Source organism: Lampetra planeri, chromosome 10 (genome assembly GCF_965212315.1).
Source record: "Lampetra planeri chromosome 10, kcLamPlan1.2.h2, whole genome shotgun sequence".
Taxonomy (NCBI): domain Eukaryota; kingdom Metazoa; phylum Chordata; class Hyperoartia; order Petromyzontiformes; family Petromyzontidae; genus Lampetra; species Lampetra planeri.
This window is the reverse complement of record NC_136116.1, coordinates 1509863-1645718: the sequence shown is the minus strand read 5'-3', so window position 1 is coordinate 1645718 and position 135856 is coordinate 1509863. Positions and strand designations below refer to the sequence as shown.

Below are 135856 nucleotides of genomic sequence, written 5' to 3'. Positions count from 1 at the left end.
CTTGGCCAGTAGTAGCTAGTTTTGCACAAAACTTCAACATTATCAAAATCCATTGAGTGTCCTTGTTGGCATGCGTGTTCTGCTACTGCTGACAGTTGCATTTTAGATAATTTAATATTTCTCTGATGTAATTTTAGTCTCGTGCTGATAATTCGTCCTGTTTGCCCAACATAACATTTACCACACGTGTAGTTAATCCTGTACACACCTTATGTTGATAGCTTCGGTAATACATCTTTTGTACCAGATATTCTTGTTGTTGATCGGGGCCGATCGACTGTTGTGATACCCCTTGAGGACTATGATAATAAAATATTTACTCGATGAAGGTACCTACCTTAAAATTAAACGAGACCCAACCAGCACATTGGAACGTAAAACAACGGCAATCATTGCCAATTCATCAATTCCCAAGGAAGAGCAATGCCTGATCAAACCAAGGGCATCAAAACCACCAAGACTTTATGGGTTACCAAAAATTCACAAACCTGATGTCCCATTAAGACCCATAGTAAGTACAATAGGCTCTGTTACGTACAAATTAGCACAATACGTAATGAAACAATTACAGCCCTACATTGGTAGGACCTCTTCGTTCATCAAAACTCTGAACATCTCGTAAATATAATTAAAGATATTAAGCTTAATCCTAATGATATTCTCGTAAGTTTTGATGTGACCTCTCTGTTCACGAGGGTTCCGGTCAACGATTCAATTACATTACTCGACACTTTGGTAATGAACAACGGTTTAGCCAAAGATATCCCAAGACGAGCTGAACACTGTCTAAAGAACACCGACTTCTTGTGGCAAGGTGACGTCTATAAACAAAAGGAAAGAGCAGCAATGGGCTCTCCTTTGTCTCCTCTGATAGCGAATTTGTACATGGAAGATTTTGAAATAAAAGCAATAGCTTCAAGCACACTAAAACCATCTGCTTGGTTTAGATATGTGGATGACACATTAGTGGTTTGGCCACACGGCAAAGATACACTGAACGCATTTCTAAATCATCTCAACTCGTAAAACCCATCCATCCAGTTCACCACGGAAGTGGAAGCTGACAAAACTTTACAATTTCTGGATATTCTGCTCGGACGTGGTAGAAATGGTAAAATAACACACAGTATTTACCGAAAGAAAACGGATATTGACGCCTATCTGAATCTAGAGTCACACCATCACCCGCACATAAATATACTCTAATAAAGACGCTCATTCATCGAGCTAAGAAAGTGTCAGATGGCGACAGTCTGAGAAGTGATATTCAACATGTTAAAAATGCGCTGCAAATGAACGGTTACAATGATGCACAAATCAATAGGGCATTGAATACCAAAACCAAATCAAATAACAAGAGCATTTTAACTGCCCAAGTAATTAAAACGATAAAAATACCGTAGATTGCAGGAGTAACTGATAAACTAGCCAGATGTTTGGAAAAACAAAACATCCGAGTCAGATTTGGCACGGTACATAAAATACATAATTTTATATCTGGTACAAAATATGTATTACCGAAGCTATCAACAGAAGGTGTGTACAGGATTAACTGCACGTGTGGTAAATATTATGTTGGGTAAACAGGACGAATGATCAGCACGAGACTAAAAGAACATAAGAGAAATATTACATTCTCCCAAATGCAACTGTCAGCAGTAGCAGAACACGCGTGCCAACAAGGACACTCAATTGATTTTGATAATGTTGACGTTTCGTGCAAAACTAGCTACTATTGACCAAGACTAATTAGATAATCTATCGAAATTTAAAGAAATCAAAATAACTTTAAGCGTTCGGATAGCTACCGTCTTAGTGCTGCGTGGAAGCGAATCATCAAATAACACATTATTTAAATGCATGCCTACAAATGGCAGCGTACTTCAATAGGGATTACCTTTGGTAGGGCTATTTTAATAAACAATAGACAGGAAGGACAAGTTCAAAGGGCTCGCATAATGCACATGCATAATGTAAGTTGCCTCAGTCATCCTGCCCCCCCCCCATCATTGCGCAAGAGCGCAGAAGCGTGGTCACCACATCTACGCCTCTATATAAGGAACGAAACAGTCAGACTTCTCCACAAATCTGGCTGTCGCCTGATGAAGATAGTTGTAATTACTAGCGAAACGTCGTACTCAGATTGCAAATGTTGTGGCTTGGCTCTCCAACACACCGGTTAGTGCTGTACTAGTGACGAATTGGCCACGTTCTGTTGATGTGACAAGCCTTACTAGTTGGCTGTGTCGGGTGGTGGCGGATTTTCACGACACATTTATATATTTACGCGATCCAACCCAAAAAACTCGATTATGAATCATTCACATTGTCTTGGTGTGCTCAAATTGCCACATATAACGAGCGATTCTTATTTGAAAAAATAATCATATTCAGAAGTGGGATCTATAAGATTGGTTTCAAAACGTGTAAATTATATCGCACGTTTTCTTTTTTTTTCATACATTGCATTAACACAACGTTGTAATTTGATGTGGACAGCGTATACAGTCGCAAAAACATGCTTATTATTAATATATTTAATGATCATATTCATATCATAGTTAAGATCTCCCACATATAGGTACTACACAAACATTTAATATAATATTAAGCCTCACATCCCTCACAGCTACATTCATAATGCGTTTCTAATTTCAGAACAGTGAAACAAAACAGCGAGCTCCTTCTAGCTTTACTGTCTTCGTTGCTGCTTATACAAAATTAATAATTCCACATCGTACAAATTGTCTAGAAATCAAACAGATAGTCCTATACATGAAAGAATCCGTGAACAACTGTACACAGTCCATTAAATGCTCTGGACCAAAGACCTAGATACATTTCGCGTGAAACGTGCATGATTTCAGTGAGGTACGCGTGAGTGAAACGGTGGCCCGCTGGATTCTCATCATCGCCTGATGAAGCTAGTTGTAATTACTGGCGAAACGTCGTACTCAGATTGTAAATGTTGTGGCTTGGCTCTCCAACACACCGGTATGCTGTACTAGTGACGATTTGGCATGTTCTGTTTACGTGACATCCCTTACTAGTTGGCTGTGTCGGGTGGTGGCGGGTTTTAACGACACATTGATATATTTACGTGATCTAACCCAAAAACCTCTTATGGATGATATTGGTCGCGAAAGCCATACGACGTGTTAAAATGTGAACAATGCCGGTGACTTTTAACGGTCTGCAAGGATGGTGTATACTCATAAATACAAAACACAAATGTTACCTTTGTTTTGGGATGGTACCCTGCTGGAATATTCAGGACTGTTTTATTTTTTTATTAAACGACAACTAAAAACAGTGTGCCATGAAGAAGGGTCATTGCTCAAAACGTCACCTATTATATATTTTTCTAAGGCCACAGTGGTATTAAAGAATTGTTGTTATAAAAGAATTGTGTTCAGTGTCTATAAACATCAGAAATCACAGCTCGGCTCCCAACTACTGGTTTGGGGCATTTCACACAATTATGGAGCTGACTTCTCCTGTTACAGTGCCTGGTGCAATCACCTATTTACTTGCTACGTTAAACATGTTTAGGAGTGACCATGGTACAACAAAAAGGATAAACCTTGTGGCCTTATATTTAGAATACATTTCTGGCCTGTTTAATGAATCACTAGCAGTGTTTTAACATACACCTGAAGGCTATGATCCTGATTTTCCATGACGCTAAGAAACGACCTGTTTAAACAAGGGGGTTGGTGAGTGTTTATCGTTCAATGTAAACACTCCAATTTTGATTTAGTGTATTTAGCGTCTACAGTATATGCACCGACCACCCACTTCTCAGCAGTCACTCGTATTTATTAAAAGGTAATTGTAATGGGGGGCTCGAAGGGGGTGAGCAATGGTACATTGATTGATGCATGCACTGACTTCACTGTGAGCCCTGGCATCCAAATGTAATTGCCAGCCATGGCTGACATCAGTGGCAAGTGATATCTGCACTGGTCCTGGGACCCCGCCCCCCGTCACTAACCCCCACTGACCAGCGTCGTGAATGATGGTCAATCAACCCCCATGACCCACACAGCTTTGGGTGCACTTTATTCAGCAGTGTCTTGACAAAGGTGTAAATGTCAATATTGCGTTACAATTAAAACTAGTAGGGCTAAGACACTGCCTCTGAATGGCTCTTCTATGACGATAGCAGTGTGGAATACCCCCCTTTAATTGCTGCACACTGTGAATTCACAATGTCGTAATCGTTACTCGTAAAGGATTTGTTTCAACATATGATTCATGTCCCCTAGACCTCTTATCTCTTGTTGGCATGCACTTAGATTTTGTTTTGGCTGTGTTGGCATGACAATACAAATGCTGTTTTATTTATGTTGCGTGACTTATCTTCAGGCCATGTTGGATATATGTTGTTGGGTTCAATATTAAGACACTAACCAATTTTGCTATCTTTGTGTCTGGATTGATATAGAGACAGATAACGTGCATGTTACTTAGATTTATTCTCGAAGGCAAAAATAGAACACAGTGGAACATACCCATATGTGTTTTTTTCTAAACTTATAAGAGCGTGCATAACATCACTTGAAAGAAAACAACGTGATGCAAGCATTACTGACATCTCTATTGAAACATTTTCTCACGCCTCATCTCTTTTTTATGAGAACAAGAGATCAAGGATGCACTAAGACTTGGTTTTAAAATCTATTTATAATTTAAAAAAATATATTTGAATGGAAACTGACAGTGCATTTTATAATTTAAATGCAATTTGTCATAAATGCCCCGATGCAATGCGTTGAGACGATCGCGACGCATTTGGAACACATCTCGACACATTTATGCTTCACTGTCATCAGCCAACATCTATCCACCGTTGTCGCCATCTCTCACACTCTCGCGATGCTCCAAGCTAAATGCTACACACGAGCCGATTCCATTGCTCCATCTGCACAGTGGACATCCTCCTCGGCGCACTCTCTCCTTTGGCTGCCACTGTTTTGCTAGGCTCGACCACGTGTGGTGCCCCAGCCCACTTAACTTCAGGATCAATATGATGTCTCACACGTGTGTATGTTCTTTGATCCAAGTGTTAATATTTGTGTCTCGTAGTGCGATTTGAAGCATGCACATTTTATTTTCTCAATGTTCGTTTTACACAACAACTTCCTCCTTTATGTGCATTGCTATGATGCATTTTATTATTGGGTTTCCAAAAGCACCCGAATCTGCTCTTCTTCACGTCTTTATTGAATAATTTTAATCCCAGTCCACCATCAGAGTATATAGATATACATACTCTGATGTGTGTTTCAAAATGTGTCATGCTAACATATTGTTTAACAAACTTTTTGTACGTGACTTTTGTTTTTGTCATTTATCTTCAGCCCAACTTTGCAATTTTCTTCATTAAGTTCTTTAGTCGTGTCCTATAGTTCATTGACCAAATACATACTATCGATGAGATTCTGGAAAGACTAATGAATATCAAATACCATTATTCCTCGCCATTATATTATAAAATGCCGTTTGACTCGGTGAAAATTGATGCAGTGATCCGTCTCTCACAAACCAAGGCCTAAATAAAACATATTCGCACACTGAACTTGCAATACAGAGGCCACCAAGTTGATGCAGTCTCCCGGTGAATCAGTTGGAACAATGTGGCACTTTTTAAAAATCTGCCCTTGTCTGTCCACTCAGCAGTTTCCACTGAGCTGTGTACATCGGTAATTACGGTCTGTGCCCTCTACTGGTACATTTAATAACATGCTAAGCCTTGTACTGCACAAATGTAGCCATTACAACAATCAAGGACAATCAGCAAGAATGCCAGTGAATCTATGATCGGATTTTTACGTCGTCAAGTTTGAAGATGGAACATTGGCTTCGGGACTTTGCAAGGCACATAAAAAACATTATACATTAGATGTAAAATTCAGATCTGGTTCAGTGATTTGTATGGAACTTTTACGATTGTGATTATAAGGTACGCTTATCTATGAGATCCATACTTAAATTCTAAGTGGTAACAAGATGAAAATTAAACATTATGGGTACTGGAATATGTTTTATGTTCATTGGTTGACTGGTGATCCTAGCCTAATCACCAAATAACCTTTACACATGTTCACATCGTCCTCGTGGCTAAGCTGTGTTGTGAGCAGCTCACAGTTGGAAGATTGCCAGTTTAAATTCTGGTTGGGGGTGGCTCGACCTTCCGGGGTCGATAACATTATTACCACTTACTGGTGAAGTTAACAGTGGTTGTTCTATGGAAATACTAACCCCTGCCATAGCAATGGGGAATTTCCACCATGAGCACCAATGCCTCAATGCTCATTTGGACAGGAAATAACTTTGACGTTTTATTATAGAATGTGAAGAATAAGCCACGGCTTTGTCCAGAAGAGGGTGCTGTCTATATGTGTGGTTGCTGCCTCCTATTTAGCAGGCACTGCTAGTCTTTCAATCTGAATATCCAGTTAATAGAGTCGACTGTTGGTTTTCAGCGATGTTGACATCGTAAATAATAATAATATTGTTCATCCTTAATCTCGTACGTATAACAGATAAAAACTCGCGAGCAAACCAAAAAACTCCACAAACTCATCTTAGCTGAAACCATCTGCATGTGCCATGACCGTGCCAAACATATTTTGCTTTAATATTCATCTCACAACCTATGACCTAGACGTGGGCGTACGTTTTAAAACTGTTTGGCAGCGTGTGACTTGTGACAGACAGTGGGGCAAAATGACTTGAAAAAGTCGCCACCCTCATTTCCGCATGTCCCCATTGTGTTTGACTTCCCGGGCCAGGAGGTGAACTACTCCACATATCTCACGTGCCAAGCAGGGCCTGAAGCAACCAACCACTTGCACACGCTGCCTTACCTGGTCCGAGGCAGAGGAAACCATATGATGAGGGTGATCACTACATTTTACGTGCACAAAGGTTACTGTTTTGCGTGCACAAAGGTTACTGTTTTGCGTGCAGTGGAAACGCAAGAAATATTTGTGGCTCAACAAAGCCGTAGTCTCTGCTGGCAAATGCTGCCATGCCAGGCATGCTAATGAAAGCTATCGGATTTCTAGCTGTGAGCACATTGGGGATAGCAGAGCAGCTCCCCAGCGGTGCTGTTTATTTACCTCTTGACAACTGCCAGCAGCGGGCTCTGCAAAGGTGTTTTGCAGGGAAAGTAATTTCCTTCGCTGTTTGTCATAGCATGTTTGTCATAGCGCCGTAGGGTGCCCTTCTCACTTTGCGAGAAAACAGGTGTGGTAAATTCGTATCGATTATTTTTCTCTCTGTCTTCTTCCAACACCCCCCTCCCCCCTTCTCTTGGGAGAAAGTGCATGCTCATGCAGCTATTTTAGGGGACGTGCTACAGTACATTGTGCAGCTTGCAAGACTACTTGGGATGTGAGAGAACAAAACGAGGGCCTACTCTGAATCATAAATGCATGCAAATAGTTTCTCTTGCTGGATCTTGGCATTTTTAAAGTAAGCCGCGGCTTAACCTGCTCGTGCGTGGATGGCGGATGAAATGGTCTAGCGGGGACCTCCGTTGGCCCGTAATTTTCGTGGAGATTGAGTTGTTACCCGGGTGTCGTTGTTTAGGGATCATTGTGTTTGTACCCCCCAGTGCTCGTAAACACGAGCGAAGACATACATGTTGAAGTCCGTCCCGTCGCATTTCAATGAGCCGTGGCAGCTGGTGCATTTACACGATGAGTGTGGCTCGCCACCTTAATTAAGCACATTGTGCACTGAGGCCACAGTGTGTTTACAAATTGGCGCAGTCAGCATAATGAATACGTTATTCAGTCAGCGCTGAACTGATTGTGACTCATCCAGTGCTCGCTGGAGGCACGATTCTGCACAGCCCTTCCAATGCTCACGTGTTTTTTTTTAGCTGGAGTAAAATTCGAGACTTTCGTCATACCCAGCTGCTCCTGAAAATGGTGTTATAAACTCCACAAGGGATTGAAGAAATTTCATTTTTAGACGTAACATTTCCATTTGCACCATTTGCTTGACGTGGCGTCAGCGTGTGACAGCGATGGTGTGTCCTGGAGGCTCGTGTGGCCTGTGGAACGTCTGCCTCGCTCACGTCTCCTTTTCAGTGTTTCTTCCCCTGCGGAGTGATATCCCTGTCATTCCGCAGGTGAGCGTACGCGTATCCACCGAGCGCGTGTATTTGCGCCAAACTGGTAAATTAATTTCCGTGTTCTCATTGTTTTTTTTGCGGTAAAGTCACGTATGTTGAAATAAAATAAAATTTTCATCAATAAAATAAAATTATAATAAATCACGAGGTTTCGAACGCAACACAAGCGCTCCATCATCAGGTGGAAATGGGGTGAAACATATAGCGAGGGAACACACAGGGGGACACCACGTACACAGCACATAGAGATCGGCAAACTGCACGAAAGCAAATGCAACAAGAAGATGGGAGACGAGAAACTCAATAGACCTTCGAAACATAATGTGACGCAAACCAGTCGGCCAACAACACAGTTAGACACGAGAGATTTAGCAGTCTTTTGAAATACGTGGACCACGTATTTTGCTATATGTTTCACCCCATTTCCCAGTCCCTCCAGAAAAACGCGGAGTTTTTTGGTGATTTTTGCGGGCAAAAATCGTTGATTATGCGGCACGTTTTCTTAAAAAATGCGATGGAATATGCGGGATATTTATGCAATTTTATGCGATTAAATTGCGGGAACTTGCAAAAATTGCGGGAACTTGCAAAAATTGCGGGAACTTGCAAAAACTGCGGTTTGATGAAAAAGAGAAAAAAAAGTGATTCCCCCAACACCCTATTCACTAGGCTACCACTTTAATGTAAAGAGTCATTTCTTATTACTTCCTATGATAAGCAAGCATACTACATCACAGAAAGTGCTGGGAATATTTAAGTTATCATCTTGTTTTATTTCAGACCTTAACAAACAGATGGCTCAAACTTACAAAACATTGAGTCGAACAAGTTCTGTAGCTTTACAAAATGAATATGCTACAACTTCTGTAAAAATGAATAAATAAAATATTAAAAAATAAAATGTGTGCTTCCTGTTTTACAGAGGTAGCTATACAAAACAGACATCTGTTAAAATAAGTGTTTTCAGTGCACAGTAACGTAAGCAATACAGTAACAGTACAGTCTTACAGTAATGTAAATTTACATACTACTAACAAAAAAGTGCAATCTTACAACTGTAAAGTTGCATAAACTCTTCATCATGGTTTAATTGGCATCGCGGGGTTTGCAGCTTTTCAATGATGTCGCGTAATGAGTGACGTCACTTCATAACGTTCCCATGGCAACAGGGGAAATGGCTGCGCTTGTGTGAAGTAAACGCAACATTTTTCAACTTTCTGCTAAGATATATGTGACTTTTTGCAACGAAAATGCGGGGATTATGAAATCATGCAAGCCCGCATATTTTGCGCGCGGAAATCTGCAATTTATGCGGTGAAAGTGCGGCGTATTTGAAAAAACGCGCCCCCCGCATGAATATGCGGACTTTGGCTGATTTTGCGTGGAATCTTGCGATCGCATAATCGCGTTTTTCTGGAGGGACTGATTTACACCTGAGGACGAGCGCTTGTGTTGCGTTCGAAACGTCGTGATTTATTTAAATTTTTATTTTTTATTTTTTATTTTATTTCTACATACGTGGCTTTACCGAAAAAAAACAATGAGTATAATTTCTGCAGTCACGAAAGCTTCAATCCTAGATTAATTTCCGTGTTATTCACATTTTAAAGACCTTGCCACCGTCTCGTTTTAATTAACCTCTGCAGAAGTCGCTGAGGCTGTGATTTTGCGAAGGTGAAATTGTTGCCGCTGAAGCAGCAATGATTATTTCGCAACTAGCTTTTTTTGCCCGTGTATATTTCAGTAAATCAAAAATATTAAATAAAAATTATTTCAGTTCATGATTATTAATGAGAGGGGGGGGGGTTGCCCCATGTGGAGTGACGCCACCCGCTCATGGTTATTGGAAAGGGGTGCGGCATGTGGAACGACGTCACCCCCTCATGGTAAGCGTGGAGGGGTGCGGCATGTGGAGTGATATTATCCGCTCATGATTATTAATGAGGGGAGGGGTGTGGCATGTTGAGTGCGCGGCCTTCTTGTGCGTTAGTGTCAATTTCCACGCGGACATGAATATTAATGAAGGGGGGGGGGCTCTTTTGCAGTGACGTCACGCACAGATGTTGCACTGTGCTGCGTACATTTATTTTTTACCGTCATTTTCTGTAAAGAAACGTCATATTTGAAGCGACTGCATAATAAGTTATGTAATTCAGCTCGACATTCCTCATGAATATTAATGAGGGGGGTGGGCCTCATGTGGAGTGACGTCACACGGGGGGGGTGGGCCTCATGTGGAGGGACGTCACGCGCGGGACGGACAGCCATTTCTGGGTGATTATAGTAGGTAATGCAGTACTTTGGTTTATGTTTTATATTGGCAGTGTGCGTGTTTATGCATATGCGTTGATAGATGACACTATTTAAATCACACCTGCTTCCATTAAATGTCTTGAAAAGGAAATTGCCGTTCAACCAGTAAATTTGGAAAAGTGAATCTTGGAATGGATTGAAGATCTTGTATTTATTCATAATAAAAAAATACTGGACGACAATCAAGCCTGAAAAGAGTGGGGAAATAGGGGGAAACTACCAGGGCCACAAGTTTTTTTTTTACATTTACATGATGGGGAAGGGGGGGCAGACAACATGACTTGTTTTTATGGGCATGACTTAGTTTAGGCTGCTGTAGATTTTAACAAAAAAATAAAACAGGTGCTGTTTGAGTGCAGCCTGTCCCAGAAAATGCAATAGACTTGTTTCACCGATGGTGCTGTGAATGCTGGACATCTGTGAAAAAGAGCTTCAAAGCTCATCGGATTTCTCCAGGGAAAAATAAAGGTTCTGATTCTGGATGATTCTGAAGTGACAGCAAAAGCGTGCGCGTGTCGCGTTTACTCAGGACGCTATTGTCACATCTTCCTCGTTTATTTGGAGCACTCGATGACGTTATGGAATTGTGGTATCAATCGGCAGGCTTTGTCTGAGGATGAATAATTACGTTCTTACAAACAGCTTTTATTATGCGGTAGAAAGAGAATCGTTGATCACGCAAGTCGTGCGATGCACATTTCTCGGTTTTAGTCTTGGTCTCGTTTTCTCTTGGAGAGTGACGAAGAGAGCCACCGAGCAGGCCTCGGTCTTCAAAAGGGGATACGTCAATGAAGACTTGTACTAAATCACATGCACAACATTGTGGGCATATTCTCTAAAGCACTCTAGTCTTATGTAACCAGTGTGGTTGTGTAACTAATAAATGGTGCATATAGTCGCACTACAATATAATTAGTGGTTGTTAAACCTTGTGAATGTTGCTGGGTCACGGGTCACGAATACCTGTCAACCCATACGGTTTATACCCCGTATTCCAGGGAAATTCAGTTTTCAGGTCCATCCGGCATACAGCCGTTTCAATACAGACAACATTTTTTGGTCTATTATTGTTTCTCCCTTGTGATGGGACTTTGTAGGATGAACGTTGAGATTCATCAGGGGCACGGGTGTGACCAACACGGTCTAGGCACTGATAAGGGGTTGACATGTATGCAGGTGCCTTGGGTGGTATGTTGGGCTACGCCCTTCGTCTGCCTCTCAGAATAGGCAGGCACCTGATTCAATTGCCAGTCACGTGACCACTGGACGAGGTGAGCTGGCATATAAATGTAGCTGAACTACTAAAATTTAATCCGTAGCCATCCTGAAAAATGAAATAACCAGTAACACATTTATGCTATTTAAAATATACTTGATATTAATGAACTTGCAACAATAGTTAATTCTTGAATTTTAATGAGTATTTTAACATAAATCTAAATATGCCAAATTAATTCCCTAAGGATTTTGAAGAGAGGAGACGTGGAGTGACATCGCGGACGTCACTGTGTAATGCCGGCCCCAGAGAGGCACGGCGTACGATGTACTCACATCACGGACATCACGTATGTAGGAACATCGTGGATGTCACTGTGTAATGCCGGCCCTAGAGAAGCACGGCATGCAATGCATTGACCCCACGGACACCCCATATATGTGGGTGTAGTACCGGCCCTGGAGGGGTTCGGTGAGTGCTGATGGAGAGCGCTGAATGGCACCACGCTCGGCGTGCAGTGCCGACCCCTACAGGATGGAGTGTGAGAGTGTCAGCCATGGAATGGGGTTACTATAGGCCATGGCACTCTGGTTGACCAGAGAGGACACGTGACTGGTAAAGTCTACACAGGGGCCCCAAGTGGGGCTAAAGGTGATCACGTGTCGGGGGGAGATCCTGCTAGAGGATTCGAGAATGTGGTTGTGCCCAAGGGCAGAGCCAGCCACGACCAGTGAGGATATAAGTCGGGTCCCCAGAGGGAACCGGGTTTCAGCTTTGCTGTTGTCATCTTGAAGAATCTAGGTTTGACGTCCGAGAAGACCTGGGTCCAAGCTAGGGTCCGTTGTAGCTACTCCAAGTGTAATTAGTGTAGGTAGCCTGGTGGTCCACCACCATAGGTTGTTATCTGGTGAAGGGGCAGTTACCCCTTTTGTGTTGGTATCAATAAATGTGTTGCCTCCAAAGAGTACATCTGTGAATTCCCTACAACTGGTGTCGGAAGTGGCCAAACACTATTTTACTTAGCTAGCCATGTAGGCTATGTCTACGCGCCGCAGACTACGTACCAGGACGTTGGACGATGAAGATCTCATTGCTCAATCAGCCCCGGGGATGGCGACCCCAGAGGATGGAGGTGAAGCGCTGTCGGCGGAGCAGAGCACCGACCGAGCACGCGACAGCTTACTGCCGGGGGGGAGGGAGCTCCAGACAGCACGCACACGCCTGCCTCGCAGAGCTCCTCCAAGCCGTGGCGTCCATCCTAGTGGAGCTCCACCCTACGGAGCCAGTAGTGGAAAAGGGAGCAACGGAGTCACGCGGGGACGAAGTTCCTGCCACCATTTCCTGCTAAGCGGGAACCTCTGTGGCGCAGCCCGCGCTTGCGGCTGCCATCTTCTCAGAAGAGCGGAGCGTGGGGCCCGCCAAATCCGAAGCTGCGTCGAAATCGCCGGTGGATGTTCCATCTCTCCGGCGATGACTTGCCTTCGTGAAAGACGAATGCCGACTTGGCGGGGTGGATGGAGGCGCAGGCACTGAGAGCACTAATGACGACGCGCTGGCGGCGTTCCTCATCATCCCACCGTCGGAGAGGGCCACGCTGACTCAAGCCTTTGACCAAATGGCGGCAATTTACGAGCCGCCGTCGAACGTGCGCCAAAAGTTAGCTACGCAAAAGAGAGGGGAAGCCGAGACGCCCCTTACCTTCCATAGCGCACTTTTGGCGCTAGCGAAGGCTGCCTTTCTGAGGATGGACCACGATGGAATTGACTCGCTGGTCGAGAGATTGCTGGCTTTGGCTTAGGACTTCAACATCGTCCTGCCGGCTGTAGAAGACAATCTTTCGTCTATCAAGGTTGCAAGATGCATCCAGGCTCAACAGCTCTTACAAGGGCACAAGGGGTTGGTGGCGTGTACCGCACCCCATGAGGGGCCGGATACACCTGAAGATGTGGAGCCCATCCCATCCTGCGCATCGACCCAGAGCGGAGGCGGGCGAGGGGACGGCATGGTGCGACGGGCGGAAGACATCTCGTCCGGGGAGCAGCCCCGTTGTGTGCTACAGCTGCAGCCTGCCGGGGCATGTCTTGTCGGGCTGCCGCGTGCTGCGACGACGCCTCCCCGGACCATCGCCGTCATCCGCCCGACCGTCCTTTGCTCCACTGCACCCGAAGGCGAGTCGCGACACATCACACACTCGGCCCTGAATCCACCTCACCCATCTCGTTCGTTCGGGTTCCGTTTCGGTCGTGTGTCGGTGTGGGGGGGTTCGGACTTTGATCAGGCCGACCGGCCGCTCCGACCGGGTTAGTGGTCAGAGCTGGCCCATAGAGTGGTTGCCGCGACCGCAGGTTCGTCCGCTGTTATTGGGATGATGGAGGGGGTTAAGATCAGGATGCTCGTTGACACCGGTGCGTCAGTGACCATCATCTCGGAGTTGATTTATAATATCTTACCCCCTGTCGTACCTTATGTCCTGTCGAAGCTCCGTGCTTCGCTGCAAACGGCGGCTCATTGGGCATCATTAGGAGAATAACAGCAGAGCTGTGCATTGCAGATGTCAAATTGACGGGACCGGTTCTTGTGTCGACATCCCTTGCTATTCCTTGTTTGCTCGGGACCGACTTTTTGGGGAGGATGTCATTGAAAATTTTGATCGACCAAGGGTGCATTGAATTACCATCCGGCTGTCGAATGGTATTTTTGCCTTCGCCCACTCACTTGTGCACTGCTTACGCTACCGTGCAGGCACTTGCACGTAGGACGGTTAAGATTCCCCCCGGCGCGCAAATGTTGGTCCCCCTCCGATTGCAGCAGCCGCTGGATCAGGGGGCGACGGCGGGAGGAATCCTCTTGGGACCTTCTAATAAAGCCAGTCGTGGATTGATGTTAGTAGGGGCCCAGACGTTGGTATCCAACGATCCGGAACCCTTCATTCAGGTTATTAATGCAGGGTTAGACACGTCGGTCATCCAAGAAGGTACTGTGCTAGCTCATGCATCACCAGTGCTTCATGAGGGAAGCATCGCTGGCAGTGTGAGTGCCATGTCAAATACGCAGCCACGCCAGAATCCTGATGAGGGGTGGATGGATACGCTTTGTTCGGAAAATGTGGAATTGTCCGAGGTCCAGAGGAGGTCATTGAGGGCACTTTTGCGCGAATTATCGGATGTTTTTAGCAAAGGCAAATTTGAAATCGGCCGCACTATGATTTTAAGTCATCACATCAATACGGGTAACGCCTCTCCCATCCGGTAGAATCCCTACCGGCTGAGCCCTACGGAAAAAGAACACGTTCGGCGAGCGGTTGACAAAATGTTAGCCGCGGATATTATTTCACCATCCAGCCCGTGGAGAGCCCCAATTGTACTCGTTATAAAGCAGGATGGTAGCTTGCGCTTTTGTGTGGACTTCCATAAGCTTAATAAGATCTATGTTGCTGATGTGTACCCTCTACCTCGAATGGAAGACTCACTGGATGCTCTAGCAGGAGCACGGTTTTTTTCCACTCTTGATCTCTTATCCGGGTTTTGGCAGTTGCCGTGAGACGAAGCCTCTTAACCCAAAACAGCCTTTCGTACACCACAAGGCTTGTTCAAATTTAATCGACTTCTGATGGGCCTTCATTCCGCGCCAGCTACGTTCCAACAATTAATGGAACTGGTTCTGGCTCGTCTCCAGTGGGACTTGTGCTTGATAAATCTCTATGATGTTATAGTTTTAGCCGTACGTTTGCTGAACACCTGGAATAGCTATGCGCTGTTTTTCTCAAAATGCGTGCAGCCAACCTGAAATTTAAACGACAGAAATGTCACCTCCAGAAATCGGTTCGGTATCTTGGCCACATAGTAAGTGAATCAGATATTGCAACTGACCCAGACAAAACCACGTGTGTTCAAACTTGGCCGGCCCCCATATCGGTGGGAGGTGCGCAGTTTCATAGGATTCACATCCTATTACCGCCGTTTTGTCACCAGGTTCGCCACCATCGCTAAACCTCTCCATGCCTTGATGGCAAAGGGTCATGAATTCCATAGGGGAGAGGAGGAGGAGGCCGTATTTGTTGCGTTCCGGGATGGCTTGGTGAACGCCCCTCCCCTCCACTACCCCGACTTTTCCTTGCCATTCATCCTTGATACAGATGCTAGTAACACCGGACTTGGAGTTGTTCTGTCTCAAGTTGTCAATGGCATCGAGCGTGTTGTTGCATATGGAAGCAGAGTGCTGTCTTTGGCCGAACAACGGTACTGTGTCACACACCGGGAACTGTTAGCTATTGTGGTTTTTGTGCAACAGTATCGCCCCTAATTGTATGGTAGACGCTTTGAGGTGCGCTCTGACCACGCAGTGCTACCGTACGCGCTGCGTGTTTAACAGCTGCCTGACCAACTTTCACGCTGGTTGGAGGTCTTCCAGGACTACTCTTTTGATGTTACCTATCGCAAAGGCTCCTGACACACGGACGCTGATGCCCTGTCAACGAGCGGCGGGTGAATGTGTTTCTCGGGCTCTGGGCGCTGTAAGTCGCCCAACAAGCACTTGCTCCCTCCCCTTGCAGCGTTGGCCGAGGTTATAACATCTGAGGTGGCCGAGGGTACGGTGGCACGTGACGCCGTCATTGGGTTGGACCACGAAGAATGGGGTTGCCTCCAGGTTGAGGATGCTTCCCTGCTTAAATTGCGACACCGTGTCAGAGAGACTGATGGGGGCGGGGATCGATGGGGTGTTGCCTCTGTCATTCTTGGGGGCAGATTGCTCATGAATTGGGACGGAGGGTTGCACCAATTTAACATTGTTGTGCCCACTGCCCTGCGGGGTAAGGTCATTTGGGCGGTACATGAGCACCTGTTGCACCTGGGTGTGCATAAGACGTTGGCCACACTTAAGTTGGACTTCTTCTGGCCTGGCATGGCTGAGGATGTCGCTAATTTGTTGAAGGGGTGTGTGCAGTGCGCGCGGCGGAAGCCACCAGCAAAACCTTGTTGTCCACCATTGCAATCGATTCAAGTTTCCCGCATAAATGAACTAGTTGCTCTGGACATCCTTCATCCATTTCCCACTACCCCTCGTGGGAATAAGTATTTGCTAGTGGGAGTCGAGTATTTTTCACGATGGCCTGTGGCCTGGCCGCTCCCCAACCAGTCGGCGGCGACGATCACTAAGACATTCCTCAATGGCTATGCTCCCGAATGTCTTCTGACCGATCAGGGCAAACATTTTTCTTCAAAATTGTTGCGCGAGGTGTGCGATTTGTTGGGAACAAAGAAAGTATGCACATCTCCGTACCACCCGCAGATGGATGGCATGGTTGAGCGGCTGCACAGGACTCTGACCTCCACGTTGAGCCATCAGGTCAGCGAGTCCCAACTCGACTGGGATTTGCATTATTCCTGGAGTCCTATCTGCATATAGGATGGCCCCTCGCACATCCACCGGCTATTCACCGTTTTTTTATGTATGGGAGAGAACACGACCCCCCGATTGATGTTTAGTTATGAGCCGCGCCTAACAAAATTAAATCTAAAATTTCTGACTCTGTGCGCTTTACCCTTCCAAAGCTTTCCGAAGCGCGGGAAGCTTCCAGGGTAAATTCCAATTTGCGCCAATTGGCAAATGAGCGGCTGAGGGGTTTCCGTGCTTCTGCACACGAGTGGGCACCTGGGGACAGAGCCTGGTTGCACTGTCCACAGGTACCAGTGGGTACGTCGCCCAAATTGTTCAAACCCTGGAGAGGGCCGGTTGATGTGATTCGGGTTGTTCGACCACAGTGTGTCCAGATCCGCTTGGGGTGGCGGAGTTGGTTTGTACATCCCTCATGCCTGAAGCCTTTCATCGCTCCGCGCGAGTTCGTTCCATCTCCACATCGCAGGGGCCGAGTGTCAGATGTGTCTGGCGAGCTGAGGTGTGTGCCCACTGCGGTTGGTCTTCAGCGGAGTCATGTAATCCCATCCTCAGGTGCCGCGCGCCTGACGTCCTCGGTGGCCGCCGCCTGCGCCATCTCCACTGGATTTGGGAGAGGAGAACCCGTCCACGCGGCCTACTGCTCTTCGTGAGGAGCCGAGTTCGACGGGACATTTGCATATTCCCTCCAGGACCTCCAGGGAGAGCAAGCCCACCTCCCCTGGGAGCCCGGCCACAAGGACTCGATCATAAACTCTTCGGTTTTCGTAATCCCCATGCACACACACACACACACCGTCAGTTGGTTGTCGCACTCGGCAGGCCGTATCGGTTATTGGCTGAACCTAGCCTTTATTGTGCTTGCGGGTGTTGTTACACGGTGGGGGTGGGAGATGTTAGTGATGGAGGGGATACCGAGCGTTTGCTTTACTGCATTTTTTTCTCTCATGTTGTGTTCTGTACTTACACCCTTTTCCCCGTTGTTAATGTATTTGTACATAGTGTATTTATTGTATAGGTGGGTTTGGGTATTTGTTTGTTATTTGTTATTGTTGAGGCACACATTGCGTTTTAGTCACTTTTTACTAACTTTTTTTATCACCTTATTCACTTGGTTCGTTTTAAGGGGGAGCTGACAGCCAGGACGGCTGAGTGCTACGAAGGGGGGCGGGGAGGCGTGTTGTAGTGACGTCACTGTGTAATGCCGCCCCTAGATAGGCACGGCGTGCGATGTACTCGCATCACGTATGTAGAGACATCGTGGATGTGCAGTGCTGACCCCTACAGGATGGGGTGTGAGAGTGTCAGCCATGGAATGGGGTTACTGTAGGCCATCGCACTCTGGTTGACCCCGGAGGACACGTGACTGGTAAAGTCTACACAGGGGCCCCAAGTGGGGGCTAAGGGTGGTCATGTGTCGGAGGGAGATCCTGCTCAAGGATTCGAGAAGGTGGCCAAGGGCAGAGCCAGCCACGACCAGTGAGGATATAAGTCGGGTCCCCAGAGGGACCGGGGTTCAGCGTTGCTGTTGTCATCTTGAAGAATCTACGTTCGACGTCCGAGAAGAGTCACCAACACGTGGACCTGGACCCAAGCTGGGGTCCTGTCCGTTGTAGCTACTCCCAGTGTAATTAGTGTAGTTAGCCTGGTAGTCCACCACCATAGGTTGTTATCTGGTGAAGGGGCGGTCACTCCAACTGAATCATCTGTGGGTAGTATTTAAAATGCGGCAAGTAATTAAGAGCATATGCTGGCACACACAATTGACTTACTCTTGAGAATGATGGCACTGGATATTTAACGTCCACAGTGAAGCAAACAGCGCACATTTTTATGGTTATTATTACACGCTTTTAATTAACTCACTCTGTTATCGTTGTTGTCGTCGTATCCTCAAATCTTGTAACTTAATTTTAACCCACTTCCCAATGTGGTGTCGACTGCAAACTTCGTATACTTACGTCTTACTGATGACAATACTATATTCTATCATAAAAATATATTTTTAAACAATCTTTTTATTACACGCTTTCTATTAACTCACTCTGTTGTCGTATCCTCAAAACTTGTAACTCAATTTTAACCCACTTCCCAATATGGTATTGACTGCAAACTTGGTATACTTATGTCATACTGATGACAATACTATAGTCTATTCATTAAAAAAAATTAAGCCATCTTTTTTATATGTTATGTTTCGCCTTGGGTCTAATTTTCCACGCTCAACTCACGTTGGCTGTAGATAACCACGTCCCTTACGTTATGGAAAGCCTCGGGGCCACTTCCTGAAGTCGTGGAGTTCTGCCATTACTCGTACGGTACATTTCATTAAAGCGTGTTTTTAAATATTACTTATTATGGTTATTACCGCAATAATAAGCAGGGCGGCTGCTGCAGTTCGAACCGTGAACCTCTGCAACAAGCGGCGAACTCGCTATCACTGGGCTATGTCACCGCCATGTGTTTTTGAATTGTCACGTTCTTACCTGCCCCTAACTGGACATCTGTGAAAAACGTCTTCATTATACTCTTAGGTTTTTCGGTAAAGTCACGTAGGTAAAAAATAAATAATAAAAATATAATTGAAATAATAATAGAAATAAAATAATAAATCACGCCGTTTCGGAGGCAACACAAGTCTCCGTCATCAGGTGGGACCGTCGCAGCTAGATTTACTGTCTCAAGTGAGGCAAAATTCCAAGAGTCAAGCTCTTAAATTCAAGTTTAAGGGGGGAGGGAAGGGGGGGTTATCTGAATGTTGCCAGATAAAAGGGTAAAAAAAACACTTATCATATTTTTTACTGGCAAATGAGGTTCCAATGGTTTAAATGCTTACCCCGAGCTCTCATACTCTGATGGTGCATTGTCTTTGGGTTGTGCATTTGGCGTCATCTGGTCCAACCCATGTGAGACTAGGCTCTAAGGAAAGCTGTCTCGGGTGTGGACCAATCAACTTCAAGGACAGTGCATACATTATCAGAGTTATGTTTTTTGTTTGCATTATGACTGCAGGTATTGTGGTCTATGCAAACATGACTCCTTGTAAAAAAAGGTGTCAGTTTTGTTGCCAGATAGAAGGGTAAAAAAACAATTATCATATTTTTTAATGGCAAATGAGGTTCCAATGGTGTTAATCTATCTAGTTGTGCAGTTGGAAGTCTATGAGTTGACATGAACATCATAATCACTTGGTGGTATGTGGGTTTTACTATGGACAGACTTGTCCCTGCAATAGCTATGTGAAATTTCCACCGCTGGTTCAGAGCTATAAGCAGGAGATGAACACCGATGCCTCGGTGCTCATTTGATAAGGAAGTCACTTTGACTTAAAATAGAAATCGTGTACCTACTCTAGATAACATCATCGTGAACACCATCCGTCATTATCGGCATTAGCCATTGTCTCTGTTAGGGTCCCGTTTCAATTGATACCAATGGGCAATTGTAATGTAAAATAAACATCTTGCTTCACTGCGGAGGCCCACTGTCATGATTTAATTTGTATGTACTGTATAAATATATCTCACCCTATGAAGGCTTGGAATCAGCTTGCTCTCGCTTGAATGGGCTGCTTGAATGTACACTATTGTTGAGGGTGGAGGCTTAGTGCAATATAGAATGGAAATGCACTCCTGTCAGGTATTACGTTAAGCAGTGGAATAATCGAAACGGGGGTTATAGCTTTCGCATTAATGTGGAGCAAAAAAAAAGTAATATCTGTCATTGTGAAACACTTCGCAATTTGCTGTGCAAATCGCTTGTAAATGAAGGTGCTCTCGATTCTCACCCCATTAGATTGAGGTCAACATATACACTGTACCACATGTGCATGTCACATAAATAATAATAAAAACGCCGTGCTCAGAAAATAAATTGAGCCAGGCGGGCAAGAACCGACGTGAGGACCACTTTGGCGGTGGCTTTTCTCGCCGAAATTTGCCGTCTCGCTCGGCCACTTTCCTCGCCGTGCCCGGCTCGAACTCACTCGGGCAGGTGACCGGGGGGGGTGCCCGAGGCGACGGCTCCGTCCGCACGCTCTCCGCGGCCGCAGAGACCAACACGGAGACGGAGACATTCGCTCGGGAGCGACGTTACAACGACGGCTCACGGGGGGGGGGAGCCGCTAATTTGCATGAGTCAGTGAGAGAGCAAGCGGTGTGGGCTCCTCGGGCTCGGCACCACGTGAGCGCCGCTGTGTGTAGGTGTTGGTGAGTCAGACGCAGCAGCAGCAGCCGCCGCGTACATCGCGCACTGCCGCCGATCGTCGTCGTCGTCTTCCCGCGAGAGACTCTTTCCGCCAGCGCTCTCCGGCGCCGAGCCGGCGGCGGCGGGGGGAGGTGGATGAATGTAGTAACCGAGGTGCCATCGGGTCTCGTCGTCTTCTGCTCGTCCGCCGGTGGCCGCGCCGCCCGTCCTCTTATCTCTCGGGCGCGTTCGCGTCGAGCGAGCGAGCCAAGGGGTGGGTGGTGGTGGTGGTGATGAGGCCTCTCTGAATCTCGCCGCCGCTCGTGATGATGATGTTGACGGCTTTTTGTTGTTCGCCTCCGCGGGCGAGGTGGGCATTCTTGAAAAGAAGGCCCGCTCATTGACGGCTGGAGGCGAGGTCTGCGGGAGGAGGGAAGGTATGGAAGTCTTGAATTCGCGTTGTTTGTTCTGTATGAAGCAACAGCAGCAGTGACATTCAGATGTATTGATATAAAAAAAACACGTAAGATTGGGTTTTGAATCGGGGTACGGCCATTGGCAGTAATGCGTGCTCCAGTTGCTCATGTGTGGAGGCTGCATATTAATTGAGGTTTTTTTTCTGCGCTCGCTGATGTTCCAACTACAGTATCAGAATTCTACACTCATACAGCAGTTGACATGGTAACCATTAGAACAAGCACGAATGTACTGTACGTGGTGTTCCGACTTAAAGGAGGGAACCATTCAGAGGTTCCGCGAAAAGGAGGTGAATATAAAAGGGTCGCTTTATTTTTTTTACAGAAGCTCATCGTTGGCAATTTACACTCTTAATCTTAACAGGCAGGTCATTAATTAGCCGAATAGCTAATATGTGTTGCTCATCTCCATGTCATCAGCTATGTCTGTAGGCCAGCCGGGCTCATGAATAGTAAATGATTTCGCCCACCGCTGCACAGCGCCAGGGTGTGACAATGGTAGCCGTGACTAAGCCCTGATTCATGACAGATAGTGTGGAAATTTAAACCAAGCCAGCAGATTTCAGTTTATGCTTCTATAATTTTTAACTATTGAATGTGCCGACCTAAGTGTGTGTGTGCGAAGTGAAATAACGTGCTTAATTATAAATGATTCATCGAGGGAGAAGTTGTTGAACATATCAACGAAATGTCTCTTGGGGCAGCCGTTCTCCTGCGATAACGCACATTTTAACTGAATAACAACGAGGTGCGAAAATGAGACATTTCCTCTGTGCGATAGCTAGGAACAGCGGCACTGACCATAAATAATGAGTGCAGCCGTGAACTAAACCCCGCGATTGGTAATCTCGGCCAAGCACACGCCGCCCGCTCTGTGTTTTAAAAAAACCCAACAGAACGCCACGCTCCCGCAGGTGTCCTCTCTGGTGCTGCTCTCATTATCATATTTACAGTCTCGGGCACAAACAGTTCTTAAAGAGCGCCGTCTAGTGCTTCCGGCCATGCAGCAAAGAGGGGCATTTACCCGTATTCATTGTGAAAACAGATCGAGCAAGAGAGCTGGTCGTGACCATCGAAGGGACTCGCGCACACACGCGCGCGCGTCTTCTCAGTTATCGTTGCGCTTTGAGAATTGGCACATCAGGTGGCTTTCGTGGGTGCGCTTGAGATGTTTCTTGAGCAATCTGTCTGGATGTGTGCCCTTTCGCATTCGGTAATGGGCCAGACGCAGGTTGTTCAGATAGAAAGTGGCATTCGGAGAATCTTGAGCGGCTGAATGAGCCGTGTGGAAGAGCCAGAGAGAAGCTTTAAATTAAACGACATTCTCGCAAAAGGTTCCAGAATCAATTAAACTCGTTTGTTCTGTGCGGATAGGGCAAAGTCGAATTAAATCGCTGTCTCTTTTGTTGTTTTTACTTTGGCTTAATTTAATTCCCAACCTGCGCTGCTGCCTTGCGTTCTGACATTCAGTCTCTTGTCTCTCAGCGTTATATCTGCCCATCGGCTACACAGTGTTGTGGATAATGCATCGGTCATTCACATGTTTTCACCTGATCCCCTTTGTGAATCCACTTCTGGATGAAGGCCTACACACGCTGTTTCGGTCATGATGGGGTCTTTCGAGCGTACTCGCATCATGTCGAGAGAAGCCTTTTGCGATAGTGTTGTGGGTATTTCCTAAATGTTGAGAGAGCGGCAGCTTGTGGAGACCTTTGGGTCTCGGCAGCATGAAAACAGAATGTACCCTTTGTCGGCTTATAAATAATTTCATTGCGGCCCTCTCGTGTTGTTAAATGTCAATGGATTAAACGCCACGTTATTCTTGAGAACATCGACATGACGTTTGGGAACCAGTGTGTGGGCTTCGGGCATCATTAGCATGGTCTGTTAATTTGGGTGCGCAAGGTATCGTGGGGTTCGTGAAAGCAAGCAAACAAACAATCGGAATGCTTCCACCACCCCAAATTGCTGCTGCTCTGTGCTGTTGGAGTTGCGTACATCGCTGCTCACTGTAATGGGGGTTCGTGAGATTTTGAAAGCCAGCTATAAGGTTGAGAACTACAGATCTTAAGCACATTGTGACATTTACACGTTTCTCAGAAGTCCAACATTCAATCTCATTCCAATTAAATGCAAATTCAATTTAATCAGTGAGTCACGCGTTTTGACGGACAGTTATGCTAATCGAGTAAGCCTCATCAAAGCTGCCTCAATCCTGAACCCACCTACCCCTTTAGCGGATGCGAGCTAAGTGCCTGCTCCTCCGTGGCGTCATACCCCTGCCTCCTCACCGATCCTGTCATTATTAGCCTCTGGCTGAGCAATGTACAAACTTCACACAGCTCGCTTGAGCCAAGACTGCCCAGAAGGCGCATTAGGCATGCAGCATGCATCACGTATTTAACAAACAAAAATATTTTCGCTAAAAGGATGGTAAAACGAATGCATTTCTGATTGAATAGCAATCGTGTCGAATAATTTCTGCAAGCCCATCCACATCTGGACGGTGAATATGAATACAGGTCTGTGGTACGGTATGTGGTGTATTGCGTGACAGTGGTATTGTGGGAGATGGTCCCGTCTCCATGTCATATTTTCGCACGAGAATACGGGTACATGGTACTCGGGAGTGTTGCTCTTGAGCTTGTACCATTTGGCCACATTGCGTATGCTTGAGCTGGGCATTATCTTACTGACCATGGGATACGGCACTCTGCATGTGCTCAGAGAAGTGGTATTTAATGGGGAGTGGTGGCATGTGGGAAGCACATTGCTCTCTGAAACTGCCGATCCGACTTAGATTCCCGGCCACGGCTAACATCACTCGCAAGTGATATCTTAGAGCCACTTGTTGGTTTTCTCTAGGTCGCCTCAGCTTTAATAATATTTAGTAACTGTTGTGTTTTCTAAAGACCGGTACAGGGAGGATTAATGGTGGCCGGGTGGGTTGCTGGCCACCCTCACCCCGTTTGTGCTGCGTTCCACGCTTCATGGGCAGCTTGCCATCAGCACTTTCCACAGCAGTCTATAAGGCTACACGGGGAAACTGTCTTTTTTATTATGTAATGTGATTTATAGCGAACATCACCACAAAACAACATAGGGGGCAGTAGCACACTTTATAAAGATATATCACGTTATTATAATAGTGAATTAAAATAACACATTAATGGCATTCTTGGAATATAATCTGCCCAGGTGGCATTGTGGTTAGAACACGTGGCTTGCAACCAGAATTTAGCAATTTTAAATTCGTTCCGGGGGTCGCCTCAGCCATTCAGATTTCTATATGATACATAATGCCCTTCATCCAGGAGAGCCTCACTGACCCTTAGTTTAGTCTTGCACTGGGATGTTAATCCATGTCCATTACTGAATATTTCGCGTGCGAGAGAAAACCTGCGTACCTGGTGAAAACTCAAGCGTATGATTATTATTCTTTGCTTATTTGTCCCGGAAAGCCACACAGAGTTTGGAGTGCGGCATTGGGTTTTTATCTTAAGATGTTTCAGCCAATAAATGATGACTGTTTATGCAAGTGGGAGGAAACCAGAGCACCCGGAGACAACCCATGCGTGTGAGGAAGGGGGCAACACTCTATCCCCGTACAAATGTAAACATGGCTGTTTGTCCACTCACTGTCCTGCGTTTTCCTGGCGAGCCATGGTATGGCACCTCAACGCCCACGGGAAGTGAGGTTCACAACATTCGTGTGATTGACCAACCCTTGTCTCCACAGTGCTGGATGGATTACAGGCATGTGTCACCACCGCCCAGAGGAACAATGAAAGTTCCGTACAGATGGATTACCCCGACCTTTGCTGCCCATCACGGCAGCATATAGCAACCTGTTATGATGCATTGTGGCCACCTTTATAACACTGTCTAGCTTTTGAGATATGAGATTAGGTGCCTTCCGGCTGAATTCGTCATAACCTATATCACTAATATAGGGCATCGTGACTAAAGCTGTAAAGTGAATCCACCATGTGTGCCCCTTTCAGGACGGCATGAGCACGTGGCCACAGTGAGCAAACCTGCTGAGGCCTCCTGTCCGACCGGGGGATTAGGCCCCCACTGCGGAAGGGCGGCCACCGGGCACCCTGGCCTCCTCACTGCCCGCCTCGCCCCGCACGTGCTCGCTCCAGCAGCAGGGCGGCCTGACTGCACCCCGGCCAGGGCACGGCCCTGCAGGTACCACCTCAGAACGATCCCGTTACCCTCCCCCGCAGTGGCGGCTGTTTGGGCAGAGCATTATATTTCTAAACGAGGATGAAAAAATATTAATTAGCAAGTATTCGGTAACGCTTTCCAAGATGTGTTTGTCGTACGACGATGGTATATATTTTTACGGACAATGAGCTGACATTGCACAGCGACTGGCTCAAATATTTGTAATGTTGCTATCGGGAGGGAGGTGGGGCATGATGTGTGACGTCATCGCCTTGACCTACAATGTGAAAGGTTTTAACGCTGGTTTTTCTTGCCAAGTTTTGAGTAACCCTTTATCAATTTGTCCCGAATAGCAACGCAACTTTATGCAAACATTTCCTTCACATTGGATTGTTCCAGATGATAGTTATTGTGCCCCCTGTTACAGAGAGACACGGGTGGTGAGACAGCTTAATGGATTAACACCCGCAACCTTAGAAAGCCTTACAAATTGGATTACATTTATTGTGACTAGTACCCAAATGTGGTGAATGTGTTTTAACTGCCTGCTGTCTCGTTTGGAACCTTTTTGTAATAAGTAATACCTCCCTTGGGATTTAATTCATTAAATCTCACTTCACATTATCTTACCTATTCATGACATACATTGTACTCAGAGTAAAGATGCCTTACCTAGTGAGATTTTGAATTGCTGGGGATGAAGAGTCCCAGTAATATAATAGCGGGCCACTGCTAGTAAACTGCGCCATGATTGGTGGAGGAGATAGAGGAGGTGACATTGGTGTTCCCTGTCGGTTAAGCGATTAGCTGGAGAAGGAGAGCACTGGGAAGGCTGGAGTGACCACTCTTTCAATTTCAGCACACCCCCAGGGCAGATCTCCTTGGTTACGTTTCTGACCTTATTTTTTAACCTCACTACTGCACTGTTCACAGTATTTTTTTTTTACAGTTCTAGGAAATGAATTTGGAGGAAGTGTATTTGTTTGATTTTGACTACATCCTTGGAATATCAATCTCGCATTTGAGCATCATATAAGCTAATGCTACAACAAATGGTATGATAAATGTGGTCGTTTACTGGAATCACTGCATTGCGTATGTTTGCACATCTCTTTACATCTTTGTCTATACCAAATGAAGCTAGTTTTATTTGCCAACTAATAGCCAAGTACGTACATCAGTTTAAATGTATTCACAGGGTTGAGCAGCAATTATCCACATTGGATTAGGCTATCTCTGGAAAATATCAGGTAGACACATTTTGAATTAAAGATCATTTTGATTTACAACAGCTGATGTAATGGTTATTCCACCAATTATCTTTTCTCTCGCCTCTACATCATCATCTTTAAAGCCTGATGCCTCCAAATCCTCGCTCGTCTTAGGTGTCCTAGTGATGTGAGTGCCTTCGGGCCATCCTAAGCCATCCTGAGCTTGTGTCTCGGAGAGAGATTCTCACACGTAGGCAGTCATGAATAGCAATCCTCGTTTAACATCATGTGCTCGCCGTTGCGTGGCGTCGTGAGGTATGTGATCTATATGCCCCTGTGTCTCTGTGCACCCATCGTGTAAATTTTCGTGGCAGTTGTGTGTTATCTTGCTGGTCATTCAGCTGCTTTATTCCAAATGTGTTTCTATATGTGCAGATAATAACATGATTCTCTGACTGACACCATGTAAGCTCAGGATTGTAAGTCGACAATACTTGTCAATGTATTGGGAATGTAAAACCATTGTTTTGTTTGTAAAATTCAGGATGATAAAAACAAAGAGTGAATTATTTTGTTTACATTTTATTTCTTAAATCAAAATGGCCTCATTACCCTGATTGATTCAACAAAACGCCGTTATGAAATACTGTACATACAGGCAAAACTCAGCGAGTGGCTTGAGCTGCACTATGGATTATAGAGGCATGTCTAGGCAGACTACGCCATTGTATGTTAGAATACATTTCTGAAGTGCTGGCCAACCCATGTCTCTTCAAAGCAGCCTTCTCCGATTTAGCCCCAAGGCGACAGCGGTGAGCGTCTCGAGACGGAAAAAAAGGCAGAGAACACCAATGAAGAAACACTGGCGTAGGAGCTTTCAGTACAAAGAGATAATAGGTATGTTAATCAGCAGGGATGATGGTGAAAATGCTTTGTCTTGAGGCTCCGGTAGAGGGAGATGATTGTGGGTTATGTGGTAGCTAATCAGTAATCACGTGTTTATATTTCTGACAGCAAACTTATCACGTGTGGCATTTCTAGATGATGGGTTTGTATATTAGGTCAGGCGCTTAATTCAGCTGCTCAATGGAACAACTGTGACATGAATCACTGTTAGCTGTGGTGCTGATGAGCATCCTTGCACTATCTGATTGCTATGCAAACTGCACTCTGTCATTTGGCGATGCTGCCGGGGTGGGTGGCATCGACACTGATCTCAGTATTGAAAATCCATTCACACCGAAATTGTTATTTAATCACATTAAGAATGACGCAAGCGGCGTCTCTGCGTCATACTTGTTAATGGGAACCTGCTGGCAGACGGCTGGCACAAACATCACGTGCAAGTCTTTTAAGCCCAGGACAAATGCCGCATCCCTAACACAAACACGCTTTCCACGAGCAAGAGCTTACGCTCCAAATCTCGTCATTTTGCGTTACAATAGAACCTCTCATGCGCGTCACTGCACTTGTGATGCGCGTGCGATTACATCACATTATATTCTTGTCATCCCCAGGTGTTTGGGGGGTTCGAGGGCAGGCGGCAGGCAGGTGTGATGATTCGTTGGGAGGAGGAGCAGTAGTGGTTGGTAGTCTTAGTCATCATTCGCGCCCGGGGGAAGGGGGTGGCGGGGGGTGTGCCGGGTAGGGGTGGGGTGACTGCGTGAAGCACACACACAGTTACTGTGGTTGCAGCGTTCCGGGGCCTTGGTCCCCCCTGCGCTGCATCCCCTGACCAGCTGTCTTTTGATCAAACCTCCCCTGTATTTCTAATCCTGCCGTTCATCACTCTGGCACTCTTTCACAACAGTACGCTCCCCGTCGACTGCTCCAGTGAGTAGGGCCTCCTGGCACCGTGCACGCTGGCTGTGTTGACACTGGCGTTTGTTTCTTTCGCCGTTTTGAATGCAGTAGCTGTTATCGAGCGCAATCTCGGATGTAGAATAACGCTGCCACCTTGGGTCGGCCGAATGAAACGAGGGTCAAATGTCCCATTGTTATCTGTGCCACTGCTCGGGGCTCTCTGTGTGCCTTTTTCATCAATCGGTTCCTGGCTGCTTCGTATACACTTAAATGTTCTTAATTACTGTGTAAAGATGGTCGGCAGTAAATGCAAAAGGCAGCCGCGACACCGACTGAAATGTACTCCGCTTAATTTTCTGTCAATGGTTTAATGCACGGAGATATACTTATGGGAATTTGTGTTTCTATATTTGCTTCTTCTAGGTTATTGTATGTATGTGTAGCACCGTACATAGCCAACTGTGCTCATCATAGGGTGTTGGCGTAGTGGATAAATTCACTGCGCTCATAAGCTTGATGACCTGAGCTCGATTCCTGGCCACGGCTAACGTCAGTTTTAAGTGACATCTTAACCGGTCCTGTGACCCCTCCTTCACAACGCAGCATGTATCGTCAAGCAATCTGATGATAGTGTGAAGAGACTTTCATCCGTAATTGAATTTATTGCATAATCATGCTAACATTATATTCTTGGTTCTTTCGGTAAAGTTACGAAGAAGGGAAACAATAAAATAATTCTCACGACGATTCGGCTGCAACACAAGCAATCATTATCAGGTGTGAAATCCACACCGTCGTGAGAATTTTATTGTTTTATATTGTTATTATTTTATTGTTTCCCTTCTACGTGACTTTACCGAAAGAACCAAGAATATGAATCCCTGCAGTCACGAAATCTTTAAATAAAAATTCATGCTAACATTGCTTTTGATGCTTTAACTTTTAAGTTATGGCGTACAGGTTTGCTTGTCTTTAATGTACTCTCGTTTTGTAATTCCATTTTTACATTACACAAGTGAGTATTCACTGGCTTCCAATATCTATAGCTCTGTTACTGTATATTATCTAGGTAATTGATCAATAAAATTGGTGAAATCACAAATCAAAGAAGAAAAAGTATCTCTTTGATGGACAATGTAGAACCAGTGTCACAGCTTACTCTCCCCTCTTCCAATGCTTACTGTTTAAATTGACCATTAAGAGAGATGTTAATTCTGTCAATGTTACTGATTTATTGGTTTCTTGATGTAGCATCTGGTTAAGCAGATTTTAATTGTAAACTCTTTTGCCCAGATCCGCTTTGCTTGGCAATTTGCCCTATTGTTGGCGATCGGGGTGTATGGGTATATTTTCTCCAAAAAAATATCATTTTCCACCATATTGAAGGGTTGAATTATGTGACCCTATCAATAACGCATAATGCAGCCTTTAGTAATTTATACAACAGTTCTAGGGTATGGAAACTATTTCTATAAACACATACCGATGACCTTGTTTCGTATGGTACATGTCCCAACAACACGAGGCATTCTTGTTGGCATCCTCAAGCCGTCAGCAGCCCTCAAACACACGGCAGAGCATTTGCCTTTGCCCAATGGCACGCAGCCGAATATTGTCTCTTGCCCGGGCATTGCTGTGGCAACAGTGCAGCGTACGGGACGCGCAGTCTCGCGAGGGTGGAATGTCACAGAACTCGCCGTGATTGTTGTACCCTGCGAATGGTGAATGGCCGAGATCCCAAACCCGCAAAACGGATTTGGGATCTCGGCCGGGCACTGTTCAAAGGCTCGCCGCTTTGCTTCTCGGAGTCGTTGCAGCCAGCGACTGCGGTTCTTTCAGATCTAGTTCGCTTTTGCAGAGACGTCATGTTCCCCGTACCCTCACTACCCCTGCAAATCTCTGCCAATTATTTTCAGACGGCAGAAAGCAGCCCACGCTGACACTGGCAACAAAATGAGGACTTGGATAATTCTGTGACAGCGTGCTATGTTAAAAATAGTTTCCTGGGAACGGAGCGTTACCAGCAGTTCGAATCGAAGCGAGGCGTGAATCCATGCGCAGAAAAATTCCCGACCTCGGTTGCGCCGTATTTATGTCGCATTTCCTGCGCACGCTTCGGGCACCATATTTCAAGGAAATAATGGTGCCAACTTGAATGCCTAACCTTTCCCTTCCCGGCTGCCTCTGAAGGCGCAGAAATTGGTGCTGTCCCAGTTTCAAGTCTATACTTTATTACAATTGTAAGGGCCATAAGCTGTTGTATTGTTTCATGAAGGGCGAGCCTGAGATGTGAGTATTTGGCAAGCCCTGACATGAATCTCCTGCAGCCTGGATGACCTCTGCCACGGGGTCCCACGATCTTAATTGGCTGCAGTGAATGGAATGCGATTTTGCTTGACAATCAGTCTAAGTGCACGTATATATGGTTAATCTAAATGTTAGTTTAGTGACGGACCACATTATTTTTGTTGACGCGTATTATTTAAACGTTTTTGTTCATTCGTGTGCTGGAAATATCTTGCGTGATGGTTTTTATAGACTTAATAACTGCAGCTGGAATAAAAAAAACGCAGAGCATGCGCAGTCGACACTGTCGACTGTGCCTATGATTCATACGGAGCATTGTATTACAAAAAATAGGTTGTGTGCCATGGCCCTGCATTTATCGGTGAGCATGCTAGTGAGCAAGGCTAAGGAGCTGCCTTGTCTATGCTTCTTGTCTGTGTGGTTGGCCCAGCCATCTGTATTATAACTGAATACTGTGATTGCAGTTGTTTGATCGTCTTGTTGTCTTTTTTTCTGGCTCTCCGATAAGGAAATCTTCATCTGTGTTTGATCCTAAGGCAGGTCCTGAGAGCGGCTTGTTAAACGGTTGGTCGTGCTCTAATCTTCGTCTTGTTCTCTCCTGTTCAGTGTCTTGTCTGCCATCTGCACTGCATCTCAGCTTATCTCTTGATTTGCCTGCCTCCACGGTGCTTACGCACGCACACGTACCTTTTTCCCCTCTCGTGTTCAGGACCCAACAGGCGGACGAGGAATGAGGTCATCCCGCCAGGACCCAGACCAGCGCCTGCCCCAGCCAGGAGTATGGACCATCTGCCTACGCGCGGTAACGTGTACACTCCCTGCCGCCCGTCACCAATGTGCCGGCCACTCTCACATCACAGCATCGAGGGCCAAAGCCATTCAGCCTGACCGTAGGCTATGACCACCACAGGGGGTTGGCACGGGTTTTGATAAGCAACAGTAGTGTGCTGGGGTTCCAGGCGCTCTCTCGTTTTTCAGTTGTCTCTACATCTCCCCACCTGTCACATCATGTGGCCAGGACACTGATCATCTCTGTCGCCGGCTTAGCTATAAAATGTTTTGAATCACTGAGATGTATTTTTAAAAATTTCTGCCTGTCATTGCTGGCACTCAGAAGTTTCTTTATAATTATAGTAAGCTAATTAAGAGCCTTTCTGTTATTATATTTATTTGAGACCAAACTGTACAACCCTTCAGATGATCGCAGAAGAGCTATGGTGAAAACTAATAACTGTTCTCCACTGCACAGCCAGCCACCATGTAATACTTGAATTCCTTCCCTGCTTTTGGGCGTGCAAGTGAAGGGTTAAAGGTGATGTCATCGCTCTTGGCAGCAGACAGCTCACACCACTGTGCGTCGTGTGTCCTCCCAGGGCCTTGTTTCGTGCCGGTCGGCGTGTCGCTACACCACCGAAAGCCGCACTCTGATTAAAACCCGCTAATATAAAGCTCGCTCGCTTCATGCTTTTGCCCGTTCACAAGCGGTCATGCTGCACACCAAGCAGTACCTCTGATGTTTGACTTCATGGGTAAAGTAGCATCTCCTGAGGTGTGAATGAAGCGTATCGAAGACAATGTCGCGCAGTGTGGAGGGCAGGAAGTAAATTACAGGGAGTAGATTTGTGATGTTGCAGCACATTCTTTAGCTGCAACATCACAAACAGCACCGTGCATTCATGATGCATTTAGAATAATGTTTTTTTAAAGGAATAATCTTTTTATTTTAGTGTAACACCTATGTGAGTGAATAACAGAATATTTGTTTTATTTATTTCACGGCCTGACGAGATAACGAATCCCGGTGGATTTTCACCTCATTGAACGCCGGCGTATTTTTCTTATACCATAACAATATCAGTTACATTGATAAAAATTGTATTTCAAAGCAATGTTGCATCGATCTCAATGCAATACAAAATAATATCTGCTCCGTATTGTATTTATTTTTTCAATAAATAATTTAAAAAGGAAGCGGTGTCATCAAAATAAAAAGCCTCGCTTGATATTGCATCAGTCAATCAATATGTTCATTTTCATCTGGGTGCCTGTGCTGAAGTGTGTTTTGTTGGTACCTTTGCATCTTGTCTTTTACTCGGTCTATAAAATGATTATTTTTTGCCAGTGTAGTGATGATCCTGCTAAAGGAAAGGAAAGTGTTTCGCCATGACACAACCCTTCCCCGATCTAGGCAAAGCTCCAGCAGTAAAGCCAGGGTCATTCGGTAGCGCCTGTTAATATACAGTCTAATTCTGGTTTTGTGCCCCTTTGATCAAGGCACCAGGAACACGATGTCCGGGTAGATAAGAAATTGTGGTGTGAAAACACAGCGCTGCATGTCAAATGCATGCACTGTACAATCAGCGACTAAACTGTGCCTAATTATAACTGAAATTCGGTATGGTGGATGCAATTTTACACATGGCCTCTCTTGAGTTGCAAGGATTTTAAACATTGCAACCCATGTGCCTCGTGGCTGTCACCTGCCCTCTCAAGCTTAGCTTTCCGTGATTTAGCTATCCTATCTGTCAATTAGAGCTCCAATGGAACGTCTCCCTATAAATACCATGTTTATCCATGTTTTATTGCAGTTATGAAGTGATCTTTCACCTCTTCGGAAAAGATTAAATTGTTGGTGGTTGCACAGGCAAGGGTCACAGAGTGGATGAGACAGAAAACCATCACTTTGGTTATATGAAAGACACTGAATCTTGAGCAGAGATTCAGTGGGCATTTTAACGATTCAGCCAAGTAGACATCTCCTATGCAAAGCAGAAAATTCGGGGTATGAGCATGTCTTTGGGATGCTCCTCATTCACTGTGACCATATCGGTCGATGTAACATGCATATTGCTTTTTACAAATCCCAGAAGATTATTCCATAATTTCATCTACTTGTCGGCCCCAAACTATTTTGGCTACATGTTATTTATTTTGATTCTATTGCAAAGAGACAGTGATCCTCCAAGCTAGCCTTGAACAGTGGCAACCTACAGCTGTGCCGTTGCCGTGAATGGCCGACCTAGTTTCCTCTCGGATGGCTTTTGTTACATCCACTGTCGTTGTTTTTCCTACCATGGCTCTATGTGGTCATCTGTTAACATCACTCATCATCAAGGCGCTCCCTGACATCCCCAAAATTGCCGACACTTTGCTGTCAACTGTCCTCTTGCACAACTTTCCCAAGTGAGGAATGCCCGGCGGCCATGTGCTTGTGAGCAGCCACGGGTCGAATGTCTGACCTCCCCCTCTTCCTTCGTCGCAGCACGCGGACGGGGCTGCCGCCTTGCACCTCGTCAGAGCGCATCCCATAATGTGTCTTGAATAAAAAGTGTGTTCTATATTTTTTGCTTGCCAGGAAAAGCCATTGTTACGAGCCATTGGTGCACCACAATGCATGCCTGTGGAATTCGGTGGCCTGCTTTAACAAACAGTTTCGATATAACATGTACCTAACTCGCTGGTATGGCCAAACCATATTTGGTCAACTCACTTACAGAGAACAGCATTTGGATTTCTGTCTCAACTCTGGACAGCTGTAGTTTACGATCGAGCATCGTGGTTTTGCTATTTAATCCCAAAGCATGGGATTCTTTATGTATATTATAGGTGTATAATGACAATGTGGCTATGATTCAAACACCATTATCATCAACCACGGACTATCCAATTTTGGATATAGGCCTCACCAAGCCGTTGCCATCGCTTACTGTCGCACGATCTCCATCTAGCTCCTGCACACAAGCTGATGTCATCGTTCTATCTCATCGGTGGATGTCCTGTTGCGTCTGTTCTCTCCTTTGGCCGCCACTCCATCGTGAGTCTCGATTGCCGGCTATAATCCTTTCTAACGACGTGTCCTGCTCCAAGCCCACTTACTTGGCTTGAGGGTCAATGTGATGTCTCCACCTGATATATCTTCTCTGCTGCACATGTTCCTCTTTCCGTCTCGATGTAATTCCAAGAATTCGTATCTTAAATCCACTGCATTATACGCGGCGAGGGCTACGCCATCTATTTCTAGATTAATTCCTCGTCAATTACCGATTATTTTTTTCCCCCGTTTCATTCCCCTGCTGGTGGAGCATGCTGGTAGCTGTCATCCCCTCCAGGATAGGCTTGTAAATGAGACATGTGTTAGACACAGTGTAGCCTCTTTGGGAAAACCTATTAGAAATTAAATAAGTATTTCTACATCTATACGAGTGTCGATTAAAGTGTGCAGGTGTGCACACATGTGTGAACGTGGTGCTGGGGAGCTCCATACAAAGCTCCAGGTCTTGTCAGCCACAGGCTTGCCCTCCCTTCTCTATCCTTGGAATACGTGGAGCCCTCTAAAGGAACATCTGCACCAGTGTGAAACATTCAGGCTAACCTGCCTATAGTCTATCCTGGGTTTAACCAGACTGGATTGCGTGAGGAGTTCACAGAGCCTGGAAAGAGCTGGACACAGTCCCATCCGTGAGCTGCTGCGGCAAGCGAGGCTGTGTTGGCTGGGTCATGGAGCCCGCATTCCCAGCCACAGGCATGCCCAAGATGCTTCTGATCGGCCTGATAAAGGGGGCTAAACGGGCATGGCACGCGCTATAAAAGAGATGGACTGATATGGTACAGAAGGATATGTAGATTATTAGACTTGGCTTATTGACGATGACTGGCACCAGCATTGCAAAATCGGCCTCTGTGGAGGAGGTTTGTAAAGGGTGCTATGGGGGAGTTGGAGGCAGTCGCGCTCCAGCAACAACGGAGAGCAGAGGAGCGATACTCTCACAACAACGAGCAGAGCACCGGGCGGCTAAAGCATAGAGAGTTGTCATTGTGGGGAGCACAGTTGTTGCATCTGCCAGTCATCTCAGTCAACCCATGGCACTTGGGTCTGTTCCATGACCTCTTGCCAGTGGGCCTTTCACACTTCACATGGTCTCAATGTGCCCCTAGAATGGCACAAGCGCTGTGGTAGCATCACCACTACTTAGTGGTGAACAACAGTTCTTATGTTAGGGGAGCGATATGGCAACTGTTTGCGTGCTACGCTTTGAACTGGGCTACCCGATTTCGATTCCCGCTCACAGCTAAGACCAGTGACGATTATATGAACTGGTCGTGGGCCTGCCCTAGGTCGACTCAGCCTCAAATGAGTAGCTGGTGTGGTGGCGTAAACATCACTGGGGAGACAACGGCGGTCGGGCATGGTGCTGGCCACCCACCCCCTAGTGTGCCGTGATGGCCCGCATAGGTGCTCATCAATATCATTGGCCCCAAGAGTCTGTTCAGTCTACAGGTAGATCTTTGTCTTTGTTAACCCATCGCGTTAGTAAATGTTCCTGTTTGCCTGAGTTTTGGTGAAATTGTTCCAGCATCTCCATAAACACCAATGGGGCAAATCGCCATGTTGGTGCGTTTCAGCCTTTTCATACAGATGTAAAGCTATACCGCCTGCTGTCATAAAAGCAGTACTCTCGAGCACAGTATACACCATTTTATTATCCCTTTATGTTTAATATTTCATAAAGTTTATAGGGAATGGGGCATATATGAAAGTATGTCCAGGATGGAGATGGAGTGACGAAAGGAGCTTGTGTTTAGGTTTTATTTTGTGGATTATTACATCGCAGAATTGTGAAAGATGGTGACGACTTGGGGAGGTCTTAATCCAGCAGTGGATTGTTTGTGGCAGAATATAATGATCATGATAAAGTTTAAGGGGGTGGGGGGGGGGGGCGTAGCGGGCAGGCGTGGAATGATGGCATGGTGGTTAACACACAACACTTAATTTGGTGACCCGAGTTTGATTCCCGGACATGGCTAACATTTTGGCAAGTGATATTTGAACTGGTCCTGCGTTGCCCCTTCACCAGTTATGCATTGACTCACTCGGTGAAGTGTGGTTAAATAACCCCGATGATCAACGTGGCATGGGAAGGAGGTCTTCATCTAGCGGCATAATGACGAAGAGCTGTGAACCGCTCTCATTGCGTGTAAGGGGGTGGCCGTAAAAGCGTCAGTGGACAACGGGATGTGACGAGCACGCCGAGCGCCGCTACTGTTTGCGTGGCGGTGAAGAGTCCACCCACGTGCTCCATGTGGCACGTCAGCAGGTGGCAAGGCTACCCTCACGCCCTAGGGGCCGCGACTAAACAAGTCACGTAGCTGCCAACTGAGGCCTCGGTATCGATAACGCGTCCAATGTCCAGCACCACCGATCGACATTTATAAGATGGATGTGGCATCGCTCGCAGTGAGCCTCTTAACCAGCCCTGCACTCTGTGCGTGCACGTTTTTTATACATGTGTGCGAGTGCAGGGGTGGTGCACACACTGCTCGAATTAAATTCCTGACCACGGCTAACGCCAGTGGTGAGTGGTATCGGGAGCTTTTTCTTTGAACTCTGCTAGGTCTATTGGGGCTTTAAAAAAGTACCTGGTGCCGTTTTGTAAAACATCGGCGCTGGGAAGACTTAAGGTGGCCAGGCGTGGTACTGGCCGCACTTACCTCCTGGTGCTCCGCGCCAGCCTCATATAATAAGTGCTCGCTAACAGCACTTGTTGTGTGGTTGCACGCGTAGCACTGTGTGTGGCTACACAGGGAACCATTGTGTTTGTGTGCAGCGAAGGCCTTGGGTTCTGATTCCCGCGGTGATGAGACTACCCACGCCCTGAAAGCCCAGCTGGGACTGCTCCTGGGGGAGAAGAGCGCGCCCTCCACCCCTGCCACTCCGCGCTCCCACGGACAGAGGGGGCACATGGTAGGGCCCGTAATTGCGCTCAATTACAATGAGCGGCAATTATTACAATTGCAATCGTGGCGGCGGTAACTAGCACTATTTCGGGAAGAATCAGTAGGAATGCGGATAATGTTGTTAATTCCTGACAATGATAGAAGTACAACCGGGTTCCAATCGCCGCATGCGCCACGCGTACACGTGCAACGCTCCGGCGCAGATGATACGCGACCAACGTTATGCGCACGCCTGAATGCACAAACAATATGTATTTTGTTGATGGCACGGCATCATTAAATGTTTCCCTGTGGTTGTGTTACCGTAAAAGCCGGGAATGTTCGTAATTCTAGGAAGGCTGGTTCAGTGGGCGTGCACTTCACGTGCCGACGATTGCCGCTGCCGCCAGAGTCTCTCCGAGGGTGCAGGTTAAGTTGAAAGATTTGTGGTAATTTTGCAAAGCTTTTTAATGAGCTCTCGGGTTTGAGTTAATATTCTGTAACATTAAATGCAATCTATAAAACGGTGTGCGTTTCATGAAAGGGATTTTTTTGTAAGAGTGGTGTGAGGCTGCAACTGCAGGGATTCATTAATTTGTGTGGATTAAGAGGTATACTGCTTTCGGAAAACCGCAGCCATAAATTTCCTGTATTCTTGAAAGTCGGACCGCGATGCTCGAATGAGATGTGCTCGCAGCTGCTGGAGTGGATATCGCAGGCAGATTAGTACCTGTGCTGTGGAATGTGAGACGCCAGGACACACTGGCAATGAGAGTTGGCCACAGGAATAATCTGTGTTGTGTGTGACTGCCTCTAGTGCTACTGCTGCTGCTGAGGTTTTATGTTTCAGGATATACAGAGCGAATCCTGAAAATTCTGTGGTTACTGCATGTTGTTTGGCATGTGCAGCATTTCGCTCCATGTCAATGTGCTTGGAACGGATGAATATTCAGTTCTTGAGAAAAACGTGGGAAGCAGTGCTGAACTACAAGCAGCACAACCCGAAAATACATTGCAAAGTTTTGATTTAAAGCTTTTCGTGACTGCAGGGATTCTTATTCTTGGTTCTTTCTGTAAAGTCACGTAGAAGGGAAATAATAAAATAATATAAATATAAAACAATAAAAATTCTCACGACGTTTCGACTGCAACACAAGCAATCATCATCAGGTGTGAAATCTTGTGGATTTTATATTGATATTATTTTATTATTTCCCTTCTACGTGACTTTACAGAAAGAACCAAGAATACATTGCAGAGCTTTACAACGCAACCAGCACAACTGCAAAAAAAACCTACGCAGTGTTGTTTGCTTCTGCCTGGTCAAAATGCTGGTGGTGGTGGCGATGGTGATGCTATTGTGATGGTGGTGGTGATGGCGCAGGGGAAGAGCCCTCCCTCCGCTGTGACGAGTGGATCGGCCTCTCCACACGCAGCCAGCCCGTGCCACTCGCCTGCTCGAGAGGGAGCTCTTCCACCTGGGGAGCTGAGCCCAGCCCACCTGCTTCCCACGCCCAGCTCCACGCTGGAGAGCCAGGACAGCGGCATCATTGGCAAGGGCGCGCTCGCGAAAGCCGCTCGCACACCCATGTTTTTGCTTCCTGATAACAATTGCGTGCGTCACTCTCACGTGGGCCCACAATTAGCGCGGCTGACAAGTGGTATGGCGCCGTCGTTTTTGTGCTTCACCTTAATGGCGTCGTGATGGTTGCGTTCGTGATTATCCGGAGCTCCGCCAAATGCGCAGACAGATTATGTATACATTGACATCTTAAAGAACTGCAGACGACACAGAGTACCGAGAAATCCAGTGGTTTTGATCACCAACCCATGAGTGGAGGATTTCAACGAAAGCCATTTTTTAGTTCACCCAGATGCATCAAATGCGTGTTCTACAGAAAAAGCTCCCAAGAGGAAACAAATTCGCGCACGCCACATCCCACAAGAGATATTTCACAATCACTCGGAGATGGTAACAGGAGCTTAGGTGTTATGTAAAGTCGGGTCGAGGACACATGACACACATGTGATTTTCACGTGTCTATATTCTCAGGCATGCGCTGAGGTGAAGCTGACTCATGCCCCTGGGTCCACACTCCGTTGTGTGTGTGTGTGCACGCCTACACTTGGGGAAAAATAACTGTCGGTAAAGGGCAGACTAACATTTACAAATTCAGCTCTCTCGTACTGTATGGAATCGACAGTTTAATATTTTATAGTTTTTAGACGACTTGAAAAAAATAATGGCACCTGCCCTAATAAGGGCCTACTTCCATAGTGTATGATAACTGTGCAACCAGTGCATGCAGTGTCACGAAAAAATAAATTGTTCCTCTGCTTGAAATGTGCCTACCAAAGGCGCTGTAATTAAAATAAGTCTTGTAAAAGTCGACACAAACATATTAGAGTTTTTAAATTGTGTAACAGTGTTATGAAACACTGTCATATTGTTTGTAACTTATTTTTATACTGATACAAAACAATAGGCCTATTGAAAAGTACAAGAGAAAAATATGTGAGAAATGCATCCTCGAATCGACAGTGCGTAAAGAAACACACATGCTCACGCGCCCTTCAAATATGCGTCATTGTCAATGAGGGAAATTCCAAATGTAATGCGATTTCTTGCTGTAAATCTTTAACCAGAGTCCATAACTGTGTGTACCAACGTCAGCCGTACTTGGGCCTTGGTGAACACCACCTACTGTGTTTCTGGTTGCAGCCACAATCACGAGGTCGGGCGGCAGCCTCGAACAGATGGAGGAAGGAAGCCCCCCGGATGACATGGCCGAGTTTGGCCAGCCCGAATCATCAGGTGCTGCTGCTTATGCCGAAAAGGGGGACATTGCAGGCCAGCAAGAGGCCACCCAAGGTTGCCGGTCGAATAGTTACTCGCGCTTGCGTGCCTCGCCTCCTTCGCGCTCACCCGACAGCCTGAGCGTAATGAAAGATTCGCCGCAGAGCAACGTGCTTCCAAAGGACCGATCCCAGAAACGCAGCTTTTCCCACGACTTCAGCGACGACGAAGAAGACGACGGTGACATGGATGGCACCGAAGTGTGCTCCCGGCTGGGCCTAACGGGGCCCTATGGAGTGGGGACCGAGGGGGAGCCTCCCCCCTACAGGGCGGCCGCACGGAGGCTGAGCCAGAGCGCCGATCAGGGCCTGGATGTGCCCCCGCCCCCCACCGCCCGCCGCTCGCCGTCCCTGCTCGCCCCGCGACCCAACTCCATCGCAGGTCTGTAACGTCCGCTTGCGTGCACGCGCGCGTGCAGGTACGGCTCGCGCGCGCCTGTGTGTTTGCGACACTTGAACATGTGGTCATTATTGTCGTTCCGCTCTTTTGCCGTGGAGCCGTGTTTGCCCATTAATGGAGGTTGTTTGAAACATGCTCCATTTGCCATGCCTACATGATGCATTGCATCAAAATAATGAGGCCGTAGATAATGCCTGCAAGCTGGGAGCGGAATGATTCCATTGGTTCACAGAGTCGCATTTTTTCTGAGTTTTAAGCTTCTTATTTTGCAATTCAAAAGCCCTGCTTTATTCCTTATTGGGGTTTTTACATTTTTATCGGTTCTTTTCTGAGCTTTATTTTCATATATACTTTCAAAACACTTGAGTCTTTCTGTAAATTTGTCAACAATAGATCGTCTATAGAATTTTAGTTTTATTGTGTAGTTTTTTTAATATGAATGGAATTTTTTAAATTTATATCGCGAAACCCCTTTTAGCACCCAGCTGTTGTGTATGTGTGCACTGTGGGACCTAGTTTTATTGCACTGTTGGCTCCATGTGGCTAACATGTTGGAAGTCTGAGGATAATACTTTTAGGATGACGGTGCTGTCTGTGGTTTGCATGCGTAGACAACATCGTGGTAAGTATACCTACAGATGTTAGACTTGCTTAATAAAAGTATTGGATGAATTTCTGTTTTTTTGTTGGGGATCTGCTATCTCCACGGTTGCTCGATGTCTTGCACAGATGTAATTCCTACTTTTAGCCCAGACAATTTCCACCACTTGAATGGATCTGTTCCCAGTCAAAATTCTGCGCAGGTTTATAAGAGTTGCCTGCGATTAAAACAACGTAAAAAAATGTGGTTCGACCAGAAAACGCACATGGAACGTTCAACAAACGGCTCACCGAGGAAAATTTCATTACTAATATTATATCTGTTGCATGGGGATACCTGCACGCCTGTGTACATACCTCTGTGTGTGTGTGTATGTACGTACGGACGGATCGTTCAGTAATATAGACCACGACTTGCCTTCTCGTGATATTTTTGTACATTAGGCAGACAGCAAGGCTGAATACAAATCTCTGCAATCTCACGAGTTCACGCTGTTGACACCAAGCAGAGGCAGTGTCTTCGCAGCAGGCTGTCTGTAGTAACGGGACAGAAGGAACAAGATCCCTGACATGCATCGGTGCCATGGGTCTACCCCGCCACCGCTTAATGGGCTCTTGTTCGTTCGCTCCTCTCCTGTGCCACCGAGGCCATGCCCGGGCTCCACCCACTCTTGACCTGACGTTAACCTTCCCGAAGGCTTTAGGCATGCACTATACTCTCATTGTGTGCACACAGTGTGATTTACGTATCGGTCTGTGTACGTCAGTTTTATGTTTTTGCACACTGTATACTCGTAAGGTTGTGTGTTTGTATATACGGCGTGTGCACACGCATGCTTGTGAACGTGAGACCCGTCCCGGTTTTGCTGAAAGCATCACAGTGAGCTATCACCATGGTCTGCAGTGACTTATTTAACAGAGTTGTGCGATGGCGAGCACGATGGTGCCACCAGCATGGGGTTCTTAATCAGCTGGTGTGCACAGCTCTGTCTAGGACGCAATCAAGAGTGGAGGGAGAGCGCCACACAGGGCAGGCAGTGCCATGCTTTGCGTTGCCAGTGTTAAGACCCAGTTAGCTTGCGCTGACGGCGCCGTCTCACGAGTGCTCCGCTTCTCATGTACTTTTCGGGACATCAGGAGTGGGAACATTTCGCTACTAATTTAATCAGGACTCGGACATTAACATGGAATTACGTGGTTAAGTAATGGCTTTTGCACCCCACCTAGTAAAAAGAATAAAAAAAACATCGTTTAACTCGCAGAGCAAGCCCACACCACAGCACCCACCCTCAGCCCCCCGCCACTTCCTGCCTCGGACGGCGTGACACGCTGATCCGTGGCACGCGGCGTCTGGTCAGACCCGGCCGTGACAGGATGAGGCAGAGGACGCAGCGCTGCTGTCAGAGCGTGCCGCGCTTGAGTTTCGCGCCGCTTTGTTGTTGCCGGCTGTCCATGGCGTCCTGTGAGTCACACGGGCCAGGGCTGGCTCGGCGCACCACAGCCTGTAGGGCATTCGTGCCTTAATTGTCCTGCACATGGCTGTTTTAGGCAGAGTTAAAGCGAATCGGGTGGTGATGTCATCGCCGGGACAGTACGCGTTCACTCATCCCGGGCACGTGAAGTAACTTGGGTAAGCTAGACCTAGCACACCACATCGCCGTCCGGCGTAGTGGCATTTCCACCGGTCGCGTCCTGGTTTAAAATTGTGTTGTTTGCGATTACTGGCCATGTGGCGGTGCTGGGAACCACGTGCCTGCCCATGGAGGGCTCAGCTGTGTTGGTAAAGCGATTGGTTCGTGTCTCCGTCGTCTCGGTGTGGAGCGCAGACACAGTCTTGTCTCTGGGGCCTCTATTCCAGAGCCAGGTGGAAGCGACGCACAGCAGCTGCTTGCAGGATTAAATTTCAATTGGGCTTATTGCCTTGCCGCGTGTGGATTAAATCTATATACAGTAGAAGGGGAAAAACTGCGGTCATCGAAACGTCAACAAAGACTCACAAAGAACGTAAAATACCTTTTCCGTCTGCGTTATTTTACGTGTGTGCATTGTTTGTGTAATTTGTGTACAGCACACATCACTGTCTTGCACAGTGTGACATCTGTGGGAAAAGACAGCGCTGCTTTTACAAAACACTTCTGGCTTCATCGTAAAATATATCAACGATGCCTTCGAGGGAGGGCTGCTGAAAATGTGTGTGATTAGGCTGTGAAACATGATACTAGGAGTGTACCAGCAAGTTTGTCATATTATTTATTTAATGAAAGCTTAGAGCTAACAGCAAAAGTTACACATTTGAGTAAAGTAAGGGTTCTGCTTCCATGGTTCTCTGGCGGCTATGGTTGCGGTTTGTGTGCTTGTGGGCTTGCGTGCGTTAAAAACATGTATCTGCTTGTGAATCTACAGTGAACTAATTCATGAATTTGCTTATGTGTGCTAATACTGACTGTAGCATGCATGTTCACTTATACATGTGTGAATGCACGCATGGGTTCATCAGCAGTCATCTGCAGATTCAGGAGCTTTCGGTGGCGCAGATGAACGGGACAAAAGCTTCTGAGCTTGTGTGTGCATGCGTGTGTGCACGTGTGTGTGTGTACTGGTGGGGAGCGATAGTATAGCGGATAGCGCGCTGCGCTATGAACCTGGCAACCCGGATTCGATTCCCGCTCACGGCCAACACCAGTGACGATTATCTGAACCGGTCCTGGGCCTCCCCTAGGTCGACTCAGCCTCAAATGAGTACCTGGTGCGGTGTGTAAACATCACCACTGGGGAGACAAAGGTGGTCGGGCATGGTGCTGGCCACCCACCCCCTCGTGTACCATTCTGGCCTTCATAGGTGCTCGCTAACAGCACTTGCCCCTACAGTATGTTAAGGCTACACGGGGGATCTTTGTCTTTGTATGTGTACTGCGCCTGCCTTCAATGGTGCTCCTTGCTTATAGCACTCGCTCAAACAGTCTGTTAAGTCTACACTGGGGGATCTTTGTATTTGTGCCCATAGGTGTTCTCTGCGTCACGTGTGTACGTGCGAACGTGCGAATGTGTGAACGTGCATGTGTTCGCGAGTACGTATGTGTGTGTTTGCTCATGCATGTAGCGTTGCTCTGTCGCGTGTGCGCTGCAGCGAGCAGCCTCGCTCGTCTCGAGGATTTGGGCCCACTGGACGAGCCGCGCGGGGAGCCGCTGCACGCCTCCATGAGGACTCCACGCCAGCCCCTGGCGGCCCCACACTCCCAGCCTCTACACAACATGGGTAAGAGAGGGGCTTTGGTCTCACATGCCACTGTGCTTGTATCGGGACTGGGTACGTCGGTCACCTGACCTGTTCATATAGATTTCAGCCATGGCCATGTTTTGCTGCTTTGTTGGTTTTGTTACGTAATCAAGCGGCCAGCAACCAACAGCAACATTTAATAGAAATAGTGAACACGTTTCTTGACCTGTGCAAGGTTATGATTGCGCTTGAGAAAAAGCGATTCCAAAGTAGAGCAGAGAGAGGGAAGAAACGGAAGGAGAAGTGTGTAATGGCTTGCAGTGTGGTGGTTGAACACAGTGTGGATGAGACGGAGCGGTCAGTTCCTCCCTGGCAAGGATGTCATTGGCCTTTGGGACATTGAAAATTATTTTAGTTTTAGTGTCAAGTTCTTTATTTTTCGCAGTTTCCCAATTTCGAAGGATGAATCTGCCCGAAGGCAGCCCTCCTCCGCTCGCGCTTCGCCGTGAGCGCATGCAGGGCCGCACTTCGCCTCGCTTGTAGTTTAGAGAATTGACCCGACACACAGCTGCGGATGCGTGGAGCGGGAGGAACGCGGCGGTGGCCGTCGAGCGTTTGGTGCCTCGCGTCGGAGCGAGCGCGCAGACCCCGGGACAGCGAGCACGCCGTCATTGCCGCCGTTCGCCCGGGACGACCACCGCGCGGGGGGTCGCGGAGCAAGGGGCCCTTTCCGCGTGCGCCATCGCACGCGTAGGGGGGTGTGAGCGGCATTATGCAGAGCGCGCAGTGCACCTGGTCGCCCTGGAGCGAGATTGGTGATAGTCGAGTGGAAAAGGGTGCAGGAGAGAGGCGTCTTGCCTCGAGCGTGAGGTGGGCATAAGGGATTAACAAATGAATTAATGACAGCTAACATTTAGTCCGGTGAGGTGTCATTACCAATATTTTTTTTCCCACTTGAATAATTTATTATGGGTTTACAGAGCCAAGCCATTTGAAGAAGTCTTATAATAGTTTGATCTTTATTATGCAGCTTACTTACACTCTGGGTAGTATTTATTTTTATGTAGCCGCTGCTTTATGAACGTTTCTTGAATTGTGCATGTTATTGCTGTGCTTTTGAGTTTGGAGTAATTTGTACACATGGGCCATCATTTCTGAATATCACAGGCAGGTAAGGATCCCTGGAGTACTCTCTCTCTCCAGGGGACAGGAGACTAGTCACTCCGCGAGTTTGATTAAAACTCAGCGCTCTGGCACTTTCATGGTGCGGCACTCGGGTGCTAAGTGTGGCTAACAGTGGCAGGCGAGGGCTGGACAGATGTGAGGTTGTGACCCCACGTGAAAGCAGAGCTTCCCTGCTGACATGAATGGTGGTGGCAATCACGGTCATAATCCCATTCATCAAATTGCTCTTTGTGATGGGCTCATACGCAGGGTCGGGCCTGGAATGGTTGGGCCCATCAAGTCGCTGTGAGACCTGCCAGCACCCCCCCCCGCCGTCCCCGGGAATCCATTACGTCGGCTGGGCTCGTGCCGCACCTGTGTTTCCTTCCCAATCCCTTATTGATAGAAGCATATTGAGGTGATTTAATATGAATGCAGTTTAGGGCACGTCAGTCTTACGTGCCGCTGCGCGTGGAGTTAGACGCTCTCGCTAATACATGCGCGACGTTGCCACCTGTCCGTTTTCCTGTCATGCCACGTCCACATTCGGTCGTCCACAGCGGGTCGCGGTGCTGCTCGGTGACGATGGCTCGCCCCCCCACGCTTTCGTCTTGCTCATGCAAATGGCACTACCAGGAGGCGATGTCCATTTTCGAACAGTCGGCCGGGAAGCGGGCATCCAAATGTGATCGCTGGCCGCATGCGTTGGTGGAGGTAGCTCTCATATGGGAAGAAAAGACGCGCACCTTTGTGGCCGAGCAAAGGGTGGGAACCGTGCCCCTCCTGTTTACACAGCAGGCCCCGTTAGCTAGGTTATCGGAGCACTCTGCTATTAATAGCTGCGGACTTCCTGCCTGCTGAGCACGCCTGTGTGATTGTCCTTTCCAGTGCGGTCCGTCATTTCCCACAGCGAGGGCTCTGCCTTGCAATGCACCAGCCTCTGCCAAACATGCAGCCTGCATGGTCATGGACATTGTCAAGTGTTTCCATATTTCCTACAAAAATTCTACCCGCAACATTAATGGTTTGTGAAAGAAAGAAAAATTGCATGTTTTATTTCAGTGATTTCTTAGTGGATGTTTGGGATCGGACAGCTGCATGTTTAACTTATTACTTTTTACGGTGTGGTTTCCATGGGTTTCAGATTGTTATTCAACAGTCAATGGGGCCATTAAAATTTAAAATTGGACCTGGCTGCTTGGAAAAACTTGACGTGATATTTAAGTGGCTTTTAAAATTTTAAACAGGTTTCAAACAGGTTTGTTTGTTGTGTGTTTGTTTGACGTTGCTCCGTTTCATTTTGGAAATAGGCCCTGAAGCATAAATGCATGTTTGCTGTGGCACCAGGCACCAACCGGTATTTGTTTAACTTGTGTGATGAGGAGAACTTGCAATTTGTATTCATGATGATGCCTGCCAGGGGCCACGGGATAATTTTTAATATCCTCGCTGGGCATTTCAAGCCCAGGTTCTGTAACCATCCTTGCCACAATCCCGACACACACGGAAGCAGATCTGCAGTTTCGATCGCGCTTCTCGGGAAGACGTCCGTCACGCGTGGAGCGCTCTGAGCGTGACGGCTGCCACCCAAACGGTGTGTACGCTTCGTCGTGTTTCGTGTCCCCGCAGCGGCGCGACTTCCCTCCTGCAAGCCGGTCGATGCTGCCCTCAAGCCGCTGACCTTCGAGCTGCCGAGCGTGGCGGGCGAGGTTTCCTTCATTGGGCGAGAGTGGCTCTTCCGTGAGCTGGAGCTCCGGCTGGGAGGTCGGGCATCGGTCGGCGGCAGCAGCGGAAGCAGCATCGGTGGCAGTGGAGGAGTTTTCATCGTCGGGGGCGTTGGGTCTGGGAAAACGGCGATTGTGGCTCGTTTGGTGCGACTTAGCTGCCACGGGGAGACAGCTGCATCTCGGAGTAAGTGGCAGACACGAGCGTGCGCCCGACTTGTCCAGCGTGTCTGTGAACAGGCCCTTACTTTTTAGGCAAGGCAACACAGTCCAAGTGTGTGTTCTTTCACGTGTATAATTGCGTAGCTATTTGAGCATATTTTCATTATTACAGTGGGTTTTTTTAATTCACGGTTACTTCATTGTGATTCGAATTGCCAACCAAACGTTTGACATGTAATTCGCTTTAGACTTCACAGAACGTGCCGTTCACTTTTGTATTAAAATGTACATGACAATATAATGGACCCTCTTCCGTGTAATATATTTGTAGATGTTGATGAGGGGAGGGAACGGATTGGGCCCGCCTGCCGGGGAGGCAACAGCAGCTACAACCCCGCACAGCATCTGAGGAGCGACGATCCCGCCAGGAGGCTAGCAGCCAAGGTGCATGCGCTCGAGTGTGTGCGTGCGTGGGTTTATTGATTTTGCACTTCGTGTGGGTGCCTGTATTGTGTACTAAGTTTCCATTCTAGAGGGGGCCACGTTATGCTTGGGAAAGACTTATTGTTTTAAGTGCCAGCACTGTAACGATGCCACAAAACTGTTCTGGTATTAAAAAAGGAAAGTCAGTTTTGAGGGAAGAATAAACTAGAAGTGAAAGCTTAGTTTGAAGCGACTCTCAATTACTCTCACGCCGAGGTGTGAAATGGGGCCGGCCGCTGACCCGTCGCGGTGCACCGTGTTGTTTCAGGTGGTGGCCTATCACTACTGCCAGTCGGACCGCGCGAGCACGTGCCTGGTGCCCGAGTTCGTGCACAGCGTGGCGGCGCTGCTGTGCCGGGCGCCGCAGCTGGCAGCATACCGTGAGCTGGTGGCGCGCTCGCCCGAGCTGCAGACGGCGCTCTCCATGCGCTCCTGCGTGCAGGAGCCCGGAGCGGCGCTGCGCCTCGGAGTCCTCCAACCGCTGTCCACCCTACGCAAGGGTGAGTGCCGCTCAGCTGCCTGAGTGCACGAGCAGTGGTGAAGGGGTGGGGGGTCAAGATAAAGGGGGTAAAGGCGCAACCCTGCAATTGCTTGCTGGTGTCACTGCTGGTGGAAGGGCCTCGAGAGGGGCCTCTCGAGAGCCAGCTCCAGAGAGTGTTTGGTCATCAGTTCCACGCTGGTCAGATGTGTGCGGAAGAGGTGGCAGTGTCCACACTTTACCCCACCACACGCGGCCTGCCGATTGACTCGCTGCGGTGTACCCACTTATGCTGTTGAGTGGACAGGGGTGTGGATATTTTTCATAAAAATTGCCCCATTGCTTCAAGTGATGCACCTGGAGAAGGAACCGGCGACCTCTGTATCTCGGGTGCAGTGTGTTGACTAAATCGCCTCACACCAAGGCTGTTTTGGGAACAGTACTCATCATCTCCACCCGGTCCCAGATGATGCTTTTTCTCCTCTTGATGGAGACATCGTAAAGATGCATCCAATAAAGGGCAATTCCTTGAACATGTTACGCCCATTACGGCAGAAGCGATTGCATTTGTTATTATTTGTATTCTTTGCATCTTTATGTACACAGCGGTCATTGTACATTTCACAGGATCATGATATCCATACCTGTTGACAACTTGTTTGGTGAATCGCCGTATACCGAATATCGTTATATATACAGTGGCAATAATGAACAATCTCATCGCTCATCTCTCAACGGAAGGGTCATTTGCGCTCGACGCACAGGAAGGGGGTTAACCTCGAGGGGTTTGTAGCTATTCTGGGGCCGGTGCCACTGGCGTGAGGAAGCCTTTGTGTCGCCGTCCGGCGAGGTGAGTCCTCCCGCTTCATGCCCAGCCTGTCCCGCCTGCGCTCTACAGCGCCCACAGACATTGACTAAACAATTTCACGCCGAGTTAACCTGGGGGGCAGGATTGGAACAGAAGCCAATTCAAATTGTTATTTGCGGCCGGCTTTAGTGCAGTCTGAGAAGAGAGATTGGGGGTTGGTATGGAGCAGTCTATGGCATGACGGGGAGGGAGTGTGGGGGAAAAAGGAAATGGTCGTGCACACATGTTCCACGGTTATCGGCTCCGATGTGGCCAGGGATCGTTTAATTTCACCGTAGATGCTCATTGAAGGTCTTGGTTAAAAGCGAGATATTTGTGCACAATTGTGAGGAGGAAATGGCAGAGCCAACCCAGGCATAAACAAAACGTTCACGTGTATTTTTTTACCATGAGCATTTTGCTCATAGATTGTAATGTGGAATTTAAAGGCAAAGGAATATCAATTCTGGGTATAGAGTGTCGAGCAACAGAGAGAGGAGGGAGGAGGCGGGCCAAGCCCCACACACGTATGTTTCATTGTCCCCTGTGTGTGAAGTGAATTCACTTTAAATCCCTCTCATAACACAAGCACATACACAATGCCAGCAAAAATGACTCTATAAGCCAGAGGGCATTCCTGACACAAATGGCCTATGTATGTAAAAATCGTGATTCTTTATAGTACATAAAACTCCCATAATGTTTGTATTGTACTTTTTGACCTTTAAATGTCAAATTCTGAAGGTTGTTATTTGGCCATTAATAAGGGCAATGGCAGCTATAATAGGCTCGCTGATGCTGATGTGAATTACTCTTTGGGAATTGACTTGCAGCCATTGCCACCTACATGGCTCACCTTGATTTCTGTAATTGCTTTACCAATGCCAAAATGATTTTAACAGTGAGTAAAAAACATATAATCGCCATAGCTATTAGGCGTCCAATTGTATTGACTGGCCTTCGCAGCACTCAGCTCTTGGTTGGAGACATTAACAGTGTTTCAAAAGGTTCAATTCTTTACGAAGAGAGACGGACATGCACTCGCACCCACGTTCACAAAAACAAAGACCCCCCATATAGCTTTCAATAGACTGTTGGGACAAGTGCTGTTAGTGAGCACCTATCAAGGATTGAATGGCACACGAGGGGGTGGGTGGCCAGCCCCCACGCTGTCCACCTTTGTCTCCCCAGTAGTGATGTTGACACATCGCACAAGATACTCATTTGAGGCTGAGTCGATCTAGGGAAGGAGGCCCAGGACCGGTTCAGATAATTGTCACTGGTTTGGCCGTGAGCGGTAATCGACCTCGGATCGCCGGTTTCGTAGCGCAGCGCGCCAACCGTTACACCACTGCACCCCACATGGCTTTGACTACACACACTCACACCTACACACACTCACATATGAGCCTGCCAGGGTTGCCACTGGACTGGCGAGTAGACTGATTGTGTCTGTATTGGAGCTCACGTGCATTTCAGTACAAGACGCTTATGTAAGATACAACAAAGGAACCACATGGCTCCTTATTTCCCAGACACTGGACTGCACTTAACCGTCTTATAGCAACACATGGGATATGTGAAAACGAGTGGGAATTACATCACATTGTATTGTATAGCAGAGGTGGGACAAAGTCATTGTTATGCAAGTCCAAGTCGAGTCGCAAGTCATCAAATTCATGACTCGAGTCTGACTCGAGTCCAAGTCACATGACTCGAGTCCACATCTCATAGGTGGGACAAAGTCATTGTTATGCAAGTCCAAGTCGAGTCACAAGTCATCAAATTCATGACTCGAGTCTGACTCGAGTCCAAGTCACATGACTCGAGTCCACACCTCTGTTGTATAGTATGGGTCTCTATGTGACTGTGGGTCTCTGGACCTTAATGTTCAGTTTTATATGGCGCAGTGAATGCTGGATCTCACAGTTGCTGAGGTACCACAGACAAGCTAGAAGGCAGCCCAGGTGGTGATCTGCCACAAACAATCGCCCAAGCTCTGAAGTTCTCGATAGTCTAAGATCTTTTCATCCAATTAATGAGAACTGTTACACATGTTTATACATGTGGGAGGAAACTTAGAGTACCCAGAGAAAACCCACGCGTCCGAGGGGGCAATGCTCTTATCCCATAAAGAAGCAACAGATGAGATTATTCCGCACTTCGCTGTATCACATTCTACTGGCAAGCCAGGTTATGGCACCACCATGCCCACTGGAAGGGAGTTTTGCAACATTTGTGCGATCCACCAACCCTTGCCTCCACGGTGCTGGATTACAGGCATGCGCCACCACCGCCCAATGGAGTCCATGGGTCTCTGTGCTGGTCTATGCGAGTCTAATTCTGACTGCTGTGCAGTGCAATCCATGGCTCACATCGCCCAACCAATGCAGGGAGTAACATGTGGAATCCATCTGGTGACCCCGGGCGCCATCAAATTGCTTTCCCAGCTCAACATATACATTTCTAAACTCGCTCGTTGCTTTCCAAAATTCTTAACGAAATAATCTCGTGTATCCATGTGCGCGTGGTCACCGTGCTTGGCACCAGAGGGGAAGCTGGCAGACAGGGACATGCTGCTGCTGGTGGACGGGCTGCACGAGGCCGAATTCCACAAGCCCGACCATGGCGACACCATCGCCTCCTTCTTGGCCGTGCACCTGCCTGCGTTCCCCCCACGCCTCAAGCTGGTGCTCACCGTCCGCACGGCCAGCCAGGTCCGCCCCCTGGCACGCGGCGCCCCACCAATGCCCACCGCCCTACCAATACCCATCGCCCCTCCAATACCCACCGCCCCACCAATACCCACCGCCCCACCAATACCCACCGCCCCTCCAATGCCCAACACCCCTCCAATACTCAACACCCCTCCAATGCCCACCGCCCCACCAATACCCACCGCCCCTCCAATGCCCAACACCCCTCCAATACCCACCGCCCCTCCAATACCCACCGCCCCTCCAATACCCACCGCCCCTCCAATACCCAACGCCCCTCCAATACCCACCGCCCCACCAATACCCACCGCCCCACCAATACCCACCGCCCCTCCAATACCCACCGCCCCTCCAATACCCACCGCCCCACCAATACCCACTGCCCCACCAATACCCACCGCCCCTCCAATACCCACCGCCCCTCCAATACCCACCGCCCCACCAATACCCACTGCCCCACCAATACCCACCGCCCCACCAATACCCACCGCCCCTCCAATACCCACCGCCCCTCCAATACCCACCGCCCCACCAATACCCACCGCCCCTCCAATACCCACCGCCCCACCAATACCCACCGCCCCTCCAATACCCACCGCCCCACCAATACCCACCGCCCCTCCAATACCCACCGCCCCTCCAATACCCACCGCCCCTCCAATACCCAACGCCCCACCAATGCCCAACGCTCTACCCAAATACACCGCTTGCTATAGACACGCGAATGTGGCCTCTCGGGAAATTGGAATATTCCATTTTATCCTCACTTCCGGATTAAATATTTATAACACGTTAATTTGTGCGTATATTTATTATGTATGAGCTAATGTAGAATTTAACGAATACGTGTGCCACTTAAAAAATACATGTTTTTGTGAAACCTAGTTATAAACGATTATTGCCCCTTTTTTTATTACTTTGAAAGGTACACGTTAGCTGCCACAGGGATGTTTAGTGCAGACAACTGCTTGTGAATACAAACGTCTTGCTCCATTAGCACGACTTAATTTTTCAATGTTTTTACCAAACCTCACACATGGCTCCGTTCGTCTCGTGTTTGTTTACCTTCGTCGTCCACTTCTCCACAGGATGTGACGGCGCAGCTGCCGTTCCCGGAGATCCTTCTGGACCCAGGCCTGGGCGGACCCGCTAGGGCCCCCGAGGTGGCAGGCCCCGAGGACGACCTGTGCAGCTACGCGGTGCGCCGCGTGAGCGGAGGCTGCCAGACGCAGACCGGGGTGTGGCAGGCGTGGAGGCCCCCAGGCCCGGACGGCGCCGAGATGACCCAGATGGCCGACATGGCCCCACGCCTTGCGGCAATGGCGCATGGCTGCTTCCTCTACCTCCGTCTGGCCCTCGACCTGGTCAAGCAGGGAAATCTGTCGCTCACGGGGCCTGGGTCAAAGGTCAGAGTGACCACTGACCCCTATGTGTACAATTCACTGGCAGTGTTCTCTGCTATTGTTTTAATTATTACTTCTTTGCTGATAATTTTTGCAACACAGCAACGATAGCCACGGTGGCGAGATGTTAACTACCTCACCTGGTAGACAAGAGGTTGGAGGTTTGATCCCAACCCTGACTCCTGCTGTATATTTGGAGTTTGCTTGTGGATTTTTCTCCGGGCCTGGTTTTTCCCTCCACACTTATGGATACGCGTTTAGAATATATGGCTGCTACAAATTTTCACGTGATAAGACACTTCATGGAGCTATCACTTGTGTGCCAGGTCGCTTAAAAAAATGAGATACATAGCTCATTGGGCCTTACCTGATAAAATAAAATAAAACGACAGTTGATATGTTAGGGGTGCGATGGTTTTGTACTATCACCATTTTCTACCAAATTATTTAGAGAGTGCAGTTTTAGGATGCAGTGCAGCTCGGTATCTGGCACCTGTGATCATTTCCTGGCCAGTGATATCTTCCAGCCTGCACTGACTAGCATGGTGAAGTATGGTCAAACAACCCTCAACAACCAACACGGGATGGGGAGGCCTACATACAGCAGTGGATTGTCAAAGGACTCTAAACAATAAATGATAAAGTACCTTTGCAAATGGCTTTTCGTCTTGGTGAGGACACACGCTCTGCCAGCAAGCCTCAACATTCGTCCCTGTGCCCGTTTTCAGGAGCTGCCGTGCTCCCTGTCGGAGCTCTTTGAGCTGCAGTGCAACGCGCTCTTCCCAAAGCGGGCGGACTTCATGCGCGTTCTCCCTCTCCTCAACGTGGCACTGGCATCCCTGCAGCCCCTTAGCGAGGCGCAGCTACTCCAGGCACTGCGCGCCGGCCACGTGGGCCCACCGCCCCCCGGCAGCCCCGCCGCCGACTTCCCGGCCGTCTTGGAGAAGGTGTCGCCGCTGCTGGCGCGTCTCGCTGACGGCACCCGCATGTTCCGACACCCGGCACTGCGCGAGTGGCTCGCCTGGAGGCAGGATGGCAAGAGCAAGAGGTTCCTCTGTGAACCCAGGTATGCGGCTCTCTGGCGGCATGCTCGTCTGCGTGCATGTGTGTTTGAGCGAGCATGTGAGCGCGATGCTGCTGTTTGTACGGTCCGTGGTGGGTAAGCGTATTCGCATGACCAAGCACAGTTGAGCGTAGTTACGACAAGAAGATTGAAACAAATGTGCTTCTTTCCTAGTGTTCAAATCCAATCAATCCTTCAGCAAGTTGGCTATGGTCTCTGTTCACCTAGTAGTAAAACAAGATTTACAGCTGCACATTGCCTAAAGTCTATTTGAAGAGAGATATATATACTGGTTTACTGCTTGTGTGGTAATGTGTGGATGCCCTAACATTTCAACAAATACTGACCAAAAGACAATTGGCTCTCTGAATAAAGAGACCCTGCCTGGAATAACGTGAGCAATTTGTGCGAGGCATGTCGCTACCTTCACCTCCGTGATTAATGGTCTGTACCAGGCATGTTCCACTACATCAGCACCGACATGCACAGGGGTTGAGTGTTAATTGTCGAGAACAGTCGATCACTTGGGGTGAGCGGAGGCTCGCCTTTCCCCCCCCCCCCCACCATGGGCGTCTGGATCTGCCACTACACAGGACCCATCACTCTCTGAGTGGATGTAGAAAAGACAGTAAGCATGCGCTTTCGGTTATTAGCACATTATGCTGTGTTTCATGCAGCGATTGCAATAAATAAAGCGTACATTTTACTGCTTCCTGGAATTGCGACTTTTTTTTACAATGCACGAATGATGGGGTGACACACAGAGTCCTTCGCCATATCGGGATGTATTTAATTGAAATGACTAACACTTTTGTTTTTGTTTGTGTGTGTGTGTGCGCTCGTGTTTGCATGTGCTCGTGTATATTTGGTCAGGAGTGGGCACGCACTGCTCGCCATGGCTCTCTCACGTCAGGGCGGCACACTAAGTCCAGAGCAAACCTTGGAGCTGGGACACCACATCCTCAAAGCACACATCTACAAGGCGAGTCTTCCACCCACCCTCCCCGAACACACACACACCAGTACCGATCCCTTTCCACGGTGCTATCTATAATTCATATCCTGAACCTTTCTCTTAAGCCCAAACATTTTGTTTCCCCGAACAAACTACACTGATGAGTGATGTTACCATTGTGTTCTTGTCGTCGTACGTGGCTGAGCAGCTCTGGTGGCTGGTGTCATATCACAGCGCTGAACCTTTTGCAGCTGTGTAGAATTCGCAGGCGATTGTTTGGATGATCAATGTTACACGTGTGTTATTTATACTGTATTTTATTTAGCTAAGAAACATGTTTTTCAGATCTTGGTTGATTTTAATGGCTGCATTATTTATTTTCCTACCCCAAGATATTCTTAACCATACTTTCTTTGCACCCTCAAGTTGCCCTTGCAAAAAGAGGCATTTGCCTCAGTGGATGTTGCCTGGTTACAAAGTAAAGTTGATGTGTGTGCGCGTGTGCATGCAGGGTCTTAGTAAGCGACCAGGCATCTCATCCAGTGTGCTACAAGCCTTGTGGGTGGCGCACAGCACCGATGGCCTTTCGGCAGCCCTTACCTCCCTTCGCAACCTCTACACACCCAACATCAAGGTGCGCCCCCACCCACAATCATTACAATTACCGTTGACTCCATCGGTGAGCTGAACTTCTTCTCTTACCTATAAAAGGCATTGTTTGTCTGTCTGTATGTTGGTGGCCGAAACTTGCAAAGGATTTGGCTCGCAAATCGTGGGGTTAACATTTAAAAAAAGTATCCAGGTACCACGCCATAAGCCCCGTGTTGAGCCAGCGCTATTCCGATTTCGCGTCCGTCACATTTAAAGTAGTTTAATAAGCGATTTAGTGCTGTTTTTGGTTATTTATTAGCTAGCGCATGCTCGACCCAACCAACTCACACGTGTTCGGTGGGGCGGAGGGCCCCTGCCAAGTCACGCGCGTTCGGTGGGGGTGAGGGGGGAATTCTCTTTTGCGTGGACACTGCAAGGTAACACACACAGATTTACAGCTCCCTTCAAACATTTATTACCATGTCTGTTTACTCATTATAAATTGCCTTTTATAGGTTAGATTTAATGACAGGGATTAACCAATGTTTTATGACAGTTATCCTAAGTAACACGATTTTTCTCCCCGACTACTAACTGCTACTATTAAATTGTTATATACAAAATGCCTATTATTCCCCACTATCTTTGCTTTAGCGACCACATCTTTACGTGACTGCATGACACTTATGCACACGTTTTCTCTTTGAAAATAGGTACTTTTCTAAATACTGTATCACTGTCCTGCTCACAAGAATCAGGTTCGAGGGAAAGAATAGCCTTTTCTCTATTCTTGAGTCATGAGCAGCCATGTAATATCACTTACTGCGCAGGGGCAAACCAATAAATATTCTCATTGCTATTACGTCTTCATTCTATCATATTTACAGTTGCCCCCTCAGTACGGGGGTTGAGCAGTGACGTTATGTCAATTACGCTTGATTGGGTCGATGAGGGCGGAGGAGCGATGCTCACAACAACGAGCGGAGCGCCGGGTGGCTAAAGCACAGCAAGTTGGCACAGTAGGGGGCACAGGTGGTGCATCAGCCAGTCATCTCGGTCATCTCAGTCAGTCGACCCGTGGCACCTGGGTCTGCCCCGTGACCTCCTGCCAGCGAGCGTTCGACACTTCACGTGGCCTCAAGGTGCACATGGCCTGGCACAAGCGTCGTGGTGACGTCACTGCCATTTAGTGGCGAATGGCGGTTGTCGTTATAGTTCCATGTGCTTGTGAGTCTGTGTGTGTGTGCGTCTATGTGAGTGTGTAAGTCAATGTGTGTGTGTGTGAGTCGATAAGTCAATGTGTCTGTGTATGTCTATGTGTGTGTGTGTGAGTCAATATGTGTGTGTTAATCGATATGTCTGCGTGTGTAAGTCCATATGTGTGTGTGTAGGTCGATGTGTGTGCGAGTCTATGTATGTGTGTGTGAGTTGATATGTGTGTGTAAGTTGTGGGGAGCGGTAGTGTAGCGGTCAGCGCGCTGCGCTATGAACCTGGCGACCCGGGTTCGATTCCCGATCACGGCCAACACCAGTGACGATTATCTGAACCGGTCCCGGGCCTTCCCTAGGTCGACTCAGCCTCAAATGAGTACCTGGTGCGATGTGTAAACATCGTCACTAGGGAGACAAAGGCGGCCCGGCGTGGTGTTGGCCACCCACCCCCTCGTGTGCCGTGCCGGCCTTCATAGGTGCTCGCTAACAGCACTTGCCCCTACGGTCTGTTAAGGCTAAATGGGGGATCCTTGTGTGTAAGTCGATTTGTGTATGTCATAGTCGATTTGTGTGTCTTAGTCGATTTGTGTGTGTCTTAGTCGATATGTGTGTGTAAGTCCATATGTGTGTGTGTGAGTCGATGTGTGTGTGTGAGTCGATGTGTGTGTGTGAGTCGATGTGTGTGTGTGAGTCGATGTGTGTGTGTGTGTGAGTCGATGTGTGTGTAACTTCGTGTGTGTGTGTGTGTGTGTAACTCCATGTGTGTGTGTAGCGCCATGTGTGTGTGTAACGCTATGTGTGTGTGAGTGTAATAAATGTCTGTGTGTTTGAGTCCATATGTGCGTGTGTGTGGAAGTCGATGTGTTTGTGTGTGTGGGTCGATATCTGTGTGTGTGTAAGTCGATGTGTGTGTGTCTTTTTCGCCCGGGCAACGCCAGGTACTTCCCGCTAGTTTAACCGTAAACAGAAGCCCCAAGCTCGAGTGAAGTCACTTATCCAGTCTCTTGGCCTTATCTCATTGCCCTAGCCATGGCACTGAGCAATACCAGCTAGGGTTGTGTTTATTCAGTGAGCTGAGTGTCTGATAATTAGTTGTGTAACTGAGTATTGATTACATTGAGTTTATGGCGCTTTCATGTTGCGCCTGAAACAGAGTTACAAAAATCTCTTCTTGAATCGAATCGCGGCACCAAATCATGGAACTATACCTACTTTAATCATCCAGGAATGTCTGCCCTTAACGCTTGTGACGTCACTCCACATCGACCAGCCCCCCTCATTAATATTCATGAGCAGGTGACGACCTCCAAATGGACACCTCCCCCACCCCTCCTCATTAATGATCATGAGTGGGTGACATCACTCAATATGGAGTGCTCCCCCCACCCTCACTAATAATCATGTGCAAGTGACGTCACTCCACATCGAACAGCCCCCCTCATTAATAATCATGCGCAAGTGACGTCACTCCACATCGAACAGCCCCCCTCATTAATAATCATGATAAGGTGACGTCCTCCAAATGGACACCCCCCCCATTCATAATAATTAGTGGCTGACGTCACTCCACATGGGAGGCCGAGGCGCCTCCTCCCCCCTCCTCGGCGTCAACTTACAACCCTCACTACAAAGGCAGAACCCTCACGTCATGTGATCTCCGTGACGCTATTGAGACATCAAAGTAAAAAGGACGTCATGATGAACAAGGGATTATAACCTTAAAATGAAATAAGTCTATGTCACCGCGCCCTTACAAATTGCACACGCATTAATGCAATGAATATCACGTCACGGTCTGCTTTTCGCTTACAAGTTTCAGATTTACTGCAATACACCCGTCCTTGGACGGACAAAAGGCTAGTTGCTATATGTCTAACATGAGCTTACCACTTACATTAACTCACGGCACGATGGTGACTATGACGCAGTAGAAGTCACACGTTGATTATTAAGAACAGAAATTTGCTTGGGCAGTGCCAGGTGAGGGAGGGAATGCAGCCGAGAGAGCGTCGACAGTGGAAATGGAGCAATGATGTCATGGTCAGGCTGCAACCCGGATTGCTACATCGCAGGACCGTGTGAAGTTGCAACTGCTTCGCCAACCCTTCCAGAAGTGGATCGACCGCGGCCGACGATGACGATGGTATTCACACACACACACACACGTGTGTGTGCGCGCGTGCGTCCGGTTCCTCGTCAGGTGTCGCGGCTGCTGATCTTGGCGGGCGCGGACGTGGAGAGCGGCACGGAGGCGCTGTCGGGCGCGCCGCTGCTGTGCGTGCACGCTCACCTGGGCCACGGCGACGCTGTCTCCCTGCTGCTGGATGCTGGCGCGTGCCCCGACGGCACGGGCGCCAGTGGCGTGGCGGCGCTCAGCCATGCCGCCGCCGCGGGCCACACAGACGTTGTCGCCAGGCTCTGCCACGGGGATGCCCAGGTTGCCCCCCTCTGCTCACTCGCGGCGCATTTCCGTGTCGGGGGTGGCATCAATCCTTCGATTAGTGTCGCCGCTTAAAGTCACGAGACCGCTTAGGGACCAAATCACGGGGAATGAGCTCAATCTCGTCAGCTCTCAGAAGCTGAACGGAGTTGAGCCGAGTTAGTGCCTGGATGGGCGAACGCATGCGTACAACGGGTGTTATAGGCTGTCTTCACCAACCTTGCGAGGATCGGTGTGAACTGTGGTCAAATAATCCCCACGACTCGCACGGCAATAGGAAGCCTTCATCCAGCAGTCGATTGACTAAAGAGCTGTAAAGCTACACGCATGATACAGTCATGTTTTAAGGCATCGTTAATAATGAGTGTGTTGCAAAAAAAAATCCACAAATTTCTGTTTTAAAGTATTCCTATGTCTGTACGGGAACATGAATTCGCACCAACATCTATACACATATTACCTGGCAAAGCTCTCATCCTTTGACACGTGTTGGCGCCGCAGGTGCCGCGCATTGACCGGGAGGGCCGCTGTGCCCTGGTGCACGCCGCACTGCAAGGCCACTTGGCCACCGTGGAATTTGTGGCCACCATGGACTGGAGCCAGCCAGATGAGCCAGATCAGCCGGGTCAGCAGGGTCAGCCAGGTCAGATCAGCAAGAGGCAGGCGGCCCAGCAGGCGCTCACCGCCGCTGCCAGCATGGGCCACGTGGAGGTGAGCAAGTGTTTCCGCTATTGGGGCTAACCGATCGTCCTTGCCCACGCACGCCCCCACTCCCCACCCACCCCCTCTCCAAACGCACGCTTCTGCAGGATGTACAAATGGAACCCATCTGGCATCCCCTGGTGCTGACGAATGGCTTTCTGAGCTCAAAATACAATTATAAACTCACCCGTTGCTTTTCGAATGCCGGCAACACGCACGCGGCAGTTTTTAGCTCCGCCTGATGGCTGGGCAAGCGTAGCAGATGGCTCTAAAATTACTTTATGTGTGGAATATTTAGGTGCCATGGTGCAATGATTAGTGATCCAGAGGTCACCGGTTTGATTCCTTCTTCCCGTGCGGTATTTGAGACGATGTTTCTAAAATCGCCCTACCGCCGCCCACCCAGCAGCGTGACTCGTACACTGCAGTCGATCGGCAGGTCATGTGCAGGTGGGGTATATTGTGGGTACGCCCACCTCTTCATACACGTCTGCTCGACCAAATACCTTCTGGAGTGGAGGTCCTTCGGGTAGCAGTGGCGTGAGCAAAACATTTCAGGGCTGCACGTTTACATTTTATGTGTGCATTAAAAAGACTGCACATGAGTGTTTAACACTGCCGTATAGCAGCACCCTATTCGTAAGGGTGATATTTTGGACAAAGGCCCTTCAGAGCATTGCCTGAAATATCAGCCGAATGTACATGTTTCAATTGTTAGGCAGTATTAACAATAAATCAGATTCATTTTTAATTCATGTTTAAGCACCACTGTCGGTGTATTCCCTTTTTGCTTTGTTACAGAATATGTATATGCGTATTCACACCCATCTCCAACACTGGATTCATGATTTCTGTTGCCTAGTGAACGTGTAAACTGCCTTTTTGTGGACGTCTTGTGGACGTGTGCACTTATGCACAAAGGCAAAGATCCCCCGTATCGCCTTAACAGATTGTTGGAGCAAGTGCTGTTAGCAAGCACCTATGAAGGTCGGCACGACACACTAGGGAGTGGGTTGTTCCCAGCACCACGCCCAGCCGCCTTTGTTTGCACATCGCGCCAGGCGCTCATTTGAGGCTGAGTCGACTTACCAGTACCTATTCAGATAATCGTCACTCGTGTTGGCCGTGAGGGAAAAAGAACTCGATGTAACCAGGTTCGTAGCACAGCGCACTAACCGTTGCACGACTGCTCCCCACACTTACGTACACACACACACACTTGCGCCTCTTTCTCCCTCGCCTGTTGGGACAAGTGCAGAAGAGTGGAAACCGCACGCATGTTTCATTGCAATGGGTTTTCCCATGACACAAGTGCACAGTTGTCGGAAATGCTGCGCCCACTTTATATCCACAGGCAGAAAAAAAAACACATGTGGAACAGCAAGCAAACATGAGGCAGGATACTTTTCAAATAATCCACTTACAGAGCATAAACCGAGTGCTTTTCCCTTTCAGAGAGCAGCAGGTGAATAAACGTTCCTTGTGCCCTCCACCAGGTCGTGGAATACCTACTAAGTCTTCCATCACTGTCAAGCGAGCACGAAGAGGAGGAGGAAGAGGGTGGGGAAGGGAGCCGTGTACAGATCGATGCCTTTGACACCCTGTGGGGAGAAACAGGTGGGATTTTTATTGATCCCAGTCATGGCTCCTCCCAAACCACCACTGTGCCATGGCACTGACTGTGCTGTTAAGTTCATTCTCGATGTTTTCAAACCTTGCACTAAGAAGTGTGGCATCTTTTTTTCCCTTTTGCCATTCCCTGTACATAAGCATTTATGTTTTGCGTTTTACTGCAGGTAATTAAGCCAAATCCAGTTCCAAAGTCCTGCGAATCGCCGAGTGCACACACGTACATGGAAGGTCATTTTCCCCGGTTGCTGAAGTTTGTGCAACATCTGAGCCTGGCAAGTTGCCAAACCCACAGACAATCGAAGTAGGACTACCCAATTAACGCTTAAGCTACACAGTGAGGGTTGGGGTACTCGTTAGACGAATAGCTTCCGTGATTAGGCCGGTTGCATCTACTGCTTGTGCCCCATGATTTATGAAAAAGACTCAATCTGCACCTACCACTGGTTTCGGTGTTGGCAGTGGAGCGAGCCATTTCTGTATTGTGAACAAATGGAAATGGTTGCGCTGCCTGACAAAGTCACCTTGAATTTGGAGGGCTTATAATAATCAATATTTTGTGGTGGTGGTGGTGGTGGTACGTGAAAATGCTTGTGAGGAGGCGGAACGTGGGGGCCGACTTGACGGGGACAAATTGCAGGCACTCAGTGGATGGGTGGACTGTAATGGGATTTCATAACTCAGGGCGGTGGCAGGAAGATGGTTGGTGTGCGGGTTCCCTGAGGGGCAGCCTGCAGCATCAGGCAGCGCTGCCTCTCTTCTTTATAGCTTGGGTCTGCGTGACCTCACTTGACGTCCCATGGCACAGCCACCGCGTGTAACATTGGAATGTAAATGTTGCGTTTTATTGAAGTCGCCACTTCACTTTTGTCCAGATGCATATTTTTATCTCTCTCGAAATGCTTGTGCTGAGAAATGCCTACAAAAAATGATTAGCGCTTACAATTTTCCATTTCACCCTTTTGCTGCTTGCCTGCTGTATTTTGAACCCTGCCTGCAAGCTCCGAAGAAATCTTTAAAGTCGTGTAGATCATTTTGATCCCGTGTCTGCCCTCATTCTGACAAACCTTACATATTCTTGCCGTGCATGCTAAAGTTTGACTAAGGTTATCCATAAACAACTTTGTGACGCCCGTGGGGAAGTGATGGAGGGCTGCAGTGCATTGCAATGGCGTGTGATGTCGCCCCCCCCCCCCCCCCCCCCGGGTTACGACCACAGCGCTGACGGCGGCAGCGGGCCGCGGGCGGCTCTTGGTGTGCGAGCTGCTGCTGGAGCGAGGGGCGTTGCTCTCCCAGGCCGGTCGGCGAGGGGTCACGCCGCTCATCAGCGCCGCCCGGCAGGGCCACTGGCAGGTGATGAGTGCCTGTCTCCCCTCTCGCTACCTCCCGCTCCTGGCGTGGGTGGCAGAATGTGCTCAAAGGACACCGAGAAAACTAGTGACCTCATGGCAAGCACGTGATTCCTGATGGCAAGCCTAGGCTTACGGTGTCCAGCTTTGTGTGAACAACGTTCATAATTTGCCTTCAAGCTCACATAAATAATGCTCATTAAGGGTAGGTCAAGGTTGGACCTAGCTCACGTGGAGTTTGTAACGATGAATCGATTCTTCAATAAAACTAAATTATTATGTTTATGATGCAAGGCATAGAATCATGCATGTGAGAAATTGGTTTCGTCTTTACGATACATGTGACCATGCAATAGGGTAACTTGACCCCGTGCAAACTAAATTTACCACAATTTAAAAGAAAAATAATATATTTGATTTGTGTCGTTATGCTGAACGTTACAGTTCATCAAATTATGAGAGGGGTGAAATAATTTCATGCTTAACCAATCATATGTGAAAACGATTAACCCCTTGTATGTACTCGAATATGAACAGCACATGTTTTTGTTTGCATTCTGACCACAAGTATTGTGGTTAATGCAGACATGATTCCTTGTTAAAGGTTTCAGTTTGGTGTTTTAACATCTTAACACAGCTGTTTTGTTGCCAGAAAAAGGGGAAAACATTCTCATGAACAGCGCATGTTAAGGTAATAGCTGTTTAATCCAAGATAGCGTTTAATCTGTTATCGCAAACTTGTTACTAAATGTCCTCGGTACCCCTTGTTTCCTTCCAAGACTATCCAAAAAGGACTTTGCCCTCACTCCTTGTACCCTGGTTCCAAACTGAGACTTTGGTCCCACTGTGTGTATGGATCGCCGGATTCTGGAGGACTAACGCACGACACAGAACCTGTCCGCCTGCCCCATGTGCCGTGCACACAGGTGGTGCTGCTCCTCCTGCGGCGCGGGGCAGAACCAGACGCGCCGGAGAGGCGAGGCCGGACGGCGCTCATGGCGGCCGCTTGCGAGGGCCACACCAACACCGTGGACGTGCTCCTGTCCAGGGGTTCGGTGCACAACGTCGCGTCACCCCGTTCGCACGACACACCGCATGACACACCACGCACCACGCACGGGCATTCGCCTAGCTCTGATGCCGAATAAACGTTACGCGGCCGCTTTTCCAAGCAGTGGAGACTGCTTTGTATTTGTCGTTGAGTGACCGAATAAGGATTTCTGCCGACGTGGCACTTGTTTAAATACCTCGACAACTCGCCACCTCATCTCAACCTTTGGAAGTTGTCCCCTTGTGGCACAAGGTAAACACTTTACCAGCCTGCAAAATAAGAATTAATGAATAAGTAGGGGGTGATTCTGCTCTGGTTTTCCCAATGAAGCAACTTTAAAGTGATAATTGGTTTTTTACCCTTCTATCTGGCAACAAAACTGACACCTTTTTACAAGGAGTCATGTTTGCATAGACCGCAATACCTGCAGTCATAATACAAACAAAAGACATAACTCTGATAATGTGCACTGTCCTTGAAGTTGATTGGTCCACACCCGAGACAGCTTTCCTTAGAGCCTAGTCTCACTTGAGTTGGACCATATGTTGCCAGATAGAAGGGTAAAAAAACAATTATTATATTTTTACTGGCAAATGAGGTTCCCATAGTGTAGAAACTTTAAAGTGCTTTGTCTGATGTATGATACCAGCACATGTGACTTACTCTGTTTGCAAAATTACATCACAGCATCTTTAATGTCCACTTTCATAGAAGCGTGTAGTATTAACAGTGAACACACCTGTATTATTAACCAGGGTGGACTGCTGGGCTCAAACCGCGAAACTCTGCGTCAAGCGGAAACTGCGCTCGCACTCGTCCACGTCACTGCCCCACGTTTCCATGACAGCTCTGTGCCCTGTGCAACAAATGCCGATTGTCTTTGACGTTTTATTTTATGGCAGGTGCAAATGTGTCTGTGGCGGACCACGAGGGGCTCAGTGCCCTGAGCTGGGCCTGCCTGAAGGGCCGCCTGGCCGTGGTGCAGACGCTGCTGGCGCACGGCGCTCCGGTGAACCACGCCGACCGGAGTGGCCGCACACCGCTGGGCCTGGCTGCCTTCCACGGCGACGCCGAAGTGGTCAGCAGGATGCCATTTTGTTTACCAGTTTTAACGTGAATATACACGGAAGCATACTTACCTTCATTATTGAGGAAACGGAACTTAAATCATCGTCCAAACTACATTGCCCAAACTACATCGCCGAGGTTGGTTGATCTGGGTTAAAAGTTTCCTGAGAACGGCCGTTCCACTCTCTCGGTGATTGACTGCGAGGATGTTTCTGGGCCATCTTTTTGGACTGCATTGTAAATGCAAAATGTATTCCACCAGGTGCAGTTCCTGCTGGAGCATGGAGCCAATATGGAGCATGTGGACGAGAGTGGCATGCGACCGCTGGACCGCGCAATCGGCTGCCGGAACACGGCCGTGGTGCTTGCTCTGCTCAAGAAGGGTGCAAACCTAGGTAGGTGCCTGTGCACACAGGTTTATCATTCATAGCAAATAGTAAACGCATCATACTGACGTTTGGGCCGGCCATAGGTCTCGTTGATGTGCCTTGTGGTCTAAGGTTCACTCAGTAAAGGATTAAGCTAGTGTAGGGCCTGTAGGATATGTTATAAAGGGGCCCTAAATTAAAAAAACACATTAAAACACACATTTTTTACTTGCATAGTAAAGTTATTGTATTTTTTCATTTGCTATACAGCCAGATAATACGACAAATCGCTAACCTTAAACACCCAGTCATTCATAAAAGTTGAAGGCAGTATAGTACTATAGTAATAGAGCAAGTGCAGAATCACTGAACCGGAATTGATAGCTTCAAAGCATTTAGCGCGGGGCCCTTGAAAGTGCGGGGCCTGTAGCATATGTAGCTACTTTTGCTACTAGGACAATCTGGCACTGGTTTCACTCAAATGTACTTTCCAGTGCCCTCGTGATGCCATACAGGCTCGGTTACACATCGGGCAGTGTGGACTGTAAACGTCATGGCAACCAAAGGTTTGTCCACAAACAATACGGTGGGGGGAGTCGTGAAATGGTGATAGTTCACTGCACTATGAACCCTGAGACCTGCGTTCTATTTCTGGGCAGTTGTGATCTATAGGTGAAACGGTCCTGGACGGCCCTCACTTAACCGACCTGCACTGACGAGCGTGCTGAAGACCAATTAAACAAACTCCGTGGCCGACGCGGCCTGGGGAGGCCCTCATCCAGCAGTGGATTGGCAAAAAGGCTGTACTCAGCCTAGATGATCTCAAGGCCTATAACATTCAATTTCCACAGTGCTGTCCATTTCCTATGGAGCCCATAAATCATTTGAAGTGATCTCAAACGTAGCTCTCTATTCTCCACTTCTGCGGGCCATTCTCTGACACAACGGGTTGCACTGCTCTGCGAAATATCCAAATATATTAATCTCAAGATGTGGCAATGATGGCACAATTCAGATAAAATAGCCTAAAATTCCCAATATAATTTATTGATTCTCTTTGGCAATGCTTTTGAGAAGAGGGAAGTGACACTGGCATTCAATGTCTCGTTTCCGGCACGTAGGCCCCGCCTCCTGGGCCATGGCGACGTCGAAGCCGGACATCACGGTGCTGCTGCTCAACCGCGTGATCGAGGAGGGGAACGAACTTTACAAGGTGGGGCACAGGGGTCTACTTGCCGACTGGCACAGCAGCGGGCGCTGCGCCACACACTCCAGGCTGCGACACTCCGAAATCCGTTACAGGTTTTTCATGGCGAACTCGCGTCGGGTTTGTTACATCAACAACTGTTATAATAGAGCCGTTGTTAAATGACGGCTGTGTGCCACACCTATCCTGAACTAATAGACGGCTCCACAATAAAAAGGGAGGGTGGTGTTGCTGGCTGGCCCTGTAAGGGACTGTTTATAACACAAAGATTTTTTTCAGCGATGACGGATGTTGTGGACTGAATGTTGTCAGATGGAGATAGCGTTGTCAGATGGAGATAAAGCAATCACTGTTGCAAGTAAAGAAGTTTTGTGAAAACCATTAACGTAAGAAAAAAATACAGCTTTAAAATCAACGAATTAATTGAAAAAAAAATAACGTCGGGATATGAACAGCAGTACCTACAAATAAGAGAAATCAGCTGGTGGGTGAAAAGGCATTATCTTCTATACTCATACTCTTTGGTTCTTTTGGTAAAGTCACGTAGGTATAAAAAAGTATAGATCACGACACAAGCGACCGTCATCAGGTGTGAAACAAACACAGCAGGAGGACTGCTGCATTATCTTCTGTTTCATTAGTGCAGCTACTCATACCTCTGCCAAAACTAACAAACTGTGAATAACTTTAATCCTTGTCTTTGTTACTTAATGTTATTCTAGACATGACTTGCATTGTTCATGTTGTTTGTGAATGGTGGCACAGTATAGCAATGGGTACTACAGGCACACTGCTCAGAATGGGATAACCACACGGATCCAGGAGGGCAACCGGTTGTGTTATAAATGAAGACTAAAATGGTTCCTGAGTCCACTTCACAGGGTGGTCTTCACTTCTGGGATTTAGCAGTCTTGGTATCAATCCCAGGCCTCTGAGCTTTCCCGGGTTCTCTCCTTGAGCATTTCTCACTTTACACTCAGGCTCCCTGGGAGGCTACGGTTAATAGACAAGTTCTTGCTGCAATGGCTCACATCTAACCGGTGTGGAGGAAGTCCTTGTCGAGTCCTGCCGCCCGAGTTAGAAACTAGCCCTGTACGGCACCGTAGTTCGTGTCTCTGGTAGCGTAGTATAATATTTGTTTGGTTGCTAGTCATCCCTCAACTTTATACTAACACACAAGACACAACCGCATCGTGAACCCACCTTTCTTCCGCGCTGTGGTTGCAACGCCGAGCGCTCTGTCATGCCATGTTGGTGCCAGGGTGCATTGTCGATGTTTCTCTTGGGATTTCCCTGCAAACCAGGCCATGGATGTGAGCTATTATGAAATCAAAATATCATCCCCACATTACACTCTCGTCTTGTTTCATTAGTTTCAAAGTGGAGGGAGTGAAAGTCAAAGCTCTCGCAGCCTTCACAGCTGCCTCGGTCGTCAAGATGTCGTTTTCAAATGTTTTATTGCTGTCCTGTGTACTGGTGTCCGACGTGCTCTCATGATATTTTAGCTCGTGTAAAATATAATGACACGAGTTCAGGTTGACGAGCACCGCAAGATATGCTAAAACTTGCCCCTAGGATGTAAGGGGCTAATTTGTGGACCTTTCTCTTTTGTGCATGCGAGCAGTCGGGGCGGATGAAGGAGGCAGCTCAGCGCTACCATTTGGCACTGAAGAGGTTCCCCCGAGAGAGCTTTGGGGAGGAGCTGGGCACCTTTCAGGACCTGCGCGTCACCCTCTACCTCAACCTGTCTCGCTGTCGCCGCAAGCTCAATGTGAGGCCCCATCTCGTAACACCCTGCCCCACTCGTGCTCACCCTCTCAGCCACCCTGCGCAGAACCACCATTCCCGCCGTCCTTTCTCCTCTACTGTCACGTCTCCTAACGAACCTCATTTTGCCTGACTACAAGCTGCCATCTGCTGTGATATAAATTCTTATAATGCAATTTTTTTTTCCCTGCTGACCTGGCAGAGACCTGCCTGCTGAGCCAGACAAGCAACCACTGAGCCACGCGGCAAGACTGCTCACGTAATTTGTCCCATAATGAAAGAACAATCTCTCAGAATTACTGCAGCTTAGCAGGCTTAAGTGCAGGTGTCTCCAGAGAGGTGCAAATTGTTTTCAGGCGTGGTTTCCGCACCTGAGCGCTGTGCAGCTGGCGAGTTTGGGGGTGGCGGCATGTGGTTAACACCGACGACGCTGTGCACCCCGTGTGATGCTGCCAGGATTATGGGCTGGCGGAGGAGTTTGCTACCAAGGCCCTGGAGCTGAAGCCAAGGTCGCACGAAGCGCTGTACGCCCGGGCACGTGCCAAGCGCAGCAGCAGGTGACGTGCCATTTATTGTGGGCATACGGTCATGGTACATGCAGAAAGCATTCCTAATTTCCACGCAGATATGTTTAATGCCGAGACAAATTTGCACTGCGTTTTTAGAAACACCATAAATTAGTTTACAGATTCATAACAAAAATGTCACGAGCTACGTTCACGATCGTTTATTTAGCGTGGGTACGAATGAGCCTGCTTTTTTACACATGAGTACGTGACCAATATTAATAACTAGGTGAGAGTCCAATAGTACAAAAGTCTGATTTGCAAAAGGTACATAGTGATCACATTTCGCAGACAAATATAAAAATAACAAAGGGTGTTCCGCAACGTTCTGTGCTGGGTCCAATTTTGTTCTTATATTTAAACAATCTTGGACTAAACTTAAATCGCTCAGAATTACATCTCTTTGCTGATGACACTATAATGCTAGTATCTCCAAACGAAGTCAAACAGGATCTCTAACATGATTTGGACTTGATTCATTATCAATTGTCATCACTAAAATTGCCTCCAAATCCCCCATAAAACTGAGATCATGCTTTTTTCTTGAAACAAAAATCTAGTTGAATTCCCTTCACATATTACGGATATCAGACACAACATCATTCAACAAACGGAGTGCTTCAAATACTTCAGTTTACCGATTGATTCAAAACTTGCATTCCAACCCCATATTGATCACATCTCAAAGAAAATCAAATAAAAAATAAATATTTTTATATACAGAAATCAACATTGTTTCCCCATTTGTTTTCAGCTGCAAATTATTAAAGCTAACATCCCACCACTTTTTGACTACTCTGACTGCTTACAGATCAGCTACTAACGGCACACTAAACCCACTTTATCATTCTGCTCTTCAATTTGCACTGATTGTACCATACAGGACCCACCATTCAGACCTCTACTTAAAATCCAGTCTCACATCACTTGATGCATGAATACATCTCCATTAGACCCTGTTCATCCATAAAATCCTGATTGGCAAATCTGTACTATACTTAGCTAATTCATTCACCCCATTGTCAAACCAAATAAATCTAAAACGTTCATCTAATTTCCTTTTTAACTATCCCGAGAATAAGAATTGGAATAAGCCTTTGACGTTGCAGTACCAATCTTTGGAACAACCTTGTTTCCTCCCTTAACATAGTAAATCTGCCTTCAGAAAATATCCTGAAGCAGAATATTAGCACTGGATATAACCACATTTTCAAATGTGATTTGTAACTTTGATCCTTGCCCATGTATCAAGAGTTAAATTGTAATGTGCAATTTTGTTGAGGGAATGTGTGTTGTCTTGGTGTGGTCTGGGACTGTTTTTGCTGCCTTGCTTAAGCTTGCATGTAGTGTTGAAAAATCTGCAAGAATGTATGCACTTTAAGTAACTTTATTTAAATTGAGTGACTTGTTTACTTTTTCTCTATTTTGCACTCCTATCGTGTTTTTCTATTGTCTGTTGTAACTTGCTGACCTGCCCCTACTGGAGATCTGAGAAAAAGATCTTCAGAGCTCATCGGATTCCTCCAGTCTGGATCAACATTCTGATCCGCTAAGAATGTCAAATCAAAGTGATTTCCTGCTCAAATGAGCACTGAGGTGGTGCTCATTTCCTGTTTTCCACCCTGAGCTAGTGGTGTAAATTCTCCTTTCCTATGGCAGGGGTGAGTCCATCCATAGGAGAACCACAAATTTCGATTTAAAGCTTTCGTGACTGCAGGGATTCATCTTCTTGGTTTTTCGGTAAAGTCACGTAGAAGGGAAGTAATAAAATAATAAAAATAAAACATAATAAAATAATTCTCACGACGTTTCGGCCACAACGCAAGCAGCCGTCCTCCGGTGAAGACCAGGTCTGTCTGTTTTATTTTTATTATTGTATTACTTCCCTTCTACGTGACTTTACCGAAAGAACCAAGAAGAGGAAAACCACAGTTAAGTTCTCCATAAAGTGGTCTATTTTATCAACCCCAGAGGGATGATGGGCTGAGTCAACCCCCAACCTAGATTTAAACTCACAACCGTCCAATTGCGAGCCGCTCGTTCTACCGCTGAGCCACCTGACTGGGTTGCTAAGGATATACAACATGAAAATGTTTCTTCGGTGCAGGGAATAAATAACACATTTTTTTTAAATTCCACAACGTGGAAATCATGTTTCTTTGCCACATATAAGTCACATGTATAAGAACGATCATAGCGATGTCTCACAGCCGTATTACAATGCTGCCCTGCTTAAATCCTTATCCGGTAACTGAAGAAACCACCATATTTATTTCTAAAGGAAACATGTGCCGTGTACAAACACTGTTAGGCTGCCAGTGAAAAATGTACCGAAGCCTTGTGCGGTATGTCAGGCAAAGTAAGGGTCACAGCAGTCCAGCAGAGCATGCAGATCCTTCTTGCCCCATATGTGCACATGTTTTTACAGACGTGATGAATATGCTTGTTACCCCCCACCATCCCTGGTAGCGCTTCTATTAGATTGTGTGTATCTGTGTGGTTTTGTAAGAATGTGCTGGGTGTGTCTGTGAGAACATGTGGGGAGCATGAGTGTTGCGGTTAGCGTGCTGTGCTATCAACCCGGTGACCCGAGTTGGATTCCCGCTCATGGCCAACACCAGTGACGATTTATCTTAACTGGTCCTGGACCTCCCCCCTAGGTCGACTGAGCCTCAAATGAGTACCTGGTGCAGTGTGTAATAAACATTGCCACCAGGAAGACAAAGGCAGCTGGGCGTGGTGCTGACCACCCACACCCCTTTGTGTGTCGTACGAGCCTTCATAGGTACTCACGCACAGCACTTGCCACAACAGTCTGTGAAGGCTATGTGGGGGTCTTTGTGTGTGCCTGTAGGGAGCATTATTGTTGTGGTTAGCATGCGGCGCTATCAACCCGGTGACCCAAGTTCGATTCCCACTTGTGGCCAACACCATTGACGATTATCTAAACCAGTCATGGGCCTCACCTAGGTGAACTCAAGTTTAAATGAGTATCTGCTGCAGTGTGTAAACATCACCACTTAGGAACCAAAGGCGGCTGAGCGTGGTGTTGGCCACACCACCGCTCTCATACACCGTGCCGGCCTTCATAGGTGCTCACTGACAGAACTTACTCCAACAGCCTGTGTAGGCTCCATGGGGATCCTTGTATTTGTCTGTGTGTCTGTATCTATATGCGTGTGTCTGTGTCTGCATTTGCGAGCTCAGGCAGTTCCTCGCGGCGCTCGAGGACCTGCAGCACGCGGCGAGACTTTACCCCGAGAACCGTGAGGTGGCGCGCCTCCTGGCGCGCGTCATGGACGAATGCCGGCAGCAGCAGCAGCACATCGCTCACCAGGAGGAGCCGGCGGAGGAGGAAGAGGAGCCGGAGGAGCAAGAAGCAGAAGACGATCAAGTGGCTGCCATGCCAAACGAAGAGGTCTGCTACCCGGGACCCCCCAGCGCAGAGCAGCGCTATGGCGAGCGACAGGGAAGGGGGGACGGCAGTTACCCGGAGCCCATGTTGCAAAGGGCCGTGTCCATCGCATACGGAGAGTTTGACTGTGAAAACGCTTCTCCCCCGACCACACGCATTCTGCAGCGCTGCCGGTCGTTTGTGCTGCCGGACGAAGACACGCAATGGCACGGAGGTCTGCAGCAGGACATGAGGGCCAAGTGCCAAATAGGGACTGACGTTTGTGGACAGGCGGAGATCAGGCGCGGGCTGCAGACCCTCATGATGCCCCGTTCACGACACGACTCCGGCCGCGGGGACCAAATGCTGATGTCGTCGCCAGCCCCCATGCAGTGGCTTGGGAACAGAGACAATGGGTATTCTGACATGGACATGCAATACGAAGCGCCGGTCTCCGCCCTGCACAGGGCCGCGAGCTACCAGAGCTGCAACGTGCCCATCTGCCAGCAGAAGGTGGACCTCGCCGGCAACAGGCCCTTGCAGTCCGTAAGGTCCTGTGGAGAGTGCATCGCTGACCAATACATGGAGATGAATGTGCCACCTTCTGCTATGTTTGGCTGCGGCGATGTTCAACAGTGCATGAGCGGTGGGGCTTATGATGTACCTGACCATCAACAGAGCAGCAGTAAATCTAGATTGTGCGGTGACCTCGGAAGCAACGCATACAGCTGCCCCGTTGGCATGGGCCCTTCCGAGTTGCGACGCCTCAACACCACCCTGTGCCCTTCGTCCCTTTTGTCTGTGAATGCTGGCTTGCGCGCCTCCACCCCCTGCCTTGCCGAAGGAGGCGGCCGCTCCTATAGCTGCAACCAGCGAGATGAGTTTCGCACCTGTACCATGCTGGGCCCCCGATCGTCCAGGACAGAGGAGCGCCTCTCCATGGAATCCCCTCCGTACGGCCAGTGTGACAGCAAGGGCTATTCCAGGCCCTTCATGGGCATAGCGGACAAGAGGGTGAGGACGCAGCCGTCCCTCCAGCAGCCGTCCCTCCAGCAGCCGGTCCCCTTGTCCCAGTGCCCGCCGATGCCAACTCGTCAGCAGAGTAGGGGCTGGCTCACTTCGTCCGTGGACCTCATCGTGTCAAACCCAGCGCCCTGCACCAGTAACGATTATTACAACAACGACGACCACGGCCTGTCGTCCTCGGCAGGAATGTGGCAATCGGAGAGCGTCGCTCAGTGCGGTCGCCCGAACGGAGGGGCCTTCAGCTGGCAGGCGAGCGAGCCGGACCCGTACGCTCCGCACCCCCAGAGCGGCAGCGGCGGCGTCGTCATGCCGGGCAGGCGGTTCGCGCGGGAGAGCTCGACGTGTTACGAAGACGCTTGCGGGATTTACGGCTACCAGGAGAGCGTGGGTGCAGTTGTGGAGCGGGTGGTGAGGCAACCGAGGCCGCCCTGCCGCTCCCCTCTCTTGCCAAAGCGTCCTTTTGTCGAATCCAATGTTTGAAGGCGTCGCGGGACATTTTTTTCCCTCCCATTATTTTTTTGAACTTGGTATTGAAGCAGAGTTTGACTTTAAAAGTTTACATTTACTTCCATGCCCATCAGTATCGACTTGCGTTTACCTTAATGACCTGTTTTAAAGAATAAATCGTGTATTGTTATTTAAGACAATGGAGAATGCAACTTAAGTCAGCCATATTTGTAATATTGTAATATTTGTTGTTTCGGAGTGCGGGGATGGGTGGCGGCGGTGAGACGGAGTCGGGACTTTATTTCTGCAGTTGAACCACTGTCAACTTAAAAGGAGTTTCATTACAATTAATGTTCATTCCTAAAAATATCAATTTTTGCTTTTGTGATGCCAATGTAAAAGCATTGCTTTGTGAATTATAGAATTAGTTTTACGGACGATATCCCTCGATTGTAAAATAATGGGTGAGCTTGTTGGAGCCACATGCCGTAAGTGCTGGTGATGGGCTTTTTCCCTCTTGTCGCTGTTGTCTGCTTGTGAAAGCTGCACACTGTACTTTCAGTCTCTTGAATGATTGTAAAAAATGTGGAAATATTAAACTCCATTTTGGTTGCAGCCATGAGATGTGTAAGGGCATCTGCCAGCCATCTGAGGAGATGCTTGCGGTGTGGAGCTGGGTGTGGAGTTAGTTTGGAGCTGGTGTGCAGCTACTGTGGAGATGGTGTGGAGCTACTTTGGAGCTGGTGTGGAGTTAGTATTGAGCTTGGTGTGGAGCTACTGTGGAGCTGGTGTCGAGCTGGTGTGGAGCTACTGTGGAGCTGGTGTGGAGTTAGTATTGAGCTGGTGTGGAGTTAGTTTGGAGCTGTTGTGGAGCTACTGTGGAGCTGGTGTGGAGCTACTGTGGAGCTGGTGTGGAGCTACTGTGGAGCTGGTGTGGAGCTACTGTAGAGGTGGTGTGGAGCTATTGTGGAGGTGGTGTGGAGTTAGTTTGGAGCTGTTGTGGAGCTACTGTGGAGCTGGTGTGGAGCTACTGTGGAGCTGGTGTGGAGCTACTGTAGAGGTGGTGTGGAGCTATTGTGGAGGTGGTGTGGAGTTAGTTTGGAGCTGGTGTGGAGCTACTGTGGAGCTGGTGTGGAGCTGGTGTGGAGCTACTGTGGAGCTGGTGTGGAGCTACTGTGGAGGTGGTGTGGAGTTAGTTTGGAGCTGGTGTGGAGCTGGTGTGTAGCTACTGTGGAGCTGGTGTAGAACTCGTGGGGCTGGTGTCGAGCTGCTGTGGAGCTGGGGTGGAGCTCCTGTGGAGAGCTGGTGTATGTATGTTGAACATCGTTCGCACCGTACGTAGCCAACCGTGCTAATCGGAGGTGCCGCGGAAGGACAGCAGAGTGGCCCATCGGCTCATGCTCTTCAATGTTATTTTATTTTTTATTTTTACGTTCCAAAAATAAATAAAGCAACTGTTTATTATTTTGTCACCCACTGTACCACAAGAGCACATTCATTATTGTGCGGTTTGTCGTGATTGCAGTTGGTAAATGTTGCTACAAGTTGAGCCCGCCACAAAAATCTGACAGACGTATCAACATCCATTAAACTGGCTTACATATTGCACAAATCACATCCACGTTAGGAAATATCAAAGGCCCGTAGTGGTAACGGCAGCAGCAGCCTGCTTTACAAGCCCGGCCACCCCAGGTTGTGCGCTCGTATCAGGCAGGTAGGTGTCCGCAAGTTGCTTTGGACTTTGAGCAGAGTTGGGGGGGGGGGGTGGATATGTGACTCTTCCCCGCACACCTTTATCCGGCTAGCGGAGGTCCGTGGGAACCACGCACCCTGCTCGTCCTGCACACGTGCTCCCCCCCCCTCTCTACTGCTCCCCAGAAACTTACCCCTCCTCGGACCCTCTCCAGACGCAGCTTCCCGGCACGTGCTCCCTTCAGGTCCCTGGCTAGGCTGTGTGTTTGGTTTCGGAGGCGTTGAGGACAGGCGAAGCGGCGGATCAGAGCTGTGTGGAGGAGTCCAGCCAGGTGAGAATCGCAACCGTCATCTTACTGCAGGGACCCTAACACCAAACAGCAGCCATACGGGGGCACAACTCATACCTCGCACACAACACACGGCGACGTGAACTGCAAATTATGTTATGACTGTACAATGCGCGTGGAATAACACAGTTGGGTTTTCATCGTGGGCCCCATGCGCATGGTTTTGAGCGGTATTAAACGCCACCTGTAAAATCACCGAAAGTTGCGTCGTGTCTGGGTTTGCGCCGACACCGAACTTGTGTGTTTAGCAGCGAGCGGAATACCTGTGTACATTTATTCCAAAGGCCACATGTTCACTAAGCCGAAGTCTTCATCGTGGAAGAGACCTGCTGCTTTAACGTACGCGGAACGACGCGTCGGCTCGTTGTGACGCGCGTGATTGAGTTGGTGGGGGGGTCATTCTCGGCCGTGAATAAGTATATCAGTAACGATCACGATCCTCCCGATAACGACGAGCGCACCGCTTCAGCGACGACCATCGCAGTCCTCCATTTCACTTCCGTGGGGACTCTGCGCGCACCGAGGCCGCCTCAATGAAGAAGAAGAACTGAAGAAGCCAACACTCGGACCCACGGGGAGGCGCTCCGAGGCCCTCAGTTTTTGAACTCGGGCAATTCCCCCCCCGCCACTCCTGAATCAAACAATCCATTTATTGTAGTCTGAAGAACTTCACTCTGCTCCCCCGTGCCTCGTGATCCCAGTGATGAGCGCGAGAGGTGATGCGGAGGAGGAGGAGTCGCCTCCTGGTGGTTGCTGCGCCCTGCGCCGTGAGATTCACGTGGGGAAAGTGATGTCGATCACGGCGCTTCGACACTGATAACTGGGAGCTCTGGCTGGAGAAGCCCAAGAGGTTGAGCTGGTCAGCTGGGGAGGGGTGTGCTGCTGCGTAGCCGAGCAGGCTTCGTGCCGAGTTGATTCCAGGAAGCAGGGCTGAGCGGGAGCTGGGTAAGGAGCTGGGTTGTTGTTTAGGGGGTGGAATTGTGCTTGGGGACCGAGCTGTACGAGAGCTGAGAAGCTGAGACACGCCGCTGAGCCAGGGAACTGGATGATGGGGAGCTGTGTGGACGCGTTGTGAAGACGCGTGGGCTCTTGACCAAACGAACCCCAATTACGCGCTCCGCCGCGCCAACACGGGGCGCAGCGTCTCCCGAGACGCGCCAGCGAGCGTGAGTGGAATGCGGCGTCGAGCGGAGCTCCGTAAGTACTCTTCCATGTAGCAGCTGCGTCGTGGATGTATACCGCCGTCTCCTCATCCTCCGCCTGCGTACGCGAGTGAGATCGTCGCGGTGTCCCCGCGCGCGTGTTGCTCGGCTTCAGTGAAATGCCACAACCGCGTCTCTCCTTTCGCCAAGAGGGAATTGGCATTTCCGATGAGCTATGCCCTTGCTAATTAAGACGCGCACACGCTTGCGAGTGGCGTGCCTATTGTTTTGTGTGGACAGCCCCCTTAGTCGTTCCTCTGCTGGATGGCGGCCTTCACCCAAGCCGCGCGGGTTTATTCGAGCGCGCTTATCCACCACGCCGGCCAGTGCGGGTTGAAAGAGGGGCGCATAGACGTGGAAGGGTAGAAGTACAGTACACCCAATTGATGTTGCTGCAATATAACCTGTCTGTGCATAGTGGTCGTCCACCCAAGCACTTTCCAGTCTCGAACCCGCTTGGCTTTCGAGATCGGTGCACATTTTCGACCGCGGATTTGTCCCTGGATTTGTCCGTGTAGGCGTTTTTAGACAAGACACGCGGTGGGATCTACGTTGACCGAGCTCATGTAGCCATCGTCCGTGGGAGCGCGTGGAAGGGACGTGCAGTAACCCTGTGCGCTAGGGCAGTCATCGCGCGTCTCTTGTGCCCCCGGGTCCCGCGCATAATCCCTCAATTCGAGTTAATCCTCAAGTCTGTATCACGTAATCAACGAGAAGCCAGCCCGGGGGGGAGGTGGGGGGTGGGGGAATCGCGTGAGTACCCCGGGGCTGCGTGGAACGATGAGCGGTGGACGCAGCCCACCCCCACCTACCCCTGGCACCACAGGTACCGGCGGTTGCACCAGGGCCTCGCCGCGCTCATGGCCCACACTCGGGCCACGTGCGCCGCGTTGGGAGCCCAGCGGGCTCGTCGTCGTCACCACTCTTCATTCGCTACCTCATCCCCCCGCTCGTCATCAGCTGATCACCATCAGTGGCGCGCGTCGTCGATTAATACGCGCAATCGCATCAAATTTGAGTGTCATCACAAAACCACCTCGTCACTCATCGCCTGCTTGTCCCTTGTCACCTCATTACGACTCGTGCACTCATCATCGCTGTCTCATCCACCTTCAACACATACTGCCAGAAATACATCACGCCGTTACCCGGCAACAGCACTCACCGCCGCGTCGATGATTTGCCTGCCACGTTGTTGTGACGCACGGGACGCGCACGAAAGACGGCGACAGCCATGCCGCCTTTGTCTCCCCGTGTCTCTCCGCTTCTCCCTGTCGCCCCGTGCGTCTCGACCCCTCGCCCACCGCCTCGCCCCCCCCTTACAACATTGGGTGCTTTGTGACACGCGTGCCATTTCACCAATTAATCACTCGCATAATTAAGCCTTTCCAACGAGGTCTCGATTAAGTAATGCGCTAATCCGCCGTGCACTGATGCCTTCAATTGACGCGCAAGCTGCAACCGGGCTTCGCGTTGTTGTTGGCGCCAGTTAAGCGCAGTGATCCCGAACTAAAAATATACTGATACCGCTCGTGCCCTGTCGCCCACACGGCTTGGAGACAGTGCGCGTGTGTGCTCCTCTACTCACGGGTACACTCTACACTACACTATACTCTACAAACGAGTACACTATACACTACACACGAGTACACTCTACACTACACACGAGTACACTATACACTACACGGGTACACTATACACTACACGGGTACACTACACTATAAACGACACACGGCCACACTACACTATTCTCACGGGTACACTATACACTACACGGGTACACTATACACTACACGGGTACACTACACTATAAACGACAGGCGGCCACACTACACTATTCTCACGGGTACACTATACACTACACGGGTACACTACACACGGGTACACTCTACACTACACTATACACTACACACGGGTACACTCTACACTACACTATACTCTACACTACACACGAGTACACTATACACTACACACGAGTACACTATACACTACACACGAGTACACTCTACACTACACACGGGTACACTATACACTACACACGAGTACATTATACACTACACACGAGTACACTATACACTACACGGGTACACTATACACTACACGGGTACACTACATTATAAATGACACGCGGCCACACTACACTATTCTCACGGGTACACTATACACTACACGGGTACACTATACACTACACGGGTACACTACACACTACACGGGTACACTACACTATAAACGACACGCGGCCACACTACACTATTCTCACGGGTACACTATACACTACACGGGTACACTACACTATACACTACACACGGGTACACTTTACACTACACTACACACGAGTACACTATACACTACACACGAGTACACTATACACTACACACGAGTACACTATACACTACACACGAGTACACTATACACTACACGGGTACACTATACACTACACGGGTACTCTACACTATACACTACACGGCCACACTACACTATTCTCACGGGTACAAGAATATATCTCGCTAAACGAGCGAGAACCCTTCCGCGGACATTTCTCAGTAAGCAAAATCTCGTTAAACAATCATCGTTTTCCCACTTACCTCCAAGTTAAAAGCTAAGCTACGCTTCAAACCCGGAATGTTCCACACTTGAATAATATTTTAAACGTGAAAAATGCAAATATTGATTAAATAAAGTAATACATCATCAAGTGTAACGCTTACCACACATGAAGAACCACAGTGCAAGATCCCCCGTACAGCCTTAAGAGACTGTTGGGTAACGAGTGCTGTTAGCGAGCACCTATGAAGGCCGGCACTCGAGGGGGTGGGTGGCCAGCATCACACCCGGCCGCCTTTTTGTCCCGAGTGGCGATGTTTACACACCGCACCAGGTACTCATTTGAGGTTGAGTCGACCTCGCGGAGGCCCAGGACCAGTTCAGATAATCGTCACCTGGTGTTGGCCGTGAGCAGGAATCGAACTCGCGTCGCCGGGTTCGCAGTGCCGCACGCTAACCGCTACCGTCGCTCGCCTCCCGCCACCCACCCACCATCATAATTTACATTTAGCAGGCGGAATTCATACGAGGATTTCAGTGCAACATGCACGAAGCTAGGAAATATGAATAGTAGTCGTTGGGCCAGACCAGCTATCGGCACCACCCAAGGTGACAAAACTTCAATGGTGCTATTTTATTTGTGACACCAACAGAAGTAAAATAACACGTGATCACCTTTCCAAATGAGCAGCTGTTTATTTTTTCTCGCAGGAAACCTGTTTTTACACCTATCGCAATCACGCCTATTTGCCCGGACGATTCAAATAAAACATTTCAACACCTCTGCTGTTAATGAAGACAATAAATAAATAAATGGGTGTTTGTCCCCAAGGCATGTATTTCATAAATGTTCTTGCATTTATTCACGCTTGTTCTTCAATTTCAGTGACTTAGGTAAGTCTGGAATAGATTGGCACTGTCTGTTTCCCTTCTGTTTCTAGCAGCTTGTTTGCTCATGATCATTTCCTGGCAGGTGACGCAAGTACTGGTGGTTCTGTATTATTTCTGTTCAGTGAAGAAATCTAAAGTCCTAACTTTACCCTCAATGTATTGTTAATGTACCTGTTAAGATTATTAGTTAAGGCCAGGAACTACTGGCAAAAATTATGATTTTTGTTCAGTTTGTCAATTTTTATGTTTTTTATATTTTGCTTCTATAAATTGTAAACTTTCATAACATGCACACAATTATTACCATTAACTTTGTTATCCTATTTGGACATGGTTGGAATCTTGTTGGGGCTCATCCGAGCATCTAGGGAGGGAGACTGGATGCTGCATTAGGCAAGCTTATTATCTCGGCCTCGCCCTGCGCTGCGTTGCACCGCTAGTCGAGTAGATAACCATGTGTTCAATAAACCCTCGGAGCCAGGATGACCGTCCAACTCCAATCGTCATTTATTGATTGTAACAGGTAAAACTGGTGAGAAAACACAGATACAGCATCTGTTATAATTCGGAAACACCCACACAATGAACACCACAGCATCAGAACATTGTCTCAGATAACAATAGATCCTGGAAGGACCAGGCCCCCACATTACCCCTGAACAACTAGACAAAGGCACAAGCTGGTGCGTTGCATACAGTCACATAGTGTATTCATCCCACTGCACCCCAAATGTACAGCATTACACTTAACACTAAACTGTGGATGAGATACTTCGTCATCACTCTCAGGATCGCAACATAGGCACAAGTCTGACTCGACCTACTAAATCACAAGTAACATCCACAATAAGGAAAGTCACAGGCTTCGTTACTAACTAGGCCTCGTATTTACTACAACAACTTAACGGCACCATAAAGGCATTTACATTGCTATAACGGTCATTCTAACATTACAACAGCATTTCCAATATTATAGGAATATAAACAACTTACAGATAATGCTTCTTAAGCTCCCACAATGGACAAGTGCGGCTGTGGTCTCACTGAGATGCGATGCGTGCCGCCATCTTGACTTATCTGTGTAATGGCTGACGCCTGCGTGGTACAGTGGAAATCTAACATCGTCACTTCCTGGTCACGTGACCAACATTAGCATAAAAAAACAGGAACTTCCTGTGAACGCACGCTCCACATCTGCCGTGAGGCAAGACACTCCCCATCTGGTATCTAGGAGATACCAACATTTATTTCCTATCTCATAAACAAGTGTATAACAACTTCAACGGGTCGACTTATTTGTCCATATCTTTGAGAGAGAGAAGTAGTACTATCTCGACTATGGGCCTGATGAAAGTTCTTGTGACACCTTGCTTCGCAATCATAACCTCGACCTTTCGAACTTTTCCATCGGCACTTGGAATCGACTTGAGGATGCGGCCCATTGGCCACTCATTCCGTTTGGCTTGTTTGTCCTTCAGTAGGACGAGGTCGCCTTCTTGGATGTCTGGTCTATTAGACTGCCACTTGTTGCGCACTTGGAGTGTCGTAAGGTACTCGTTTTTCCAGCGACGCCAGAACGTGTTCGCGAAGCTCTGCACTTGTCTCCATTGACGTCTGTAGAGGTCTGCAGTGCTGGCCTCCTCGGTAGGTGCTGTGAGCACATCTGTCTTCTGGGTAAGAAGTGTAGCAGGAGTCAAGATGAATGGTGACTCCGGGTCGGTTGAGACGGGGATCAGGCGTCTTGAGTTAATTATGGCTGAGACCTCGGCCATGAGAGTGGTCAAGACCTCGTGAGAGAGCCGTGTGGACCCGACATCACATAGCATGGAGTCGAGAATGCGTCGAGCAATCCCGATCATGCGTTCCCAGGCTCCACCCATGTGCGAAGAGTGGGGAGGATTGAAGATCCATGTGCAGCCTTGGTCACCAAGGTATTTCCTGACAGAATAATCTTCGACATTCTCCGTATTGATCTTAAGCTCTTTACATGCTCCTATGAAATTGGTTCCACAATCAGAACGGAGTTGCTTGGCTGGCCCTCTGATGGTGAAGAACCTCCGGAGTGCATTTATAAAGCTCGAAGAGTCCATGGACTCGATGACTTCGATGTGCACTGCTCGTGTACTCATACAGGTGAACAGCACTGCCCAACGTTTGCTGTTCGCGAGCCCTCCTCTGGTGCGGTGGGAGATGACTGTCCACGGTCCGAACACGTCAATCCCTACAGAGGTGAAGGGAGGTTCCACACTGAGTCGATCGGCTGGGAGGTCTGCCATTTTCTGTTCTTCCTGTTTTCCACGTAGCTTGCGACACCGGATACACTTGTGGATTGTGCTGGCGATGCACCTCTTTGCTCCAACGATCCACAGCCCTGCAGATCGGATTGCTCCTTCTGTGAAGTGCCGACCTTGGTGTTTGACCTTCTCGTGGCAGTGGCGCACGAGTAAGATTGCGATGTGGCTCTGGCTTGGGATTATGAGGGGGTTTCGTTCATTCTCATCTAATTTTGCATTCCCTAGCCGACCACCGATCCTGAGCAAGTCGTCTTTGTCCATCCCGGGGTTTAGCTTCCTGAGGATGCTGACCCTAGGAAGGTCTTCTCCCTTGTTAATGGCCTTGATCTCACTTGCATAAGCTGCCTGTTGCACACAGCGGAAGATTGATTTCCTTGCTCTGGAAAGCTCGTCTTCAGTGCGTAGCACTGTGCAGTATTGCCATCCATTGCAGCTACCAGTGGTGCTTCTCATCGGGCGATGGAAGCAGTCTGCGATATGCGTTAAATGTGCTATCGCTCGCACGAGCGTCGTCCATTTCGAGAAATGTTCAAAATGGTGTGGACTCAGTGGACTTTTCGGTCGCACATTTGTTACGAAAGTTGTCACTAGAGGACGAATCTCCTTGTCGGACTCGGGCTCTAAGAGTCCAAAGGTCTCCTTGGTAGTACATGGGCCAATGTCACGTCGTAACAGGAACGCTGGACCTGTCAGCCAGATGGTTTGATTCAGCAGAGATGCAGGGACGGACCTAATTGCGAGATCTGCTGGATTCTGGTCAGTTGGAACGTAATTCCATTGCTCCGGCTGCGTCGATCTCCTGATGCGCTCCACCCGGTTGCTGATGTAGGTGTAGAACCTTCTGGTTTGGTTGTTTATGTAGCCTAGTACGACCTTACTGTCCGTGTAGAACTTGACCGCGTCCAGTTTGACGTCAAATTTGTTTAAGATCAGTTCCGCCACCTCTGTAGCAAGAATGGCTCCACACAGCTCGAGCCTTGAGATGGTATGTTCCGGTTGTGGGGCCTTGCCGTGGAACTCCTTCCAGAATTCCCACTCGGACGATAGCTCCGAGTCGAGGAACGGAGAGGCCACGGTCACAGCGACCACCGCCACGACCACCAGCAGAGCGACGAGCAGCGGCTTCACCTTAGTCTTCTTCCCGTCAGTCAGGACTGGCTTGGAGAAACGTGGAGGAACAAACTCCAACGAAGACGGTGGATGCACAAGCGAAGTCATGGTGGTTTCTTCGTAAGTCTGCACGGTACAGCCTTGACTTCTCTCGCTGAGTTCCTCTTTCAGCGTGAAGTGGTTGGGGCACGGTTTGAAGAGCGACGTGCGTCCATTCGTGAGCACACTCGTTCTGAATGTGCTAATGTGGTCTGGTTTGTGTATTCCCTTCAGACAAACGTCACCTACGATGACCCATCCTAGGTGGAGTCTCTGGGCATAGGGAGCGTCGTGAGGTCCATTGCGTTGGTTACGAACCTTGTGGACTCTCAGCATGTCCCTGCCGAGCAGAAGTAAAATCTGTGCCGCGTGATCCAATGGCGGGAAGAACTCTGCTATGGGTTTCAGGTGTGGGTGGTGACGTGCAACTTCGGGCGTGGGAATCTCACTCCTGTCGTCCGGTATCTCGTTGCACTCTGTCACCGTAGGAAGGGCTAGCTTCATGGTGCTATCTATGGTTTCCACCATGAGGCCGCTCGCTCTTCTTCCCGCTGTCTCCATCAGTCCTGAGCATGTTCTGAGCGTGTATGGAAAGGAATTCCCACCTACACTTAGCTGATCAAAGAACTCTGACCTTGCCAAAGACCTGTTGCTCTGGTCGTCCATTATGGCGTACATCCTTACTGCCTTTTCAGGATGTCCTTTGGGATAGACTCGGTCGAGGCATATCTTTGAGCAAGATCTTCCTTTGAAGCCTTCTCCACAGACTTCTGTGCATTTGGTTGTGATTGACGAAGTGAGTGCAGCGGTCTCGCCTTGCTCCCCGCCGCGCTCTGCTTCGGGATCGGAAGCCTTAGTGCTACTGGGTTTCGAGTAAAATGTGTGCAGAGCAGTTGCGTGTTTGTCGCTGCCACATTCCTCGCACTTGATATCTGCCTTGCAATTCCTTGCAAGGTGGTTTGTAGAAGCACAGCATTTGAAGCACACTCCAAATTCTTTCAGCATGTTCTTCCGCTCTTCCAATGGCTTCCTCCTGAACTCACGGCATTTCTGGAGGGAGTGAGGTTTATCATGCAATGGGCATTGCTTCTCTGGATCCTCTATCTTTTTCTTTGTGGTGGTTGCCTGGACGGAGTTTGCGAATGTCGCAGGAGAGACCTCAGTCTTGTGTACGGAAATTGGCACTCTCGCTGTTCCTCGTTTCGCCGTTGTCCTTTCCATTTTTGGGAGATCTGGACTGGATATCCCCGTGGTGCCAAACATGAAACTCGGGTCATTTCTAGTCTTAGCCAGGTTGCGGATAAACTTTGAGAAAAAAGAGAATGGGGGGAATGCAACCTGATGCTCTGACTTGTATCTTGAACCCGCTGTTCTCCATTTTTCCTGCACGTCAAATGGCAATTTCTCTACGATGGGGTTCACGCCATGGTAGGTATTCAAGAAAATGAGACCTGGTAAGTAGGGATCAGCCTGGGCTGATTCAAGCTCCATCAAAAGATCTCCAAGCTCCTGTAACCTTTTATTGTCTCGACCAGAGATTTTTGGAAAGTTCTGCAACTTCTTGAAGAGAGCCTTCTCAATGGTTTCTGGGCTACCATAGCACTCCTCGAGCCTCTCCCACACCACATGCAGGCTTGAGGCGGGGTCGTCAATGTTTGCTGACCGGATCCTCTTTGCGTACTCTGCAGATTCATTTCATAACCATTTCACCAACAGGTCGAGTTCTTCACTTGCAGAGATGTCTGCATTTCGGATTGCATTCCTGAAGGTAGATCTCCAGGCTCGATAGTTCTCAGAGTGGTCATCAAACTTAACGAGTCCTGTGTTGATTAGTTCGCGGTGAGCCAGGTACCTAGCAAAGTCTCCTAGTCCTGCTGATCCAGGGTGTGTCCATACTGGCGCTTGTGAGGCGGCATTATTGGCTGTATTGCCTAGCATGCCGTCATTTGCGATGGCGTTGGACTGTGGGCCCAAAGGGTTTCGATCACGTTGGTTGGATCCCCTTATGTGACTGTCTGGAATGTGGGTCTGACTTGGTGCATCCACGTCTGACCCCATATGCGCGACGCTGAGTCGGCGACTAACTCTCAGGGCAGGATATGCATTCCCACCATTCCCGTAGTCAGCATTCATGTTCATTCGGTGTGGAGATGGCGAAGCCTGAACGTCCACCATTTGTTCAGTATGGTTTGGTGGAGGAGCATTGATGCATTGTTCAGACCAGTCCAAAATATTTTTTCTGGTGAGTTGATCACGGTCCTTGACAGGTATCTGCGTGCCAAACTCACTCCAATTCTCTTCCTTATCCAGGTTGGCTGCTGCTTCGAGCACCTCTGCCTGGGCCCTTGCAGCAGCTGCTTCCCTTTTGAGTTGTAGGGTGCTTAACTTAGCATCCAGCTCAATTTTCTTCCGTGTGGCAGTAGCCACTAATATACTCTCTTGCTCTTCAAGCTCTTCTTTCTTCCGTGCGGCAGTAGCCACTAATATACGCTCTTGCTCTTCAAGCTCTGCTTTCTTCCGTGCGGCAGTGGCTGCTAATGTACTCCCTTCTTCTTGTATGCGAGCCTTTTCAATTAGAATGGCTTCCTCTTCAGCCATGTAGGCAATACGGGCGTTTGCTGCTTCTGCTGCTGCGCGTGCCTGAGCTGCTGCCATACTAGTAGAAGATGTCTTTGAGTGTGCTGAGGCTTTAGATCTTGTGGTGGACCTGGATGAGATGGAGTGCTGAGATCCTGTCTCTCTTAAGCCATCCACACGGTCCATTGCATCTTGTATCACTGCCTGCACATTATCATCGAGCAGTTCGAGGAAGTGCTCTTGCGTGCGCACTCCCTCAATGCCCTAATCTGTTTTCATCTTCGTCAGGAGGGATATGTATTTATTTGCCAGGAGCTTGTAGCTTGAGCTGCTCACCTTCACTCGCTGGATGGCCCACTGAATTGAGACCACTGTGTCTGAGGCGTTTGAAGCTTCAGATAAATCTGCTTCGACCCGGTCCCATGCCCGTTGTATCCTGGCATCCAGGTCCTGTTTCTCAGCCTCATAGCTTTCCAAGGCCCTTTGCGTCAACCTGACCTCCCTCTGGGGCCTTGAACTCCCTTGGTCCTCTTGAGGCAGGATGGGAGATCCTGGATTGCTTGGTTCACCTTCTTCAGCATCTCTCCCTGCTGAACTGTGGCCTTCCATGCTGCGATGTTTGCAGCACGATTTTAATGTAGACTCGTTGCAGAGCTCCTTGCTTGTTGCAGGCTGACTGCAGGGCTGGCTGCAGAGCTGGCTGCAGAGTTGACTGCAGGGCTGGCTGCAGAGCTGGCTGCAGGGCTGGCTGCAGAGCTGGCTGCAGGGCTGGCTGCAGAGCTGGCTGCAGAGCTGGCTGCAGGGCTGGCTGCAGAGCTGGCTGCAGGACTTCTTGGGAGCTTTTAAGAAGTGTATCTTTTTACTTGGCTGCAGAGAGCTGGCTGCAGCACTGGTTGGGAGCTTCAGGAAGAATATATTTTTACTATCTCGGCCTCGCCGTGCGCTGCGTTGCACCGCTAGTCGAGTAGATAACCATGTGTTCAATAAACCCTCGGAGCCAGGATGACCGTCCAACTCCGATCGTCATTTATTGATTGTAACAGGTAAAACTGGTGAGAAAACACAGATACAGCATCTGTTATAATTCGGAAACACCCACACAATGAACACCACAGCATCAGAACATTGTCTCAGATAACAATAGATCCTGGAAGGACCAGGCCCCCACATTACCCCTGAACAACTAGACAAAGGCACAAGCTGGTGCGTTGCATACAGTCACATAGTGTATTCATCCCACTGCACCCCAAATGTACAGCATTACACTTAACACTAAATTGTGGATGAGATACTTCGTCATCACTCTCAGGATCGCAACATAGGCACAAGTCTGACTCGACCTACTAAATCACAAGTAACATCCACAATAAGGAAAGTCACAGGCTTCGTTACTAACTAGGCCTCGTATTTACTACAACAACTTAACGGCACCATAAAGGCATTTACATTGCTATAACGGTCATTCCAACATTACAACAGCATTTCCAATATTATAGGAATATAAACAACTTACAGATAATGCTTCTTAAGCTCCCACAATGGACAAGTGCGGCTGTGGTCTCACTGAGATGCGTTGCGTGCCGCCATCTTGACTTATCTGTGTAATGGCTGACGCCTGCGTGGTACAGTGGAAATCTACCATCGTCACTTCCTGGTCACGTGACCAACATTAGCATCAAAAAACAGGAACTTCCTGTGAACGCACGCTCCACATCTGCCGTGAGGCAAGACACTTATGATAGGATGAATTGTGCACGCTACCTCCCCTACTTCTACGCCCAGATGTCTCAGCTGCCCATCACACACCCAGATGTGTACACGGAATTAATGGAAGGAGGCTTCTCAGTTCAACTGGGCTCCACCAATCCTTTTGGCCGAATTCCTGTTGACCAAGCTATAGAAGAAAAGGTGAACAAAGACACCCAGACAGCTGGAGGGACAAAGGGATTCAGCTTGGAGCCAGGAGCCGTGACCAAATATTACCTAGCAGCTGAGTACAGAAGCATGTATCTCAGACAGCTGAGATACCTGATAGGTCAAGGCAGGTCCAAACTGTCCCATCCAGATCTACAGGGTCCAAGGATCAGGAGAGATGAAGCAGACGTCCAGTCTCTCATTGACCTTATAGACAATAACTGGATCAATCCTATGTCCCCTGATGAGACAGATCTGGTTAGCCTCTCCACTGGCACCATGGCTCCACCTGATATTAGCAGGGATCTCTTGAGAGCTCTTGAGATAGGAGAATAGGCCTACCAGGTATTCAAGCAAACAAGGTGAGCTGAGGACCCACCATCTGTGAAATTCCACGACAAGATGACCAAGCAAAGTCTGAAGATATTTTCCAATATCAGCACAAAAACAGCACATGGAAAGAAAGCACAGGATGTGGTTCTGAAGGCACATAAAACCCTGTTCAGCCACATGATCCTGGTGGCTGAAAGCAGGAAGGTGAATATGAAGGATGTCCTTGCCCACCCACTGGGCCCACTGCCATGACCACTGGCAAATGCTGATGGGTCCCTACGAAAAACAAACAAGGCTGCACTTGCCAGAGAGCTTGAAAAGAATGTGTCTCCTGCAGAAGACATCCCAACCCCATCTACTGCCATCATTGATGGAATGAGCCTGGTCCAAAAAATGAATGGCAACAACATAACCTTTGCACACGTGGCAGAGTCAGCCTTGAACCAGGTCCTCCACGAGGGGGCACAGAGTGAGAGGAGTGATGTTGTTTTTGATGTCTGCCGACAGACTTCGATCAAAGATGCTGAACGACTGAACCGGGGTGTAGACACCACTCTCCAGTACAAGAACCTTGCAGGGGGACACCACGTCCAGCAGTGAAGGAAATTTCTGTGCAGTCCCTCCAACAAGACCAGTCTCCTCAAGTTTCTGGTGGCAGAGTGGAAACTCCCACGATACAGAGAGATGCTGCATGGCAAGGTGTTGTACATGACGTGTGAGGAAACCTGCTACAAGTTGACAGAAGATCAGTGTGAGTAAGTAGCAGAGCTGCACTCCACGCAACAAGAAGCTGACACCCGTCTGCTCATGCATGCATTTCATGCAGCAAATGTGGGCTCAAAGGCAGTTATCATCACAGCTGAGGACACTGATGTCATGGTGCTTTGTCTTGGCTTCCAGAAGGACATCACCTGTCCCATCGACCAGAAGAGGGGGACACAGAACCGCACACGGTTTGTCGATATCAGCAAACTGGCAAGGTCACTTGGAGACAGCATCTGTGACAGCCTAATTGGCTTACACGCCGTCACAGGTTGCGCCACTGTCAGTGCATTCGCCGGTCGAGGGAAGCTGAATGCCCTGAAGATGGTGAGAAAGGACACTTCCTGCCAAGATACTTTCAGTCGACTGGGGCAGTCATGGAATGTGAGTGATGAGCTGTTCCAGAAAATTGAGCAGTTCACCTGTCGCATGTATGTTGCTAATAACAGCACTGGTGAGGTGAACGAACTGCACGACCAGCTCATCTGAAACCAAAAGGGGATAAATTGAGTCCAGCCAGCTGCCACCATGTAGAGACTGACTCTTCATGCATGTTCAACGAGCCAACTATCAGGCAGCAATCTGGAAGTGCTGTCTGCAGGCTATGGTGCCAAGCCCTACTGAGTATGGATGGACAGACGATGATGGCAAGCTGGCCATTTACTGGATGTGCTCCCCACCCGCACCAGATGTGGTCTTGGAACTGCTCGCATGCAAGTGTGTGCGTTCATGCAAAATGCCAAGCTGCACGTGCCTGTCAAATGGACTGACATGCACAGACATGTGCAGGTTACAGACCTGCAGTAACCAAAAACTGCAGGATGATCCAGAACCTGACTTTGAACTCGGGGAGTCAGATGACAAGTTCGACGAGCAGTTTCATGAGTGACACAGGTTGGTGATTCTGATGGTATTACAGTGGTAGTAGCAGTATACATTGATTCTGGACTTGGTTACCCTTGTTAACACCATATAAGTACACACAGAGCTTGATAACGATAATGTTACCTTCTTCACATATACCCATCACTAACAATATACATGGGATTACATGTATCATTGACTAAATATATGTGAATGTCAATGTTTCTAATATAGAAGTAATTCTTTACCTCACTATGGTATTCCTTATTATCCTGTGTTTTCATTGTGTATTTAAACCAATCAAGACCAGTTTGTGACCTAACTGGCTTTGGTCTAGGTAGTTTTTCAGTAATAATGCCCATTACATCGTTCCGGATGCCTGTCATAGGGTATGGGTATAAAAGTCATGGTAACTACAACTAAGCTGCCACTCCGCAGAGGTTATCATATCAGAATATGGCCCACACACATGGAGGATTACAAAAATCATTACTAGACTTTGCCAACTCAGGTGGTATCAATAAGCGATTTTTTTGGTCTGGGCCCATGGACTACAGTGCAGAGTCCACTGGTCATACATTTGAAGTGTAGGCCAGGCGAAACAGGTGAGTCGTTAGGGAAGACCGAAACAAGGGGATTGACCTCGCTGTCTCACCACAGGTGGCAAGGCATTCCATCGTCTTGGCGCAGCGCATGCAACGGCCCGATCACCCCAGGTGCAGACTAGCTTTCGACACGTGGAGCAGATATAATGAGGGGATCGTAGAGGTCGTGACGGCACGTGCGAGTGAATCAGCTGTGGAATGTAAAATGGTGCAAGGCCATTTAAGGCCCTTGTATGTTAGCAGCAAAACGTAAAATTGGACCCTAAATTTTTATCGGAAGCCAATGCAGAGATGTTATTATAGGGGTATCATGTTATTATAGGGGTATAATGTTATTATAGGGGTATAATGTGCTCACGGAATGAGGTTCGCGTGAGCATCCTGGCGGCCGCATTCTGAACCAACTGCAGTCGACCCAAGACCTTGGTTATAACCCCGAGTAACAGAGCGTTGCCAATAATTATAATACGAGAGATAATTATCTAAATAATTACAATATCTATATAATTATCTGTAGACTAGCCTTTTACCCGTCCAAGAACGGGTGTATTGCAGTAAATCTGAAACTTGCAAGCGAAAAGCAGACCGCGTAATGATATTCATTGCATCCATTCGTGTGCAATTTGTAAGGGCGCGGTGACACAGACATTTAATTTTAAGGTTATAATCCCTTGTTCATCATGACGTCCTTTTTACTTCTATGTCTCAATAGCGTTACGGAGATCGCGTGACTTGAGGGTTCTGCCTTTGTAGTGAGGGTTGTAAGTTGACGCCGAGGAGGGGGGAGGAGGCGCCTCGCCCCCCCCCCCCATGTAGAGTGACGTCACCCGCTAATTATTATTAATAAGGGGGGTGTCCATTTGGAGGACGTCACCTGTTCATGATTATTAATGAGGGGGGCTGTTCGATGTAGAGTGATGTCACGCGCGTTACATGCTAACATTCTTGGGTAAATATATAGAAATGTGTGCATTGAAGGAGATATACAATCTATAGATATATAATTATCAATACGAGAGAAGACAAGGGGGTGTGCACTCTTCGTTCTAGGTCAGTAGGTGACAGAATGTGGCGTAAGCAGGCAATGTTTCTAAGGTGGAAGAAGGAGATTTGGACCACGTTGGAAATGTGTGCATTGAAGGAGAGCAAATAGTTAAACACGTCAGGGTTATTAACCACTTTCACGGGACAAGTGGCTACATTGTCAATGTCCAGTTTAAACGCCTCATAGGAAACCAAATGTTTTGGAGATCCGTTGAGTAAAATATTGATTTTGGTTATGTTGAGTTGCAGGTAGTTCTGATTCAGCCATAACTTTATTAATGATAGTGAGGTGGTGAGTTATAGGTCAGCTCTAGTGGATTTGGGAGAGAAATGGAATATTTATGTGTATCGTCTGCGTAGCAATGATACGTCGGTCCAAGATGCTTGATGAGTGAACCCAAAGATGTTAAATATATATTAAAAAGTAGGGGTCCAAGGACAGAGGCCTGCGGAACACCGTACAGAACTGGATCGACGGTTGATGTGAAGCCATTTTGCGAAACATTGGGTTCTGGTTGTTAAAAAGGTGTGAAGCCAAATCAGTGCTGAAATTCCCATCAAAGTTTCAAGACGATGGAGAAGAATTCCATGATCGATTGAGTCAAATGCAGCGCTAAGATCGAGAAAGACCAGTGCACCAGTCCCTTGTCAGCCAACTGAAGGTCATTCACGACCAGAAACAAATGCTGTTTCCGTACTGTGGTCCGCTCGGAAGGCTGATTGAAAATGGTCCAGAAGGTCTTTGGATGTCAAATGAGCGGTTATGCGGTGTTCTACAGCACGTTCAAGGACTTTTGAAAGAAATGAGAGATTGAAGATGGGGCGAAGGTTGGAGAGATCACCCCGATCTAAGCCAGGATTTTTTGGAAAAGGTGTGAGAGCAGATGTTGTGAAACTGGTTGGAATGATGCCCGTGTTGAGAGACTGGTTAAAAATGCTGAAAACGAAGGGGATAATTGGCAGGAAGTTGTCTCGGAGGAGTCTGCTGGAAAGGGATCAGGTGGGCAGAGAGTGGGGCGGGAGTCTTCAATAAGATGAATGAGTTCAGTGTTGGTGATGGAAGTAAAAACTGACAATGGAGAGCCTGTAAACCTAGAAGAGGATGCAACCAGCAGTATGGGAATTGATGGCAGAGTGTGTGTGTGTGGGAGCGAATGGTGTAGATTTTCTTCGTAAAGAACCTTTGAATGGAGTTACAAATGGCAGTGGATGAGGGGGTGTTAGGTAATTTTTTCTTACTAAAAGCTGGTGGACAGTGGAAAACAAGGTCATGGGGTTGTTGTTAGTTAGTGGCAGGCGACCGGCTAACTAGGTGGATTTGAACAATTTAACCAACCTGTGAAATAATGTTGAGTTGGTCCTTATAGATTTGGTAGTGCACTTCGAGGCTAGTCTTCCTCCACTTACACTGACCTTCGGGGGAGATTTATTTTCTCCCTTAGTTCAGCGGAGTACCAAGGGGAGGGCAGTAGAGCAGTGGTTGTGCGTGTTTGTAGTGGAGATAGTTGGTTGAGAATGTTGTGTAGTGTTGAACTGTATAATTCGGCACCCTCTTCGGCTGGGAGGTCCACCTCCTGAGTGAGGGGAGTACTGGATAAAACTGTTTGAGCACAGCAGGGGAAATAGAGGAGCAGGGCGGGGTAGATCAAGATCAAGACAGATTAGATTGCAATCGGAAATGGCAGCATTGGTAACAGAGAAGGTGGTGGTTGGGAAGCCGTGAGAACACACCAAGTCCAGAGTGTGTCCTCCTCAATGGGTGGGTCCTTGAACATGTTGGGTGAAGTCGAAGGGACTTATGATAGATTGAAGTTCTGATTCGACTGGTGAGTCGACACCAACACGTATATTGAAGTCGCCTATGAGGAGATTCCATTCCGATTAAGGAGAGAATCTCGGCTAGATTTGGTAGGGATGCAGGATTTGGTTTGGGTGGACGATAAACTATCACTAGAGTGCCAGCACGAGGCCCTGCTCCCCCCACACCACGAGACACGCGGGGCACGCAGCACAGCTGGTCAACAGATGCGGGCCACCTTGTTGCCCCCTCCCAACACGGCACGCATATTTATCGATCGGTCTCGAAAAATGAACATGTTACTCATTTTGTGAACAGATGGGTCTCAATTCAAAATTTCGTTATTGCAAATTGTCGTAGAAAGAACGCTCGTATCTCTGTTATCTTCTTTCGCACCGTATGTAGCCTGTACACCATGCACTCCACACGGTTACACTATACACAGGGGTAGACTAAACAACACACAGGTACACCGTATACTACACACGGTTACACGATATACTAATAGACTAGAGAAATACGCATGATGCGTGTGTCCAAACAGCTCACTGTGCACTTTGTTTCTGCAATCGCCAGTGCCAGACTCGGAGGAGTCTCACCGAGGGTCGTGATCATCTAGGAGCTGTTGCCCTCGTGCTCAGAGACAGTGTGGCCTGGGATACTCGGCCACGTCGCCTCTGCTCTACGACACCAGACGGATTACTCACCCCATGGTGCAGCTCCTAGGTACTCCATCATCCACAAATTGCCATCCGTGATCCATCCTCATTGATTTGTTATCCATTCTCCATGATTCGCCATCCATCTGTCATTCACATCCTTTCTCCATTGCTGTGATGGTTCTGTATGCCTGTGTGCAGATTTTCAATGTGTCATTATAAGGACTTCTCTGGCATTGTTTAAGAAAGTCACTCCAGATAAGCTGATGTCCACGATCATGGAAAATGTTTTGTAGCACCAAATATATTAACCCATCGTGGCAACCGAGATGGGATGAGTCCCCGTGACTCCCGTGCGCTGGAGGTGCCAACCTCGTGCCCACATTTCTCATTCTGTGCCCTCCACCTGCCATTTGCCACTCTCTTCCCGATGCTCAGCAGTTATCTGAGACGTGGATGTAAGCCTGGGCTACTCAGGGTCATGATGCTTTCCTGGGGACCCTCGCCACCGAGGGGCTCTTCCCGGGCCACTCGGACGATCAGGGCCAGGCTTTCGAATTGAGCCACACCAGGCTGGAGGGGGCGACCGCTGCGCGTGGATGGATGACATTTCCTGCATGGGGACGCGCAGATGCCTGGTGTGGAGGTGGTGCCGAGCTACACGGGCCGTGCGCGCTGCGCTGGACCCGGGAGACGGCTTCGGCTGTGCCGAGCTCGAGGGCCTCTTCCAGGACTACAACCTGCGACTGGATCAGATGGGGACGCGCAAGGCCCTAGCGTTGCTGGCTCTCGCCTCGGCCGCCGTGGCCATCTTGGAGCTGAGCTCCACGCCGACGGTGGCGGCGGCCGCCTTCTCGAGCTCCGTGCTCGGCGCCGCGTTCCTCTTACTCTGGGCACTCGTCAAGACGAGGAGGCAGCTGCATCGGTCGCAGCTGCGGTGCGTCGTGACATTCGCCCTGCTCCTCGGGTTCGCCTTCGCACTTTCGTGCTGCCCGTTCCCGCGGCAGGGAGAGGCTCGGGTGCGCGCGTGGCAGGGCGCATGGCAGGGCGCACTCGTCTCGTTCGTGACGCTCACGCTGCTGCCCGCGCACTCGCGCCTCGTGCTGCTCGGAGGGATCGCAATGGCGGTGGCCTACCTGGTGGTGATCGTGTGGACCGCAGCCTCCTTGTCGGTGATCGCTTGGCCCAAGGTAGCTGGCTGTAGTCAATTGCATGAAACGAGTTAAATACAATTTTTGCACTTCATCCAATATAACTGTTGCTAGCTGACCGTGCAATATCAATTTCAAATACCATTGACGGGCCACACATTGCAGTTGCCATAAATCACGTGAGGACCGTTTGTGTTGATTGCTCAGGACAAACGGAAAAACAAAAGGTGACTGAACGATTTAAAATTAGAAACACAGAGTTCCTAGGTCGAAATATGTCCTTGTAGTACCAGATTACTCTGGCTAAGATGCTTGCAGTGACCGAGAAATATTGTTTGCCGGCTGTTTTGACACGTTAGTTCTCATGTGCTATGGGCCGTATGAAATTAACTCATGGGCCGCATGGACCATAGGTTCCCAGGCCCTGTTTTATTGCTTTTAAATTGCACGCTAATTGTAATTCACTTAAATCAATGTTTAAAACACCTATGTCATTCGCGAACTTGTACCGTACTTAACTTTTATTTTGCCCAAATTGTATATTGAGCCAGAACTGGCAGCATTTTGAACATCCTGAGCGACGATCGTTTAATATTTAATGTAACTTTTGTTGTGTATTCACTTCATAGTTTTGCTAGTGTGGAGCTAAATTGTTTGTGGAAATACATCTACTTTTGCAGACATTAATGATGTGCTTCAGAATATATTGAATGGGATTCCAAGCATTTGAGTGCATACTAATGATTATAATAAAAACAAAGACATTAATTTGGATAAAATAAATACTATTCCCACTGTGTACATCAACTCGATATCAAAGGCACTGAAAATTCATATCCATTATGCAACATCTCAATTGTGTCTCCTGAGCTCAGGCTTTATATACATATGTATAATTCATGGATAACTGCTTGTTCCTCAGTAGTTTTAATTGGTTGATTATGTATTGTGGACACTGAACCGCATACTTCCCTTTCCTGCCTTTATTCTCTCCGGTCTACGGCGTCGCGGTGTGCTACTCACCTGGCACACATCTACATTCACCACTCCGACTGTGACCTTACACGACCCTCGCCCCCGTTCTCTGTCTCTCCCCGCACGCACGCACGCACTTGTTCACGCGCGTGCACGTGAACAGCTGCTGGTGAACGCGGTGCTGCTAGTGAGCGCGTGCGCCTGCGGCGGAGCCGTGCGCATCTTCACGGAGCGCGTGCAGCGCAGCATGTTCCGGCGCACGCGGGAGAGCGTCCGACAGCGGCTCCTGCTCGATGATGAGAACGAGAAACAGGCCGGTCTCATGAATACCGCACCCGCACTGTACACCGTGATCCCACCGTACACCGCACTTCCACGCACACCGCACAGCGCACCATTGCACTTGCACCGTACACCGCACTCACGCCGCACCACCGGACTCGCGCCGGTCTCCCGCATACCGGACTCGCAGTTGTCTTGCGCACAGCAGACTCGCAATAGCCTCACACATATTTTCCTCACGCATTACTTAGCGTTTCCACTCTTACACCAATCTCACACTGGTCTCATATGCACACACACAGTTCTCACGCTGGCTATCCACACACCGTTATTATTCTCATTATTAATTTGTCTGCTGTATCCTTGCTTCGCATTGCCCTCAAACCGACCTCAGCCTGTCGCGCACCCGTCTCGCGCACAGGTCACACGCTGGTTTCACGACGCAACACGCTCAGGCCCGCTTGGCACCATTCTCGAGAAATCCAAGTGGCTTCGTGCATTTGTTTTGCGCTTAGTTTGTTGTCCCCCACTTCCCCGCCCGCACCTCCGTTGAGCACGGTTGGCTACGTACGGTGCGAAAGAAGTTCAACATACATTTAAATGTAAATTCCATTTAAATATTTTTAGCAGGTTGGTTGGTCCTGCATGTGTGCTTCACCCTTGCGCAGTATATACTCACCCAATTGGGATTCTGGCGCAATTGCTAGGGGCAGGGTCATAATTTAGAAAGTTGTTACGTGGAGGTTTTGGGTGGACGTCGGGTTCATGTTTGTTTAACAAACAATTCCCCCGTGAAGAAAATTGCGTGGTGGCTTTAGGTGGCTAATCCCCTGTCAGGCCGCTGAGCCAGCACGGTGGAGATCAAGGGCTCCTCCTACTACCAGGCCGCCTCGTCGGTGTGCAACAGCTTATCCTGCTGTTGGGAGTGTGGTGGTCTCGCCCAGTGAACCCAGCCACGACAAAACAACACCAGCGGAATTGCACAGCAGATGATTTAAAGTAGGAATCGTCGCCTCCGGTCACGGTTAAGCCACTGCTGGATGAAATCCTCTACATCCCCCGAGCCGCTCCAATCTCTCACATTCTTGCGATGTCATGAAATGCAAAGATCCTCCGTGTAACCTGAACGGACTCTCAGAGCAAGTGCTGTGAGCGGGCAGCTGTGAAGGCCGCAAGAGTCTGTTAAGGGGAGCGCCTGCGCGCGACCTGTTTTCATCGCTCCGTTTCCTCGGTGGACGTCCTCGTGAAAATAACGGCACGCGTTTTCCTTTCACTGCCACTGAGACGATCTCGATGATTTGGTCAGCTGACCATCACAACTTATTGATCTCAAGGAACTGGTCCAAGAGCACATTCACTGGGCAGATGGAGCGATAACATTTCCTCGTGAGCACGTGCTCATATGGTGGTTTATTACAGAGCAGGATCGTGAGAGCTGGTAGCGTGCTTGTAGAGTCCTTCATTCAGCAGTGGATTGACTTGACCAAGGCTGATGATCATGGTGTTGACAAAGATAGCCTTAGATGTACTGTGGGGGGGGGGGGGTGTGGGGTGTCGGGGTTGATGCTGCCGATGAGGAGCCAATCAGCAGAGGCTGGTGGGCTTTGGCCTGTTTAGCGGAGTTGACACTCGCTGAAGCGAATTGAGTCCTCATGTTAAAGAAAACAAACCTCGTGGACTTCGTCCAGATTAGCTCGGGGACAGGAAAGCGGCACACGTCAACTCGTTGTTGTCCATGACTCGTTTCACACAGCCAGAGCGGCGCCCTCTCGTGGTCAGCACGAGAGGGACCGAGTGAAGCGGCGCTGGGGCCATTCTGTGCCAACTCTCAACCACTGCGTTGCTCACCAGCACAAGGCTCTGTGTCGTCTCTGAAGGGATCGGTGCATACACCACCATCACGCGAACTCCGGGTCATCCTCGCAGCAGCGGCTTTTGGCTGCTGGCCATCGAACGAAGACGGCGGGAACCGCATCGCGCGCTTTCAGATGCGCTTCTGCAGCCGTCTGGAATGCTCTTCCTTTCGAATTAGGAAGTCGCTAGAGCTATGCACTGTTAAATATAGATTGAAAACTCATTTCTTTAGAACTGCTTTTTGTGTTAGCAAGGTTGGCTTGTATTAGCAAGGTTGGCTATGTACGGTGCAAAAGAAGTTCAACATACATGCATATGGTGCTGGCCGTGGGAATATACATTAATGTGGGAACATCGGATAAACTATTCCCAGAAAAATCAAAGCAAAGACGACCAGTAACAAAGAACACCAAGTCTCCGTACTCGTACCACCCCTTGCTAACCTACTGCGAGATGAGCCCCCCCATCCCACTCCGTGGGGGTTGTGGGGATTTATTTGCTCGTACTTCTCTACTCTGGTCAGCGCGGGTTGACGAAGGTGGGCCAGTGCAGATGTGGGAGTGAAGACTTGGGGACGACAGCATTACAGACATCGCCACACGCGACCCTCTGCGGGGAAACTTGTAGCCCCACGGCCTATCACACCTGCCCGTGCATGGCTGGTGGCCCATTCAATTCAAGAACTATGCAGGCGAAACCCTGCTTGGCTTCCTAGATTGTACAAGATCGGGTGATTTGAGATGTGTCTGCGTACCTCGTGAGGCTGATGTGCAGCGGTTCATTTTGGTTTGCTCGTCAGGCTCCTGCTGATGAAGGTTTTGTGTTGGCCGTCAACGTTGGTTTTGTCGTGTGATTTAAACAACAACAAAAACCGACTTGCCGAAAAGCTGAGCGCATGAACGGCCATGCGTGTACAGTCACCAGGGTGGCCACCTCCTCGGCTCAGTGGTGGAAATGGGCCTGAAGGCCCCTGGGGCGCCGTGGCAGGAGTGTAAATGTGACCCCTGTGACTGCGTTCCGGAAGGAATCGAGGACTCATCTATTTATTTCTTACAAAGTTCCCACGCGCGAGTGTGAACTCTCCTGTGTTCTGACTGAACTGCCCTGACCACGTCTCTGTATCAGCCAGCCAATAGAAGACCTAGACATTGGTTTAATTACTACGCAGTATATACACAGTATCTACTTATTTTTGTTGTTAATTCTTAAAATATCATGACAAAGGCATGGCTTTTCTCGATACAGTATGTGCCCTATAATGGGCGTCACTCAACCTTTGGTATAAAAATGGCCTCGATGGGCTTGCCACATAAGCGTTCCCAGAGTGATTCGGTCCCACTTCCACCCTTGCCTATGCTGACAAAACTTCAGCACACCTCTTGGGAAGAAGAATATCTCCCAAAAAGAGGGGAGAGTGGCGTGTATCCTGTTGTCTTGCGTCGTGTGTTATTATACAACTGACAAAAAACCGGGAGTTTCAATTTCCCGGGAAGATTTTCATATTTCACAGGGACATCAGCTACCTTCAACAGTCATCCCATCGTCTCATTTCCCTGCCGCTTGTGACCTTGACCAATGAAAGAAACGCGTTTCGCATTCTTGCCTCTTACAACTCTTGGCAGTGCTGCTTGTTGCTGGCCACGTGGCCTTTTGGGCCTTTGAGCATGTGCTCTGCAACTGCGTGTGTGTTTATTTTTGTATATATGTGTAAAGAGGTCAATCCTGGGAAAAATCGGGGTGAGTGGCTAACCCTTGGCAGTAGCCGCCGCTCAGAGCGAAGGTCGCGCACGCTGCGGCGAGCGTGACGTGGACTTGTCCTGCCTTGTCCTGACAGGAGCGGCTGCTGGTGAGTCTGCTGCCGCGCCACGTTGCCATCGAGCTGCGACAGGACTTCCTGAAGCCGCCCAACCACATCTTCCACAAGGTGTACATCCAGCGCCACGAGAACGTCAGGTGAAGACCTCCCCAACCCTGCCAGGCTCTGGATGTTCCGACTACCCCTGAAGCTTCCAGGAAATAGACATTTTCAAAACTTTATATAAAAACGAAAAAGCCTGAAAGGTGCCAATTTGTAACGCGCACAGTTTACTTCGATTCAAAAGGTGCAAGCAAAACCGCAGGCGAGTGGGAAGGCAGCCAGGGGCAGCGGCAACAATTGCCTGAGCTCTGTGGCCCTACATTGGGATGTTTGGCCAGCTCTGTTGAGTGATTATACACGTGGGAGAAAAGCCATACATGCGAGGCGGTGGTACAGAACCACATGAAAAAAAAAGTAGCATACGGAGTCAAGGTTTTCATAAATAAGACTTTAATAATAATAATAAATTTGGACACAATTGTGCTCCAATTTAACACATCAGTGGCAGGACACGAAACGCATGAGAAAATAATGGAATGTTCCCTCCACGCCAAGTTTTCTAACCGCCGCGACCGTTTTGTGGCGAGGCAGTCCCTGGTTCCCTCCACTCTTTTCTAGAGAGTAACCTAAGCCAGAGTCCACAGTATCGCGTGCATTCATGCCGCAGAAATGATGCCTCCCTCACAACATCCCCGCTAACTTTATGCTGATCAAGGTGGCTGCCCGCAGCCGTTCTCAATTAATATATTTGACGGTATTGCAACCGTCGTGGAAAACGGATGGTTCTATTCGACTGTCCCACAGTGCCACCTGGTGACTATTAATGTACCAATGCCATTATTGATCCCATTGCCTTGTTTTGTTTTACGTTGTCGCCCGCGTGCACGCGCGTGCGTGCGTCCTTCCTCCTCAGCATCCTGTTTGCGGACATAGTGGGCTTCACCGGGATGGCGTCGCAGTGCACGGCGCAGGAGCTCGTCAAGCTGCTCAACGAGCTGTTTAGCAAGTTCGACGAGCTCGCCACGGTAATTAACCTCACGAGCTCGGAGGCCGAACCTGTCACCTCAGCTGCTCCCTTCCAGTGTGTTCCTTGGTCGCGGTCGGACGTCATCACCCCGTGACCCTCCTCAACTGTCAAATCAATAAACACAAACGGCAATTTCAGCAGCACGGGTGCACATTTAAAGTGCAGCTTTTGTGGACAAGAAGAAGGTTCGAGATGAGTGAGTGCTCGCACGATGCTCAAGGGGGGGGGGGGGGGGCGGTGGGGCAGTGGTGTTTGCTCTGCACTCAGAACCTAGTAACCTGAGTTCTGTTACCGGCCATGGCAAACATTACTGGCGAGTGACATCTGAACTGGCCTTGTTGCCCCCATTCAACAGCCCACACTTACCAGTGTGGGGAAGTATGGTCAAGCAACCTCCACGACTGACACGGTGTGTATAATCCTTCATCTGTAAGTGGATTATTTTTCCAATGCTACTTGCATCTGAAAAACACTGCCCACAAGTTCATCTTGAAACTAGTTGCATAACTCACAGCCGGCGACTTGAGCGCGCCCAACTGCGATCACTCGCATCGGTTGAGAGTGAGGACGTGAATTCAAATGTTCATCCCGACGTTTAACCAGGCTTGGGTTAGCGATTGATCCGGGGACTCTGCCGTGGTGGCCACGTCGCGGTCCCCTTGCAGGAGAACCACTGCCGCAGGATAAAGATCCTGGGCGACTGCTACTACTGCGTGTCCGGACTCGCCCTGGCCAAGACGGACCACGCGCACTGCTGCGTCAAGATGGGCCTCGACATGATCGACACCATCGAGTGGGTCTTGCAAGCGTGCGGTAGGGCCGAACGGCGGCGTTGCTGTTCGAGCCTGGCGGATGACCTTGGTTAATACTGCGTGCTCACTGTGATCAATACTCCTTTACTCACTGTGCTGCAAGGTGGCCAGGATAGGGCAGTACAGCAAGTTAGTTTGTGAAGTAATCTGTGGTGGACGAGACCCGTTGAGTGTTATCCCCCTTCTGTGTGCAGGTTTTCTCCAGGTACTCTGATATCCTCCCAGTACTCTGATATCCCTCCCAGGTGAATCCAAACACTTGTTAATAGAGTTGGCCAAACATCCCAATGCAGGACCCTCTTGCAAATAGTATTGAGACTCAGAGATACTTTCACGTATAACATAAACCACAGTATTATCATTTTATTATTTCTCTTCTATGTGACTTTACCGAAAGAACCAAGAATATGAATCCCTATAGTCACGAAAGCTTTAAATAAAAAAAATAAACCACAGTGTTATTCTTGTATGGCATCACCGCACGGCATTGTGGGGAAGCTGCAGAGATGAGTTTCTTATTGGGTACATACGATTTTATTGGATTAAAAAACAATAACGGAGTTGGGTTGTGATTAAATCTGGTTTTAAGATTTAAAATTAATTATTACAAAATGTACTTAGATCTCTACGCAAATGAGGACTGGCAGCTTGCGTTATTTTTGGTTCTAGATCCATGTGTCTGTACCAGTGATGATGGTGGTTAGGGTTTTGAGTCATGATATTGACTAGTTCGTTCAGGATTTGATTGTGGAATTCGTTGTCTTCCTTTGAAGTGTAACTTGTAAAAACAAACTTTCTTATTGTTTGTTCTTCTCTTTTAAAATGTGAAAAATATTTGTACAACTTCGTAACTTTACCAGAAAATAGTTTTCGGGGACCATTTACGATGGGGGGTCTCACAACCGTAGCGGGAGTTAAGCAATCGACAGGATGAAGCAATTTAATGGTTCAACAATAGAAAAAAAGAACAGGATAAAAATGAATGAATTGATACCACAAAAATCTGCAAAAATATACTTGTGAAAACCACACATTTTGTATAAAGTGAAACAAAACAAAGAACTGGGCACTGTGTCTCGTTGAGCCACGTATTTCCATGAAAGCCCTTTAATGGGTGAAACTCCATCTGTTTGGCTGTGGCACTGCATGGCTTCTTAACCACGTGGCATCCGAAGCCAGATTCCGTGGGTCCTGGTTTGTCAGATAAATTATGAGGCACGGGAGTGGTTTCATTTGCCCCTCCGCTATCACTCTGCCCGAGTGCCAACAGGCTCAACCTCACAACGTGCACTCAAACAGGATCGTCATGTGAAATTCAAGTCATGGATCTGTGCCGTTTATACAAGCCTGCCGTGTTTGTGCATGGACACACATACACACACAAATATCGGCGGCATGTGGATATTCCCTGGGTCGACTTGGCACGAATCGACCACTCCGTGTGTAAACATCAGCATCGGGAAGACGAGGTCGGCCGAGCATGGCACTGGTCTCACCACACTGCCTTTTGCACCGTCCCACGCTAAATAGGTGCTCACAAGCAATACTTGCCCCCAATGGGTCTGTATAAATACAAGGTTGATAATTGTTTTGTGTATTCATCTATGTGTGTGTGTGTGTCTGGGCAGCCTGGTAGCGGAGGCCATGGAGGTCAGGTTGAACATGCGTGTGGGGCTGCACACGGGTCGCGTGCTGTGTGGCGTGCTGGGCCTGCGCAAGTGGCAGTACGACGTGTGGTCCAACGACGTAACACTCGCCAATGCCATGGAGGCGGGTGGCCTACCAGGGTGAGTGGAACCACGTGGCCGTGTGGTTTCGACGAAACTGCCAAAAAAAAAAGGAGCCTGGCGATCGTGATCCAAAATACCCTGGTTTTCATTTTCATTGCAGACATGTGGACATCATCTGACTTTAACGAGAAACTGAGAGAGAGTATAGGCTTTGCCAATTTTAAGTTGTTGAAAAGTGGTGCTACCGAAACAAACGGAGGTTCACGTGACTTGCCAATGCAATTGAGGTGGTCAAAATGAGACCACAACGTTGGTAGTTTGGACCACACAGATGCAGATTAAGGTAGCGCCAGGGCTTAACTTCTGCTGGGTCTGTCTGGGTCAAGCAAATCAAATCACATTCGTGCACCCGGCAAACCACCTTCGCTGTGGCTGTGGCTACTCATGACGTGTTACCCCACCAGTCTATGGTCAATTAGCGATGCTGATAACACGATGTAACACAATTCTTTTTTCCTAATTGCTTATACCTAAAAAAATGTAGAAAATGGCTATTATTCCCCACAAACTTTACTTTTGTGACCAGGACAGTGATATTTTGAAATGTACCTATTTTCAATGAGAAAACGGGCGAATTTGTGTCTTTTCATTCACATAAAGTCAGAAAAAAAACCATATGAATCAAAATTAACATGCATTTATACTAAAGTAATACAAAATTACTACCAAAGATTTAAAAGTGAGTAATTTTTCGAGATTTACGATTATACTGCAAATCACTTTCACGAATCAGCCCCCAAATGTAGTATGCCATTATGTTCTCGTTATACTGTCCTTGGTAGCGGCATTCAAAGTCCAGTATATCCTGGTGGAAGTGCTCGCCTTGCTCCTCCGAGTATGCTCCCATGTTCTCCTTTAATTTATCAAGATTAGCATCAAGGATATGGACTTTGAGGGACATCCTACAGACCATTGTGCCGTAGTTATTCACCAGTCTCAACCAGCTCCACATAGTTTTCGACATTGTGATTGCCCAGGAAGCCACGAACCACTGCGACAAAGCTGCTCCAAGCTGCTTTCTTCTTACTAGTGAGCTTCTTGGGGAATTCATTGCACTCCAGGATCTTCTTTATCTGTGGTCCAACGAAGACACCGGCTTTGACTTTTGCCTCAGACAGCTTAGGGAAGAAGTCTTGAAGGTACTTGAAGACTGCCGACTCCTTATCTACAGCTGTGACAAATTGTTTCATAAGGCCCAATTTCTTGTGCAGTGATGGAATCAGCACCTTCCGGGGGTCAACCAGTGGCTCCCACTTGACGTTGATCCTCCCCACAGAGAACTCGGTCCGCTGTGGCCAGTCCCGCCTGTGGCAGTGCGCCTTGGTGTCCCTGTTGTCCCAAAGGCAAAGATATTAGGGAAACTTGGTACAACCGCCTTGGAGACCCATCAGGAATGCCACCATTTTGAAGTCTGCGATGACCTCCCAGCCATACTCATCATACTTCAAGGCATCCAGCAAGGTCTTGATGCTATTGTAATCCTCTTTGAGGTGCACCAAGTGAGCCAGGGGAAGGGACGGGTACTTGTTACCATTATGGAGCAGCACGGCTTTGAGGCTCCTGGATGAGCTGTCAATGAAGAGGCGCCACTCATTCTGGTTACAGGCGATTCCAATGGCCTCGAACAGACTGGTCACATTGTGGCAGAAGCAGAGCCCATCTTGACTGGTGAAAAAACTGCAAAAAGCTTGGTGACGCTTCCTCTGATCTGCGACTTGCTCAGCATTGGACTTGATGAGTCCAAGATCACTGATCAAGTCGTTGAGGTATGTTTGGTTGGGGTAATATGGGTTTCTCTCCGCAGCTCCACCTCTGAAATTGTCATCTGGATTTATAACGTCTTCTTCGCTCTCTGACTTGCTGCTCTCTTCTAAAGATGGCTGCTCTTTCTTCGGAGGAGTGGGTACGGGGAGCTCATGGCAGTGTGGCACCGGGGTGATGGATGAAGGATAGCAGGTGCATTCTTGCCAGTCCGACGTTTGGAAGGGTCCACCATGCAGAAGTAGCATTTGCTTGAGTGGTCAGTGGGTTCCCACCAAATTCTTGGGATAGCGAACTTCATGGTTCTCTTTTCCCCTCTGTACCATCCTACACAAATACATTTATCTCACCCATGACTAATGTGTAAGAGATTAAATCTTGACTTCAAGCTTTCGTGACTGCAGGAATTCATATTCTTTGGGTCTTTAGGTAAAGTCACGTAGATAGGTTCAAAAAATAATAATAAAAAACTAAGAACTACGACGTTTCGATTGCAACACAAGCGATCGTCATCAGGTGAAAAAAGGGGGGTAAATCCACTAAAAGCAAGCTGTTTTAAAGGTTTAAAATGGGCGAAGTCCAAGTTTCCTGGTATCAGAACGAAGTGGGCGGGGTACAAGTGCCCTGTGGCCAGCACAAGCTGAGATGGTTATGTAAATGTCAGATCGGAGAGCAAGAAAACGGTAAACGCATGAACTGTGAATAAATTAACAACTTGTGATACGCCCAACTAACATCGGAAGGTGACAAGATGGAAACATCACAGCCAGTTATGACTTAAACTGGTTGATGACGTCCTTCCAGTGATTGCTGAGTGTGTACCCATCCTCGCGGTTGAAATTGTGTTTGTGTCTGTATATATGTGTAGGACTCGTACTCGGGTTGTCTTTCCGTTCGCTTTATTCACTTAGAGTTCACCTCCTCATCGTCACCGCTCCGTGTCTCCCCGTTCGCTCCGCGATCCCGCTCCGCTCTCTCCGTCTCTCCAAAAGTCCGTACGCTTCTCTCTACCCTACACTCTTCTCTCTCTCCAAAAGTCCGTATGCTTCTCTTCTACCCTACACTCTTCTCTCTCTCCCAAAGTCCGTACGCTTCTCTCTACCCTACACTCTTCTCTCTCTCCAAAAGTTCGTATGCTTCTTTTCTACCCTACACTCTTCCTCCCAAAGTCCGTACGCTTCTCTTCTACCCTACACTCTTCTCTCTCTCCAAAAGTCCGTATGCTTCTCTCTACCCTACACTCTTCTCTCTCTCCAAAAGTCCGTACGCTTCTCTCTACCCTACACTCTTCCTCCCAAAGTTCGTATGCTTCTCTTCTACCCTACACTCTTCCTCCCAAAGTCCGTACGCTTCTCTTCTACCCTACACTCTTCTCTCTCTCCCAAAGTCCGTACGCTTCTCTTCTACCCTACACTCTTCTCTCTCTCCCAAAGTCCGTACGCTTCTCTTCTACTCTACACTCTTCCTTCTACACTATCACAACTACCGTACTCTTCTGCTCTCTCTCTATTACCATTACCGTACTCTCCATCACCGGCCACCATCACTCCAGCTTCCACCAAGACTCCCGTCTCTACGTTACGCTATCCTTTTTATATCCACCCCAATCAGTCCCCCTTAATTATCTCACCCCCCGATTGCCCCTCGCCCCCCAGGCCCCCAGCCTCACGTGGCCTTGTTATTCCCGCCTGGGCGACGCCAGTCATTAAGCACTCAGCCTCTTAACCAATCACCGGCCTGTATCCCCGGTTACCCTTAACACCTGTTACGCCACTTAACGACGTCTCCCTCATGCCTCAGCAACAACAACATCGTCCTCAAATACCCTCCCGCTGTACACTGCTCTCTTGCATAGCAACAGCGCAAGAGAACGCGTGGCGCGCCATATTCCAAGTCCTACATATGGATGGCTTCATGAAAAAATCTTTGTTGATAGCCAGTGGGCTTGCAAAGTACCTTCGTCTTAGAGAAATCAATTTCGCGTGAGCCAACCGCAATTAACAATGATCAGCCACGGCTGAAGTGTTCATCCTGCCATGTTTCAGATCTGCCTTATGCTCACGAACACAGTAATCATTGGAAGGACGTCATCAACCAGTTTAAGTTATAACTGGCTGTGATATTTCCATCCACTCACTTCTAAATCTTTTCTAGTCATTTTTGTATTATTTTAGTATAAATACATGTAAATTTTTATTCGTATGTTGTTTTTTTCTAACTTTACGTGAACGAAAGATACAAATTCGCCCGTTTTCTCATTGAAAATAGGTACATTTCTAAATATCACTGTCCTGGTTACAAAAGAAAGGTTTATGGGGAATAATACCCATTTTCTGTACTTTTGAGGCATAAGCAATTAGGAAATAACACTACCTAGGAACAAAAAAATTTTGTTACACAGTGTGATATAACGTAACAAATGTAATCCCTTTGTTACTGTGCCTGAAAACGGTGGGCAGCACTTGGCACGCGCGCGATGCAACGGTTGCTCCACGTGATGTCTGTGTATCCTTCCAGGAAGGTGCACATTACGAAGGCCACCCTCGATGGCCTGAGGGGCGACTATGAGGTGGAGCCAGGTCACGGGCAGGAGAGGCACTGCTACTTGCGCAAGAACAACGTTGAGACGTTTTTCATCGTCCCGTCCCAGCGCAGCAAGGTTAGTGGGTGCAGTGCTATGAACTATTCATGATTTATATACTCGAGCAGAAAAAAAAGGTCTTTATTTGCTCCGTGTGCAACTATTGATTTGAGAGTTACGCGGCGTGTCGGTCTTTATAGGCATTTCAAATTTAATTCGCTTCTTTCTTTGCGTGTACAAGATGGGAAATAAACATCACGAGAACCTCTGTTGACCCAGGCCTTTCAAAGGGATGAGCTGACAAACGTGCAGCTGGCAAAAAAGATGCGTTTCAAGACGGTCTGCTCCGTCATGGTGCAGCTCATTCATTCCCGCAAGGTGTTCGGCGCAGAGGTCCCATTCTCCGATATCATGGGCCGCGACGATAACAGGGTAAGACGTCACCTCCGACTCTGTTTCAACACTCGGCGACGCACGACACCAATCCGTGCAAGGCAGCATTCATCCATCGCTTCGGCGGTCGTTTTTTGGCACCATTTCTCGTTTTTTATTCCATCGCCTGACGGCGACATCTGCAGCCCTCCGGCGCTTCACACACTGGCTCATTGGTGCCGTGCCCGGCGGCGTCTCTGCTTTCAGGGCCATACATTGCGCGTCTCCTCCCAGCGACCGCGGGGCCATTTGGGGTTCTCCTCCTCGTCCCTTCTGCAGCAAGCCGACCCGAGCTCGCGCGTCAACCGCTACGTCCGGCGACTCATCGAAGCTCGCAGCAGCGAGCGCCCTGCCGCTGACCTGCGGCCGCTGTCCCTCCGCTACAAGCAGGCTGGCCATGAACGACAGGCAGGCGGCCCTCGATCTGCTTCGCGCGGCGGCCACGCATTGCGGCCACATACGCATTCAACGAAATCGCAGTCAAGGAGTGCCGTCGTCCTGTTTGCTGGATTTTTCTGGGTTGATGCAGGAAGGAAAAAAAAACTAAAGAGGTCAAGAGACAGGCTGCACCGGGGGACTCGGCGTTGATCCATACATTTTACGTTGCAGACGAAAGTAGAATATGTACTGAATTTGAGATATTGTGTTTCGCTGTTGTGTTGTTGGATGTTTGTTGCAGTACCACCAGGAGCCAGACGCCCACTTCCACAGTGCGGTGCTTGTCTACCTCGTTACCGACGTTGCCCTGGGCCTTGTGTACTACTTCCTTCTCCCTCTGTAAGTGCCGCAAGCATAAGCAAATTTGACAGATGATTGAAATAAAACGATGTGCTGGCTTTGAGTAAAACTCTGTACTCGGACAACTGCAATGTTGTCAGGTGAGCAGACAGCTGTTTGCTGGTGTTCTCAGTGTGTGTGCTGGTGCCCCTTGTGTGTGTGTGTGCTGGTGTTCTCAGTGTGTGTGTGTGCTGGTGTTCTCAGTGTGTGTGTGCTGGTGTTCTCAGTGTGTGTGTGTGTGTTGGTGTTCTCAGTGTGTGTGTGTGCTGGTGTTCTCAGTGTGTGTGTGTGCTGGTGTTCTCAGTGTGTGTGTGTGCTGGTGTTCTCAGTGTGTGTGTGTGCTGGTGTTCTCAGTGTGTGTGTGTGCTGGTGTTCTCTGTATGTGTGTGTGTGCTGGTGTTCTCAGTGTGTGTGTGTGCTGGTGTTCTCAGTGTGTGTGTGCTGGTGTTCTCAGTGTGTGTGTGCTGGTGTTCTCAGTGTGTGTGTGTGTGCTGGTGTTCTCAGTGTGTGTGTGTGTGTGCTGGTGTTCCCAGTGTGTGTGTGTGCTGGTGTTCTCAGTGTGTGTGTGTGCTGGTGTTCTCAGTGTGTGTGTGCTGGTGTTCTCAGTGTGTGTGTGCTGGTGTTCTCAGTGTGTGTGCATGTGCTGGTGTTATCAGTGTGTGTTTGTGCTGGTGTTCTCAGTGTGTGTGTGTGCTGGTGTCCTCAGTGTGTGTGTGTGTGCTGGTGTTCTCAGTGTGTGTGTGTGCTGGTGTTCTCAGTGTGCATGTGCTGGTGTTCTCAGTGTGTGTGTGTGTGCTGGTGTTCTCAGTGTGTGTGTGTGCTGGTGTCCTCAGTGTGTGTGTGTGCTGGTGTTCTCAGTGTGTGTGCTGGTGTTCTCAGTGTGTGTGTGTGCTGGTGTTCTCAGTGTGTGTGTCCTGGTGTTCTCAGTGTGTGTGTGCTGGTGTTCTCAGTGTGTGTGTGCTGGTGTTCTCAGTGTGTGTGTGTGCTGGTGTTCTCAGTGTGTGTGTGTGTGTGTGCTGGTGTTCTCAGTGTGTGTGTGTGCTGGTGTTCTCAGTGTGTGTGTGTGCTGGTGTTCTCAATGTGTGTGTGTGCTGGTGTTCTCAGTGTGTGTGTGTGTGTGCTGGTGTTATCAGTGTGTGTGTGCTGGTGTTCTCAGTGTGTGTGTGTGCTGGTGTTCTCAGTGTGTGTGTGTGCTGGTGTTCTCAGTGTGTGTGTGTGCTGGTGTTCTCAGTATGTGTGTGCTGGTGTTCTCAGTGTGCGTGTGTGCTGGTGTTCTCAGTGTGTGTGTGCTGGTGTTCTCAGTGTGTGTGCTGGTGTTCTCAGTGTGTGTGCTGGTGTTCTCAGTGTGTGTGCTGGTGTTCTGAGTGTGTGTGTGTGTGCTGGTGTTCTCAGTGTGTGTGTGTGCTGGTGTTCTCAGTGTGTGTGTGTGCTGGTGTTCTCAGTGTGTGTGTGTGCTGGTGTTCTCTGTATGTGTGTGTGTGCTGGTGTTCTCAGTGTGTGTGTGTGCTGGTGTTCTCAGTGTGTGTGCTGGTGTTCTCAGTGTGTGTGTGTGTGCTGGTGTTCCCAGTGTGTGTGTGCTGGTGTTCTCAGTGTGTGTGTGCTGGTGTTCTCAGTGTGTGTGTGCTGGTGTTCTCAGTGTGTGTGTGTGCTGGTGTTCTCAGTGTGTGTATGTGTTTTGGTGTTCTTAGTGTGTGTGTGCTCGTGTTCTCAGTGTGTGTGTGTGCTCGTGTTCTCAGTGTGTGTGTGTTGGTGTTCTCAGTGTGTGTGCATGTGCTGGTGTTCTCAGTGTGTGTGTGTGCTGGTGTTCTCAGTGTGTGTGTGTGCTGGTGTCCTCAGTGTGTGTGTGTGTGCTGGTGTTCTCAGTGTGTGTGCTGGTGTTCTCAGTGTGTGTGTGTGTGCTGGTGTTCTCAGTGTACATGTGCTGGTGTTCTCAGTGTCTGTGTGTGTGCTGGTGTTCTCAGTGTGTGTGTGCTGGTGTCCTCAGTGTGTGTGTGTGCTGGTGTTCTCAGTGTGTGTGCTGGTGTTCTCAGTGTGTGTGTCCTGGTGTTCTCAGTGTGTGTGTGATGGTGTTCTCAGTGTGTGTGTGCTGGTGTTCTCAGTGTGTGTGTGTGCTGGTGTTCTCAGTGTGTGTGTGTGTGTGTGCTGGTGTTCTCAGTGTGTGTGTGTGCTGGTGTTCTCAGTGTGTGTGTGTGTGCTGGTGTTCTCAGTGTGTGTGTGTGCTGGTGTTCTCAGTGTGTGTGTGTGTGCTGGTGTTATCAGTGTGTGTGTGCTGGTGTTCTCAGTGTGTGTGTGTGCTGGTGTTCTCAGTGTGTGTGTGTGCTGGTGTTCTCAGTGTGTGTGTGTGCTGGTGTTCTCAGTGTGTGTGTGTGCTGGTGTTCTCAGTGTGTGTGTGTGCTGGTGTTCTCAGTGTGTGTGTGTGCTGGTGTTCTCAGTGTGTGTGTGCTGGTGTTCTCAGTGTGTGTGCTGGTGTTTTCAGTGTGTGTGCTGGTGTTCTCAGTGTGTGTGTGTGCTGGTGTTCTCAGTATGTGTGTGTGTGCTGGTGTTCTGAGTGTGTGTGTGTGTGCTGGTGTTCTCAGTGTGTGTGTGCTGGTGTTCTCAGTGTGTGTGTGTGCTGGTGTTCTCAGTGTGTGTGTGTGCTGGTGTTCTCAGTGTGTGTGTGCTGGTGTTATCAGTGTGTGTGTGTGCTGGTGTTCTCAGTGTGTGTGTGTGCTGGTGTTCTCAGTGTGTGTGTGCTGGTGTTCTCAGTGTGTGTGTGCTGGTGTTCTCAGTGTGTGTGTGCTGGTGTTCTCTGTGTGTGTATGTGCTGGTGTTCTCAGTTTGTGTATGTGCTGGTGTTCTCAGTGTGTGTGTGCTCGTGTTCTCAGTGTGTGTGTGTGTGTGCTGGTGTTCTCAGTGTGTGTGTGTGTTGGTGTTCTCAGTGTGTGTGTGTTTGCTGGTGTTCTCAGTGTGTGTGTGTGTGCTGGTGTTCTCAGTGTGTTTGTGTGCTGGTGTTTTCAGTGTGTGTGTGTGCTGGTGTTCTCAGTGTGTGTGTGTGTGTGCTGGTGTTCTCAGTGTGTTTGTGTGCTGGTGTTCTCAGTGTGTGTGTGTGCTGGTGTTCTCAGTGTGTGTGTGTGTTGGTGTTCTCAGTGTGTGTGTGTGCTGGTGTTCTCAGTGTGTGTGTGCTGGTGTTCTCAGTGTGTGTGTGTGTGCTGGTGTTCTCAGTGTGTGTTTGTGTGCTGGTGTTCTCAGTGTGTGTGTGTGCTCGTGTTCTCAGTGTGTGCTGGTGTTCTCAGTGTGTGTGTGCTGGTGTTCTCAGGCTGTGTGTGTGTGTGCTGGTGTTCTCAGTGTGTGTTTGTGTGCTGGTGTTCTCAGTGTGTGTGTGTGTGCTGGTGTTCTCAGTGTGTGTGTGTGTGCTGGTGTTCTCAGTGTGTGTGTGTGTGTGCTGGTGTTCTCAGTGTGTGTGTGCTGGTGTTCTTAGGCTGTGTGTGTGTGTGCTGGTGTTTTTAGTATGTGTTTTGTGGACGAGTGGTTGCCTTAACCACAGGTTGATGTAATGCTCCTAGTGCAGCAATCTTGATGAGGTTTGGTGCATGCCCGCTTGCTTGCTTGCCTGCCCGCTGCTTTGTTTGCATGCTTGCTTGCTATATTTTGCTACCCTCACTATCAAATGCTGCCGCTGGCAAACCATCATGGTGAACCAGGAAGTTGAGTGCGTAAGTCATCCTTGCCAGTACAGACCACTCTCCATCATCACGACTCGACTGTGCCTCCGCATTGGCAGCCCACGGTAACGGGTGTCTCGTGACACCAGGCCAAACCGGAGCTGCAGTGGTCCCCAGAGGCATCTACAACTTGCCAACCACTGCCCCACTACCTTGTGGATAAACTTTGGCTAGGGTAGAAAACCCTGACTCCAAACCTGTGGTGGGGACCCGCAACGGCGGTATTCAACAAACCGGATCTCCGGCAGTCCCCTGCAGTTCTGGCCAGGTGAAGGTCGTCGTGAGTTCCTCATGCCACCGGAGTATGTCTGGCTGGAGTGAAGGTGATGGGCGTAGGGACTACACACCCCTACCCTCACCTTAATCAACTCCCTGCGCAGGCTTCTTGCTCCAACCACTCTCGTTCAGAACAAACGACAAGCCCACAAAGCCTTCCTATCCAACCCAGACTCCCCCACTCTCCAATCCTCTCTCTCCCAGGTTAAAGCAGAGTCCCAGCGTGCTCTCTGTGCCATCGAGGACACCTGGTGGGTTCTAAAGGCAAATGAGATCCAAAGCCTCGTGGATACAATCAACACCCAAGGGTTTTATAATGCCATTAAAGCCCTTTATGGCCCCCAAAAACAAACCATCACGCCGGTCAGGTCTGCTGATGGAAACACGCTTTTCAAGGACCACCAAAAGATCTTGGAGAGATGGGTGGAGCACTTTGATAACCTCCTCAACCACACCAACGCCACAGACCCGCTCATCCTTGACACACTCCCAGATATCCCGCCCATTCATGAACCCGACACCCCACCATAGTCTTCTGTTAGCAGGTGGTCAAAGGCCTGAAAAACAACAAAAGTGCTCGACCCGACGGCATCCCAGCTGAGATCCTGAAGCACGGGGGATACCTCCTCCTTCGCCGCTTGCACCTTCTTATCAATGGTACCTGGCTGTCCGAAATCAACCCATAGGAATGAAAGGAGGCAAATATTGTAGTTATCTACAAGAAGAAGGGCGACAAATCGGCTTGTGGCAACAGCAGAGGTATCTCCCTCCTTTCAGTCGCCGTTAAGGTCCAAGCCAGGATAATGCTCATCCGGCTTGCAGAGCACCTATCCAAAACATCCTCCCAGAATCCCAGTGCGGCTTTAGGAAAGGCAGGAGCACCACCGACGTGATTTTTGTGGCAAAGAAACTGCAGGAAAAATGCCGGGAGCAAAACAAAGACCTCTTCGTAGCTTGTATCGACCTCACCAAAGCATTCAACACCATCATCCGCGAGATACTCTGGCAGCAGCTCACCAAACTTGGAGTGCCTCCCAAATTTGAGCATTCTAAAACAGTTCCGTGAAGGAATGTGTGCCAGAGCGGTGCTTGGTGGGCTTCAATCAGAACCCTTCAAACGTGGACGTTGGGGTCATGCAAGGCTGTGTTCTGGCTCCAGTCATATTCAACATGCTCCTTGCTGCTGTCACAAGCCTGGCACACAACTCCCTCAACTCAATCGCCGGAATCCAGCTACAGTACCGTCTGGATAGAAATCTCTTCAAGACGCCTCCAAGCCCACACAAAAACGAGAACCCAACAGATCTTTGAGTTGCAATGTGCAGATGACTGTGCACTCCTGGCTTACACCCCAGAATCCATGCAACACGCCCTCAATCTGGTCCCCTCCTTCTACCACCGCTCCGTTGGTCTCCAAGTCAACACCCAGAAGATAGAAATCATTGCTCAACTCTTATCTGCATTCCCCTCACTCCCTACGTTCAACCTCGGTGGTATTCACCTCAAACTGGTACCCCATTTCACCAACCTCGGTTCTGCCCTCTCCCCTACGTGCTCCCTTGGCGACGAAATCCACACTCTCATCAATAGAGCCTCCACTTTCTTTGGACGCCTCTGGGCCAGGGTCTACGAAAACCATAACCTCAAGACCCACCTCAAGGTGGCAGTTTACAGCGCCGTTTGTGTCTCCACCCTGCTTTACAGCTTAGAGAGCTGGAATCTATATAGGCGGCACATCAACATCCTGGAAGCCTTCCACATCAGATGCCTCCAGCGCATCCTCGGGCTGACCTGAGGGTACAAAGTAACCCACGCCGAGATCCTCAGCAACACCAAGTCGCCCTGCACTGAGGCGAGCATGGCTAAACGACACCTCCGCTGCCTCGGCCACGTGATCCGCACGCCTGATCACCGCCTCCCCCGTCGAGTTCTCTACGGCCAAATCAGCACAGCCAAACGCTCCGATGGAGGACAGAAAAAGCGTTTGAAGGACCACGGCAAGGACCTGCTGAAGTGCTGTAATATCAATCCCTCCAGCCTGGAACCCCTGGCGCTGGACAGTTCCACCTGGCAGTCCACCTGTGCCAGAGGCATTCAGCACCTGGAAGACGCCATCTCACAAAGGACATACGAGAGACACACCCAGAGACACCAACGCGCAGCTGGGATAACACCGTCCGACATCCAACATACACGTGTCCCAGCTGCAGTAGAGTGTGCGGCTCTCGCATTGGCCTCCACAGCCACATGAAGTGGCACGGGCGCCAAAAGCACTAACCCATCCCTAACCCCCATCCACAAGAGGAGCAGCGCCATCATCGTAGTCGATGGACAGCCAAGAAGATATATGTGTGTGTGTGCTCGTGTTCTCAGTGTGTGTGTTCGTTCTGGTGTTCTCAGTGTGTGTGTGCTGGTGTTCTCAGTGTGTGTGTGCGTGCTGGTGTTCTCAGTGTGTGTGTGTGTGTTGGTCTTCTCAGTGTGTGTGTGCTCGTGTTCTCAGTGTGTGTGTGTGTGTGCTCGTGTTCTCAGTGTGTGTGCTCGTGTTCTCAGTGTGTGTGTTGGTGTTCTCAGTGTGTGTGTATGTGCTGGTGTTCTCATTGTGTGTGTGTGCTGGTGTTCTCATTGTGTGTGTGTGCTGGTGTTCTCAGTGTGTGTGTGTGTGTGCTGGTGTTCTCATTGTGTGTATGTGCTGGTGTTCTCATTGTGTGTGTGTGCTGGTGTTCTCAGTCTGTGTGTGCTCGTGTTCTCAGTGTGTGTGTGTGTGCTGGTGTTCTCAGTGTGTGTGTGCTCGTGTTCTCAGTGTGTGTCTGTGTGCTGGTGTTCTCAGAGTGTGTGTGCTGGTGTTCTCAGTGTGTGTGTGTGTGTGCTGGTGTTCTCAGTGTGTGTGTGCTGGTGTTCTCAGTGTGTGTGTGCTGGTGTTCTCAGTGTGTGTGTGTGTGCTGGTGTTCTCAGTGTGCGTGTGTGCTGGTGTTCTCAGTGTGTGTGTGTGCTCGTGTTCTCAGTGTGTGTGTGTGTGTGCTGGTGTTCTCAGTGTGTGTGTGTGCTGGTGTTCTCAGTGTGTGTGTGTGCTGGTGTTCTCAGTGTGTGTGTGCGTGCTGGTGTTCTCAGTGTGTGTGTGTGTTGGTGTTCTCAATGTGTGTGTGTGTGTGCTGGTGTTCTCAGTATGTGTGTGCTGGTGTTCTCAGTGTGTGTGTGCTCGTGTTCTCAGTGTGTGTGTGTGTGCTGGTGTTCTCAGTGTGTGTGTGTGCTGGTGTTCTCAGTGTGTGTGTGTGTGCTGGTGTTCTCAGTGTGTGTGTGCTGGTGTTCTCAGTGTGTGTGTGTGCTGGTGTTCTCAGTGTGTGTGTGTGTGCTCGTGTTCTCAGTGTGTGTGTGTGTGCTGGTGTTCTCAGTGTGTGTGTGTGCTGGTGTTCTCAGTGTGTGTGTGTGTGCTGGTGTTCTCAGTGTGTGTGTGCTGGTGTTCTCAGTGTGTGTGTGTGCTGGTGTTCTCAGTGTGTGTGTGTGTGCTGGTGTTCTCAGTGTGTGTGTGTGTGCTGGTGTTCTCAGTGTGTGTGTGTGCTGGTGTTTTCAGTGTGTGTGTGTGCTGGTGTTCTCAGTGTGTGTGTGTGCTGTTGCTTCTTGCAGGACTAGGCTGGTGTCCACTCTGTTGTCACTCTCAGTTCTTCTTCTCATTGGCTGCCTTGTTTGCCTTCGCATCACCTACATGAAGGTAAAATCGCAGCAATGGTTGCAGTCAAAGCGCCGAGTTAGAAGTTCCTACATCTGCAACTCTGTTTATTGAATACGCTCAGTACACATTAATGCAATGCCCACATTTTTTTTGGGATGTAAGACTTAATTATCCATGAACACATCTGTGCATGTCCCGCCCCATAGACAAGTACAACTGTAACGGTGCAGTCTGTCTCTCTCGTCCTTTCTTTCTTGTCGTCTTCTTTCATGTGCAACGTCAAAAGTTATCTCAAAGTAGTGCCACTCGCGTTGCCAAATGTAGCTCAGTCGCCACGCTCACAGTGGGTAAGTAGCTGGCTGCTCCAGCGCTTCTCGCCACTTGATAGTTTTTGTGCGGACAAGTCGCGTCGAGTTGAATCTTCGTGGAAATGTGCTCAGAGCGTGCTGTTTCTTTCACGATTCTAAAATGAGCCATTATGGCAGGGGTAGCGGAACCTTCTCCTTACGGAGGGTCGAGAGAGAACTTGGAAATCAGTTTGGCAGGCCACACGAAACTTTAATAGTCGTAGAACCGTACGCATTGACCCTGTGTGCGCTCAGAACTACTTGTGAGACAGCCAATGACTTAATCCACTGAAATTAGAAACGCAGTGTTGTTGCCAGCTCAGACATATTCCCCTATGGCCCAATCATTAAGGCTCAGAAGCTTCCAGCGACAAAAACCCATATCGTTCATGGGCCGCTTCAAACGTCATAGGCCTCCTGTGACTGACCGCGGTGGGCCCTGCAAATTTAATGCCGCGTCCCGTGTCTGGTCCGCGAGCCGTGGGTTCCTCACCCTTGCATCATGGAAACAATTTTATAATCGCGTTGCTCAATAAGAAAAAAAGGCCTGTGATTTGTATTCGTCTGGTGATATTCGATGGTTATTGCCGATGCGGCGTTGCCCGCGTTGAGTTGTGCTCTCATGTCGTAGTGCCGCTCGGAATGCGCGACGGTGAATCTGCGGACGGCTATGGCTCTGTCTACTGCCGCCCTAGTCTACTCCGTGTCTCTCAGCTGCATGGTGAGCAGCTGTCCATCCCGCGAGCCATGCCACTGCTGCCCCGCGCGGTGCGGCCCCGGGGCTGTGCAATCTCACCCGCTGCCACTTACACCCGCTGTGCTTTACCACCCGCTTCGCTCTCCCACCCGCTACGCACTCCCACCCGCTGCCACCGGCTGCGCCCTCTCACCCGATGCATCCTTTCCCTCATTACGTGCCGCTCACAGGCGATGAACGTGCCACTTCTGTGGCCCGGCGGCAACTCTACCACCGCCAGCGGCGCATGGGTTGCTGGGACCATGGAGCGGGGCAAAGGCGAGGGTGCACCAACCCCAGCAGGAGCAGTGGAGCGAGGAGCAGAGGAGAGAGGACACAGCCCCGGCCTGGCAGCGCTGGCGGGGACGGGGGACCCGGCCCAGTGTGCCCTGCTGGGCTGCTGGAGCGCCATACTGCCACTGGCCCTGTTCTTGCACGTCCCATCCTTGCCAAAGCTGCTGGCGCTCGTCGCACTCACTGCTGCCAACATCTTGGTGCTTGAGTGCACTGGCTACCGCCATTTTCTTGGGTAGTTACCACACCGGATCGACCGTTACTGCCGATTGTGTTTACGCCATTTTCAAAGCCGGCACGCTCATTCCCGAAAGATGGGGGGAAGTCAGCCGCTAACATTCTGTGCCTCTTCTCTCGTCACATCCACTATCTTCGTATCTCATTCCACCCCACCCTTTCCTCTCACCCTCGGTCTCCCTCTACTGCTTGCTTCTGCCCTTTGCCAGTGACATCAACATAGTCCCTCTAATGTACGATACGCTTTGTGAGTGTCTGTGTGAGTCTACGCGTCTCAAATCTCCTTCTAAATTGGTCCCTTTACTCTCGAGAGCGTTCTGAGAAGGTTGATGTCTGTGTTTGGCCGCTCGTCCCGCCGGGGCCAGTCCCACGCCAGTCTCACGCGTGGCGCTGCTGTGCGTGGTGCCGGGGCAGGCCGGGCCAGGCATATGGCGCGAGGGCGTTTGAGCCGGCGCTGGCTTCCGTGCTGCTGGCGTGCACCGTGGGGCTACACGCGTACCGCCTCGACCTCGGCCTCCGTCTCGACTACCTCTGGTTTCTCCAGGTGCCTGCTGATCCTTCCCTGGTGCTCGTAGCTTTGTCGTTGAGAACGATAACGGTAAAGGAATCACGATTTATGTCTCACGGCCGTGACCCTTCACTAATCGGTTAATTCTGTAGCCACGATAGATGCATTGGCTGGGTTGGCCGCAGTGGCGCAACAGATGCACAGATCACCGGCCCTGTCTGTCCTTTACAGTTACTTCGTGAAAAGTGGAACGTAAGATCACGCCACACGTCCGCGTGCGTGTGAGGGGGCATTGGGAATAATGTTCTTGCCTGCGAGTGAGTGTTGCTTCACCGTCATTTAATTTGCGTTGTGTTTCAAAGGCGGAAGAGGAGAGAATCGAAATGGAACGCGTCAAAGACGACAACAAGAGGATCCTGTTTAACCTGCTGCCAGCGCACGTGGCCCAGCACTTCCTCAAGTCCAACCCCAGGAACATGGTCTCTCTCGCTCACCGCACCATCGGCAAAAGCTGCCACCAGGCAGAGGCCTCAGTGTCCTGCGTCGCCCTATCCACCACAGGACAGCTGCTCGTTATGACTGTGGACCAGGGGCGGTTTCTTCATTAGGGCGATTGGGCGACGCACCACCAATGTGTGAAAGGGACTTTTTCAATCACATTAACAATCTCATTCAACCACAGAGCTATGCTAGCCGTTACTGTGCCTCTGGATATAGTCCAATCAGCGTCATGTCACGTTCTGTGGAGTACCGCCTCTTTTTGGGCGATTTCACTCTGGCTGAGAATCGCCCCGAGTGGTCCCATAGACTTACATTCAAAGGTGTTTTTTTTCTAACGGCGGGCGCTGCAATGCAGTCTCTATGGCTTCCGGGAGGGCTCGCACTAACGTGCTTACGTCATCATATGTCAGCACGTTTCAGTCAACAATATTATATGTCGCCACCTAGTGGAATTTCGATTTAAAGCATTCGTGACTGCAGGGATTCATCTTCTTGGTTCTTTTGGTAAAGTCACGTAGAAGGGAAGTAATAAAATAATAAAAATAAAACATAATAAAATAATTCTCACGACGTTTCGGCCACAACGCAAGTAGCCGTCCTCAGGTGAAAACCAGGTCTGTCGAGGCGACAGCGTCTGAATGAAACAGCACACGTGCTTGGAGCATGTATATAAGCTGGGTTGGAAGGGGGGAAGAAAGGGGGAGCCTTAACAAAAGAATATGAAATATCAACAAGAATTTAGCACATTTATGGGAAATGCAGGTATGTGACTAGTACTGCATATGCCCGTGCATTATGCAGGATTAGCAGCATCAAAGGGAGGGGATATGGGAAATGCAGGTATGTGATATGGGAAATGCAGGTATGTGAATAGTACTATTTATGCCCATGCATTATGCAGGATTAGCAGCATCAAAGGGAGGGGATAAAGGTAGCATTAATGAAGGGAAGGAGTGTTAATACTATGTAGCTTCAGTAACTAAAACCACCACGTAAACAACTAAAGTATAAACTACATATCATCAGTATACTAAATATACTCTACAATACGCTGAGTTACTAACAGTAAGTAATACATTACAATTCTACGTCGTAAAAAATATATATAATATGCTTGCATCTAAACTTTATTCTCTTACGTCACACGAGTCTACACCCTACTATATACTGCCATAGACAAACCCAACATTAAATTATATACTGTATTGCACACCAAAGAAAGGTTCTCCTTTACCGACCACCTTGTAAGTGCCACGCTGCTACAAGGAGAGATGTTTCAACAGCATGGCCATACATTCCCTGTTGAGGCTCTGAACATCACTGTCAGGGCATACCCTATGTTAAATAAGGCGAAGCTGAAGACTGAACTGTCTGTCATTTATGAGAGTCCAGAATTCAAGGGCTGCTGTGGTGCACTAGCGCTGTACCAGGTTTTGCTGAAGTACAACCTCCAGGATACTTTTTCAGAGACTGTTGCTCTGTAGAAACATCCTCATAACCACTCCCATGACAACTGCTGAAGCTGAGAGGTGTTTCTCAACCTTAAAGAGAATCAAGACATTCCTGAGAAATGTAATGGGACAGGAACGTCTGAATGCAATGGCTATGCTTTCCATGGAGAGGGAACTAGTCAGGAACATGCCTGCTTTCAATGAGAGAGTAATTGATCACTTTGCTACTTTGAAAGAGAGAAGAGCAAAATTTCCGTATAAGTAAGCAGTGTATTAAGCGAGTAATGTGATGTAAGTAGTGTAATAATAGTGAGTATAGAAACAAACAAGGAGATGAGAGTCACCTTATTTTTCATTAATATTAAAGTAGTGAAGTTGCCTTTACATGTTTAAGCTGTTAATTTATCCATTGCATGGGTGGACCTTATCCTGATCAATCATCCAAACATTTGCCCCCCCTGAGAGATTTTGCAGGAGCCGCCACTGCTGTGGAATGCCCTCCCGCCAGCGGTTAGACAGAAAAGCCCACTCGACCTGTGTAGGTCTTCTTTTAAAGACTCGCCTGTTTCGCCTGCAGGCCTCCACTTCCCATGTATGACTTGTGAACTCTGTCGTATTTCTATTTCCTAACTTCGTGCATGACGCACTAAGATCCCTGGATGAATTGCGCATTATAAATGTCAATTATTAATGATGTTACTACTCATCGTTTGGAGTTGTGGCTGTTGTGCAGATGAGCGCTCTGGGATGGGTCATGTGTTGTTCCACGTGATGTCCCACGTGTCTCTGAAAGAACTGATTGGAACATGCTCACTTTCTCAATTCCTGAAGACGCTCCCAGCATGTGGAGCGAAACGTCAGACTTTTGTGCCAAAACACCACGCGGTACAACCCCGAAGACATGCCGGTTGTTGTGGTCGTCCTACACACCAACAACCTGCAACGGTTGAATGCATGTTACTTCTAATGAGTCCATAGCCTTTTTATAAGACTACCTATGTTTAGCACACTGCCAATCACTGGAGTAAAGTTGAATAAAATGACGTGCTCCCTATTGCTCTGGGCAATGGAGCATATTCGCAAAATTGCTTTCAATCGCCGATAAAATATTATTTCCCCCCACCATGCTAATTAGTTTTGCGTCCGATGCTGTCTGCAGGACCTGTACCACCAGTCGTATGCCCAGGTTGGCGTGCTGTTCGCCTCCATCGCAAACTTCAATGACTTCTACATCGAGCTGGATGGAAACAACATGGGCGTGGAGTGTATGCGGCTTCTCAACGAGATAATCTCCGACTTTGATCAGGTGGCGCAGCTTTGAAATGCGGCGTTGCTCTCCTAATCTCGGAGCGGAGCATCCCCGCTAATTTTCTACCACGCAGTGAGAACACGTGGTCCCTTTGGCAGAAGCGAATGCAGGTTTGTTTATTTATTTGAAGAAACACATATATAATTCCAGAGGTGATGCGTGCTGTTTTTAGTAGCTGCTCGACAAGATTTGCTACAGCACCATTGAAAAGATTAAGACCATCGGAAGCACGTACATGGCTGCTGTGGGACTGGCTCCATCATCCGAGGCAAAGGTGACTCGAATTACTTGTTTATAGGTCTCGTGTATCGACTTTTAAAAAGAGAACATTGTTAAGCAACTACCTTTTTATATAGCCTTTATCCCTGTGGTTTTTGTGATGCTTCGCAGAGCCAGGATCCTCACTTGAGCACTCTGGCCGATTTCGTAAGAGAAATGTTTGACGCCCTGGATGAATTCAATTACCAGTCCTATAATGACTTCATCCTCCGTGCCGGTAAGTGAAGGAAACCCTGCAGGCTTATGCAAAATGTGGTGCGACAGTTGCGAGTGTGCGTGCACGCACGCGTGGATTTCCGTGTGGTCGTTGCCAGCTCTTGTGCTAATGAAACTCGATCTGCTCAGGAATCAACGTTGGCCCCGTAGTGGCTGGAGTCATCGGTGCTCGCAGGCCCCAGTACGACATCTGGGGAAACACCGTGAACGTGGCGAGCCGCATGGAGAGCACGGGCGTCCCGGGCAAGATCCAAGTGAGCAATTTTAGATTTTGAGACTTTCTTCTTCTGCACTACACTCTGAAAATATAATTTTATAACCTTTTACAAAGCGTGCTGTCACGTGAGCCAATTTTTATTCCTGCTTATGTAATTGCCATGGGAATTAAACTTTTCTAAGAAGAGCACTTGACTGGAGTGCGAGGTCTGAATGGTGCTGGAACCCCTCCAGGTCACTGAAGACGTGTTCCGGATCTTGCAGAGGAGGGGCTACGAGATGACACGCCGCGGGAAGGTGAGCGTGAAGGGAAAGGGGGAGATGGTGACCTACTTCTTAGAGCGATCGCAGAAGAGCAACGACAAGCCAGCTCGCCACCACCAGCCGAGCTCCTGCACGGACAGGTCGACGGAAGTCCTCAAAGGGGTGTTGCGAACCCCCTGCAAGGACCGACGGCCGTTCATGCTTCCGCGTGCGGCGACCTCTGAACCCTGAGCAAGTACCTCGCTCGTCGACCTGTGGCTGACGAAGTCCCAACTGTAAAAGTGCTCGATGGACCCTATCGGGCGAAAATAATGCTGAGTGGCAGTCAGCTTTGTGGGCGCGACAACGAAACGTATTGACTCCTCGTTGAATGTTGTCTCTTGTTGCCTGGAATGTTACCATACGTGTTTTGAAGGCGTTCAAAAAATAAGCACAAATAAATAAATACGTATGTATTTTTGTTGTCACTGGAGCAGGTTAGAATTACGGCCTCCGAGTGGCGTTTGATGCGCAAGCAAGACGGCCGGTGGGAGCGCAGCTGCCGATTCGAGGGACGCGGCTTGTGGGGGTTGTAATTGGCAGCTGGTGAGCAGTTTGAAATGCCATGGAATGTTCCAAGTTCCCGCAGAGGCATTTTTACTTTTCCAATCTCAATAATTTCCCTTGCGCGGACACAGCAGCGTACACAAATGTGCAATTAGTGACATTGGCCAATCGCACTTTTTTACGTGAAATTAAATTCGTGCAGCACCCCCCCCCCCCCCCCACATTTGCGGTGTGAGACCTGAGCACTTGCCTATGGCTCGGGGTTGTCGTGACATGTCAAAGCAAGTCCAATAACTTTTTCTTTAGTTTTTATGTACATGCCAGTTGAGCAAGTGCCTTTGTCGTGTGACCATAGTTGCCATGCTTACGATGGGCTGCACCGCATCCAGAACGTAATGGCATTGTCCATCTCAAAATGATGGCACCGTAGCGTCACAACATGGACATTATCAATGCCATGCCCTGTGTTTGGCAGTGTTCTCTTATGAGCTAAATATACACTCGGCAAATGTTTCCAATTATATCACAACCAAAGTCAACAAAAGCACGAACACGCATAATATATTTTGTATAAACATTGTTCAAATCACCAACCGTGAAGAAAAGTCACAAGATGAGTGTTTCTATTTGTTCGTACCTAATTTATATTCGGGTGGCTTATGCCGAAAAATCTTTGTGAATGTTTTTCCTTTGAATATGGTGCAACAATGGCATGGCCACGCTTCATAGCAACACATGTGTGTGGCTCTAGTACATATGTTGCGGCACCTACATCTTCGCTCTCCGTAAATCGGCAATGCGCCGCGTTGGGTGGGGGCGCTAGGCTGGGGCCCTGCCGGGCGGACGCCTCCGGAGGATTGAGCGTCCCTCTCTCCGATTGCCGGGTCGCCACCGCCGCTTTCGAGCGATTGTTTAAATTCAGCCCGGATGAACGGAGCGGTGCACGGCATGAGTATTCGCGCGTTTCTTCAAAATCGATAACCGTTAACGAAGCAATTGACGGAGCCTTATTTTATACACCCATTTAAAGATGATTCCGTCGTTATGATGCACCGATTTGACGGTGCACTTTTAAGCCTCAATTTTACGTGCGATGAAGTAACCGAATGAATGCATCGATGTGAGAAGTGACTGTACCGAGTGTTTTTACTCAAGTGTAATAAAACTGAATCTTGGTTTTTTTTTTACACGAGGACATCAATGTCTGCCTCCATTTGAATCGAGGGCTATTACCGAGGCGGTCGTGGTAGTTTGTTTTGTGTTGTCACTGTGCAGGTGAGTGGGACTTGTTGGCGATGTGCACGAAGCGGTCACGTTGATGCAAGTCGCTGTCAATGTTGGCAAACGGATGTCCTCTCCAAACTTGGAGAGCTGAATGGAGTTCACAAGAACTCACAAACACCGCCTTGTTGTGAAAGACCCAGCGCGGAACATCCCTGGGTTTGATCTTCCACGAAGCTCATTGGCCACCCTCAACCGCATCCACTGCACAAAACCATGGCAGCAGATGCAGATACCTGATGCACAAATGGAAGATGTTCAACTCTCCAGGGTGCGACTGTGGTCATCCAGAACAGACCATACAACAACATCTGACGACGCAATGCCCAATCCACAAATACTAGGGAGACATCGTAGCGACGCACTCGCCTACTCCTGACGCGATTGTCTGGCTTGACCACCTGAATGTGAGATTGTAGTTGTTGCTCTGCTCAGCAGCCATACGAAAGGAGGAGGGATGTCCTGTCCTCAACGGCTCCCACCTTCTCATCGCGACCTCTTGCGTGTTGCTAAAATGGCAGGTGGCCGCGAGTACGAATCCCATCCTGATGCTTTCCTCTTGCAAGATTTTCACGTAATATACTTCCACGAACAGATGTTTCTGATATACCCAAGTAAACAATGGGTGAAGCAATTCTCTTTGTAAGGCTGCAGTGCGACAGAAAGCGCTAACTCTGTCGAGATATTCCAGTTCCGATGATTAATGCCACTGCACCGTGCAGCCAAGACGATCCCTTTTTTATTTCAGGGCTTTACTGCTTGCCCATGAAAGTCACCACATGGTAAGCATAACGGCATGTTCTGTATAACTAGGCTATCAACGCCGCAGGATTAGCATGCGCTCCCTCGGCAGACGTGGAGCCACGCCGACAGCTCAAGTTGTGTGTGCTGAACGTTATCTTCTCACTGCAGATGTGCGCCGCTGCGCCGGCTAGGAAGCAACTCTGCAACGTCTTTCTGGTTTAATATTTTACGTGTCGTATGTGGGGCGATAGCATGGCCCAGCAGTAGCGCGTTCGCGGCTTGTTGCACAGGTTCATGGTTCTAATCCCAAACGGCCACCCTGGTTAATACTGCGGCGTGTGTAATAGCCATAAATACTAAACGCACTGTCTGCTTCACGGTGGACGTTAAAGATCCAGTGACGTCATTTGAAGGAGTAGCCCCTTTGTGTGCTGACGCCATGATCCAAATTTGAAAAATTATCCGCAAAAAGGCTAATTTGGAATCTACAGAACGATCATCACCCCCTACTGCAAAACTTTGGCAGGACTCTCCTACAACAAGAGTAATGAGACTGCGAGGCTTTCCTGGGTAAACAAACAGAATAGGATGTTTTTTTACGGACGTCAAATTTAGTAAAAAAAAGTAAAAACAAAGTGGCAGATATTGGTAAGAATGCACATTGAACACGGCTATTACTAAATATTTTATTCACTTATGCATGACAACTTAAATACACCAGGGATGGCACAAGGCTGTTCCTTGCATGCTGAAAGGATTGTGAAACTGGAATCCCAGCTGTAAAACAAATCCTTGGGACCCTGAATGACATGGTGCCATCCCTGTACATGATATGACAATGTGACCAAAAAAACAAATGAATACACCAACGTTTTAAATTACAAAATAACATAAATAGCGGAAGTCGTCATTCAGTTTTATGCATGAGGAGGAGGGGATGGGGGTACAGGGGTTGACGGAGAGGGAAAATGTAAAAAAATAATCCACAGAGTTGCATCTCTTTGTTAGATTTGTGTGCTGCGAATGAGCTCCGCCAAAATTGTTTAAATCGCATCGGTGTGTGTGTGCACGCAACACACACCGATGCACACACGCACACGCAAGCCTTGGCACGAGTCTGCACTGGTGCGCACGCACACACGCGCGCGCACGCACACAGACGAACCTCCTTCGCATTAGTCACTACCCCACCCCCTGCACCCAGGAGGCAGGAAGTGAGATCGCTGCAGTTTAAAATTGCCACAAGGTGCCCACTTAATGCTGGCCGAGCGGAAAGTTTGCGTCTAAGCGGCGGAGGTCGCAAGAGAAACGAAGACGTGCCGCCGCTCGTCATCGGCCTCCCCTCGCCATCTCGGCAGAGTCTCGACGGACGCAAGCGAGATTGTGCCGTCGCCACAGTGCAATGGGAGGCCCATCCAGAGTGTTGCTTTGACAAAAACTCAACATCTCGCTCAGCTCTTCATGATTACACTGAAATAACTATGGTTTATGTAGCTTAACTGAAAACTTTAAGTTATAAAAAAAAATGTATCCGTACATCTTTACGTTTCTAACAATGGCATGCCAAGTAAATACTTGTGTTTTTTTTTTATTTTGACCAGTGAAATCTGCCTTTGAATATTTAGATATTAACTGGTTCGTATTATATACACAAGTCACCCTCGATCATCGCACGTCCCCTCTCACCATAGCTCTCGGCGCGCACGTCCCTCTCACAAACACCGGACAACGACCACGGAACACTTCACAACGAATGCACTGCTTGAACAGTAGGTGGGCAGTCTCGGGAGTTGCCTTCCCAGCTCCCAACAGCCAGGCCCCGCAGCGCTCACCCGCGGGCAGCCATCCGTCCCTGCACGGCCCACGTTCCCCGCCCAGCGAGGCAGTGCAATTGACCCAGAGTCACAAATATCCCCCCTCCCTCCCCCGCGTATTCTCCACAATAAGCATGGAATGGATTTTGATTTTTTTACCGTCGCTTTTAAACTACAGCGAAAAAAACAAAGCCACTTCTCTAATGTAGGAGGATTAAGGAGAAACAAACGGAGACACTTTCTTTCCATTTCAACACCAGCTAACGATGGAACGACGAGGAAGGACGCTCAGAAACAAATGGCCGGGTGTCGGGTGGGGGGGTCTCACGGAGGGGGCCTCAGTCACCCTCGATGTTGGGGCAGTGCACGTCCCCCTTTTGGGACTCGGAACCCGGCTGGTGCGTCCCATACTTATCCACGCACCAGCAGATCCCGCGGTGCCGGCCACGCGAAGGGTTGCACTGCAAGGAGACGGCACACGCAGCGCCCCGGTTACGACCGCGAAACGTTACCATAACGGGCGGAAGCCTCTTACGTGAGCGGCAAACGAGCGGATTATTTTTTTGTAATACGGCTTCAATGAAACTCCGATGACCTAGATTATGAGATTTTTAATTACCTCAAAGATTAGAGAGATTTATGTAGCCGATGCCAATTTTAGGCTTTCGGGAAATAATGAAATGAGTTTCTGTGGAGGAAGCAACGTGCAGAGCCAGGGTGGTGAACGCAGTACCTGTTTCTTCTTGAAAAAGCCGCGTCTGTCACAGTTCGGAATGCGGACTCCTTTGAGGGTTGGGCGTGTGGCCGTTTTGAGGTTTTCAAGTATGTTGTCCATTAGCTTGCGACAGGGGCCCTGTGAGAAAATCCAATCAACGTCATCCTGAACAACGAGGCAGCACCGCAGGTTCCGCAACAACCACCCAGGCTGATCGTATCTGGACACCGCCAGGGAGGGCATTTTCGCCGGTGTTTTTTGTAACAGCATTGTGGCCGTTGAAGCACCGATCGTAGAATTGTTAGGGCAGCTGAAGCGCTGTGAAAACCGGGTTTCCCAAATCCCTGGAATCTGCCGCGTGTCTGCCATGATGTCCCGATGTCACTGCCTAATTAGTTGCAAATGTCACCACCGCCTTTGTCTCGTCGTCAGCCGTGCGTTTAGGTTTCGCCACGGGGGCGCTCTGCGGCTCTGTTTGCTGCACTCGAGTTTAGGGCGCATTTAAAACGCAGTCGAAGGTGGCGTGATGTAACGGTAGTAAAGTATCATATCGCTGGAAACTGCTGTTTATCTTTTTTTATGAACTGCCATGATTGATGCCTCTTTATTAAGGCCTGTGCTAACTCGCAAGTATTCTGTATCGTGCTCATTAATTTTCACGAGTTCTTCTTATATGTTGTGCTTACTAATTTACTCACTAAACACTAATTGCTGCGAATACGAATTCATGTCAATATATATACTTACTCGAGTTTTGCCCAATACGTACCCTAATGCTTGGTGATAATTACTACATTGCTTACATTCGGGTACGCCAATGCCAGTGGTTTCCCGCAGTGCTGGCAAGCTCGTGCTCACTATCTCTTACTAATGTTTGCTGTCGTGCTTGCTGTGGTGTGGATTGTGCTGACTAAATGCACTCACGAGCGCTTACCAGTGCTTCGCGGAGCGGCGAGCTAGATTCGCCGTCTAGGCTACGCAGTAGAAATCAATCGTCGTGTTTTACAGTTCACCTCGAGCTCACTTTGCGCGGGCACACGTGCAGCACTAGGGAGACGGTCAGGGGAGGGAGCTGGGCCCAACGCCCTCACCGGAGCTGCTTTCGTAAGGAACCACGCGCGGTGATGGCAAGCCGCTTGCTACGTTCGCGGCATTTGAACGGCCACAGTTCCTGGCGTTTTTACATTTCCAGAATCGCGCACGCGCGTTCACTGCAGCGCGCGTTCACTGCAGCGCGCGTTCACTGCAGCGCGCGTTCACTGCAGCGCGCGTTCACTGCAGCGCGCGTTCACTGCAGCGCGCTACTGCGCGCATCTGCAACCCGCTCGGCAGGGCGCTCACAGCGCGCCGGCATCGCACTAAAACCACGAAGCCCGATCCCCTGCCGTTGAATGCATTATGGCCATTCGACTCGATCGCATTCACGCGATTGTTTTACGTCGTCGTATTTTAGTGGTAGCGCCCCCTAGTGGCTGCAAAGGTGACGTCGACCCATTACTCACAGTGCGTGTAGTCTCCCCCCCACCACCACAGCTCCCGCCCTGCAGGCACGGGGGCTGCGCGCATCGCGACCCGGGAGGCGGCGCTGCAGCTCGCTCATCAGACCCCCCCCATCCCCCTACTCCATTGCGCATCAATTATCCCGCTCGGGAAGGAGGCCCGGCGCTCCAGCAGCAGCCAATAGGCGACCGGGCCCGCGTGTGGCCCCAACCCTAACCCGGTGGTATGGGGGGGGGGCACTCACTTGTTGCTGGAGTCGGGGCCCTCCCGCGGCGACCGCGAAGCCCACGCTGCCTCTCTCGGGGGCGCCCTGCACCAAGCGCTCCCGGTGGCGCTGCGGCGTGCCCTGCAGCAGCTTCTGCCGCTCGCGCTCATTGTTGATGCGGCTGCGGCTCAGCGAGTCGCCCGGCGGCGGCTCGGGGCTCGTGGGCTCCGCCTCGGCGCTCCACGGACCCTCGGGGTCTGCGTCGCGGGCAAACGAACGGAGTTCGTCAGCTGGGCCAAGGAGGGCGAAAAGCCCGACCGAAATCGAAACTGGTTCCGAGCTCGTGCCCCCGAGGTGCGCCGCTCCCAGGTGTGGCTCGGTGTGCCACCTCGCACATCAGGCTCGCCAAACGCGACCGCCCCGCGGCTTCGTCAACATTTAATGATAGCTCCCCCCCCACTCTCCCCCCACATCGGTCACGGCGATTTGGGTGAAACCGCGGCCGTTGGGACGTAGGAAGAGGTTCGCATTCGCGGCGAGGACACACGGCCACTGGCCTGCAATGAGCGTGACCACGCACGGGCACAGCGCCCCTCGGCACGAGCGCCTGGACCCGCGTCCCCCCCTCCTCCCCCTCCCTGCGTCTCGCTCAAACTGGGGCAGCGGTGAGACCCGCACCGCGCTCGCGGTGACCCCACATGATCTCTCCCTGATTGTGCAAATCGTTTCTGGTCTCCACCAGCAGCCGGGTTCCCTTCGCTCGATGTGAAGCGAACCCCACAGTCCCCCCCGCCCGCAGGCGTTCGTGTTGACCTCCCCATGAGGTCTGAGAACGCCAGATGCGCTGTCCCTACGCGTTCGTGCCCCCCCCCCCGGCTGTTGCCGAGCCATCGCGATGATCGCGGGCTCCTCTGCCCATGCCCTCTGCGGTGCCCATCCCCTGCTCGTTCTCCCCCGTGTATCTCCACCACGCGCCCCCCCCCCCGACCACTCGCACCGGTTCAACGACCCCCGCCGTCTGTGACCCCCTCCCCTCACTCACCCTGCGTGGCCTCGGTGGCCGAGGCCGGCTGCTGCGCCTCGAGGCTCGCGTTCCTGCACACGCCGCGTCCCTCGAGCAGCGACTGGAGCGGGCGGATCTCCCCGGGGGCCGGGCTGCACAGCTGACCGGCGCCGCAGCGCTCCGTGTAGACGCCGCACGGCTGCCCGGGCAGGCGGGCGCAGGTGAGGCAGCAGCCGCAGCCGGGCTCCTTGACGAGCTCGCAGCCCGCCGGCGTGACGCACGCCGAGAGGGCGCGCGAGTCGCACTCCTCGCAGTGCACGGGCGGAGGCGGCGGCGGCGGCGGCACCTCGGCGGCGCGGCCGTCTCGGGCGGCCCGAGCGCACAGCAGCAGCACGGAGAGCAGCAGCGGGGACGAGGGCGCCGCGCCGCCGCGCGCGCGCTTGGCCATCGGCCCGCGGGGTCGACGCGACGGGACGGACGCGCGACCGATTCACTGGGCGCCTCCGAATATATTGCGCAATAACCCGCGGGCAGTTTCTGCAGCCGTGTGCGGTGCGAACTATAACTCTGCCGTGTGCGCAGACGAGACTGCGCGCGCAGCCTACTGCAGGAGCGATAGTCGAGGACAGAGGAGACAGTCTGGAGACGCTCTCGCTGATGCCGTTCTAACCATGGGCGGCTCCGCTCACCCCTCGCACGTGGAGTCCCGTGCGCCCGCTTATATAGAGGCGGGCTGGCGCCCCGAACCGTGCATCGCGGAGTCGGCGTGTGCCGCCCCAAACCGTGCATTGTGAACAATTATATCGGTGGTGTGTGTGGGCATTGGTGGCCCCGGCCCCCAGTAGCCGGGTGCGTAGAGAGATGGAAATCCCGGAGGCCTCCCCTTGGCTGTCACGTGCACGAGCCCAAGTTCTGTGCTGGGTGGATGCATGCCTGTGATCCGGGTGTTTCTAGACAGGGGTTGGTGGATCACATAGAGATGTTTGATACTGCAAGGTGGCCAGTTGGTTTCGGTACATAAAGTTGGATGGATTCGTTGGATTCGTGAGCCCATCCGTGTGGTCCCTTGCGTTATTACCCCCACCCACCTTCCTAATGAGTGGTTTTACTTTGAGTGTGTTAGCTTTCTCCCACACACCAACCACTCATTAGAAGAAGAATTGTCCAAACTTCCCAGTGCAGGACTCTCCTGAAATATTTTGAAGACTCGGGATTCTTTTGGATGGGTAAATAAATAATTAAGGGGGGGGGGGGGGGTAATCATATATTCTGTTATTCACAGATACCTAGGCTGAAAGGGTGTGGGTTCATGAAAGCCGGGAATCAGGTCAAAGTGACCTCTCTATCACCAGAACTGATCATAAAGTCATCGCCAATTCCTCTTGGAAGAATTCCCTCTTACATGCACACGAACATCATGACCCCCAGAATCACCCTCAGTCACCTTTGACTTCCGAAATCATCATTCACCGCCCCCTGAGACTGAACCTCACGATGCTCGGATACTTTGGGTCAGTCTACCTCGGGGCAGTCAACCTCGGGACAGTCAACCTCGGGACAGTCAACATCGGCATTCCCCAAACCGCATTGGCCACCCGCGCGTCGTTGAAAAAAGACGTTTTCTACAGCGTCACTGGAGCTTGTGTGTTCAAAATCAGTGCTGTCATCCTTTGTCATCTTAGGATAGTTTAGCTTGGCCGTCAGCCAGTGGCGTCTGGGCTGAATGCTAAGATGCCAAAGAAACCATCGTACATCATCATCATCAAAACAGAGTAGACTGTCTGCTGGGCAGATATGGGGCCTATGGGGGTTTGAGGCCACCGTGAACGAGGCTAATTAAATAATGAATCATTCCAAACGACTTGGGGGCCGCACATCCTTATTTGTTACAAAACAAAAGAGTCTCGCCACAACGAAAATTAAATATTCACACTTGTGTCAATACTCCGTAGTTCAGGGTCTGTCCGAGTAATCTCGTCACCACTATCTTGCTCAATGCCAACATTATTTGGTTATTTAACGCGATCCTGTTAATAACGGTCATTATTGCAGTGACAATAGTATACCATATTATTTTAGGTGAATGGCACTTCTTCAAGTTGTGAATACTAATTACGAAGGCGGGGGGAGGCGGGGAAAGGCCACGGACAGTTTTTTTGTGATGTAGAAGAATGTGAAATATGTTGCCGTTTGGAAATAGCGATGGAAAGTTCTATAACTAAGTGCGCACAAATTGAGATTGCGCACATTTTTTTTTCAGCCAGTTTGGAATATTTTCTGCCTCTCTGCCACTTTGTCCAAAAAAATATAATTTAAATCAGCTGTGGCTCGGGGCACTTTGAGCAAGAATAATGCAAACCATACACAAGCGGGAGTCACACGAGCTGAGCTGCGTACACGCACACACGCGCACTCACACACGCGCACACGCACAGACGCGGCACACGCGCACCCACACACAAAGACAAAGCTCCCCCGTATGCCCTTTAACAGACCGTTGGGGCAAGTGCTGTTAGCGAGCACCTATGACGGCCAGCACCGCACAGGAGGGGGTGGGTGGCCAGCACCACGCCGGGCCGCCTTTGTCTCCCCAATTGCGATGTTTACACACCGCACCAGGTACTCATTTAAGGCTGAATCTACCTAGGGGAGGCAGAGGACCGCGTCAGATAATCGTCACTGGTGTTGGCCGTGAGCGCGAATCGAACTCGGGTCGTCGGGTTTGTAGCGCAGCGCGCTAACCGCTACACTACCGCTGCCGAAACATAACGCGCACACACAACACACACGCGCACGCGCGCAGGCAGGCTCTCGTACACTTATCCCGAAATCGGCAAACATGTTTAACGGCTGCATATGTGCGATGTCCAGTTTAGTGTGCAGAGACTTACATAGCTGTTGCTGAGCCTTATACAGTATATACAAAGTGTGTAGTATAAGTTAACCCAATAACAATGGGAATAAGACACTTCAAGTACACGCACAGGCCATTTGTCCATCCACTGCTGGATGGGGTCTCCACACCCAGTACGGGTGTTGCAGGTCAGTGCGCATTGTTGGCGGCGGGGAGCATAGCTATTGAAACATAGTACAGTAGAACAATAGGATTTGTATGCACTACCCTGGGCTGTCCACCATATCTTCGTACAACAACTTGCAACAACCCGCTGTGCGTGGTGGTCATCAGTCGAAGCACTATCCGGGCTCACAGCTGCTTAGCTTCCAGTGTCTGATCATATTG

The 135856-nt window shown here is 49.1% G+C and overlaps 4 protein-coding genes and 1 long non-coding RNA gene across 10 annotated transcripts; 3 read left to right on the top strand and 2 right to left on the bottom strand.

The window, feature by feature from the left end:
* The first annotated feature begins 21158 nt into the window (after positions 1-21158).
* Positions 21159-77064, top strand: LOC144720804 (protein TANC2-like). 6 transcript variants are annotated; one of them, XM_078597865.1, is made up of 26 exons: positions 21159-21694; positions 25738-25927; positions 31937-32029; positions 37838-37969; positions 39326-39494; positions 40664-41179; positions 44925-45053; positions 47808-48089; positions 48396-48508; positions 48816-49047; positions 52423-52589; positions 53678-53995; positions 54721-55058; positions 55929-56037; positions 56522-56644; positions 60014-60250; positions 60755-60964; positions 62452-62572; positions 63804-63937; positions 64860-64983; positions 65887-66062; positions 66315-66447; positions 67542-67633; positions 69252-69398; positions 69851-69951; positions 73168-77064. In XM_078597865.1, the coding sequence occupies exons 3-26, from the start codon at positions 31958-31960 to the stop codon at positions 74858-74860; spliced, it is 5868 nt and encodes a 1955-aa protein (XP_078453991.1). In that variant the 5' UTR covers positions 21159-21694; positions 25738-25927; positions 31937-31957; the 3' UTR covers positions 74861-77064. The 6 variants fall into 6 exon arrangements, with proteins under 6 accessions (XP_078453991.1, XP_078453993.1, XP_078453995.1 ...); XM_078597867.1 differs by having other exon boundaries at positions 21160-21694; positions 37833-37969; XM_078597869.1 differs by lacking the exon at positions 37838-37969 and having other exon boundaries at positions 21160-21694.
* Positions 67628-77750, bottom strand: LOC144720809 (uncharacterized). The gene is made up of 3 exons (XR_013585803.1): positions 77133-77750; positions 76714-76886; positions 67628-68920 (listed from the first exon to the last, which is right to left on the bottom strand). It is a non-coding gene; the product is annotated as an uncharacterized LOC144720809 (long non-coding RNA).
* On the top strand, positions 76716-99425 carry LOC144720806 (adenylate cyclase type 1-like). The gene is made up of 4 exons (XM_078597871.1): positions 76716-76851; positions 95423-95572; positions 95944-96695; positions 97795-99425. The coding sequence occupies exons 3-4, from the start codon at positions 96105-96107 to the stop codon at positions 98464-98466; spliced, it is 1263 nt and encodes a 420-aa protein (XP_078453997.1). The 5' UTR covers positions 76716-76851; positions 95423-95572; positions 95944-96104; the 3' UTR covers positions 98467-99425.
* Positions 99426-99500: 75 nt separating this feature from the next.
* On the top strand, positions 99501-126548 carry LOC144720808 (adenylate cyclase type 1-like). The gene is given in 19 exon segments (XM_078597874.1): positions 99501-101720; positions 102539-102650; positions 103318-103445; positions 105093-105251; positions 109533-109674; positions 109876-110028; positions 110236-110436; positions 110708-110805; positions 118404-118488; positions 119428-119517; positions 119724-120061; positions 120478-120607; positions 120934-121050; positions 123683-123829; positions 124008-124106; positions 124223-124328; positions 124457-124581; positions 124778-124982; positions 124985-126548. Coding segments are annotated over 18 exon segments (2448 nt in total). The 5' UTR covers positions 99501-101720; positions 102539-102572; the 3' UTR covers positions 125032-126548.
* Positions 126549-128050: 1502 nt separating this feature from the next.
* On the bottom strand, positions 128051-133318 carry LOC144720807 (insulin-like growth factor-binding protein 5). Its single transcript, XM_078597873.1, has 4 exons — positions 132655-133318; positions 131652-131869; positions 129926-130045; positions 128051-129653 (listed from the first exon to the last, which is right to left on the bottom strand). Exons 1-4 carry the CDS (start codon positions 133061-133063, stop codon positions 129531-129533), a joined length of 870 nt encoding a protein of 289 aa, XP_078453999.1. The 5' UTR covers positions 133064-133318; the 3' UTR covers positions 128051-129530.
* Between the last annotated feature and the right edge of the window lie 2538 nt (positions 133319-135856).

What these genes read in the sequence shown, in the direction of transcription:
- LOC144720804 (XM_078597865.1), top strand. Translation starts at nt 31,958, where the DNA reads ATGAGGTCATCCCGCCAGGACCCAGACCAGCGCCTGCCCCAGCCAGGA. An exon ending in GGACCATCTGCCTACGCGCG is followed by an intron (nt 32,030 to 37,837) that starts GTAACGTGTACA and finishes TGTGCAGCGAAG; the next exon opens with GCCTTGGGTTCTGATTCCCG. An exon ending in TCCACGGCGACGCCGAAGTG is followed by an intron (nt 66,063 to 66,314) that starts GTCAGCAGGATG and finishes GTATTCCACCAG; the next exon opens with GTGCAGTTCCTGCTGGAGCA.
- LOC144720806 (XM_078597871.1), top strand. Translation starts at nt 96,105, where the DNA reads ATGGATGACATTTCCTGCATGGGGACGCGCAGATGCCTGGTGTGGAGG. An exon ending in CGGTGATCGCTTGGCCCAAG is followed by an intron (nt 96,696 to 97,794) that starts GTAGCTGGCTGT and finishes GCACGTGAACAG; the next exon opens with CTGCTGGTGAACGCGGTGCT.
- LOC144720807 (XM_078597873.1), bottom strand. Translation starts at nt 133,063, where the DNA reads ATGGCCAAGCGCGCGCGCGGCGGCGCGGCGCCCTCGTCCCCGCTGCTG. An exon ending in GGCCACCGAGGCCACGCAGG is followed by an intron (nt 131,870 to 132,654) that starts GTGAGTGAGGGG and finishes CCCGCGACGCAG; the next exon opens with ACCCCGAGGGTCCGTGGAGC. An exon ending in GCTTTTTCAAGAAGAAACAG is followed by an intron (nt 129,654 to 129,925) that starts GTACTGCGTTCA and finishes GTCTCCTTGCAG; the next exon opens with TGCAACCCTTCGCGTGGCCG.